The sequence below is a fragment of the Clarias gariepinus genome, chromosome 14 (genome assembly GCF_024256425.1).
Source record: "Clarias gariepinus isolate MV-2021 ecotype Netherlands chromosome 14, CGAR_prim_01v2, whole genome shotgun sequence".
Lineage (NCBI taxonomy): Eukaryota > Metazoa > Chordata > Actinopteri > Siluriformes > Clariidae > Clarias > Clarias gariepinus.
Window position 1 is genome coordinate 10,627,551 of NC_071113.1, and position 144,179 is coordinate 10,771,729.

At 39.1% G+C, this 144,179-nt stretch overlaps 4 protein-coding genes across 5 annotated transcripts; all 4 read left to right on the top strand.

The window, feature by feature from the left end:
- The first annotated feature begins 355 nt into the window (after positions 1 to 355).
- On the top strand, positions 356 to 2,983 carry LOC128541278 (uncharacterized). Its single transcript, XM_053511626.1, has 2 exons — positions 356 to 1,717; positions 2,066 to 2,983. Exons 1-2 carry the CDS (start codon positions 356 to 358, stop codon positions 2,981 to 2,983), a joined length of 2,280 nt encoding a protein of 759 aa, XP_053367601.1.
- A 5,475-nt stretch (positions 2,984 to 8,458) lies between these two features.
- On the top strand, positions 8,459 to 16,005 carry LOC128540763 (ER lumen protein-retaining receptor 2-like). Its single transcript, XM_053510741.1, has 5 exons — positions 8,459 to 8,740; positions 11,573 to 11,673; positions 11,869 to 12,027; positions 13,926 to 14,178; positions 14,398 to 16,005. The coding sequence occupies exons 1-5, from the start codon at positions 8,650 to 8,652 to the stop codon at positions 14,430 to 14,432; spliced, it is 639 nt and encodes a 212-aa protein (XP_053366716.1). The 5' UTR covers positions 8,459 to 8,649; the 3' UTR covers positions 14,433 to 16,005.
- A 2,979-nt stretch (positions 16,006 to 18,984) lies between these two features.
- daglb (diacylglycerol lipase, beta) lies at positions 18,985 to 32,437 on the top strand. The gene is made up of 15 exons (XM_053511545.1): positions 18,985 to 19,533; positions 19,674 to 19,825; positions 20,487 to 20,661; positions 20,882 to 21,149; positions 21,237 to 21,359; positions 22,575 to 22,702; positions 26,167 to 26,296; positions 27,329 to 27,412; positions 29,270 to 29,347; positions 29,978 to 30,058; positions 30,148 to 30,275; positions 30,447 to 30,515; positions 30,700 to 30,772; positions 30,888 to 31,138; positions 31,668 to 32,437. The coding sequence occupies exons 1-15, from the start codon at positions 19,439 to 19,441 to the stop codon at positions 31,861 to 31,863; spliced, it is 2,031 nt and encodes a 676-aa protein (XP_053367520.1). The 5' UTR covers positions 18,985 to 19,438; the 3' UTR covers positions 31,864 to 32,437.
- Positions 32,438 to 34,926: 2,489 nt separating this feature from the next.
- On the top strand, positions 34,927 to 95,180 carry spag9b (sperm associated antigen 9b). 2 transcript variants are annotated; one of them, XM_053511139.1, is made up of 29 exons: positions 34,927 to 35,575; positions 56,259 to 56,379; positions 59,073 to 59,143; positions 60,247 to 60,341; positions 64,836 to 64,986; positions 79,083 to 79,293; positions 80,031 to 80,124; positions 80,339 to 80,460; positions 80,624 to 80,681; positions 80,911 to 81,063; positions 81,417 to 81,468; positions 81,585 to 81,715; positions 83,209 to 83,265; positions 84,420 to 84,596; positions 84,690 to 84,819; positions 85,246 to 85,338; positions 85,430 to 85,603; positions 85,688 to 85,859; positions 85,940 to 86,146; positions 87,917 to 88,100; positions 89,283 to 89,405; positions 89,486 to 89,566; positions 89,670 to 89,737; positions 89,922 to 90,070; positions 92,201 to 92,372; positions 92,483 to 92,596; positions 92,720 to 92,896; positions 93,105 to 93,242; positions 93,338 to 95,180. In XM_053511139.1, exons 1-29 carry the CDS (start codon positions 35,276 to 35,278, stop codon positions 93,454 to 93,456), a joined length of 3,894 nt encoding a protein of 1,297 aa, XP_053367114.1. In that variant the 5' UTR covers positions 34,927 to 35,275; the 3' UTR covers positions 93,457 to 95,180. The 2 variants fall into 2 exon arrangements, with proteins under 2 accessions (XP_053367114.1, XP_053367115.1); XM_053511140.1 differs by lacking the exons at positions 34,927 to 35,575; positions 56,259 to 56,379; positions 59,073 to 59,143; positions 60,247 to 60,341 and adding an exon at positions 62,979 to 63,229.
- The last annotated feature ends 48,999 nt before the right edge of the window (positions 95,181 to 144,179 follow it).

Below are 144,179 nucleotides of genomic sequence, written 5' to 3' on the forward strand. Positions count from 1 at the left end.
GAAGTTCGGTGACTCTGGAGAGACAGATGACTTCCAGGAAAGACTGGCGTGGGTGCATTAGGTTAGCAACCTCATGCACAGCACTCGCAAGAGGGCACCAACTCAAGCTACGGAAAGTTATATGAAGCAATACCCCCAGAGTCGCCCGAGAGGGGGGGAGGATGAGCGACTCAGCAGGACAGACATAACGGTAACGGCTAGGACAATGGATCCACAGATAATGAGAAGGCTCACTCAAACAACGTTAACTGGGGAAGTTACGGAAGTTAAGTGTCATTGCGGAAAGGTCTGCAAGAACACAAAAGGCCTTAAAATACATCAAGGCAGGACCAAATGTGGAAAGAAGGGGTCACAAATGCAGCGCACAGTAGTAACTGGTGAGACGCAGGAGAGCTCCAGGCAGGAAGAACCCCACAGTCCGGGAGATCTCTCAGCACCTGTGTCACCCCAAGACCACAAGACAGACTTTTCTAATACCTCCCCAGAAAGCCAAACCCACCCTGCGAAGGAGCGAATTAAATGGCCCAAGATGGGCGACAATAAGGAATGGGACCAACTAGACAAAGATCTCGATAAAGTGCTAGAAGTTACACTAGTAGGGACAGCTGAGCAGAAAGTCAACACTCTCACAACAATAACGTACAATCTGGCAAGGGAGCGGTTCGGACTGGAGGATAAGAAGGAGAACATCAGGGCTGTACACCAACCAAATAGAAGAGAAAGGGAAATCCACCACTTAAGGAAAGAAATTAAGGTGCTTAATAAGCAGTTCAAAAGATCTATGGTTTGTGAAAGAGAAGGCATCAAGGACCTGACGAGTCAACTCCGAGAACGTCTCTGCAGTCTCCGAAGAGCAGAAAGCACTCGTAAAAGAAGGAAGGATAGGGAGAACAAAAGATCTCAGTTCACCAAAGACCCCTTCCGATTCACCAGAACACTGCTAGGGGAAGTAAAGTCTGGAAGGCTGACCAGCACCAGAGAAGTCGTGGAGACATTTTTGAGAGAAACCCACAATGACATCTTCAGAAACCAGGTCCTTGATGCCAACCCAAATATCAACAGTGTTGATATACCTGCAAAGGAGCTTAACATTAGCAAACCAGCCTGGAAGGAAATCCAAGAGGTGGTGAAGAAGGCCAGGTCGGGTTCTGCCCCTGGCCCAAGCGGCATACCCTATAAGGTGTATAAGAAGTGCCCAATGCTCCTCCGGAGGCTATGGAAGCTGTTCCAGAGGATTTGGAAGAAGGGCATCATTCCATTGTGTTGGAAAAGGGCAGAAGGCTGCTTCATACCAAAAGAAGAGAACTCCTCAACCATAGACCAATTTAGAACAATCTCACTGTTAAGTGTAGAATGTAAGATTTTCTTCTCTGTACTGGCTAAGAGGATGACCTCATATATGACTGAAAATGGATATATCGACACTGCTATCCAGAAAGGGGGGATCCCGGGCTTCTCTGGATGTCTGGAACATGCTGGAGTTCTCAGTCAGATGATCCAGGAGACCAAGGCCAGCAAAGGCAATCTGACCGTTGTTTGGCTGGACCTGGCTAATGCGTATGGATCAATCCCTCACGCCCTTATCCATGCAGCACTAGACCATTATCTCATACCTCAGCACATCAAGGGAATGATCACCAGTTACTTTGGCGGAATCCAGCTACGATTCAGGACAGGCCACTTCACCACCGAGTGGCAAAACTTGGAAAAAGGGATCGTAACTGGCTGTACAATCTCCCCCATCCTCTTCATCATGGGAATGAACCTCATAATAACAGCTGCTGGGAAGGAAGCCCGAGGCCCAAAAATGCAATCGGGCATCCGACAACCCCCAATAAAAGGTTATATGGACGACCTTACTGTGACGACCACAACCCATGTGGAGGCGAGGTGGATACTAACTGTTCTGGACCGCATGGTAACATGGGCCAGAATGAGGTTTAAGCCAAAGAAATCCAGGTATATGGTGATTAGGAAAGGTAAACTGACAAATAGAGTCATGCTACATGTGCAAGGGGAGGAGATTCCATCGATAAAGGAAAATCCAATTAAGTGCCTCGGGAAGTGGTTCGATGATTCATTTACCGACAGGAATAACATCAGCAGTACAGAGAAGCAGACAGAGGAATGGCTGAGGAGGATCGAAAAATCAGGGCTCCCGGGGAAGTTCAAAGCATGGCTTTACCAACATGGTTTGCTGCCAAGACTCATGTGGCCGCTGACGGTGTATGAAGTTCCCATGACAAGCGTCGAAAGAGTGGAGAGAAAGATTAACAAGTACCTCCGGAGGTGGCTGGGAATTCCTCCAAGTTTCACTTCAGTAGGCCTTTACATAAGATCAGGGCAGCTCCAACTTCCTCTGTCATCCGTGGTTGAGGAATTTAAGGTAGCAAAGTGCAGAGTCATAATGACATACAGAGACTCCCAGGATGAACAAGTCAGGCAGGCAGGTATCCTTACAAGATCAGGACGCAAATGGGCAGCTGACTCATCTGTTGCACAAGCTGAAAGTATGCTGAAGCTACGTGACATCATGGGAACGCCATGCATAGGAAGACAGGGTCTTGGAACTTCCCATATCCAGCAATGGGGGAAGGCTGGATTGAAGGATAGAAGGGCCATGATCCAGGCGGAGGTACGGAACCTGGAAGAGGAAGAACGAAGGGCAAGGGCAGTGGAACTAGCATCCCAGGGAGCATGGACCAAGTGGGACCTACCCAAGAGGAAGATCACATGGGGAGATCTGTGGAAACTGGAACCTTTCCGTATCTCATTCTTGTTAAGATCGGTGTATGACACACTCCCAACCCCGACAAACTTGCACAAGTGGGGCTTAAGAGAGGATCCACTGTGCAAGCTTTGTGGGGAGAAGGGTACCATGGCACACATCCTGTCAGGGTGTAAAACAGCACTGGCCCAAGGTAGATACAGGTGGCGCCATGACAAGGTGCTCATGACACTTGCCAACACCCTGGAGCAGTAGAGACGCAAGAAACACCAACCACATGGGAGAGTAATACCATCGATTAAGTTTGTAAGATCGGGTCAAAAGCCACCAACTACAGTAATAATGAGAACTAATCTGCTGCAAAAGGCCCAATCATGGGAAATGAAAGTAGACCTGAAGGAAAGATTGCAGTTTCCCCCGGTTGTTCAGACAACCCTGAGGCCAGATGCAGTACTGTGGTCTGAAGAGGCAAAAAAGATCATCATTATCGAACTTACAGTCCCATGGGAAGAGGGTTGTGAGCAAGCATTTGAGAGAAAGAGCGCCAAATACCAGGATCTCTTGCAGGACTGTAGGGAGAAAGGTTGGCAGGCATGGCTATTCCCAGTTGGGGTCGGCTGTAGAGGATTCCCTGCCCAGTCAGTATGGAGGATGCTTACAGCCATTGGGGTGATGGGAAGGGAGAGAAAGATGACTGTCCGCAGGATGGGGGAGGCTGCAGAGAGGGCTTCTTGCTGGTTATGGAGCAGGAGAGAAGAGTTTAGCTGGAAGCCAGGGGGAGTAGATGGGCAGTGATTTGGCCACCACTGCTGACCCACCAATGTTGAGGGTGTTGCGGTTTAGGGTTGAAACACCCAATGATCATTGGATACCGCCTGATGACATCAACTCCTCCTGGCTAAGGCTACATTCACCAAGGTGAATGAAGGAGAAGCATCTTTAGATGTAATTAATATCATATTATTATAAAGGCTATTAATCTGTAAAAAAAAAAAAAAAAAACATCTTTAATCAATTATTATTATTAATCAATAATTTATATTTATATAATGTTCTATACGATTCAATGTGTTTTATAAGGCATCAGTTTTTGTTTCAATAAAAATTCAATATTAAATGTCAGTAGGGTGAATTTTTCAAAGCAGCAGCAACAGGAATCCGATGGGTTTATGTTACCAGGGTAACGCACGGAGGAAGTGACGTCCGCGCTGGTGACGTTTTAGTGGACTTTTCGATGCGTTCCAAACAGCCTGAAGTACCCTGCAAAGTACACTTCATATGGTGTTCAGCCATGTTAAGTGTGATTCCAAACCGCAGGAACTGCGAATGGTGTAGGGAACGAGTGAGCAACAGGTGTTCACTTCACCGGAAACGGGAATGAAATTTTTTCCGTAAGTCATTGCGTCTCACTTAAGCGTGAAAAACATGGAGCTCGAAAAATACATTATATTTATTATCATTATTAACAAGGACAACATCAAATTAAAAGGACGCAAAACTTTATATTTAAATTTAATCAAGAAATCCTTAGTATTATATAGGCTAGTAATCTGAAAAATTTATAAATCTCCGTACATCCTTAATCAATTATTATTAATCAATTATTATTAATCAATCATTTTATTGCAACCACGGGGGGCCAAATCCAGTGTCTTCTGGTGCCAGTCCCAAGTCTGGATAAATGCAGAGGGTTGTGTCAGGAAGGGCATCCGACATAAAAACATTTGCCAAATCAATGATGCGAATCACAAATATTATTTCCATACCGGATCGGTTGCGGCCCGGGTTTACAACGAGAAAGACCAAAGAGGAGATTTATGAATGCAGTGAGAGAGAACATGAAGTTAGTTGGTGTGAGAGAAGAGGATGCAGAGGATAGGGCTATTGCTTTGTCTTGCTTATACACTTGCTTTGATTAATTTACCGAGAAAAAAAGGAAAAACTAATAAAATTAAAGAAAGAAAAATTTAAAGAAAAATAACAATAAATAGAAGTAAAAATATAATTAAATACAGTGGAACCTCGGATTACGAGTAAAGCGGTTTACGAGTGTTCTGCAAGACGAACAAAGATTTTTAATAAAAATTTAACTTGAAAAACGAGCATTTTCTTGGTTTACGAGCACCGAGCATCATGTTTCACGCATGTGTTCTTGTTTAGACGCCGAGCGTCACGTGATCACAACTGAGCCAACGGTTTTTCTCTCTTGCGCTGCGGAATCGTCTCCCCTGCTGGGTCTTAGTGTTCGTCTCTTACTGGTATAATCAACATCTGTGCACGCGTGTACTGTTTACTATAACACTGTAACTACGCGTGGGTGAAACATATTTTATTATGTGTTCTGAAGCGCGTGTGTACAGCGCGTGTACTTTTTCTTATAACACGTGTGTGCGCGCGAGTAAGGCAAAAGAAATTCTCAATACGGAGGTTAAAAATGTATTTTCTTCCTCATCGCGGTGTGTGTGTGTGTGTGTGCGCGCGTGAGCGTGATTAAACACTGTGCCGGCTGTGTGTGTGTGTGTGTCTGTGAAACCCTCATTTACAAACACACACGCGCACAGAAATGAAGGCAAGAGACACACACTCTGCTCTCCAAAGAAACTCTGTCGCAAATCTTTTTAGAGGTAAGGTGCTGGGTCATTTGTTTGTTAGTTTTACTTTACAGCAGTGATTCTGTTGGTTTGCGCTCACACGAGTGTCTTTAGCGATGTTTATTGCTTTTTTTTTAGATAAAACAGTGTAGCGAGAGAGAGACGTTGATTTATGACCGCTGTTTACGGAAGTGTAGTCCAGTGCGGGAGATGCATTGTGGGTAATGCAGTCCGGTGTGTGTGAACGCGAATGTGAGATTTAAGTTAGGATATTGAGCCTGAGTTTTGTTCTTCAGTAGTTCTTCTTTGTTTTTTTTGTTGGATTTAAGTGCAGGATCCACCCGAAAGTTTGTACTATAACCTGACAATGCAGAATATAAAAGAACGGGCATCGACGAGTTTGTCCATCTCATCATTACATAAGCATGGATTAACGAGCTGTTACGCTGTCGCGAGCAACATTAAAAAAAGTGGAGAAGCTTTAATAATTTAGAACAGAACAACAGTCTTTCCGTTAATGTGTGTGAGTGTGTTTAAACAAGAGAAGAAAGTTTTAATGTGTAAGATGAGGAGGGGGAGACAGGAGGGGCTGAAAGCAAGAGTCTCCACTTACTTTAGCCTCACACGCACACACATACACAGCGCCTGCATGCACAAAGGGAAACGCTTATCTGCCGGGATTTATTTTTAACTTTTTTGAAAGGTAACGTCCAGGTTAATTTGTTTTATTTTTACTTAATATTTTGTATTAATTATTTTAATGTATTTATTTTTTTGGACTGTAGAAGTTTCCATTATTTCTTATGGGAAAATTACATTTGGTTTACGAGTGTTTTGGAATACGAACGAACGAATTATGCTCGTAATCCGACGTTCCACTGTATAGCACACAGTAAGTTACATATTGCACTAAATATTATTAATATACCGATATTGCACTTGAAATGTAGTGTAAATGAAAAGAAAGAATATTGCACAAATGTACTGGTAATCAGATATTACACGTGGAACTGTATCTTGAATTGTGGGAACAGTAGTCTCATAAAAGTATTATCGAACAGTAACTACTGACAGTCCCTATCTTGTAGTGAAAACGTTACAGAGATGAGTTATGTAATTTCTCATACATTGAAAAAAAGATCTCCTTTTGCACTCTGTAGAACATCTGGTTATAATCAGTCGCTGGCTAAAATGGCTCCTGTGTTCGGAGAGAACTCTGTATAGTGGGTGAGAAGAATTGATCAAGACAGAGTCCATATCCAAGCCCAGGACAGATCCGGCCCTTTCAATGACTTTTTCCAGTCTGTTTCTCTCTGCCGCTTTCATGTTGCAGCCCCAGCATAGAAAACGACACTTGCCACAACAGATTTATAAAACATCTGAAGAATTGTGTTGCAGATGTTGAAAGACCTGAGCCTGCTCAGGAAAGTACAACCTGCTCTGTTCTTTCTTGTAGTGTGTCATTGTGTTAACTGACTTGTCCAGTTTGTTCTCCAGATGCACTTACAGGTATTTATACTCAGAGTCCATGTCCACTGTCTCTCCATGGAAAGATATAGGAAGGGGAAAAGTCATGGAAAGTCAATCACCAGCCCCTTCGTTTTCTTGATGTTGAGTTGATTACAAAGTTATCCACCACAGACTGGTACTGGGGGGTGTTACCGTCCTTAATACATCCCATAACCACAGAGTCATCAAAGAACTTCTGTAGATGGCATGATTCCGAATTATATCAGTCAGATGTATAGAGGGTGAAAAGAAATGGAGACAGAACAGTCCCCTGAGGAGCACCAGGGTTTGCCGATCACTGTGTGGGACACACAGTTTTGTAATCGGACATACTGGGGATACTGGTCAGATAGTCCATGATCCATGAGACCAAGGGAGTGTCAATTTGCATGATCATTGGTTTCTTGCCCAGTACTGCCGGTCGTATGGTGTTGAAGGCACTGGAGAAGTCAAGGAACATAATCCTTACACTGGTCCCAGGTTTGTTAAGGTGGGAGTAGGTTCGGTGGAGCAGGTGTATAATGGCATCATCCACTCCCAGGAATGGCTGATAGGCAAACTGAAGAGGGTCAATTGAGGACTTCACCTGGGGACGAAGTATATTCAGGATAAGTTTCTCAAACACCTTCATAATATGTGATGTTTGAGCTACGGGCCTGTAGTCATTCTGGGCAGAGGGTCGTGGTATTATGGGGACAGGAAAATTGCAGGATTTTTTTCCCACATATAACAGCATAGATCCACATTTTATATAATATATAAAATATATTTTGTTATATAAAACTAAATTGAGCACTCCAAAAACAACTTAGTGTAAGAAAAGGCACTGTCTGCCTTCAATTAGCTGCCTAAACCTTCTCACACAATAATATGTGGCCGCTAGAGGGAGACACTGACACCTTGCACATGTGGATTATTATTTTTTTTTCGAAACAATACAAATAGAACACAAACCACATTAAATACAGTTAACAATAACAACAACAGCAATAGACAGCAAACACAAAGGACAAAGAACTATAAATGTGACAGTTCAAAATAAAGGTAAAAGACATAAGAGGATAGTTATGATGTATAAACAGTGGAAAATATGTAACAAGAGACACAACACTTCAATTAAAAATAATGTCATAATAATGTAAAAGTCTATTATTATTCTTATTGAACTGAATTAGTTTAAGAGAATTAAAAATTGAGGTCATTAGTTTCAATAAATCTTCAATATTTAATGTCCGTAGTGTGACGTCAGCGCCGGTGACGTTGCAAGGTGTTCCAAATGGAGTTTTGCTGAGGGGAGTTCTCTTCATCAACAACAGCAAATAACACCAACAATAAAAAATGTTGTTCTGCATCATCATCATTCTCTGCAAACGGAGCAGGAAGTAGGGAGCACCCTGTGAATTACACGTCGGAAAGGACCGCAGCACTTGTCGAAGGAAGTTGTTCCCTTAACTGACGTTCCCTGCACAGGAAGTAGGGTGCAGGGAATAGGGGGCGCACTGTCGAACGGAATGTAGCATAGCATGGAAGTATGCGCCTGCATTACCAGCGAATCCACGTTGTCCCGCCCTCCTGCCCGCGTTCGCGTTTTGATTGGACGGTGGAACGTTTGGCCACGCCCTGGGCCACGTCGCGCTGCTCTCGCCATTTTTCAACCGGGAAGGAAAGAAGGGAGTGCAGGAAGCGGCTAATAAACCAGCTCATTCTGTCAAATTTTGGGAAGTTTTCGGTGTTGTCGTCGAGTTACGGTTTTTAGTTGATTCTGTTTTCTTTTCCCAGAGACGGTTTCAGTGGGCTCGGTGTCTTTGTGCGGGCGGAATCATGAATATTTTCAGACTCACAGGGGACCTCTCGCATTTAGCTGCCATCATCATCCTGCTGCTGAAAATATGGAAGAGCAGGTCGTGTGCAGGTGAGTGCTGTGTTTTTACACGGTGTCGTTCAGGGCGACGCGAAGATCACCTGTGTGTGTGTGTGATGGACTTCCTGTTGGAGAGAAATCTTATCTGAGTTAAAGCTTGTCATTGCATTGGATTGTACCTGTCGCAGCCACACACACACACACACACACACACACAAAAACCTTTACTCCAAAGTCATGTATTTATTATGCACTCATTCATTCACGTGTGAGACTGTCACTCAGATTGCTGTCAGTGAATCCTTTACCTAAACACCCAGTCTCTCTGACACCTCATCAGTGTGCTCTGATTAAAGTTTGCTCTTAAATCACTAACTCTTCCACATTCATAATCCTATTTCTGCACCTTATTGATATATATCAGGTGTCGATACAAAAGTCAGACACAGAAGTCTTGTCTCCAGGCCTGACGTCTCTTACACTGAAATCTGCCTGCAGCTCTGATCCTTTAGCATTCAGGCATCCTCACAACAATATGCACTAAATTACAATACTTTGTCTGTGGATATAGTTTTATTTCAACCATGTCTGATCAGATTACTGGCTCCAGATCCAAACTCATTCATTCTCTTATCAGTGCTGAGCTTTGTTAGTTTTGTGTATCCTATGACGTGGCAGGATGTGTTACCCAGCAGACACACACACACACGCACACACACACACACACACGCACGCACACAGACACAGCAAACAAAACCTGAAGCTGGAGTTTTAGCTTTAATACTTGTATTTATATTTATATAACTCTTTCTTGCAGTAGTGTGAAAGATGTATTTAAGAGTTCATCGATTTCAGCTCTCTTTCTGAACATGAGGATGTGTGACGTTTGTGGGTTTCATTGCTTAGACAGTGTTCTAGCAATAAAGTTTTGAGTATTAGTCTCTTAAAGATGTCTCTGGGTTATATTTTACCTTAAAAATTCGCAGTAAACGCGTGATCCGTGTAATTGCTGAATATTTAAATGTTACTTAAGGTGTTTCTACAGTTAAAACAAATAATATGAAAAAAAAAGAAAGACAAACAAATGCATTAAAATAAATAAACACAGAAGTATTTTAATATGCAAAACTTTACACAAGAGGCATTCGAGTCAAATATGGATTTATGATTTTTTATTTTATTTTGTGAAGAAAGGCATAAACCTGAGCACATTATGATGATGAGATTGAAGGCCATACTTTAGGAAATGATGATCCCGACCAAGGAGGCTCGGAGCCCGCTGCAGTTGTTCCTGTCAATATTCAGCGAGTGCAACACCTGATCCTTAAAAATCGATGGATAACTTGTTGCCAACTGTACAAACAATCGCTTACCAACACCACTTGCAAATAAAACAAACTCGGCTGGGGGGTATTGCCACATCCCCTGTACAGCCCTGGCCTCGCTCCAAGCTGTTTTTACATATTTGGGCCATTTCAAATGTGAAGCGGTCATCATACCTTCGATCATACCTCCAGCGTACTAAGAAAACTTTCTACCTTCTGATGGTATCCAAGAACTTGTAAAACGCTGGGATAAATGCATAAATATAGCTGGGAATTATATAGAGAAATACAGTAAGTCCCTGACTTATATCTTTGAGTTACGGATTTCCACAGATATGAACGGACTGTGGTTCTATAAACATTCGTAGATGAGAACAAATCACAGAAGTAGCTCACATATATTGTACAAAAGATGCAGTACACACTGTACACTGCAAGTCACCAGATACCAATATAATAGTAAGTGAATGTATAAAATGTCTAAGGACTGGTATATTGTATGTGCTTGCGTGTGGGGGTGCCGGAGAAATTAGTGGTCCTCTCCGGTTTTGATAAATCAGTCCGGGAACACAATGCTAGAAAATGACTATCTTGTAAAGTTATGATGGTAAATAATCCTAATTTTCAAAAAGTCTTTAATAAAAGAGTTCACAGTCCAATACAGTGGAAAACAGCATTGAAACAAAATGGTGTCTGGGATTCCCCTAACGATTTACAAGCGCAGAGACAACACTGTTCAAGCTCACATTTCACTATGAAAATCATCTCCTAAGTTGTGGTTATGGTTTTTGGCCACATGATGGCAGTGTTCGGAAAGGAGACCGAGATTTAGCCAAGTGGATTGAAATGGTTTACATTGTATATTCTTGTCAAAGGCATATAAGACCCTCTTTTTTGACTTAAGAACAAATCTGACTTATGACATTCGTAATTTAGGGGACTACCTGTAAAGGGAGTTTTTCTCTTATAACTATTGCTATTCTGTGTAATCTATGGTCCCGCGTTTCACTTGAATGACCTTGTAATGTTTAGGAAAGAAATAAGAGACACTAGCAAACTAACATATATAGTAACCTCTATAGTACAGTAACTTTGAATGAATTTTTATAAATTAAACTTCAGCAATACTGTCGGTTTCGTGTAACTTAAGTACATTTCCAAAACAAAAAAAAAGTATTTTTTCTGTGTTCGCAATATATTTATTTTAAATACGATCACAGTCACAAAAAATAATTTAATGCGTCTTTTTTGTTCCCTATGTTTTCTCTCTCATAAAATAAATGTTGTAATGTTACAGATATAATGTTAGGAATGCATTGCAGTTCACACAGATACAGACGATACAGACTATTGAACGCTAGTTTTTAAGGCTGTAATTACTTGATAAAATTTCCTGAGCAGCAGTATGAACATGCATGTTGACTTTAGCCAGTATGACATTTTTTACAACATTACTTTAATTACTTTCTTTTTTTGAACGAACCAGATGTTTCAGTATAACATTGTTGTAATTCTGTTGATTTTTTGTGTTTTTTGTTTGTTTTTGCCGATTGTCCAGGTATATCCGGAAAAAGCCAAGTTCTGTTTGCATTGGTGTTCACGACACGCTACTTGGACCTTCTTACCTCATTTATCTCTCTGTACAACACTACAATGAAGGTGAGCTGGAACTCACAAACTGCTGAGTGTCTTTGGTGTCTTTAGCACATTGCACACATCCTAGCCAAAAACATGTTGCTATGTTGGACATGTTCATGCACTTAATTAAATTTCAACTGGTTTTGTGGTATAATGATATTCCCTGCCTTCCCAGTAACTATTTATTTATTTATTTGTTGCTTTTTGTTGGTACAGTTTATCTACATTGGATGCGCGTATGCCACAGTCTACCTGATCTATGCCAAGTTCAAAGCCACCTACGACGGCAATCATGACACTTTCAGGGTGGAGTTCCTGGTTGTTCCTGTGGGTGGCCTGGCTTTTCTCGTCAACCACGACTTCTCTCCTCTGGAGGTAAGATTATTTTTAGAAGTTTATATGGACTTTTATACACACACACACACACACACACACACACACACATACATATACTACACACATAGTACACATACTACACTACACATATACTACACACACACACACACACACACACACACACACACACACACACATATACTACACACACACATACTACACACTACACACATACACACACACATACTATGGACTACATATACTACATATACTACACAAACACACACATATTACACATACAGTATACTACATGCACACACACATACATTACACACGTACTACACATGTACCACACACACACAAACATACTACACACATAGTACACATACTACACTACACACACACATACACACTACACATATACTACACACACACATACACACTACACATATACTACACACACACATACACACTACACATATACTACACACACACACACACGCACTACACATATCCTACACACACACACATACGCACTACACATATCCTACACACACACACATACGCACTACACATATCCTACACACACACACATACGCACTACACATATCCTACACACACACACATACGCACTACACATATCCTACACACACACACATACGCACTACACATATCCTACACACACACACATACGCACTACACATATCCTACACACATACGCACTACACATATCCTACACACGCACACATACGCACTACACATATCCTACACACGCACACATACGCACTACACATATACTACACATACTACACATCTTACACAAACGACGACCGGCCCAAGCACCTGCGCCATTACAATTGCCACCAAACCCTACTTTGAGTGACATCAGCAACCGGAGCTTTTTAGAAGTCATGTCGCGCTCAATAGGCTTCATCTTTGCCCGCTCATCGTTGCTTGCAACTATATTATAAACTATATATATTTGTGGGCTTTTATACTGACCTACTTAACGTCAAACTAGTTAACATGCTAACTATTTAGCAAATCAGACAGGTGGCTAGTACATTAGCAAGCTGATAGTACAATCCACTATACATGTTAGCTTTATGGCCACTCACATGACATCTTATTTGGGTAGGATTTCTTTTTCATACAAGAATCAATAGAGAATGCCTGCAGTTTTTAAGATCAATTTAAATTGAATAAATAAAATCTTACAAAATCACTAATACTGTTATATTTAAAAGTAAAAATATCTTGTATTTAATTTAATATTTACTCAAAATACTAAGTAATTAATGTAAGCAAGAAATTTGCTATCCATTTAATTATTACTTACAGTATAGAATTAATAGAATCGATTCAATTCAGTCAAGAAAAGATTGATTAAACTGCATAATCGATTATTGCACAAATCTAGTGTCGACTAAAAAAATGTTTATTACTATAGCTATTTTTATAATGGATGTTGTTGCAAAGCAGCTTTGAAATAAATATTATGGACATAAATTGAAAAATTGAAATTTTTTTTAGCTCTATTAGTCAGTCCCTAATAAGCAAACCAGAGGCAGTGGAGACAAGGACAACTCCCTGAGACAACATGAGGAAATAACCTTAAGAGGAACCAGATTTTAAAGGGAACCCATCTTTATTTGGGGCGAGACCGGATAGTGTGTAATCAGTCCCTTTTGTAACTTTGTTCTAGAAGGTTAAGAGTGCAGTTGTTCAACAGGAAATGTGTTTGAGTCCGTTTTTTGGTAAGGTTCACTGACAGAGACTTGGGCACAAAAACTGAGGTTTTTCAATCCTAAACCTATTCAAGCGATTGTCACAAGCAGTCAGATGAAAAGTGTTTGCTAAAACAGGATTTAAAAACAAGATTCAGTGTATTGAGCTTTACCCTCTCGTCTGTTTTCCTTCCTGTTCCTGTGCTGTAGATCCTCTGGACGTTCTCCATCTACTTGGAGTCGGTATCCATCCTTCCTCAGCTCTTTATGATCAGCAAGACCGGGGAGGCTGAGACCATCACCACACACTATCTGTTCTTCCTGGGCCTTTATCGTGCCCTGTATCTCGTCAACTGGATCTGGCGCTTCTACTTCGAAGGCTTCTTCGACATGATTGCCATCGTTGCAGGCGTCGTTCAGACCATCCTGTACTGTGATTTCTTCTATCTCTATGTAACAAAAGGTAAGCGGCATCATCAGCATGTCTTCATGACCACATAGTGAACTGCATTTCGTCCATGTGCCCTACTTTACTTTTACCTGACTTTTAGAAGTTAATTGCATGCTATAAAAAGCTTATGAAGGTTATAAAGAACTGCATGAGCTTTTATATATGCAGTATGATCATCATATGGGTGGACTGAGGTGAATATTGTCGTTCTGTCTGTCCTGCTGTTCACAGTGTTGAAAGGGAAGAAGCTGAGTTTGCCAGCATAAACTAGGAATCGAGACAGCGCTTTAGCGGTTGCGTGCGGAAGCGCAGGACACCGCTGATGCCACATCAGTGTAAGATGCCTGAGGAGTGCAACATGGATTCGGTATTTTCTTCAAACCCTGACCAGCTGGGACAGTTCCGGATTCAAACCGCGGAAATCGTTCAACTCCTCCAGTATCCACGTTTTGTGCGTCTTACCATTGTTTTTATTACTTATTAAGATAAAAGAAATGAACCATTTTCTACCAGAAAAATCACTTTAATTGGGCTCATGGCAACAGAAAACCCTGTAAAATGCATAAAATTTGTCAGTGTGATGATCGATGGGGATTATTCTCATATAGAGTAATGTGTGTTCGTAAAATATTTGGAATTTGAGTAAATGTACCATATTTTCTAGAATGTAAGAAGAAATTGTGGCTCTCTAACAGGTGCTGCAATTAAAGGCCCAATTCCAGTTACTCTAGTAGTTATAGGAAAAAAAAAATGTATCATAATGGTCATGGTTATAAGTAAATATGTTGTTGTCAAGGTGATTAGAAATCACCAAAATCGTCTTAAGCATTTATTCTCAGAACGGCTACAAGAGCTTGAAGTGAAAAGTCACAAGGAGCAACAACATCTGTGAGCGGGGAGTTTTAGCATATAGCCGTGGTTAAAGACGGATACGCTCCAGACCTGAAGGAATAGCAGCAAATACGTCAGCTCAGGTACCAATACAGAACGGCAGCAAAATACCAACCAACATTATACAGATGACTGGTGCCGAAATACCAGTTTATAGGTGGTGATAATAATCCACGCGACACTTCTTGTGTTAAACTATGTATAAATTGATTTGTAGGGTTTTGTTTTCTTATTTTCTGGAAAATATGGTACATTATTTATTGTAATTGCAGATAATTTTTTTTTTCCTTTTAATCTCAGTATAGAGGTTTACCTCATGCTTGGGTCAGCTGTTTTTCTTTCTTTTTCTCTTTTATTTACAATAAGAAATGGCACCTTGTGTTTTTCTAAGTGTGTAAGAATGAGCATTTCAGGTAATCAGGTTGTAGCAATGTGAAGGTGAACGTTTGATATTGCACCCGTTCAGTCATACTTGCATTAACTTGCAGTATTGACACACTGCCTTATTAATCTTTTTAAAAACAAATTATTTGATTCATTGGGCATCTCATTTACTTATACAATACATTCTGATTAGGATTTACTTTCCGTCATATAATAGCAAAATATGACCCAAGTGTATAAAAATGGTTAAATTTATCTAAATAGCAAAAAATATTACAAATTAATTCATGTGAATTCATTGATATCATTTTTATGCATTGCAAAATACAGCAAATTATAATTTTTTTCCAAATTCTTTAAAGCATGATTTGTATATTGAGTTTTCCTTATATAAGAAGTCTTTTTTTTTTTTTTGCTATCTCTAAGGGATGGGTGTTGGGCTGAAAGAGTTTAACAGGTTTTTTTTTTTTTTTGTCTATTTCATAATTCAGATTTTTCTGGACTTTTTTTTTTTTTAATCAACCTTTATATGACATCCATCTCAAATAAAGATAATTTGAGATACAATATTCTCTGTGTTTTACTTAAATAAATCTAAACCTCTTTATCTGTTAGTTGTAAATGTTTTATAAGCTCCAAGAGTTTTAAGATTGCATGATTATACAGTCATCCTTTTTAACATCAAAAATTTAGAACATAATGCCCAATATTGTGTAGGTTTCTCTACGCCCACCAAAACTGCTCTGACCCTTCGACACGTGACAAGAAGGGTGTGCTGTGGTATTTGGCATCTGAATGCTAACCACAGATCCTGTATGTGCTGTAAGTCACAAGCTGGGGCCTCCATGGATCAGCCGTTTCTCTTAGTGTTCTGATACCTTTTTACCATTATGAGCATTAACTTTAATTAACGATTTGTGATACACTAGCTATTTTTTGAGTTGGGACCGGACAGGCTCTCTTTGGTCACCACAGACATCAATAATCAGCCAAACTAACTGCCTTCTGTTTTAAAATTGTTTGTGCGGTCGAGGTCATGGCTCTATATAGGAGATCTTCCATTCCTACCTTGACCGTTTTCATGGAGCTCGCTTTGTGTACAGGACTAGGCATTGTCATGCAGGAGCACATTTGGGCCTCAGCTCCAGTGAATGGAAATTGTCATGTTAAGACATTCCAGACAATTTTGTGCTTATAAGTATGGTGCAACAGTTTAGAAAAGACTAATGTATGGGTTTGATGATAAGGTGTCAATATACTGTTGGCAGTGTATTATAATACACCACCTGTCCAAAGCAAAAGTCACCTCCTGGATTTAGTTAGGTAAGAGCCTCCAATTGGATAATTACTGCAGTGATTAAGATGTTTCAGCTGACTATAAGTTATTTAACCTTAACTGATGCAGTGAGTATCTTTTCATTTCTTAAAGATCTGTGTCAGAAGGCATATCCTGTTTCCATGGCAACAATTTTACTCTTTCAGAAGGTCAAATTATTGTCCTGCATCTAGCAAAGAAAACAATTAAGGAGATTTCTAAAACAACTGAATTGAACAGCGCTTATCAAAACCTGGAAGGACAGTGGTGGTGAACCCGTCATCTTTAGGGAGGAAGTGTGAATTCTTGTCAAAATAGTTTATTAATGATCTTGATCAGAGATCACTTAAACATTTGGGAAAATCAAATCATAAACAACAGTAGAACACACAGCTGTGTTTAATAGTTAGATGAGGATTTCCACATGCAGTGTGAAAAGAACTTAAAGGATTGGGACTAAACAGCTGTGTAGCCTTAAGAAAATCACTTACAGTATGAGCAATGTTATGAAGATAAAAAATTAATTCCTTTAAAAAAAAAATTATACTACTTTTTTTTCAGATCATTTTTTTTCTTCGATGGTGGCCCAGGCATCTTTTAAGATTATGATGATGATGTAAGAAATCATCAAGCTCAAATTGTGGAAGAGTGGTTTAGAAAGCATGAGACAGACCGTAACCTCATTGAGAATCTTTAGGATGTGCTGGAGAAGGCTTTACACAGGGGCCTGTCTCTCCCATCATCAATAAAAGAGAAATAAACTGATTTTGGACTGAAATATATGTTGTGAAATATAGCTCATCAAATGCGTTTCGCAAAATAAAAATAAAAAATAAAATATTAGAGTGTGTGATTTTTTTTTTTTTTACTTTTTGGAGTGGCAGTGTGTATATTAGTCTAGGGATTGTTTTAAATACAGATATGTTTATTTTTTAAATAAAACTAAGCATTGTTTTGCAAAGTGTGTTCTACCTTAATGTACTGTGGATGTTATTAATAATAGAGTAGGAGGAGTGAAAGGAATTTTGGAATGTGTGGAGCAACAAATTATGGCAAGTCTTATACATCATAAATAACAGCAATAATCATCATAATAATAATAATAGGTGCCATTGTGGCTGAGTGGTTAGCACTGTCACCTCCCACCTCCGGGGGACAGGGTTCGATTCCTGCCTAGGGTCTGTGTGCATGGAGGCTTGGTTGGTCTCCTCTGGGTTCTCTGGATTCCTCCAACAGTCCAAAAACGCATAGGCTAATTGGCGTTCCCAAATTGCTCATAGTGTGTGAATGACGATTGAATGTCGAGCTGCCAACCTGACCTCTTAAGTCACTGCTACAGAAATGACATAGATATCCACAGGGTGGGGATGACAAATGGATGGATCAAAATACAATAAAATAACAAGGTGTATATTGTACAGCCGTGGCTAATCAGCACTACCATCAGTCCCTGGGTCAACAATAAAGCATCCTGAGACCATTTGTGTGGGTTCGCTTCTTAGCCAAGTGAGTGGGCTCATTCATAAATTTGGCTAAAAACACAAACAATGGTACAAAAGCATCCTGCGAGAGCAACTCGAGAGAACAATATGGTGACAGACAATGCTGTTTCCAGCATTATGGAGCATCTTGCCATAAGGCAAAAGTGATAAGTAGCTCTGCGAACAAAACATAAACATTATGGGTCCATGGCCAGGAAACTCCCCAGACCTTAATCCCATTGAGAACTCAATCCTACGAGGCGGGTGAATGAACAAAAACTCCAAAAATTCTTACCAACTCCAAGTATTGATCATGTGAGAATGTGTCAGGACGTGGCCCAAAAATTGATTAACAGAATGCTTGGGTAAATTGCAGATATTTCAAAAACGAAAGGTCAACACTGCAAATATTGACTCTTTACATAAACTTAATGTAATTATACAAGTATAATGCTTTTATCCTAGTAACATCTGACAAAAAGATATAAAAACACTAAAGCAGCAGACTTTGTTAAAATTTATATTTGTGTCATTCTTTATATATTATTCACTCATCATCATCATCCCTAACTCACTAACTGCTTCATTATTTTTATTATTATTATTATTATTATTATTATTACTATAATACACCCTGAATACATACATACATACATACATACTACGCGGAACTATTTAGCAGAGCGAAGAAATCCGACGGACGTTTTTAAGTGTCACACACACCAAATAAGAAAAGAAAAACAACCGTGACGTCTTCCGGCATTTCCCGAGAGCCGCTGCGAGGAGAGGAGCGTGTGGCGTGTCGGGGATGCGAAAGCTCTTTAACGCGTGATTTATACGACACTTTCGCTTTCTTTTCCTCGCGGATAGAACGCTTTAGACTACGTTGATTTACGGGTCCGGTTAGTTACCGTTGCTATGTCGTTAGACGTCACTGACGTCACTGTTTCAGCTTGAGCAGTCAGGGTGTATTATTGTCAGGACTGGCAGGGATCATGGGCTGGTAAAGGCACTGAGCCAAAATGATGGATTCCCGCTTGCGATCCAGTTTATTTAAGGGTTAAGGATTAGGGTCAGGGTCAGGGAATTTGGCTGGGTAGCTCTCAGTGATCTGGGTGTTTTGGGCGGTGGCAGGGTTTCACAATCCTCCTCCTGTATTACTGTCACACTGCATAGCTGACTGTCACTGCCTGGAGTCATCATGCCTGGCATGGTCGTGTTCGGGCGGCGATGGGGGATCGCCAGCGATGATCTGGTTCTTCCAGGAGCTTTTGAGTTGTTTATTCGACTTACGTGGTAAGAATTGTGTATGTGTTTGTGTGTCTTAAGTTAATCACTTTTTTTTCCTCCAAGTGGGTGTGTTCTCAGATAATCCTCAGATTGTTGTTGTTTCATTCAGGTGAATAATAACAACTTGTTTTTTTTTTCTGATACAGGTGGATCGCAACCCTAACTATGTACATAACCCGGAAAGGAAAGTTCGATTGTTATGGAGGCACCATTCTTCACAGCTACATCATCGGCGTCCTTGTGCTGCTTGGAATTATCAATTTGACATTATGTGCCATCGTCTACGTCAGCGCTCAAGGTTCGTTTCGACTTTCCGTAACTCTGTTTGCCTGTGTACCTGTACACTGTTTATAGATCTGCAATCGTACGGAGCACCGTTGCATCTCACCACCAGGGTCTGGGTTCAATTCTCGCCTCGGGGTCTGTGTGTATGGAGTTTGCATGTTATTCCCATGTTGAACGTGTATGTGCCCTGCGATGAATAGGCACCCTGTCCAGGGTATAACTCACCTCGTGCACTTACTCTCCTGGGATAGACTCCCTGTGTAAAGGATAAAGCGATGTAGATGATGATGATTAAGTGAAAGCAGTGCAAGTTATTTTTTACATTTACATTTACATTTAGGCATTTGGCAGACGCTCTTATCCAGAGCGACTTACATTTTTTATTATTTTTTTTATCTTATTACACATCTGAGCAGTTGAGGGTTAAGGGCCTTGCTCAAGGGCCCAACAGTGGCAACTTGGTGGTTGTGGGGTTTAAACCTGGGATCTTCCGAACTGTAGTCCAATGCCTTAACCACTGAGCTACCCCTGGCCCAGACTTTTTCAGAGTCAAGTCTGACTCGACTCCATTCCTACAACCGGATTCCTTCTAAGCTGCTTTGTAATAATTAATTTTAAAGTTTAATTAAATGAAATGCCTTTTTTTTGTTTGCGTGTGTGTGTCTCTGTCAAAGGAACCATAATGAACCCGGGTCCCCGTCGATCCATGCCGTTCCTGGTGTATACTCGTGCAGTCCTTTTCCTCCCCGAGTTTGTGTGGGCTTGTCTAGGAGCCGTGTGGGTGTATAATTACAGGACGGGATGTGACCCGCCTGAAGTCGGGCTTGTAGTTGTTGCTGTGATCGTCAGGTGGGTCAAATACAGAGCGTTATCACATGACAAAATTGGATTTTACACAATAAAAAAATCAATATTGTGACAAATCAATACACACTGTTTTAACTGCCTTTTATTGTCTCTTCCTCTTTGAAAAGGTCACACTGTAAGTATTTTTTAGTTCAGTATGTGCAGAGGGAAAGTGTTGTCCACACTGCAAGCACATGATGATTCATATGCTCTTCCTCTCTAGCTGGATCATCTTTCTGTCCATGGTGGTGGGCGTGCTGATTGTGTTTGACCCGCTCGGCAGTCTACGGCGTCCCCCTGTGACGGCCGAGCCTTTAGGCTTGAGGGATCTGGAAAGTAACGAGTCCTCACAGCTTTTTTACACGGCGCGTTCGCTGGCTCGCAGCGTCTGGGAGAGCCGTCTGCGTCTAGTGTGCTGCTGCCTGCCTCATGACGACAACCAGAGAGCGGCCTTCTCTAGCATCTCCCAGCTCATCAGCGATTTCTTCTCGGTGAGCGCGGAAACTGTACCCTAGTCACTCACTTGTGTTAAAAAAGTCTAAGACAGAGTTGTTCACTCTCATTGCTCATCCGTCTAGGACACGGACTTGGTGCCCAGTGACATTGCCGCAGGTCTGGCTCTTCTACATCAGGAACAGGATAAAATGCAGCAGTGCAAAGACCCTGAAGACGTCATTTCTCACAGTCCCTCATCTCCCATCGTGAGTTTGCTTATTTGTAACTGTGAAACGGTGATTAAATGTTTCAGAGTTTCCTCTGTTTCAGTAAATGTTTCTTTTTGGAACAGGAAGTTTGGAAGGAACTTTATCTAAAATCTTTCATCTTTAATTTCATGGGCACTTTATTAAATAAATAGAGTGGTTTGTGAGTGTTAAAAAAATGAGATGTGCGCTGCCAGGCCAAAAAAAAAAAAAAAAAGGTCTCACACCCTTATTTTGTGGGACCGCTTTTTGCATTAATAAAGAAACACATTCGCCGTGGCATCATTTCAATAAGATTTATTTCAGTCCAGCATTAATTTTCCCCTCTAACATCTTGTATTGCTGAAGGGAGAAACAGACCACTGTGTAAAGTCTACTCCTACACATTCCAAAGATTCTCAGTGGGGTTAAGGTCCGGAATGTGACCGTGCTATCAGTTTTATTGACGTAAAAACCTAGTGATTCAGTATATTCAGGTCTGCAGCTGACCTCATTTTTGCAGCTTGGCCATCTTCACTACTCTCTGCATCGATTTCCTATCCGAGGCAGTATGGCTGCCAAACCAGATGGAGATACAACTGGTCAGCACGCTCTCTCTAGTGCCACGCTCTCATTAGCTCCAGTCCCTTGAGTTTGGTTGGAAATCCTCTTACGTTCACGATGAAACATAGCCACATGTTCTGCTGTTGTGTTTTGTTTTTTTTGTTTTTTTAATGATTTGATTTCACCACATGTTTAGGTGAAACATTCGTTCATTCAAATATGTTTGCAGAGCACATAATGTATTTTACAATTCTTAACCCAATTTTAGTTTCAACAATCTTTTTGCTGTTTGTTTTTTTTTGCTTGATGCAAAACTATAATTTGACCATTCTAAAAAAAAAAAAAAAAAAGAAAGAAAAAAAAACAGAGTAACATCTTTGCCATGACCACAGGATCGTTAAGGGTTAAATAAGTTGCTGCCAGCTGAAACTGCATTAATTAACCAATGGAAGATTCCTATCCATCTGTGTGTTTAGCTAAATCCTGGTGGTGACTTTATTTTTTCCTGGTCAGTATACATTATGCTCAGGTACTGTTTATATATATATTTTTTTTCTATGTGACTTATGTAAAGGTAAAATGTTTTCTTACTTTGGGACACTTTTGTACTTAATCTGTGTGTGTGTGTGTGTGTGTGTGTGTGTGTGTGTGTGTGTGTGTGTGTGTGTGCAGAGAGAGGACCTGGAGGCCGAGCTTGAGAAAGCAGCGCATTACATGCAGTTTGCCGTAGCCGCGTACGGCTGGCCCATTTACGTCTACTTAAATCCCCTGACCGGATGCTGCAAGCTGAGCGGTGACTGGTACGGTGTCAGTCAAGCTTTCCAACCACAGTCTATTTTGAGTGACTTTCACTTCCTTTATCTTGTAATCTGGTTGCTCTAAGAGTAGGAAAAATAGGGGCAGTTTGACTGCATGTAAACTACTGCCGTATTTGCATGTGCTCAACCTACAGAAAGTATTCAAGTATTCTCCTCCTCCTTCTCTTCTCCTCACAGGTTTATACTTCCCTTTATGCCACACTGCAAATTCTAATTGAAGTATATAATAATGGGATATTTCATTTTGAGTATTAAGGTATACGCAAAATGTTAAAAGGAAGACTAGTTAGTTAGTTATAAACCAGGGTGAGTCAAAATGATCTGCACTCTGGCTATAGAATTAATTTTAATTAACATTTAGAAAAGACAAATACTGTACATAATTTTTTCACAACATGTCTTTGAGTTTTAACAAAACTTTGTCCATCTGTCTACAGGCTTTCGTATTCCCTCATTAGAAAATGTTTTAGGCTGAGCTGCGAGCCATAAATTCACAGCTGTCTTCACTTCTTCATCAGAAGTGAATCCTTGTCCTTGTAGGGCTGCTTTTAGGGGACCGAAAGGGTGAAAGTGTTAACAGTATGGGCATATGATCACAAGATCACAACGCGCTTAGATAGCATGTTTAGGCCTTCAGCTCCTCAATAAGTATCTCACTGTAACGAGCACTGTTGATTGTTGAACCTTTTTCCTGATAATGTTCCAATACTGGCCTTTGAGAATCCCAGACAACTCTAAGCATCAATTTTCCAGCTGATGGTTGACTTTTGAACTTTTTCCCGGTCGGTGATTGAGGCTGTTTCCGTTCCATACGCTGCTGTTTACTCTCAGACTCATAGTGATGAATCCCAGTAATGATTCTCTTTAAGAAACTTTCACCTTCCTTAGAGTATTGCTCCAAATGTTGTTTGCAGAAATCCAGACGCACAGACCATAAAAAAAAATTCTGTTCAATTTCAAATTAACTAATGTAACACACTCGCACCTGCACAGCAGTAATGGAAACGCTTGATCGGAAAGGACTGATGAGACAGTGCGGCCAATAGAAGTTGTAATATAACAGAGTCCGCATAATTTCACTGCAATTTAATAAAATCTTTCAGCTAAAACAGCAGATTAGATCAGTGCTGCAGACATAAACTCCAAGGAGCTGCCTCAAACTTTCTAATATAGTTGATAGGAGGGAAATTAGATACACAGTGTTATTAGTTACGCTTTGAATCTTCTTACGCGCTCTCTAAAATCCATGGGAAAAATTTTGGCACAACAAAGACATTACTGAGATCAATCATACAAAACTGAGTGCTCACGCAAGAAAGGTCCAGCTACAACACTGATGGGGTTACAGAGCTTACGGGCTGAAACAGGAAGTCCTGCACAGTTTTCAGCAATGTCCTGAGCTCTTTACACTTTACACTCTAAGCCCTATGGGACAGAGGCGACAGGACAGCCATGTTAGTAGTAGCATTATGGTCTAAAAACTGTATAGCAAATTGTGAAGGAGAACGTGTTCTGGTCAGCCTGACACCTGCGCTTAGAGTAAACATGTTTGTTCTAACAGGACAATGAGCTGAGCTCGAGCACGGGGAAGAAATTATAAAGGAAGGCTGGAAAGAGGAAGGCTTATGTTTTATAATGGCAAAGCTTCGACTTAAGTACAATAGCAGGTTGGTCCTATGACCTGGAAATTTCGTTGCAACAACAGTTTCTGTTTAATTTGGCAGAAACATTGCATTAAGGACCAGAAGCTCATGGAAACACCAAGACATGTTAGATCTGTATCCGCCGTGAAAGCTCCAATTAGAATGGCAATTGAGTGAATACTTAGCTTTTTTTTTCTAAACAAGACCTCAAAATACATTTTAATAATTTTTTAATTACTTTAAAAACATTCCCATGAAGTTCCGATAAAATTCAAAATTGCACTACATAAAAAAAGAGAGATAAAAGAGAGGTGCTATGTAATGACGTGTACAATGGATGTTCAAGTCAAACCAGGACTTCTGATGAAAATAACATGCAAGTAAGAGTATCATACCAATCAACACTTAGAGAAGATTTCAAGCACAGACTTATCGCTGCAGTAAAACATTTGAACGCTGCAAGCGTTTTAAAGAATACCCTTTATCACCCAGCTGAGGTGGATTGGATCCTAAAAAATGTATGGATTACTTGTTAGCTTATACAAGAAGCTTATGTATCTGTGGGAACTATACACACAATCATTCACGGACACCACTTGTTCATTACAGTAACTCAGCTGGGAGTTATTGACAACCCCCATACGGTCCTGACCTCGCTCCAAGCCATTTCCACACGTTTGGTCTATTAAAGGAGTTCCTGGGAGGCCAGCGTTTTAGACGTTAAGCAGGCGGTCTGATCATGGCTTTGGGACCTTCTAATGTGATGGTTTCCAAGCACCAGTGAAACGTTGGGAAATTACTTTAGTGTAGCAGGGGATTATATAAAATAGTATTATGAGATCATTTATTATTATACAGGCCTGTTGAACGCCTCATCGTGCAGTTTTCGGGTGGGCTTTTTTTTTTTTTTTGGCTGGGGAAAAAATACATTGTCTGGCCAATAAGAAGTCGCACCTTGATCGAGCACCTTTAGCTTTACAACATGTGATGTGGTTGCTAGTTCATGTGTGAAAATGATTGTTCATGCACTCCAACCAATCAAATTTAAAAAAATTGAGTCCTGGAATATTCCTGTGACATCTGGAAAGAAATAATTTTTAAAAATTAACCTAATCATTAAGTATATTCAAGGACATCAGCTGACTTTATTTAATTGTCACATAACCTTGCTGAGTCTAGACCTGAAGATCATAACACTGCCTCCAGAGGCTTGTACAGTTGGAACTATGCACGATGAGGGCATCATTCTGATGTGCTTATTGATCTGGAATCGGGTCAGTTTGAACTCACGAGATCGCTTGATCTTTTTCCATTGCTCCAAAGTCCAATCCTAATGCTCCCTAGCAACTCTAAGCCTTTCTCTGATTAGTCTCACTGACGAATGGTTTTCTTAGGACACGTTGTACATGTGGAAATGCTCTTACTTTTGCTATTTAACATGGCTGTGACTTCACTAATGTATATGATTTAGAGGAAGATAATTTCCAAACTGAATCACTCTTTGACAATTTGTTGCACAACAGTTAAGAGTAATGAAATGTTCCTGGCTAAAGAAATTGCGCAAACTGTAGTCAATTCCCAACAGATGTGTTAGTGAAGCAATCATACTACAGATATGTTGTGCAACTTGTAATGTGATATTAGTGAGACTATATTAAAGATGTTGTTGGTCCTTCGTCTGCTCCTGCCACAGCGGCGCAGCAACTTCCATTTCATCCGGGCTTGGGACCGGCACTGCAACTATATTAAAGTCTCAGTGAGCTGAGTTGTTATACAACTGACTCCTGTTCTTATCTGTTCCAGCTGTCATAACCATAATGCGACGGAGTACGACCTGGTCGGCGGTGACAACCCCAGCTGCCATTTCAGCTCCATCTTACACATGACAGAACTACAGTACCGAGACTTCATTCATATCAGCTATCATAATCAGGTATCAGATATATAAATATTATATATAATTCTTTATCTGTCAATTAAATAACCTTTATTTCATATTTAAACTGCATATCTAAACCATCACACTCACCTCTGCTTGTTTAGCAGAATGAAAGTATGTTAGAAATGTCAGCTGCATCATGAGTGTGTCACTAATGTACACACACTCTGTTATATGTCTCTCCTTCTGTTACGGCTTTCTCTATTTTATTGCTCATGTAAAGAACAGCTTTTTGTTGCATGGTGTCTGTTGTGTGACACTGCTTTGTCTTCTTTGTATTCGTAAAGAATTTTTTGTCTCATTTTGTCTAAAATAAGACGTGATCAAGAAGAGACATTTCAGGCGTTTTATTTTCACCTTGTTTTGACTTGCCATATGTTTAAGGTTACATTTTTTTTTTCTTAATTAACATGTTTTGTAAACTTTAAAGGTGTTCCTAAAAATTTCTATACATTAACATATGTGAACATAGCATCCCAGTTCAGCTGTGAGAATGACTTCAATACTTTTCCTTATTGTTATTATCTCTAATTTATTTATTTATTTTTGTCCAAGGCTGTCTGAAAAAAAATGACACGCACATTAGGCATGAATTTTTTTTGAAGATATTTAGTAAGAAATAAGGTTATTTTCCCCTCTGTTTTGAGACACTGTAGAATGTGTCAATGTTAAAGGTTAAGTAGTCCTTTCTTCATAAATTGTCAACCCCCCCCCCCTCCTTTTTCTTTAGATTACGCTTATCACATTACCAAGAATCAAGAAAGTGCCAAGCCAGATGTTACAAAGTCCTGACACTGGAGACTCCTTCCATAAATGTTGTTTGTTAAATACAAAAGTCTTTATGATTCATCAATTATTATTATTTTTTTTTTTTTTGTAGTTACTCGAACAGATGGTTCATATGCATTAATATAAAGATGTGATAATATAGGGTATTATCAACTTAGGCTGAGCTACAGTATGCTATTATGTTATAATTTGACACTTTGAAATAACTATGCGTGTGCTGTGTTAAATATTCTGTAGATATACGAGATCCCGTTTTTCGTTGCGCTGGATCATAAGAGAGAGGCCGTGCTGGTTGCTGTGAGAGGAACACTGTCGCTAAAGGTGAGTGAGTGCTTGGCTTGATGTTTATTACAACCACAGTTGAAAGTTAATTATATTGGTACTGTGTGTATAATGTATATTTATAATGTACAGTGCTGTGAAAAAGCATTCGATCATCAGACACATTTTAATATTATAGAAAGATGCAAAAAGTTTTGATGAGAAGGTGATTTTATTTATTAAGGGGAAAAAAGCTGCCCAAACCTTACTGGCTCTATAACATCATAAATCACTGGAGGAATTTTGTCCCACTCTTCTTTGCAGAATTGTTTTCATTCAGCCACTTCGGCCGTTTTTGAGCATGAATGGACTGTTAAGGATCTCAATCTCCAAAACCTTGATTTATTTAAGTGATTTAGAGATGGACTTGCTGGTGTGTTTCAGACTATTGTCGTGCTGCATAACCTAAGTGCGCTTGAGTTTACAAACTTATGACCGGACATTGTCCTTTAGGATTTTCTGCTAGAGTGCAGAATTCATGGTTCCATCAATTAAGGCAAGTCATCCTATAGTTTCTTGAAGCTGCCAAGCAAACCCAGACCATCACACTACCACCACCTTGTTTCATTGTTAGTTTTATGCCAGATGTAATGGGGAACACAACTTCCAGAAAATGTAACCTTTGCCCCATTGTTCGACACTATTTGCTCAAAAGTCTTGCTGATAGTCAAGCTGTTTTTGGGCAAATGTGAGAATGCTTTGTGTTCTTTTTCAAGGGGCAGTTGTAGCTCAGATGGTTAAGGCACTGAGTTACTGACTGGAAGGTCGGCGGTTCGATCCCCAGATCCACCAGATATTGGGCCCTTGAGCAAGGCCCTTAACCCTACTGGCTCCAGCTGTATTCAATTAAATTTTTATTTGTATAGCGCTTTTAACAATTTACATTGTTGCAAAGCAGCTTTACACAATCAAAAGAATTATTAAAGTTTGTATAAAATGAGAAGTTGTATGAATCAAAATGATAAGATTGTCCCTGATGAGCAAGCCGAGGATGAGGGCGGCAGTGGCAAGAAAAAACTCTTTGAGATGGTAATAGGAAGAAACCTTGAGAGGAACCTGACTCAACAGGGAATCCATCCTCATTTGGGTGAAAACAGATAGCAGGGATTGATCTGCATAATACTATGTGAGACTAGAAGTTCAGTATAACAGGAGATGTGTTAAATTCAGTGGAGTCCAGTTGGTTCCTGGAGGCTCAGGTAGACTGTAGGAATTTCTTTATCAGTTGAGGACAAGTCTGTCTTCGTGGAAAAGTGGAACCATCCCCAGTCACCACACGCATCCCAGGAAGACCACACTGGGCCTCCATGCAATGAGATCTCCAACCAGAAGCAGGACTCCAGGACGAGTAAGACAGGTCCAGAGGACAGAGGAGGTCTGGATCCCTTGCAGCTTAGGAGAGACATGTGTACTTGCACTTGCAAAACCCATCAAGCACCAGGATGAAACTGGTTCACATGAGGATCAACCTGGGTGAGACCAAAACTTACCTCTGCTGCAGAGAAGACGTTCATTTAACGTTACCAGCTTCAGAAATCACCAATTAACAAACAGCACATCAGATTAGGGCGTTATGAAGGCTTTACAGATCATAAGTAGCAGACACATCTCAACATTAACTGTTCAAAGGAGATTATTGTATATTCTGGACGCCTTTAGCATTGTTTTACGTTGTAGAAAGAAATGAAAATGTATTAATTGGGACAGATCAAAGATCAAGGAATTAAAAGGTGTGTCCAAACTTTTGACTGGTAGTGTATGTGTGTATATTTATTCATCCAGTTACATGACAATCATTGAGATTTTTCTTGTATTTTTTCTGCTGTTTTGTATGGGTGTGTGTGCACATGTGTATAGGACGCACTGACGGACCTCTCTGCCGAGTGTGAGAACCTGACTGTGGATGGTGTGTCAGGAGCCTGCTACGCACACAAGGTAACAAGAAAACCTTAGTGGTGTTGTGTGCAACATTACTAATAAATTTCTTTTTTTTTTTACTACTTATTTTAAAAAAAAAAAAAACATGCTATGGTAGTATATATTAAATAGGCTGTACTTGGTGTGTTCTTAGCTCCAGGATCTCTTAATGTCTTTGTCATTATGGACTTTCACGTGTTCTATACAGGTCTATTGTTTAAAGATTGAAAGTTATTGCAAAAATGTTTATAGGTCAATTAGCCGCACCAAATCAGAATGTGTGTGTGTGTGGATTCATACAACACTGTGATTGGCTGCCGTCCCGGGGCATTCAGGGTGTATTCCTGTCTTAAACGGTCTTCCTGGAAAGCATACACAAACCTAATCTTCCTGGAAAGCACATTGAAATGATTTTCCTTTATAACATTCCGGGTGTGTCTAATAAATATGCAGCACATTTTCCCAGTCCATGTTGTTACCATGTGAGTGTTAATGATATGCTGAGGATAATTCACTGCATAAATAATAACTGGCCTTTGGTGGAGAGAGCAGAGAGGGAATGATGATGATGTTCACCTACAGAATGTACTGGAATGTCTAAAGAATACAGATGCAAGGTATGAAATGTAATCCCTTCCTGTTTCGCAGGGCATTTCTCAAGCTGCTGGGTATATCTATAAGAAGCTGGTCAATGATGGCATCTTGAGACAGGCTTTCAACATTGCACCTGTAAGGCTCTTGGTTTTTTTACGTATTCATTCTTTAAATGGCAGGTTATCTATATGGATGGTGTTTATGAGATGTGTGTGTGTGAGTAGGAGTACAAGTTGGTCATCACAGGTCACAGTCTCGGCGCAGGCGCAGCAGCGCTGTTGGCCGTGCACCTCCACAGCAGCTACAACACACTGCGGTGCTACGCTTTCTCACCACCAGGGGGCCTCATGAGGTCTGTCTGCACTTAACATCATAACATTCTGGTGGAGGTCTAAAAGTTCATGCAACCATGACACGTTATCGTCCTGAACTACTGAACATCTAGGCACTTTGAAATGCTGGTCTTTATTAAAAGTTCCAGCTTATTTTAGTTTTTTTTTTCTTTTTTTTTTTTTTTTTTTAGTAAAGCGCTTGCTGAATACTCCAAGCAGTTTGTGATCTCTGTGGTTCTGGGAAAGGATCTGGTTCCCAGGTAAGGATTATGCAGAAATGATGATTTACTGTGCATTATCTTGTTTTTAAGCAGTATGAATTATGGAATGTATTGTACATTGATACTGCGTTTATGTCACGTTCGGTCCTCGTACTTCTGTTTGTTTTACTTCCCTAAAATGAGCGAATGCTTTAAATGATCTGTTTCTCTGGGTGTTTTGTAGATTGAGTATTCCAAACATGGAGGATTTGAAGAGGAGGCTCTTAAAAATGGTGTCTAATTGCAATAAACCAAAGGTGTGCATTTGCTTTCAGCTGATTAGAAATAATTGCTGGAATAATTCATTTTTTTTCTTGCATTACATTGCTTCCCTTATGAACTTCTCTATTTTTTGTTCCCTCTATCCTCTAGTACAAAATCCTCCTGCATGGTTGCTGGTATGAGGTGTTTGGCGGGACCCCAGATGACTTCCCGACAGAAATGGAGAACCGGCGGGAGGAGCAGCTGAGTCAACCCTTGCTCGGAGAGGAGAGCCTGTTGGTGCATGGGTCCTCCTCTTACCAGAGCCTGAGTTCAGACGACTCCCCAACCCAGAACACCCACCTGCCGCTCTACATGCCCGGCCGCATCATGTACATCACAGAGGAAGGACCCTCGCGCAGGTCAGAGCCCATGTAACTCTCAGTTTATCGTTAGTCCCCCAAAGCCTCATAAGGAATCAGAGATCAGAACAAAACCACACTTTTCAGTTAAAAGATGAACAGGTCTGATACACTTTTTAGGTTTATGGAAAAACTACCAGAGCTTGGTAACTGGCACACTTACTCTACATTCTAGCCCACTTGCAGCCTCATAATCTCTTTTGGAATGTGCTCTTTTTTTTTTCGAAACTTTGCCTCCGCAAATTAATTAAACCTTTAAAGAATGTTAAGCTATTTTTGAGTAGTTTTAATTGTAAGCAAATTTTAAGCAAATTTCCAAAATACTAAATTCTAACACAGTTTAACTTAACTTTAACTTTAACTTTTGCTATACCTTGGCAAAATTTTCATCAAATTTTATTGCTTGTCAATATAAAATATAAGTGGATATAAAACCTTTAATACTTGTATGTCGTGATCCTAAAACCATTTTTATCTCTCTTGTCTCGTTTCCAACTCTTCTCCCCGCCCCCCCGCCCACGGAATCCAGGCTGTGCTTCTCTCAGGTGCGCTACCGTGCCGAGTGGTCGAGCGTGACGGCGTTCAACAGCATTCTGATCAGCCCGCGCATGCTCACCGACCACATGCCAGACATCGTCCACAAGGCCCTGCTCAGCCTTACCAAGGAGCGACACTCGTCCCTGTGCCCCTCCTCTACCAGCAATGCTCACCTGAATGTCATCTGAGCTCCTACTACCTCCAGCTTGAATCCTGAAATGACTCTTTCAGTGAACGCACAAGGCAGCTGGAGGGAGCTATGCCATTTTAAGACTCAAACTTTAAGAGCAGTCGAGCTCTTAGGTTTTTATTTATATATTTTCATTTGCCATTTCAGTGCTGTATGATTTTTTTTTTTTTTTTTTTTTATTATACAGTACCATATTCATGCATTGTCATATACCGTATGTCCAGTGTGTATTTCTGAACAATATAATATCATGTTTGTGACTGTCTTTATTTTTATCCATGTGTGGAAATAGTAAAAATGGACTTTTAGGACATGAAAGGGAAAGACGTTTGGGAGTTTCCTGGTTTGTGCTTTGTGTTTTAAATGTTCTGGTTGAGAGAGAAGCTTGGGAGATCAGGAGATCAGTGCAGCACAATCAGCACACAACTCCAGCACAGATGCAGATTTGATGTACTTTCAGTTTGCATGAGAAGTATTAAATATGGCCGCGTTTACTTTAATACAAGGTTTGCTCATACACTTTATGGCCATGAAGTATTTCATATATGAATAAACATCATAAAGAACCATGATATTGGCTCTTAATTGTAGGTAACTAATGAAGCGATATTCATATTTAATGAAAGGATGATCATGTTTTTTTCTCAGGATTTCACCAGTGTTTTATGATCCGTGCTCTAGGGGCGTTGTTTTATTTCTTTACACGGGTAAATATCTGTTTGCATGGTTTTCCTTATTGGTTTATTCCAACCTCTCATTCTGTTAGGTGAACTGCTAACTCTAAATCGCCCCATCTGATGAACCGGCATCCCATCAAGGATGTCTTTTTTTCTTTTTCTTTTCACCCGCTACCACTGGATCCACCTTGACCAGGACAAAGCACTTAAATGAATGATGAGTTTCTTCTGTGGTATGCGGGATGTTTGCAACTCATTGGAGTGTCCATTATTCTGTCACCACTCCTCCCACAGGTCTATTAATAGGGCATAGAAAGATACCATCATACACACTATGTGGGCAAATCTTTATCTAACCATCACATCCGTATGTAGTTCTTCTTCAAACTGTTGCTGGAAACGTAATCGTATATGATTGTCATCTGTATCCTGTACTGTAGCACTGCAATTTCCCTTCACCTGTGTAAAAAGGTGCAAAACCGTTCCAGCATAATCATGCCCCTCTGCCTAAAGCGAGCTCCATGAATACAGAGTTTACTATGTTTGGAGTGGAAGAACTTAAATGTCCTGCACAGAGCCCTGGCCTGAACCTCACTGAACATGGGCTTTCATATTGACATGTAGTGTAACATACAGTATGTTGGACGTCTGTTTTAATGTATGTAACATGTATGGACATTTTGATGCAAAGGTGCATGGGGACATAGAAAATAGTGACCCCTGGGTTTTACTTGCAAAAATAGCATACAAACATCTGGCTGGAATCTGTCCTCATGCTGTGGTCGGATGTGACAGGTGTCATGCCTCTCCGTGTAATTTAAGTCATATGTTCCCTTTGTACCCAGATTTACAGGGGTTCTGGACATTTTTTAAATAAATCTTGTATTATGTCCAATATACATAAAATACAGCTGCAACCCTGTCCATTAACTGCTATATTTGGTAGTCCAGGTGATTCAGTTTTATTGAGTTCTGCACATAAAGATTTTATAGCTTTCTTATCTTTGCTAGCCAGATGAAGTCCATTAAGTGTCCTTCCGACTGTCTGTGGATTAAAGATTTATTACTTTAGCTTGAGCTGGAGAAGATTAAATATACATTTTGTTAAATTATCCAGTTATAGTGAGATGTATTTAAACAAATCTCTGCAATGAGTGTAAAGTGTGTAAAGAAAAGTGTAAAGTGGCCAGAACAAAAAACAAGAAGGAAAAATGCAAGATGGGAGTGCAAAATATCCTCAAAGACCTACAGAATAACAATACATGAAGTGACATGAAACATAAAGATTATCTTGCACTTTGGAACATACAGTACATACACAATATCACTGCTTCTGACACACACATCATTTTATTTCACAATTATTTTTGACTGTTTCATACAGAAATCATACTTCTGCTGTCATACTCACACCCAATGTTTCTATATTTATAAACCTCTCAGTTAACAGTTACACTTTGCTCATTCAGTAAGTCCTGTGTGATTTATACTTTTGTATATTGGCGGCACTGTTGCATAGTGATTAGCACTGTGGCTTCACTTCCTCAGGGCTAAGTGTTAAGATTTCCGTCTTCGGCCTGTGTGCATGGAGCTTGCGTGTTCTGCTCATGCTTGGTGGGTTTCCTCCTATGGTCCAAAGACATAAGTGGTATAGAAGTTGAATAAATTAACTTTTGTAATTCAATTCTCTAGTGCATATTTCCTTCATTTTAGTGAAATCCTTCCATTCTATTTTTCCATATTAGGTCGTGCACTATATATATATATATATATATATATATATATATATATATGCACTATATTGCGTTTCACTGCAATTCGTACTGTGCATGGTTGTGTATGTGACAAGTAAAATGTAAACAATCACAAATTACATGAAATATGTCAAGGCATTTACATGTCTTACAAGTAACTGCATGTCATCACCTCTGTACATGTATTTTGCACAATCACAATAAACTTGAATTTAACCTAATCAAGATAATCTAATCTAATCTAATCTAATCTAATCTAATCTAATCTAATCCATGTGTATGTTATAAAGCGCAGGTTCCTAACCCTGTATCCTGGACAAAAAAAAAAAAAGGTCAGACAGGGTTCTTAATAACTGATCAGGTTGGAACACAGTAAGGAGAGGGTGCAGAGTTGAAAGGAGCAAAGTTGGGAACATGTGCTAAGAAAGAACTGGACTCCTGTTGAATTGTTCTTGCTATCAAACTGTGCAACTTGTTGCCTGTCCAAACACCATAACATTTCACTGTGATCGTAACTTTTTTTTTTTTTTATTTACAAGAAGATATTGGAAATGTTGAGCTGTGAAATGATCCACACGAGGATGTGAGTGAACATGGGCACTGCGCGGGGTGACAGATCCCATTTCTCCTCCCTTCCCACTTTTAGAAAGTGACGTCACGCCTCGGCGCTCCAGTCAACAACTCTTCTGTCGGGACTTTAGTTGGAAACAAGTGGAGACTATGAGTGTCCTCCTGACCTGCGGTGTCTGAACAACCTGCCGAGTGGCTGCGTTTATCCTGTCCTTACTTTCACTATCTTTTGTAAACTTACTCGGAGTCAGCTTTGAGTGCGAACTTAAACTGTAAACACCACAGACACCCAAGCTGGCTAACGCGCTAGCTAGCTGTCTTAAGTAGTTTAGCTAGCGCGCTAGCTAGCTCCGTTTTCTGAGACAGCCTAATAAAAAAAAAGGAAAAAAAAGATAGAAAGAGAAAAAAAATGGAGTTGGAGGACGGGGTCCTTTATCAGGAGGACTCGGGAAGTTCGTCCATGATGTCGGAGAGGGTGTCCGGCTTGGCGAGCTCCATCTACCGCGAGTTCGAGCGGCTGATCGGAAAGTACGACGAGGACGTGGTGAAGGATCTGATGCCGCTGGTGGTGGCCGTGCTGGAGAACCTGGACTCGGTGACCGCGGAGAACCAGGAGCACGAGGTGGAGATCGAGCTGCTGAAAGAGGACAACGAGCAGCTCATCACCCAGTACGAGCGGGAGAAAGCGCTGAGGAAGTGCGTCGAGGAGGTGCGTTACGGTCTCAGACTCGGTTTAAACTCATTGTAATCGTATAACTTAGTCCAGTGGTGCACAAACTTTTGCATTGGATGAGTTTATTCCGTTGTATCTCATTATGATAGAAATATACTTATATGATTAATTAATAAACAAATGTTTCAGTGTTATTGCTGATCATGAGCAGGCGTGCATTATAACTTAGACCAGGGGTGCACAAACTTTTGCATTGGATGCATCTATTCCGTTGTAGCTCATTATGATAGAAAGACACTTTAAAAGTTGCTCCAGTGGTATTGCTGATCATACCCGGGCATTCGTTTTAACTTAGACCAGGGGCGCACTAACTTTTGCAATGGATGCATCTATTGCATTATATTTCCTTATAACAGAAATACTCTTATATAATTAATTAATGAACAGATGTTCCAGTGTCATTGCTGATCATGCGCAGGTGTGCCTCATAATTTGGACACGGGGTGCACAAACTTTTGCATTGAATACATCTATTGCATTGTATCTCTTTAGGATGGCAAGACACATTTCTGCATGAACAGTTCAGTTTCAGAGTTCTTGTTGATCATGCGAAAGCGTGCATTATAACTTGGACCAAGGGTGCACAAACTTTTGCCAGTGCATGCATCTTTCCCAGTGTATCTCCTCATGATAGAAAGACACTAATAGGTGTTCTAGTGTTATTGCTGATAATGCTCAAATGTGCGTTATAACTTAGACCAGGGGTGCAAAACCCTTTACAGTGTACATTAATGTATTTAAGAAGCTGTTACGCACATTAGACATATAATCACTGTGTTATAACAGAACAGGGGTGTGCAAACTTTTGCCAGTTCATGCATTTTTTTCCAGTGTTTCTCCTTATGATCAAAAGACACTTTAATGAGTGAACAGTTGTTCCAGTGTCGTGGTTGATAATGCGCAGACGTGCATTCTAAGTTAAACCAGGGGGACACAAACTTTTGCATTGGATGCATCCTTTCCAGTGCATCTCTTTATTGTGGAAAGACACTTTAATGTATGAAAAGAATGTTCCAGTGGTATTGTTGCTCATGCTCAAATGTGCATAATGACTTAGAGCAGGGGTGCACAAATTTTTGCCAGTGCACTTTAATGTATTTGAGCAGCTGTTGCAGTGTTATGCACGCTAGACAAATAACCTCATCATCATCATCATCATCATGACAGATATGTCCTAAACCCTTTAACCTTCAACTCTCAAAACAAACCAGTTGCAAATGATTCACAATGTTGTGTCTTTCTAATCTGATCTTTCTAATCTGAATTGAACATTATCCTGAAAGACAACCTTCAGTAAGCGCTTTTTCCTGATCCGGCTTGAATCCTATCCTGGGAACACTGTGTGTGAATTGTGAGGAGGAAATACATCTGGGATGGAACCTCAGCCTGTCAGTGGATGCCATGTGCACAGAAATTCATAAATTCATTAAGGCGTAAGCCCTTGGAGCAACTTGTTGATTTACTGGGATATTTATTTGGAAATCAGAGGAACCCAAAAAAGCCAGAAGGAAACCCCCATTGACGTGGGGAGAACATGCATGCAGACAGAAACCTGAGCTTAGGATCCTTCCAACATGAGGCATCGGTACAACACACCCTGCTAGAGCGCTGACTAGAGAGACCACATTAGAGTAAATTCGAGGTACTGGTCAGTTAGTCAGCTGTGATTATTAAATAATTCCTGTTACAGGAAGAATAACAGACTGGATCACTTTCTCCAGTTAGATGGCGCGAGATCCGGATGACTGAAACTCTCGCTCAAGTTTGTAAGCAGTGCAGTGTTTCAGACTCGCGCTCAGCATGAGTTTCCTTTTACAGCTGCTTCCCTGCATTTAGTATAAAACAGTGCTCATCTGTTTAAATTACAGTGAATAACGTTACTCGTAATCTGCTTTTTATCAGGTTTATATTCAAGCGTTTTAAAATAATTACCTTGCTTCTGAAAGTGAAAATACCTGTTATTGGGTGCAAAAGAGTTCTAGCTTAAAGGTTTAATATTAAATCCACCTTAGCAACCTTATAAATCTCCTAATGAATCCTTGGATAGGAATGCAGGTTGATTAATTGCATGTGGATTATAGAATCGATAATGCATTTATATCGCAGTGCACAGTCAATTGCACTCTACATTCCTCTTTGGGGTTTTGCACAAGCATGTGGTGATATCACATGAATGGTAGAAAAAAAAAGTCCCTTGTCATGTCCCTCTAGATAAGAACTTCTTTTTTCTGCTCAGCAGAAGGTGGGTGCATGATTCCTGTATTTGTAATGCAAACACACACAAATACACATACATACAAAATAATTAAAGACACACCTTAACAAATGAGCAAGCCCGATCATGTTAAACCTGAGGATGTTACCCTGTACTGCCAAAAGGTCCTAATAGAAGGAAAGCAGTTTGGTTAATGTTTCAGTTAAAATCGAGTTAAACACCTTCACGCTAACCTGTCACGTTCTTCATGACGCGTGACACGTGGATGCTGTTAACATGTTGCAGCTCTTCAGCTGTGATAATGCAACAGTATATTAGCCTATGGTGATTTCGACACACAAAAGAGAAGCTTTTGAGAGAGTAATTCTGTGTGTTGTTGGGATTGAGTGACTTTAAGAGCATGTGATCGGTTTCTGCTTGAAAGAGATTGGTTTCTGCTTCCAGAGATGGAGCAGTGTTTGAAGATCATGAACATAAGCATTAATGTGCCTACAGATGCCTAAGCTACGTATTACAATACCCAAGTACCAGTTCAATTTGTATTGCGATTTGTATTATCGCAAATATTCCTTGGGATATTTATTATATTTTATAAATATCCCGCTTCTATCCCGCCTTAAAATTTTCTAAACAAACTTGCCACCTGTGTGATTATATATATATACTGTATATGTATGAACATTAAATGGTCTGAACTTAAGATGAATTTGCTGGGATGCCTATTGTTGAGGAGATTGACAACAAGTATTTCCATTTGTTAACAATCCTTCTCACTATAGAGTACACAGTAATGAATTTTAAATGATTTGCATATGGCCTTATAACCCTTTCCACATTCACAAGCAGCAACAGTACACTCCTTTGACTTTATGGCTGATGTCCTTTCTTTTGGCATTATGTAGACCAAAAAAAAAGTATCGCAAATCTCCCAGAAGGTTTGTTTTTATACTAGTGACACTTTTTAAGATTAGGCTAATCTTTGATTTACTTCATTTCTTTAGCAACCCCTCACGGCTAATAACACTGTAGGAAGGATGAAACCTAAAAGTTGGTTTGCTTTCGGGGAAAAAACGTTAGCCTACATTTGTTTATCATCATCACCTGAGGTTATTTTTTGTTTATTAGAAGTGGGTGAGGACCACACAATAGTATGAAAATAAAACATATTAATGAAGGTGTGTGTTTTTTTTCCATGACCTTTATAAAAGGAATGATGCTACTGTAATAAAATGCATGGTTTCCGATTTGACGTGATGTCTTAAATGACCATGGATTTTTGATCTCAACACAGTTTAAACAGCTTGTTATCCAACTGAAAATATGTTTTAGGATTAATCTGAGCAGCAGATTTCATCAGGATTATGAAACGGAACTGTGCAGTCATGTAGGTCAGTTGCAGCGAGACCCTGCTCTGAGCTCAGCCTCCACATCCGAGCCTCCTGCCAGTTGCTGCCGCTCGACAGTCTCCCGCTTGTTCTGAATAAACCTGCAGGGACACCACGATCCATCGAAACGCACAAGAGACACACTGCCTTTCTTCTGTGTCTTACTTTCAACCATTGTGACTCGTCCTCTTTTATATGCCCGACGTTCTGTGAGACGGTGACGGTTGAGTGAAAGTGCTCCTCTTTCTTTTAATGGCAGTCTCACTTTCAGGTCACGAGTCTTTTGTGCTGAGCAGCCGAAGTGAAGAGCTGGCGTGCGACCCTTTTTGTGTTAACGCCTCGTATTTTGGTTGCCTGTGGTGTATCTGCTGGTACACTTGTTATGTGTCATGCTGGTCCTTAGTAGGAAAATGTGTCAGTTACACAAAAAGAAAAGAAATGAATGAACATAATTGGGCACGATTACAGACTAGATTGATGATAGAGGTTGTTAACTTATTACTAATGATAATCAATACACATGTTTAGTCAACTAAACTTTGTAATGATTTTGAAGTGAGATCATTACCTTCTATTGTATGATTTTTTAACAATTTATTTGTGAATTACTGTGTCAAATAAGTATTTGTATCACAAGTATCACAAGTCAAAAATTTTTTATATTTGGTACCTAAGCCTTTGTTAACAATTACAGACGTCAAACTGTTCCTGTAGTTCTTCACCAGCTTTGCACACACTGCAGGAGGGATTTTGGTCTTATTTTTACTTACTTTGGTCCACTCTTCTATACAGATCTTCTCTAGGTCTGTCAGGTTTCGGGGCTGTCGCAGAGCAACACGGAGTTTCAGCTCTCTCCAAAAATTTTCTATTGGATTTAGGTCTGGAGCCACTCCTTGGTTTTCCTGGCTGTGTGCTTTGGATCATTGTCATGTTGGAAGACCCAGCCACGACCCATCTTTAATGCTCTGACTAAGGGAAGGGGGTTTTTGTCCAATATGTCACAATACATGGCCCCGTTTATCCTCTCCTTAATACAGTGCAGTCGTCCTGTCCCTTGTGCAGAAAAACACCCCCAGAGCATGATTCTTCCAGCCCCATGCTTTACTGTAGGCATGGTATTATTGGGATGATACTTATCATTCTTTTTCCTCCAAACACGGCGAATGGAGTTAAGATCAAAATGTTCTACTTTGGTCTCATCTTAACACAGAACTTTTTCCCATTCAGATGGTCCCTGGCAAACTTCAGACGAGCCTGGACATGGGCTGTCCGTGTGATGCAAGATTTTAAAGCTCTTAGTTTTAAACGTCTTAGTGTATTACTAATAACAACCTTGGAAACGATGGTCCCAGCTCTCTTCATGGCATTGACCAGCTCCTCCCGTGTAGTTCTGGGCTGATTCTTCACCAGTCTTAGCATCATTGATACCCCACAAGCAGAGATCTTCCGTGGGGCCACAGTCCGAGGGACATTGACAGTCATCATTAGCCTCTCTCCAGCAGTTGTTCTTTTTTTTACCAAGCTGCTTGGCAATTGCCCCATAGCCCTCTTCAGCTTTGTGCAGGTCTACAATTTTGTCTCTTGTGTCTTTTGACAGCTCTTTGGTTTTGCCTATGATGCTACTTAGACTTTGGCTGATTGTGGGGTGCATAGGTGTCTTTTTGACAGCTAACGAACAGGTGCTACTAATTTAGAATCATGAGCAGGTTGTAGCTGTTTTATTTGAAAGCAAAATAACAGGTTGTTGAGGGTCAGAAATCTAACTGATAAGCAAATACTTATTTGACACAGTAATTCACAAATAAATTGTTAAAAAGATCATACAATGTAATTTCCGGATATATATATATGAGGGACGTTAAACTGGGTCCAGTCCACACAGTTAACTTGTTACAGGTTTTTACATGGATTGTCTTTCCATTTTTAAGGCCCCCTGCACCTTGTCGCTAGTTTTGGGGCATTAGGCTGGGAATGAAACCCAGGTCTTTAACATACCAGGTAAGAAACTTCCCACTAAAGGAACAATGCCCTTTGAGTAATATCACAAGATTTACAATATCTGCCATTTTTACTCCGATCCGTTTGGTTTATTTGTTCCCTCTTGAGCTTAGACGACTGTCATGGTCTAAAGTGTTCCCCCCTTATTTTGGTCTTCATCCACTAGGCTATGGACCGGTACTGGGTTGTGGATGATTTGAAACCGGGCCACACAGAAAGAATTTAATGCATGTATCTTTTAATTATTTTTTTGTTTACCATTTTATTGACTTCCGGAGTCTGGAGTTTTATTTTGAAAAGTGGTTAGATCATCTCCTATTTAATGCCTGTTCCTCTTTCTCACACTTCTCTCTGTATCGGTTTTGATACCCGATATAGAAATGAAGCTAATGTAGAAAGCTACGTGACCTAAAATAAAAATATAAGATTATTAATGGGAAATAAATATGAATAAAAAAATAAATAAATAGAAAAAAAATTAAGCTAAGATAAGAATAATATATCTATAAAAGACAAAATATACAATATAAGAAAAATATGAGAAAACCTAGCTGCAAAAATATGGAGAAGAGATGATTTCTGTACAAATATATAAAAAAATAAAGAAATTTTAGTGTGGAGATGATGTGAGAATTTAAATAGAAATGTCCGGCGTGTGTCTGTAAATATGCATGAAAGTGTCTTGTTGAAAGTGACTTATGTGCAACGAGCAAAGAAATTAAATATATGTCCATGAATGTGCAGGTGTGCTGTGTACATAAGTATGTACAAAATGGTTTAGTCCTGTGTGGAGTACTGATAATATAGCTAATACAGGTTAAAAAAACATAACTCTCTGGAGAGCTTTAAGGTCAAAGTGGAAATACCCACTGATGAGACAGCAGATAAGACTTCTAAGACAAAAATAAAAAGAAAGCTGCATTTAAAAATGCCTAAATCACCGCTTTATCGCAACAGGTGATTCACAAGCTCTAGCCAAGTTTATTTCAAAAAGCTTCAACTTTCCCAAGGTTATGAATTAAAAGGCAGAATAGGACCACCCCTGAAGCACCAAAAAACACTGCTTTCTTTTCCAGCAACATGTTTCTATGAAGCAGCATTGTCTGCAAAGAAAATGACGTCACAGAGCAGACAGGACATAAGTAATACAATTATGGTGTCATTATCCTACATAGGACGTCTGGTCGCAGAAAAAGAGAGTTCAGGACTCTCACTGATTCTATGTTGTCGTATTTTGTATGTGTTATGCATTTTATTATGCTTTATGAGCATCGATGGCCGGTCCATAGAAAACTGTTTTACATAAAATGGGTTAAGACCGCTGCCCTAAAGCACATAAACCTTAACTAAACCTGTATTAAAGAGTAACGTCCACGTCTTTGGCATATCGTGTACAGTTCTCAGCCTGGATCTAGTTACTGCCTGAACCGGTTAGTTTAAAATTTTAGACTTGTGCGGGCAGAGTTAAGCCCAATCCCAATTCTACCCCTTACCCCTTCCCCTACCCCTTCCCCTACCCCTCGCCCCTTCCCCTTGTCCCTTAAAACGAAGTGGAAAGGGGAAGGGTTAAAATATTTCCCCTAAGAAATGGGACACCACTACAACACTGTTATACGTCATCATACGTATCCGTTCATTTACATGTACACATACAGTATGGCCGTAAGCAAAACAATCAATGCGTTACCAAAAGCTCGGCAAACTGTCGTGCTACTAAACTTTCATATTTGTTTGTAGCATGTAGTAAAGTGTATATGACATAAAAATATATTTTTGTAATATTGCGCAATCGGCGCTATCCGCTAGCAAACTTTAGCGTTTTTTTTGCAAACGTTTTTTTACAAAACATCACCATAAACACAAACACAAGACTAAAATTAATATACATATAATAAAAACTTGTCATAAAAATCCTTATTAATGGCAAAAAATCGTTAAATTTACGGGTCTGCTTGCTCGAGTGAGCGGCCATCTTGAAAATTTCGTTAGCCCTTCGTTTGAAGTGAGGTCCCGAAAAATCTTCGTTTTGAGGGCTATCTGGCCCTTCCCCTTAGCCCTACCCCTCCAACCAAAGGAGAAATGAGACACCCCTACCCCTTCACGTGAACGCGCCAAACGGAGGGGTAGGGCTAAGTGTAGGGGTAAGGGGTAGAATTGGGATTCACCTTTAGTCTAATTAACATTTCATCTAAGTCTATATCTGATTGATCTTCATACTGATGTCATTTGTGATCATGTACAACTTGAACAGAATGATCATTTGCCCAGGTGATGTAGATCACTACCCACAATCCATCGGTAAGATCTGTGTCATTGATCTCACCACATGTCTAAGCCAAGTCTAAAGTCGATTGTGAATTTCATCGGAGATAAGAGAGAGGAAATCTCAGGGAAGGGCCAGGAATGTACTCAGGGAAAAAAAACTTCCTGAGCTCCGTTTTGCAAGAACTGCACAGCTCTTGGTGCTTTTTTTCTTTTGTTTTTCTTTTTTTTTTTTTATGTGGCAGTAGTTGTTCTGTGGAACGGTTAAAGAAAAACAGTTAGTAGAATAAATAGTTTCACACTTTTGCTAAACAATCCTCTGTTGGTGCCCTTTTCTTAAATAAAACATTAATGATTTTCAAAAATCGTCTATATTATGATTTAATTGTATCACAGAATCTTTAAATGTGTTTACAAGTTAGATAAACTAATGGAATTTTGGAAAAACAGTCTAAAAACGGCTCCATATGACACATGTTGTGTGTGTAATGGTGTAAGTTTGTGGATAAGGTCACAGGAAGTAATGACAAGATTCACATCGTCAGGCCTTGAATATGTTAACCACAACTGGAAGTTGGGACTTTTGATGCAGCGTAACAATGTAAAGTCAGCAGTGTAACCATAAGCCATGGATCCCTAGTAACCGTTGCCATGCTCGTTTTGTTATTCAAATTATTGTTTTTTTGTGTTTTTGTGTGGGTGACCAGAAAGCTTCTACACAATCTCTTGATGTCCTGTGATAATTTGCAACAAATCAGAGCAGTATTACAATAATCCAGTTTGCTAGCTACAATGGGCGTCCATGTCAATCAGGGACTTTTGATTGTGCAGAATAAGAGAACACAGTTATGATATAATCTGTATAATCCCCTGCTACACTAATGCACTAATCACAGTGTTTTACTAGTGATTGAATACCATCAAGGTAGAAAGATTTCTCAGTATGCTGGAGCCATAATTTGAAACGCTGGCGTCCCAGGAACTCCTTTAAAGGCACAAACATGTGGAAATGGCTTGGAGCGAGGTCAGGACTGTATGGAGGATGTGGCAATAAATCCCAGCCGAGTTCCTGTAATGTACAAGTGATTTTTGTGTATGTTTGTGTGTACAGTTCCCACTGACAGATACGTCCCACAAGTTTTCAGGGATCAGGCGTTCCACTCGCTAAATGTTCATGGGAACGTCTGCAGTGGGATTGGTATGGGTTAAGGCTGCTGGCAAAAAAGACGCGAGTGTACTAATAAACATTTGTACATATTGGCCTAAGGTTGTGCAGAAATTAATAAAATGTACACAAAATTGTTTTGTTTTTTTGACAGCCATCTTGCCGCCTCCAAGTCAAACAAGTTATCTGTGGGTAACAAATGCCTGCATAGTTCGCGAAATCTGTGTATATTTTACTACAGTCTCATTACCGTGTTATGCTTGAATTCTTCAGTAAATCGTTGTTACGGCTTTCTCATTTATGAGTAATTACATCTCGAGTCCTGGTTTGACTTAAATGCCCCTTGCATGCTTCCGACTAAAAGAAATGATGCGTCTCATTTAAAAAATCCACCCCTGTGTGGGCGCTGGCGGAAGTGTAGCTCCATAGAGAATGCTGGCAGCCGCTTGCCGAGTTACTCTGAGACGGAAGAGACAGTCTGTTTTATCTTTCGGTACAGCTGAATATATTCTATTATACTAAAATATTAATAAATTAATGTTTAGCTTGCACAGATGATAAAGGTTTTTGTCAGAAAGACTTTGTTTCTCTGGAAACTTGTGTACTAAGGTTACAGTTAATTACATCCATTATAGGGCGGCACAGTTTTAGAATCAAAACATCAAACTGGCATTATTTTTACACATTTCTTCCAATTATGATATAAATTACAGTATATAGCTATTAAATAAGTTATAATTTGTTTAACAGCAAGTAATGCCACTAAGAAGGCGGCACGATGGCTTAGTGGTTAGCTCTGTCGTCTTTCTTCTTCAGGTTCTGGGTTTGAATCCTACCTTGAATCTGTGTGCATGAAGTTTGGTGGGTTTCCTCCAAGTTCTCCGGTTTCCTCCCACAGCACGAGGTGGGGTACACCCTGGACAGGGTGCCAATCCATCGCAGGGCAACAGACACATACACACAAACACTTATTCACACACTACGGGCAATTTGGGAATGCCAATCAACCTAACCTACATGTCTTTGAACAGTGTGAGGAAACCAGAATCCCTGGAGGTGCAAAGTGACAGTGCTAACCACTACAACATCGTGCCGCCTATATAATAATACAATTTAGATTTTTATTAATTTTTTTATTTGTCTGTCACTAATCTACTCATATCACACACTTATAGTCAAATACTGCAGTTCTGCAGTTACTATATGCATATGTAGATACAGTGCCTTGCATAAGTTTGTGTCTTTTTCCATATTTTGTAGAGTTATGACCTGGAACTGAAACTTCAATTTTGTTGTAAATTTAAACAAATTAGCCAATAATGTAGAAGTGAGTTAAAAAAGTCACTGTAGTTTGCAAAATTATTTGGAAATAAAAAGTTGTGATTGTACAAACATTTATCATCATGCAAAATTACAGAGGGATTTTGTAAGTACTGAAACATCCAAGAGGCCAGGGCGACTCTGGCGGAGCAGGATAACCATGATTGTCTGGAAAAATGGAGACTTTCATGTGAAAACATTTGGACCAGTGAGACCCCTATTTAATCTTTTTACTTAAACACAAAGCACAATATTTGTATTTAAAATGCAGTCACCTTGAAAACCTGTTTTTTAGACTGAACCATGGTGGCAGTAGCATATTGTTGTGTGGTTTCTTTTTTTTATCATCAATCGTAAAAGAAAACGTATTCGAGTCTGCAAGAGCTATGAGACTGGTGCGTATCTTCACTTTCCATCAAGACAAATATACGATGTGTGCTGGCAAGTTCACACCGAAGTGGTTGAAAAAACACATTAAGAACCTGTTTTATGAGTTCTCCTCTTTTTTTCACATGCCATGATGTACATCTGCTGTTTTCTGCAGAAGCCGTATGCTTGTGCCACGACGGTTATGAGCTATGGCTTTGTGCCCCTCAAACAACAAGTCAACTGAAGATGCAGTTGACCCAAAGAGAGCTCTGTCAATAGAGTCCCAGCACACTGCGCTCTCTGTATCGGTTTCGGCACAAGGGGATCATTATGCGTGAAACGTTTCGGCAGGCTGTACGCAGCCAGTACTACTTCCTCTGCAGCAATGTCATATGAATGTTGTCCTGTGGATCATGTGATGAGCAATGATGAGAGATGGTGAAAAAGATGCGCTCCCACACACACACTCAGCGGACTCAATCCTCCAAGCAAATGCGGTTGAAGGGAAGAATCGTTCACAGCCTAAATTATTAACCCACTAGTTTAGATAAAGAAAACAGCTTGTTGTGAACGGATCCTTTATCTCTGTATACAGGAAGTGCGGTGAAAAAATAGAGCATGTACTACTGTAGGGAAATTCTCTAATCAGGAATTTCCAGGGCTGTAAAATAATCATCATCATTATCAGACTTGTGGGATTTTCGAACAGCAGTCTGTGCCTTTGCCTGCCAGTACTTGTTTGTTCCAGCCAAACCTCCTATGCTGCATTATTTCACTCACTTGTGATATATACTTAACCAAGAGCTTAGAGCTACAATTATAGACTATGATTGCTTGTTTGATATTCCTACCCACACACATAATGCATAAAATGTCACTCCAACAACGTGCATATGGAAACACTGATCATATAGCGGACAGAGCAACATTACCCAGGATATTAGCTCATCACAAAATATAATCCTGCACAAGAGTTACAAGACTTCATCCTTTTTACCTGTGGGTCATATTTAAGGAAAGAAAAAAAAATCCAGCGTCATGTACTGTAGGGCTGCACGTTTTTTGCCCCGATATAAATCAGGATTTTTCTCCATGGTAATTGATGGGTACGGAATCACCAGTCACCTCCTTAAACGATATAATCACGATAACTTCACTGTAGTAAAAAAAAGAAGTCGCTTCAACCTTAAAAGTGTGGTATCAAGTTGCACTGTTTTTTTTTTTTTTGGTTTTTTTTTATGCAGCCTTGCTGAAAGATATTGCTTGTTAAACAATATTTCACATTACTGTTTAGGTGACACATGTACCCAGGTCAAAATCTTAACCTTACTCAACTTAAGATTCAAATATTTAAGTCAGGTCTAGTAGTATTGGTTGTGGGCTCAATAATTATATATCCCTAGGGTTGATTGAGCCCAACTTTTCATGTTGTTTCCCATTGTAGCCCACTAGTTGGTTCAAGTGATTTTGTTTTTTGTAAAAAAACAAAAAAACAAAAAAAAACCTGGATAACACCAGATGCTTATCAGTCTCTTAGTGATTTATTATTATTTTTTTTTAATTTACAGTGTCATAACCATTTTTAAAAACTAGCAAAGGTGGTCTGATTTTCATCACCCCCACCAAAGTGTCATACGCAAAAAAAAGAGTCTAGGGCAGGGGTCAGCAGCGAGCATATGGCTCTTTAATCCCCCTACTGTGGCTCCCTGTGGCTTTAAAAAATAAATAATGGATATTTAATTGATATGTATTTTATTTTTGCAATATATATTTTTTTCAAATGTATTTAAAAATTTTAAGTTTAAATAAAACGTGTTAAATTTTTTTGTCGCTCTAAATACATCGTATTTTGTCATATTAATATGATGTCGCATGGATAATAATGATAACTGGAGAGGTACTTTTCTAAAGAAAATGTGAGTGGTGCTTGCCGCGGCAAAACTCTGGCTCCCCTATATCTTTATGACGATGGGATCCACAGTTTTAAAGTTCCTATGGAATTCACCTTCCCCCTAATATGACAGTGGGGCAAATTTGGGCAGCTCTTGCGCCCCAGGGTTACAACTTATAACAGCTACGCTCTGACACCGTTTGCTACCCTCTTCAAATGTGGTATATTCGATATTTATATGAAATTCTTGGTCTTAATGTTAAGTCTATGGGATTTTTGGGGGTGGTTAATTATGTATGAAAGAAAGAAAAGAATAATAAATCTAACACTAGAGGGGTACATTTTCTGAGTCGTGTTAGCAACATGCATACTTACTCTAGCATCATGTTAGCACATTCCCCAATGGGACGCACGATTTGACACCTCATTTAGGGATTTACAGCAAACGTAACGGGACTAGTCATGCAACAGATTCCCTATTATTATTATAGGGCAAATTTGGGCACCTGTTTTGCCCCAGGGATAAAACTAATTCCTTTGTGTGGGGTATGTTCTAGTTATGCACCAAACCTTTGTACGGAAGAAGAATAATAATAAACATAAAAAAAGAATAATAAGCTATAATAACAATAGTAGTGCCTCGCTTCACAAGCAAAATATATATCTAAATATATTTTAAAAACTTTAAGCTCCATTTTTTTTGGTTGATAAAAAGAATGATGTCACATAGAAGCAGAAGGCATTTTTGGTTTGTTGCAGTTTAGCTTTTTATTATTTTTTATAAATACGAGGAGGACTCAAATAGACGTTGAGTATTTTATTTAAAAGTAACCTTCAACCCAGCGTCTTTTTTTTCCTGAGTTCGAAATTTTTTTGTTACATGCAAAAATAAAATTTCATTTTCTTTGTAGCAGCTCATTGATTCCATAAATGGAATATATATATATATATATATACATAGCATAAAGCTAAAAAACGATGCAGTGTGATGCAAAACCTGAGTGATATATGATAATGATATATGATAATGATATCTTCTATTTAGATGTCAAAATGGTTTTGTAGCTTTTTGTTTTTTCTTTTCTGTGGAAAACGGGTCCAAATGGCTCTTTGAGTGTTAAAGGTTGCCGACCCCTGCTCCAGTCCTTTTGGAATTTAGGGTACAGAGCACAGACCTGACCAAACATCACTCCTAAAGCTGTTACATAGTCACGCAGGCCCTGAAGGACTACCATCTCCTTCAACACCACAGTCAGCAACTTCATTAGCTTGTCCACACTCCTCCTGTTACTCCAGAAGGCTACTTAAGGCTGTCTTATAAAATCACTTGATTTTATCTCAGGGAAGGTAAAGTGCGGGCACACCTTGATTTTTTTTATTATTTATTTATCTATTATGTGTCAATATTTATTAATATTGTCTCCAATATTATTTAAAAAATGTAATCAGAGCATAAAACACAGATATTTACACTCAGGTTTTTGGCACTTAAAGAATAACGGCACACTACTCCGTCTCCACCATGCAAACTGACCAGCTTGGTCCGCTTTGTCTCTGTGATGCACATGGTGTGAGAGCCAGCCGAATACCGTAAATGAGGAAGAGACATGAGAGAAGTGATTGAGTTTTTTGACTGAATCATTTACTAAACTCTGGCCTGATTTGTGAATTAATAGTGTTTTGTTTGAGTGTGACTAATAAAGGTGACTGACACAGCGATCTGGGATTGTTGTCAAGTGAAAACGCGAATGCAGCGTGAACTGAATGTGGGTTAAAATCTGCGTCATTCAGAAATGAGATCGCATGCTTGTATTTGCGTGTATATATGAAATCAAGTAATTTATTAATTTCTTTTTGTTTATAAACTCATCAGAAATGCACAGTATTTTGTTTTGCCTTGACTTTTTTGTTCTTCGCAAAGCATTTCATGAATGACGTCTGGCATCATTAAAGACTGTTTAGACGTTGAGATAGTTTAGACACTCGGACATTTATATCGTGTAAACTTTTTAACATTGTGAATATCTGAACATAGAATAATTGCGTGATTCTTGTGATAATTATGTAATTTCAACGGAACACTATTATTATAATACTATATTATATTACTATAATATATAATATTGCTATTTTTGTCTTCCCAATTTTTTGCCCGAGGATATTTTTGTACTCCTCATATCACAAGGTGAGCACTGTGAACAGCAGTATCCGCGGGAGGGAGGGGCTGGTCTGCATCGAGTGACCTGAAGCATCTCATGGTCATGTGATCCTTACAGAGATATGCTCAGTCTGCATCACATGGCTTTAAAGTTTGATTGCCGACGGGAAGTAAGGCGTCCTTTAATTCCTTAAGTGAACATACTGCAGATTGAGCAGATCTCCTGAGTGAATGTCCCCTTGTTCTTGAGTCGCCTGACTCGACTTTACTTACGTAAGCGATATGAGGACGTATGATGTGGAGCAGAAACGTCGGTCATACTGAAAATCAGATGTTTACCCCATTAGATGTTGTGTAAAAGGTTAGTGTCTTCTGTTTTTAAAGTTACACGGTCAATGGTTTTATTAAATTGTTAAACCTCAGGTGGACAAATTTGTAGTTTGGGCACTTTGGACAAACAGATGTACAGATTGTTTTATCTCTTTAATATGAGGGGTGTTCAAGTGAAACCTGTACTTTTGATTGTATAGAACAACACAGTTATGCGAGTAAAAACTATATATATATATATATATATATATAAATGGGTGGTATATATAAAAAAGTTTGGGGTGTCTGTACATTGAAGATATTTGTGAAAAAATTTTTTGGGGCATGTAGGATAAGTAATAGAACACATTTTAGAACACAAGTTTTTTTTTTTTCTTCTCAGTTTGTGCATGCACTACATGAAAAGAGCTGAATGCATTTAATGAGATTTCCACAGGAGTATTTGGCAGAGTGTGAAGTAACATATAGACTTTGTTTCTTCGCAATCGGCCAACTGGAAGAGAAGATATACAACTTTGAATTTTAAATGGAAAATCTAAAAAAAAATGTACCTTGAAAAAAGTCCTTAGTTTATCTCAAAATTCAAAAGATCCACTTAAAAATAAACACAATCTCATACCTTCATTACATACACTATGCATTAACGCATCAAAATTTTAGTTCTAAAATTCATTCTAAAATTCAACAGATGGCATTGCACATTTTTTAAAACGCGATGATGATAAGTGTGCAATTAAATTCCACACTAACGAAGACGCGGGCACATCCGCTGCTACACACATGCACCTATCCCTGCATTCCACTAGTGCCTGGATACCATTACCAAGGTAACATCTGGCCTCCCAGGAACTTCTTTAAAAGCCCAAACACGTAGAAATGTCTTGGAGCGAGGTCAGGACTATTGGGTGATGTTGTCATGTTTGGGTCATATGATGAGCAATCCTGAAAGATGGCGAAAGGGCAACACTCCCACACACATTCAGCAGATGCTTGCATAAAGATTTAAAAAGAATCATTCTCAGCCTGAATTATTAATCCTCTAGCTTATATAAAGAAAACGTTTTTTGTTTTTTTGGACGCCACAGGACTGAACGGGGAAGTGCAGAGTTCCTGTAATGTGTTGGTAAATGATTGCGTGTCAAGTTTTCACAGACAGATGCACAGTTGGTGAAGAGGTATCCGTTTATTCGGCACTATTTTAATAATCAGCCATTCTTCTCATTTGGGAACGACCGTAGTGGGCTCTAAGTCACCTCGGCCAGGATCGTCATTTATGGTCGTCTGGCCTTTTTTTAAATGTTTGCTCCATTCATTCAATTGATGTTTGCGTCTTAATTTACAAAAAAAATATTTCAGCACTCTATGTAGGTCCCTGGCAATCAATTAAAGTTAATTAGCTTTAAGAGAAAGTAAAAAATATCTACTATGTCATGGCTTACAAAATGTTTTCATTTGCTTTGTAGATGAAAATGTATAAAAAAATCATCATTTGGTAATTTCTACCGACTAGCCATCCACCAGGGAGGGTGAAGGAGAAGACATGCTTCTCAAAAACTAAAAAAAGGCTACACTTCTTTTTTTTTTTAACAATAACCTGAAGGAATATGTTTACTGACACCCAGAAAAAAAATTATAAGAAGCTTTCGTTTGTCACATATGCTTTACAGAAAATTTAATTTACATGTCACATTGTTGGCTGATGATGCAGCACCCCTCGGGCAGAGAGGGTTAAAAGACTTGGTCAAGAGACTGACAGTTGCAGCTTGGTGGCACTTAGGGGGAGTTGATTCTCTGACCTTCTGACACTGGGACAGTTGAACCCTCACCCTGCAACAGTAACCGATGAAAGGCAGTGTAACCCACACTGATTGATATGTGAGTAATGCTCCTGTGTAGTGATGTCCTTGATGGACACTCTCGTTGGGGTGCCAACTCATTAGCATGGCACAAGTGCACACTTGAACACCCTTTCATACTGTACACGACGGGTAGTTTGGAAACGAGTCAATATGTTTAAATATCGAAAGGCTAACCATACTGGAATAAAAATGTTTACTTGCTGATGTGAGAAAAAACAAAATTATCCACATATATAAACATTGGTTTTAGTGATGGGAATATCGGATCATTTTACCGAATTGGATCTTTGAGTCTCGTTTAGCAAAATAAACGAATCTTTTTTTTTTTTCTCGAGTCATTTCATTTATTTTGGCAAGATGAAGTTAAAATGTTATGTGTTTCCTCTCTAACCTCTACTACTTATGCAAACGTTGATCACACAACAAACAAGGCAAAAATATAATCTTAATAATAATAATAATAATAATAATAAAAAAGAATATATATATATATATATTCATTATTCACCCTGGTCTTTAGTCTGTGATTAGTACACCTCACCTCTTCTCTGACGATTCCTGGGTTTGAGCAGCTCGTTCATCACAGCCTCACACTTAACCAATGTAGTCTGAGCCAAAAAGTCATTCGTGTTGTTCGTTCTTTTGTGATGTGACGATAGTAAAAGCGTTCGATAGAGAAATTTACAACCTTCATTACAAATGGGTGCATAGTTATTATTATTATTATTATTATTATTGTTATTATTATTATTATTTACTCTTAGATTTACTTGATGCGTTTCTGGTCTCAAATAGTGTTTTATTTAATAGTTAATAAAAATAAATGGTGTTTATTTATAAGTCCTGTACAGAACCAACGATATTCCACATGGGCGACTGAACGAATCAAATGAATCAAAATGAATAAATGACCCATTGCTAGTGGTTATTATTGGAAAAGGATGGAAATAATTAATTTGTATTTCCTCTAGTTTTGTTTTCTTTACGGTCTGTCTTGTAGTATTGTGTTACGTCAGCGAGCATTTTGTAGCCAGCCTTAAACCTTTGGAGCCATTTCGTTTCCTGACCACAAAAGCTGAGCGTTTTACTTTCCTCTAAAGCTGCCTCATGAATTTCCCTCAAATTTGGTGAATAAGCGTAGAGCTGTGGTTTAAGATTTACATTTGTACCACTCTCACACACTCTGCTGTTCTCTGCCTTTAATTCTTGTTAAAGTTTCAAGTTTCCACTAATTTTCCACTTTTTGCGCTTTGATCCAGGCTTTCATTCATGAGTATTGCACTCAGATTTCTCGCTGAACCACTTCTTTAATGTCTTATGCAGAATCTCCTAAGCTTCAGCACGCAAATAAGAGGAGTAGGGGCGTTTCTCATTCTTCTACTTGGATTATCCACATACATACAGCACCTACTGGAAATGTAGTTTTGACTGAGCTCAGACAGTAGAGGTGAGGCCATGGTGTGTGTACACTATGATGGGAAAGAAAATCCTCTCTGCTTCTATTTTCCATGGCTTCTCCTTCACTCACCGTGGTCAGACTTGTGGTTTGGTCCAAATGAGCTAAGCTGGCATGAATAAACTCTGCGAACGCCTGCGGTGACTCACTGAAAGCTGACTCGGTCGTGATGTAGGCAGCACACAGCTGTTAATGTTCAGGCGGGATAACGCCAGCGCAGATGTCACCCGGTCCTCAGCGTGACTGTACACTGTACATCATCACTATTAATGTGCCGTGTAGTATCTGTTCCTTATTTACAAACTTCACATGAACTTGCATAAGAAGCACATCAGCTGTCATGAACTCTTCGGCATCATCGCTCTCGAGTTTAGTCGGAAAGTTCAGTGGGCTAAAAGGTCCAGGGCAGTGCTAGGACTCCATCTCTAATATATTGTACCTGTATTGGCCCTGTTTTTCTTTTTTCTGTTTTGGTTTTCCTGGACTAATTTGTGTGTGCTGATAAGCTGTTTGCAGTTTATGGGTCCCTTGTGTTTGATTTACCAAGAATAACTGTGTACATGATGTTGTGCTCTCGGTATAGGTGTACTGTAAGATGTAATGCTTTGTGACGCATCAAAATCTGTTCAAAACAGATTTTAAAAGCCTGCAGATATACATGCGTGTTCTGTTTAAAAAGGAAAATGTTTTTAGGTTTTATAATAAAATAAATCTGAAAGTAATAAAATAGTGTTTATACTGGTTTTAAAAGGTATCATGATTCCATATACGGGGGTGAGACAAATTATCTGCACTCTGCCTGTAGAATTTATTTTAATTACCTTTTAGAAACAAAAAAAACATAACTTATCTTTATAATCTCCTTGTGTTTTAGTTCATCTTGTCGATCTACTTACAAGCTTTTGTATTCCCTTATTTAAAATATTTTACGCTGAACTGCGAGCCGCAAATGCACAAATTCTTCACTACTTCTTTTTTTTGGGGGGGGATTTTTCCCAGATTTTCTTGTTTCTCTGATTAAGCCGTATCCGATTCCTTCCCGTCACTAGGGGGCTCCCACATTAAGGCTACTACTACCACTCAGTCGAGAGGGCCGAAGACTATCACGTGTTTCTTCTAAACCATGTGACGCCAGCTGACCGCATCTTTTTAAACTGCTCGCTTACACACCGTTAGGGGCGGCGTAATGCACTCGGAGGACAGCGCTATTCGCTCCTTACACTTGCGTGAGCTCACAGACGCCCCTGATTGGCTGTACAGCCATAATTAATGTGAGAGCACAAAGTACCTCTCGCCCCTTTCCTCTAAAAAAAGCTCGGCCAATTACCTCCTTCTAGACCTTCGGCTGCGAAAGGTTACAGCATCACGCGGGAATTAAACTCGCGCCACTCGGAAGCCATCGTCTTCACTTCTTCATCAAAAGTGAATCTTTGGGGCCTTAGAGTGGCGCAGAGGGGAAGTGCTCGCCCTATCATCCAGAGATCGCTAGGTCGATTCCCGAGTGATGCTGTGACCTCTCACAGCAGGAGGTCTAGAGAGAGCTGATTGGCCTAGCTCTCTCAAAGGGGAGGGATGAGAGGTACTTCATGCTGCCACATTAATCACGGCTCTACAGCCAATCAGGGGTGTCTGTGAGCTCACACAAGCGGAAGGAGCGGAAAGCGCTGTCCTCCGAGAGTGTTACGCCAATCCCCAATAGTGTGTGAGCAGTTCGAAAAGATGTAGTCGGCTGGCGTCACGTGGTTTAGAGAAAACATGTGATAGTCTTTGGCCCTCCCGACTGAGTTTTGCACTAGTAGTAGCCTTAATGTGGGAGCCCCCTAGTGACCGGTGGAAATTGTACACGACTAAAATTAGGGACAAAATCTGGAAAAAAAAATCCAAAAAAAGAAAATTGGGAAAAAAATTCCCCCCAAAAAAGTGAATCTTTTAAGGGACCAAACAGATTAAAGTCCGATGGAGCAAGATATATAGGGAGGATGCTTTAACATCTCAAAACAAAGAGTTGACAGTGTGGGCAGAAGTGTGTGGATGTGTATCATGCAAGATGACAACGCCTTCGGAAAGCAAAGCTTGCTTACACTGTAGTTACAAATGTAGGCTATTGGATAGACAATAGCCTTGAACAGAAAAATGCTGATAAGACCAACAATAGTTTTAATATTATATCATATAAAAAAAATTTGGTGCAACTTTTCAGTTTTGCATTTAGTGCCGAAACTAATGCCGCCCATGTCATGTTTTTATTTAGAGGTATATGGAGATCGAGGACCTTCAGGAGCAGGAGAAGAAAGATCTGCAAAACAAAGTGATGATACTGGAGGGACAAACTAGACAGCTGGAGCACAAGACCAAGAACTACACCGACCAGAGTGAGTATTTCATTTCAGAGGAGAGTTTTATTTGTCCATGTCAGAGACCAGAAATGCACACAGTATTGTTTGTTCCACCTTTTGACACAGAAGGAGACACTGGTATGTTGCTTTTTCAGTCGTCTTTAAGCAGCCCTAACGCATCTTGAATGACTTTTTGCTTCCTTACCTGTGTACCATAGCCATGAAAAGATCAAATCCAGTTTAAAATCCTTAATAACGAGTAAAATTCCTAGAGTTTGTGTTTATTAATATATAGTCTAAGGGAAGATCGCTCTTCCTCACACAGTTATTTAGTGATATTTAAGATTCCTTGCTTGTGTAAATAACAACCAGTGCAAAACGAGCCCTGTTTTTATATTTTTTGTTTGTTTTATGTTTTTATGATCACTCCTTTGCTGTTTATAATGCACATCAATTTAAAGTGCTAATTCCTAGCACATTCCTAGCACATTCCTAGCTCTTTGTACGTTCGACGGAAATTTCACATCCGGATTGCTTTCCTGCCAGCTGATGACATCTGCTCTAGTTGCTTGCTTCCTGTTCTTCAGATACGCACTTTCTAGGAATGCGCTGAACACGATAATACCTGAAGGGTCCCCGAGCTATCCGCACATAACGAGCGTGTTCATGGCAGAGACGATCTCTGGGTGGGCGGCGATTACATAACCGATCAGAGCAAGTGACACATCCAGACAGCGCTGTCAGCTCCCATAATGTTTTCCTGTCCTGGAATAAATTGCGACTCGAGTAGACACGCCTGTTGTGACTTTTCCTCATGCTCGACGCTGTAGTCAAGTTTCTAGCAAGTCACAAAGACCGTCTTTAAAAGTTTATATGCTGCAGCTGCCAGAAATCCACCGATGTCTTGCGAGTCATAGGCTGGGCATCGTCGTATTTCATTAACATTTATGAACGTTTCCTGGAAGTAAAGCTTAGTCACATGACTATTTAAGGAACAACCGTGACTGGCACGGAAGGGATGCAAACTGGCATCGAAAACTTTTTAATCAAAGTACTGCAGCATTTTAAAAGATGGAAATTATGTGAATTTTATACATTTTGAGTAAATGTGTGTGAATTACACTTGAGCAATCTACCAGGTGTCAGGCAGTGCTGCACATCATGCACATTTTAAAGCAAAAATGTTACTATTACTGTACAAGTCTGCTTCATAATTATTTTTGTCGCTTTATAATCCAAACAATGCATTTTACGTGTACACAAAATATTAGAGGATCAACATATTTGATAAGAAAAACTTAATCAATTTAATAACCAAATTAGATGTGTTTATCTTTCAGGCAAGAAATGTTCATACAGAGATTTGGCACATATTTGACTTTCCCAGAGAATAATAAATGAAAATCATGTTTTGTCAGACATTCATGAAAAAAAAATATGAACATGAGAATTAACTAACACATGTCAGATTTTTTTGTTTTATGTCACTCACTCAGTCAATGCGCTCATCGCTTTATCCTGTATACAGGATTAGGGAGGGCCTGGAGACTAAGGGCTTACGCACTAAGGGCTAAGGACTAAGGGCTAAGGACTAAGGGCTAAGGACTAAGGGCTTAAGGACTAAGGGCACCCTGGATGGGGTGTCAGTCCATCGCAGGGCACATCACAGAGCACACATTCACACACCTCAGACACACACAACGCTGTGGTCAGTCCAGAAAAAAAACTTGAAGAGCGAAGAGTAAGCAGCATTTGTACTACGGTTCGAAAGGTCACAGGTTCAAATCTTACGACCACCAAGTTGTCCCTGTTTGTCCCTTGAGCAAGGTTCTTAACCCTCAACTGCTCAGATGTATAATGAGATAAAAATTTAAGTGTTTTTCTTTTTTTTTTAACGAAGTTTGAATTGAGGTGTTATGGTGCTGTGGTGGTTATTCCTGTGACCTGAGGGTCAAAGGTTTGATTCCCACCTTGGTGGGTTTTTTTCAGGGTACTCCGGTTTCCTCCCACAGTCCAAAGTCATGCATGGTAGTCTAACTGGTGTTTCCAAATAGCACATAGTGTGTAAGTGAGTGTGTGTGTGTGTGCTTGTGTGCCCTATGATGAATTGGCATCCAAGGTGTAGCCGGCCTTGTGTCCCGGGAAAGACCTCCCACCGACACTGAACAGGATGAGAGTTTGAACGAGTGTTTCTTTTCTATCACTAGTAAAAGTGATGAGTGGACCAGTCATGCAGTTGTGTTCATTTTGTAATCGCTGTTTAAAGAAGGCTGAGGCTGATGCACTCATGTAGTTGCTTATAAATCCTGCAGATGTGTTATTAAGCTTCAGATCAAACGCTGAATGTTTTAGTGTCCTCCTGCTGTGAGTGGAGTTCCCGTAACTGATCGGATTAAACAATAAAACTTTTAGATTATGAGTTGGACATGCCTCATGTCTATTTGTCCTTTCAGGCTGCTGTCTGTTGTGAACTTCTTCTTTTTTGTCACTTCTATTGGCAGTAAATTACTGCTCTGTGATTTGTGTTGCACTGGAGACCTCTTGTGGTAGATTATGTTTATTGCATTTGATGACAATGTTGGATTGAATTTAGTCCTGATAAATCCTTTATTTTAAAAATCCTAAAATTAGGGCAAATCTTAAAATAAAAAAATAAAAATTGTCTGATCGGATTTAGCTGTTGACTAGTAGAGTGACACTAATCCTGGATGTCATTGTCTGTTGTTCAGTTGGAAGATTAGAGGAACGGGAAGCTGAACTGAAGAGAGAGTACAATACACTTCATCATCGACACGCTGAGGTGAGGACTGTGTGTGCTTGTTTGTGTTTGTGGTGGATGGGGTGAGCAAATAACATAAAATAATGATAGCATTTTTCAAATAATATAAATATTATTGTGATTTTTTTTTTTTTATTAATAACCAGGATTTGTGGTGAAACTTCATGATTATTTACAAAAGACTTCAAATACAATACGGTGATGAGACTTTTAGCCGCAGTAAAACATTTAAATGGTGCAAACATTTTAAAGAAGGCCGTACTTCCTTGAATAATGAGACAAATAACTTATCAACAACTTTGGAAGAGATGCATCTGTCTACAGGAATTTAGCAGGAGTTATTGCTGTATAGTTCTGACCTCGCTCCAAGCCATTCTTTAATTGAAGGGAGGTCTTGCCACTGTCTCCGTCATCCTCTGCTTGCTCCTTAGGGATAATGTTATCATTTTGATTCATACACGTTCACATTTCATACAAACTTAAATAATTCTTTTAATTGCGTAAAGCTGCTTATTTTAAAGCGCTATACAAATAGAATTGAGTTGAATTGAATTTAAAGCAGGCAGTCTGTTTATAGCTCTATTGTATTGAGAAAACTTTCTACCTTGATGGCATCCAAACACTAGTGAAACACTAGAATAAGTGCACTAGTATAGAAGAACTATAGACAAATAAAAGGGTTTTTTATTCCTATAACTGTGCTCTGTCATACTGCACAATCAAAAGTCCCAGTTTGACTTGAACACCCCATGTAATTAAGCATAACGGTAATATTGTCTATCCTGTTTAAGCTTTTAGGAATTTTGGTTACAAATGTAATGTAAGTACTATAATAAATTCTTGGTGGCTTACATGTATAAAGATTTTTGTAGGGTCATGTGGTGTGCTGTGAATTTTCAGAAAACTCATATATACACACACACACACACACACACACACACACACACACACACACACATCTCACCATTAACGGGACGACTTCAACACAAATAGAGGCAGGAGTGCAGTTCCAGTTAATAACTGTTTAATTAAGCATGATGTAATGTTCAGATTCCTTAGACGTTTTTGTTTATTCAGAGTTGTCCTGCCTCTGTTGAAGCTGACAGTCATTTTGTTTTTTGCAGATGATCCACAGTTACATGGAGCACCTGGAGCGTACCAAAATGCATCAGCTGACAGGGGTGGAAGCCACAGATGCTAACACTTTGAGCAGGCATAAGTGAGTGGGATTTAATTTCAAGCAACCTCAGGCAAAACTGATTGGCATTTATCACTTTGTCTCTTTTTTTTTATCTGCAGCTTTCTAGAAAAGAATCAGTATCCTCATAACTTCATTTAGATTATTTAGAAAAATGTTAGTTTTGGGTATTGTGTTTAGATTCAATCTTCCGATCCAGGTTTAGAATGGTGATGAGTTGACTCTTATGGGAGACACACACTGATGCTCCAAATGTAGGTCAGCATCATCTTCTCAGCCCAGTCAAGTGTGTGATCCTTGGAGAGAGAGAGAGAGAGAGAGAGAGGAGGAGGAGGAGGTATTGGCGGATTGGGGAAATCTGCTAGCGGATGGTAATGATGTGGGGCGGTGCAGCTGCTCAAACATCCTAATCCTAATGCTGTGACCGACTGAGAGAGTGAAGCGAGGAGGAAATGGAGCTGCTCAGACACAGCAGTGAAATTATTTATGTTTAGAAAGTCAGTTTATTATACAGTATTTATAATTTTTTTTTATTTCTTGTTTTAAATAACACACCTGTTGTCTCATAGTGCTTGCATACGCTTCACCTCTGCACAGGCTTCACCTCTGTGGTTTAAACAACAATAGTGTGTCAGGGAGTCTGTCAGTGTACAATGATGAGCACTTAGAAATGACGAACTTGATGTTGTTGAATTTTGGTTTGGTAGAGATGATTAATTTTCTATAACAGAACCTTTGATAGTAGTAAAATATGAAATGCAAACCACAGTGCAAATAATACACCATATTAGTGCATTAAAACTAGTGTTATCATTTCTATACCAAATAGACATGCAATTGAGAGAATCTTTAGTTTTGGCAATGTTTGAGGCACTGTCTGTTTTTATCCTGTAGACAGTTTCGAAAGAGAATAAGAGATGAAATGACAGATGTTTTTTTTATATATTTTATTATTTTCTAGCACCCACCATCAAACTTTTATTCTGTCCATAATCATTTTTCTCCATGTGCACTATGTAATATAAAACCATGTCTACCTTTTTACTTTGATCAGCATTTAAACAAAAAGCCATGTGACTATGTTACAGAAAAATTGCAATCAGTGAATCCCTGAAGTTTGGAACCCATGTACATCACCAGATGCTTATGGCTTCCTCTATTAAGATACTGAGCCAGGCTTTTACAGCATCTACCTTCAGTTGCTGCTTGCTTGTGCTTCTTTCTGCTTTTAGTTTTGCCCTAAGTAGGTGAAAGCTATGTTGAACTGGGGTGAGTTCAGGTAACTGATTCAGCCCCTAAAGAATGTTTCATTTCTTTGCCTTAGGAAACTCTTGGGTTGCTTTCGCAGTACTCTGACATGCTATATCAGTTTTGCAGCATTTGACTGGACATGAGCAGAAAGTAGAGCTCTATACGAGTTTTATCCTGATACTTCTAACAGCAGTCATATATCATCAATAAACACCAGTGTCCCAGTTCCTACTGCTGTCACACATGCCGTAACACTGCACTGCCTCAGCCATGTTTGATAGATGATGACACGCTCTTCCTTTCCTTCTCTACGCTCCTCTCTTTAGTCTTTCTTGAACTTTACAAGTTAATCTTGTATCACAACTAGATCTGAATATATTAATTTCTATCATTTTATACAGGCTCAGGCCGGGTTCAGGCTTGCGCGATAAATGAGTGGTCATGTGATGCGTTCCGATTAGCGCAAGAAAGATGCGAAGATGGATGTTGGAGGTGATGCGGATGCTTCCCTCTGGCGTTTCTGTTTTGGTTGCATCAGTAACAAAAGCTAAGTCTGAGGTGTGGAAAATTTTGCCGTACATACTTTTGATGTATAAATGACTCATTCTTTACAAAAGCTGTGTGCGTGCGCACATTGGAATAATGTTGGGCTGTACACGGGTTTGGGCTTTTAAAAAGCTGTCAATCAAAAAGTACTTGTCGGGCTCGGGCCGAATTCAGTCGGACCTAACGTTTAAGACCAGATTACAGCTCTGATCAGAACTGGATAGGCTTTTCTACAGGTTGATTAAGAGTGTCTCAGCTGCTCTTTCTGTTCTTGAGTGTTATCAATAGTTTTATAAAGTATTTATGATTTACCCACCCTGCCGTGTATTAATGTCTGATTCACTTTTGTTAAAATAGAACTTTGTATTATTTCACAGATCAGTTTTGTCAAATGCTTTCTAGCTATGTCAACATTTTCTTTTAGAATTTAAGTTACTCACAATAAACAACAAAGACAACAAGTGCAGTGTGTGTACACGTCACTGATGTAAGTGCCACTGCTCTGTACTTTGGACAGGATTTAACGGCCTCTGTTCCCACAGTGTCCCCCCCGCAAACATCCCTCGTCTGTTTATGTTCAGCCAATAGGTTTTACAGGAGTTGAGGAGTGAGCTGGTTTTATTAACAAGCAAGCATCAATACGGAGACAGTAGACAATCAGTGAAAGGCAGTGACAGAGGGACAGAGGGAGGGCAGAAAGAAAAAAAAATTGAAAACTGAAGGAGCAGCTGCTGCAAAGCCGGTTTTCGCTTTGCACTGCCTGTGTGTGAGTGTGTGTGTGTGTGTGTGTGTGTGTGCGTAGATGATGTCACAGCACTGAGAGCCTGCAGAGCCACACACACACACACACACACACCGGCATGTAGAAGGATGTGTATCGTCAGAGCTCCCGATGCCGATGGGATTGTTTTGGTGTGTCAGGGGGTTCTGGGCGGCCCATGACGTGTGGCCACGACCATGAGTCCCGGCTGCATGCTGCTGTTTGTGTTTGGCTTCGTGGGGGGAGCCGTGGTCATCAACTCGGCCGTGCTGGTCTCGCTCTCGGTGCTGCTGCTGGTGCATTATTCTGTTTCTAACGGCCTGCCCGCCATCACGTTTCCTAGAAACAGCAGGTATGCACAAAAAAAAAGAAGAGAGAGAGAGAGAGAGAGAGAGAGAGGGATAAAGGTAGCCCTGTGACAGGAAATAGTGTTTTTTTTTTTTTTCATATTTTAGATTTATTATTAATGCGATCGTTTTGTTTACAAGTCTGTTTCTAATATTATTAAAGTCTTTATTTGAATTTATTTTTTTAAACCACAAATTCCTCTCAAATATTTATGTATCCTTTCCTGATTTTTTAAAAAACTATTTATGTATTTAATCATCATGTATTTTTTTGTGTGTGTGTTTTTTCTAAGCTTTAAGCTTATCTCTAGTGCAGTTTCGTCTGCAGTGGTAAACACCAAGAGTGCTTTTAAAATCTGTGTAGTGATATTTTTATTTTTTTATTTCTTAATTTTTTTAAAGATAAACCCCAGGGTACTGTTTTCCTCTGTGAGTTACAGCAAAGGGCTGGGCCTGTACGTGTCTCACCCAGCGATGTCTGCTTGCTATTGTTTCTTCATGATAGCCTTTCAGTTTCCCTTTTTTGTTCCTCAGCACACCCTGTTGTTGTGCTTGAGATGCCGATGAGCTTGCGTCTCTTTAATTCTGTACCTGTAAACAGATTCCACGGTGGTTTGCTGCTTGTGGTTGTATTCGCTAGTCCCATGCATGCCATTGTGTTTTTAAACGGTGATCAAGTTACAGTGGTGATGCAGAGAACAAAATATGATGGAATGGAAATAAAAGGCCACTTTTAAGTCATTATTTAGAGTAGGCTATTGAGAGAAGTGTGGTAGTTCAGCATATTATTATTCCCACATCACTTAGACTCTTTCATTAATAAAGAGGTGGCTGTTTTATGGTTTTAGCTCTGTTATTGATTATTGTAATAGACAGCAGTATTTTTTATGTTTTTATTGAGTTAAACTTTGGTAAACAGTGGACGTCAGGGAAATTGGCCATCAGCGGTGTTATTGATGCAAACACCAGGCAAAATTAACTTGCAAGTTTGGACAGAGTGTTTACATAAGCCACACCATGAGTCCTTATAGACACACTCATGTTTACTCTTATGTTATGTTCCATCAGTTTTATCCATATTTAATATAAGCTCTTTGTGTTATATTATTATTTATACGATACTAGAACTATAAGTTATTGTGCTTATGAATAAGCGCAAGAAAGCTAAAGGTCCTTTTATATCATATGTTTATCACCTGTTCTGCTTTACATATGGGTGTTTCTGTTGCTCAGTAGTTTGTTTTTGTAGTAGTTAGAGCTGGCATGGATGTAGCTTCCCAGAATGAGCAGTCAGCATGTTGGGATCTGCATACACATGCTGAATGGAGCCCTTGCTTCACCATAGCAACCAGCACGTGACATGAGCAAAGAAACCAAGGGAAATATAGTTTAGTAAAAACCGAGCCAAATCAATCTCCTGAATCACGTTAATCATGAGTGTTAAATTGACTGCTCAATGTAACATTTTTTCATTTGATGTTGATTACTTTATGATAACTTGAACTCTAGCGGATGCGCATCATTTGAAATTAATTTAAGTGATAAACCTAATTAAGGCATAGAAATAGAAATCATGTTTGACGTATCATTCGGTTCTCTCTGTGGTAACAGAAAGGAGAGGCCCGTGTCTCTGGGGATCTTCCAGCTGCAGAGCGGTGATGTGAGAGCCCCCGAACTGCAGAGGGACCGTGTGGAGGCTCCAGGGACGGACGCATGGAGGTTTAACGACTTGAGTCATCCTCAATCCAACACCAGCCTCAAGGTGGGCAAAGCGCACCATGTTATTCCGTATTGTTACACTTAAACTTCATCCTGAGTGTTTGTTTATTTACTTTTCACACACATCTTTCGGAATTAACTAATAGAGATGGGGAACAAATTGGCTTTTTTTTGTGACCAATTTTTAAAAATTCATGTTGAACTTACAGTGGAAATTCAGCATACAGATTTAATTCCTTCTGGAGGCGAGTTCTTAAGCCAGAAATTCTTATTGTGATATGGATTTTGCCATAAGAAAAAATGTAAATGCAGATCATTTGTTCCAGTCACCCAAGTATATTACCAATATTTTAAAAAAGTGAAAAATTACACGCTTTTGGCGGCATGCTGGGCTGTAAGTACAAATGTTGGCGTCAGGTGTTGACTCTTTCGGAACTGGTTTTGCTGAGTGAAAAAAATATTTTAAACTCACTTTGCTTTGCCTAGCACTGACACAAACAAGTTTTGAGCAGCTCCGCTGTACGCAGAACATAACCAGCATTTGTTTAATTCATTCACATGCTGAAAATGCTTTGTATGCCGATGCAAATTTATTGCTTTATCTGAAATAAATCTCAAAAAAAGATATTTTTTTTGGGATGTTTACAAAATCATGATAGAATCAGAATACAAATTAAATCTGCACCCAGGTATCATGATGATATTGTATCAGGTGATCCCATTTGATTCCCACATATATTAACGAATGCAGTTCAGTTAGTCATTGTTATATACCAAATACACAGTCTTTCTCCTTCGGGAAATTAGAGGGGCTCCCAGGATCGACCTCGATGACATCATTGCATGAGCTCGTCTTTTTCTAAACGGATCCGGACACCACTTGTATTAGGATCACGAGTAGCAGCGTGCCAGCAGAGAGGAAGCCTTTTTTATAAGTTGGAGGCTCTGGTTGCTTCGTCCTGCATGCTTAAATAGAGACTGAATGAGAGTGAGAGTAACGGTTACAGAATGTCCATTTGTCACTCTGCAGAAGCTTCTGGTATACTCCAAGACGTGCAAAAAACACAAAACCAGTTTGTAATTGCTGTTATTTTTTTATCCTACTGCACAAATAAAATCAAAGATCAAGATTCGAATTTAGTGCCATTTTTTTTTTTTACTTCTAATAGGCGACTTAACTTGATTTTTAAACGGAATTTACACCTTTGTAACTTTTTGTCATACTGTATATCATCAATCAGCGTCTATCAGTTTATTTAACAAAGTTGAAGTGTCTGTTCTTGCATCACATTGTCTTACAGCTGTAATCAGGATTATTTAGATAATTGCAGGTACAGTAGATATAGCTTTTTGTCACAAACTGTTAAAAAAAAAGAGAAGATCTGCTGAAGTTATGCTGGAGTTCAGTCAAGTCAAGAACTCAGCAATATCTCAAGCAATACAATTCAGTTCAGTTATAGTTGCAACTCTGCAACTAATGTTCTTTTGTTTTTGTTTGAAAATAGTTATGTATATTCGTTTAAATTTAAAGTTTAATATACTCTGGATATTTTTTTATTTTAACTTCAGTTTGAACTACAGTACTTGCATGTTACTGTTTTAGATGCATAAAACCGCTGCAGGATATTTGTTGTTATAGTTCTAACATTGACAAACTGACATAATTAATTAGGCAGCTACTACTGTCAGTATTACTAGTGCTACTACCACTACCATATCTGCTACTATTACTACTTCTACTACTAATACTATTACTACCACCATCACCCCTACTATTAGTATGACCACTGTTACTTTCACCACAATTACTGTTTGAAAGCAGCGATCTTTGTAGCTAAGCAATCCATTTTGAGATTTACAGACATGGCTGCAGTTCTGGCAGGTGAACCATGTAAGGTTTTTAAAGTCCTTGACCTCGATCTCCAATGGAGTTGATCTCGCTGTGCTCTGTGTGTCTCTGCACATCAGGTCACGAGTTGTTGTGAAACCTCAAGCTGGATGTTTTAAAGCTGCGTTTATGAAAGGCCTGCTATGGTTGGTCATACAGTATCTCTAATATTTTAGGCTTAAATGTGAGAGACTGTAGATTGTACAACTTGCCATCAGTTGTTGTGCTGAAGATAAATCACTACATTTAAGACACTTTTTTTTTATGCATATTTTCTTGCAAAAAATCTCAATTTCTTAAATGTTCTTGTACAGTATATTTCTATTTGTACAGTATATTTCTATTTTTATTTATATTTTTATGTACAGCATATTTCTATTTTTATTTTTATCCTAGTTCAATTTAATTTTTCTATCGTATTTCTTTTATTCATATTTATTTCTTATTATAAGCTTTAATTCTCTTTTTAAGGTCACTGGCGGTCGTATAAGCATTTTACTACATATCGTACTGTGTATGACTGTGTATGTGAGAAATAAAACTTGAATTTGAATTTGACCTGAAGGCATGCTTGAGCCACACTGAGATTCTGGCTAGATCCTGCATGCTAACTTTGAAGTCTGCAAAGAAATTTGGGTGGAAAAAAATCTTTCTTGAAATGCCCAGCAGAGAGATTCTTTTGTAGAATTTTTTGCAGATCTTTGATCACCCTTGCTCTTAAAGATAGTAACAATGCTTGAGTCTCTCATGTCCCTCGGTTAAGAAACTTCCTTCCAGCACAAGACGAGGAGTTGGTGTAGTGGATCCAACAGTGTTCTCTTTCTTAGTTAGGGTCTTGTCAAGTTTGTCCAAAACTGAAATTCTTTCAGTGGCATCAGGGGAAGCCTTGCAGACTTGGTTTCCCCTGGTATACAGGCTGTAGTAGTGTTCTACCTTATCTTTTCCATCTGTTTGGTTTTTAGCTGTTTTACCTTATTTGGTATTATTGGCTTTCTTTTTCTATATATTCCCAATATGAGTATCAAATTGGCTATTGTAACACAGATTCATCCAGAATATGTTTGTGCATCTTTTGGCTTCTTGTCTGAGCTCTGTGTAGGGTTTCTAGAGCTAGGATAATGGGGTTTTCTTGTCGTCAAGGGTGCTGGTTTTCTTATTGTCAAGGGACAAGGGTGGACCCTTTTAAACTTATCCTTATAAGGTAAGCATCAAACCAGTCTGCTTTTGCTCCTTCTTATTCTTCCAGGAAGCTGATTTTGCAAAGTACAAACGATACTTTTCAGGTGCTGCCAGAATCTATTGACGTCATGAAAGTCACAACTGCATTTTATATTTGCAGACACAATGTGGTTGAATTGTGCCAAGTTTTCAGACAGAGCAGATGTTGCTTTTTCACTATTTCACAGGCCCCTTAGATCTGAGCAACCTCTTGGCTTTAAGCTTGATCTTGGTGACTGCTACAACATTAAGATGGGACCTTCTGGTGATAGTCTGACCCAGTTGATGCAAGTCTTTGCATCTTGGGTGTGTTCCCAAGATGCAAACTCTGTGATGAAGCTTTGTGAAGTCTATGTAATGAAGACATTGTCAAGAGTGCTTCAGTAAATGTAGGCCATTTCTGTCTATTTTCCTTTCTAAGAAATGACCCAGTCAACCAGGTCATGCAACATTTTTTGCACCCAGTCTTGCAGTTAAATCTGCAATGAACCATCAAAGCTTCGTTACTTTTGTTTTGTGCAGATGCCTCCTCAAATATAAAGAGTAAATTTGATTAGAGTCAGTGAGCCAATAAGCATGCCGCATGTTTAACACTTAGTTAAACAGGGCTCATGTGTGTTTGTTGTGTTTTGAGAGACTTGACTACAGTGTACATCGTGTAAAAGGTGTAAAAATGTCTAATCAAAATTTGTGGAACATTTAAATGTGCATGGAACAAATTTAGAAGTAGAATGTTGTTCCGTGTTCGACTACAAGAAAAACAGACCATAATCATCTTCCTCTGGTCATTCAACTATGCATAACTTTTTGAAACTTTCTTATAATCTCTATACGCTGATCCATTCTTATGTCATACTACTAAGGATGTCACTGTGATTGGGATTTTAGCAAGTTACTTTTAGCAAACAAGCAAACGAACAAACAAAAAAAGGCCCACTTGTATGTGGTTCCAGTACTTGGTGTGGTAGTACTAGTACCAGCGACCACCGTGCAACTTTTAGATGTTTGAGTATGGCTTGAGCTTACAGCTAGTGAAAGCTAATGGAATTTAAAAGCTGAACTTAATCAGTGGCTTTTATACGCTTTGATTTAGTGAAATTGTTTTGGTAATTATCAACTTTTTGTGGTAAATGGGTTTATATCTTATGTTGTAAAACTGTACGAGAGATAGAAAGAATTATTCCACATTCAGATTAGGTGCTCCAACCGCAGACTTTCATAATAAACTTCACGATACGCAGTGCGCTGTAGTGTCTCTTGGAGCGTACTATAAGAGGTTTGGTCTACAGGGTTTGATGTGTAAAAACAAGAAACCACAAATGAAGTGTTTTTGCAGTGCGCACCAAACACTTACAGTTTATCATAGAAAGCTTCTCATACACATCAAATTTATTTATGTATTTTTTTATAACATCTCCCCTCGGGTGCTCCAACTTGTGAATAAAGAAGCTATGAAACTGCTGCACACTTCTGTTATCTTCCTATACACAGTGTAGAATTTAGCTTCCTCTAATTAGTATTTAGAGCTATTAAGAAGTTAAATTGGATTTAGCTAATTTTAATAGATATGGGTTAGTATCTAGTAGAGCATAATATTTAGTAGTTTAACACACATGGTTGGATTTAGGCATTTTTTTTTTAGATTTATTCATTTCCCTATGCAAGAGGTTTTAACACGTGTCGTAGTAGTGACAGCTCAAAATAGTCCACATCGACACTAAACAAGCACTTTGGTATATACTTTTACACTCCATATACGAGTCCTTTATGCAAATTACAAGTAAGGCATCCTTTTTTTGCTTGCACCATAGTTACAAATAAGCTCATGTGGCACATTCAGACCTGCACAGCGGTGACTTGAGAGACTGAACGGAAAGCGCTCATAAGACAAAGCATCCAACAGAAGCCTCTTACCAGAGGTGTTCATTGGAGTTGATGTCAAGGTTCTGTCTAGGACAATCTAGTAATTTCACCTTAACCTGGTCCAATCATGTCTTTACAGCCCCTTTTTTGTGCACAGGGGCATTATGATGCTGAAACAGGTTTGGTTATCTTCGTTGCAGTCAAGGGATATTGTTCTTGGACTTCGTAGCAGTACTTTGAAGAAGAACCACGTTGTCCAAAAACTTTTGGCCATAGCGTGTTTATCCTATCATCCTGAGCTGTACTTTTTTTAAAATAGACCTAGACTGACCTTGAAGTTTGTGACTTGGTTATTGATATGCTCGATGAAACGAGCTGATGGTAGAGATTAGGTTTCAGCTCCTGAAAGCAAAATGAAGGCCAGAAATGCTTTCAGTGCCAGACTGAATTTTATTGATTGCCAGTGTGATAAAAGATATGGCTTTTAATGGAATTATGGATCCCTGCAGCGGTGTGTTTTTGTTGCATCTTACAGCATCACTTATGTGAAATATACAGTATATTACTAAAACTTTGGTTTTGGTTAAATATTTTTCTGCACTTTTGTGCAAAACTAGACTTTATACTTTGAATTAAAGTGCAACAGGTTTTTCTATGCAAATATTTGTGTTAATGGGGCAGTGATGGCTCAAAGGGTTAGTGTAAGTCTGTGGGTTACTGATAGAAAGGTCAGGAGCTCAAGCCTCAACACCACCAAGTTGCCACTGTTGAGACCTTTAGCAAGCTCTTAACCCTATCTGCCCCAGCAGCGCTACATCCTGGCTGACTCTTAAAATTATAGTTTCATTATACTGCAAGGTACAAGTGACAATTAGCTGAATCTTAACCTTTTCTCGCTAATTTAGTTGTATCCAACTCCTCCGTGTCACTAGAGGGCTCCACATCAAGGCTACGACTACCACTCAGTCGGGTGGGCTGAAGACTATCAAGTGTTTCCTCCGAACTACGTTACACCAGCCAACCACATCTTTTTGATATGTTGGGGGTCGTGTAACACACTCGGAGAACTAATTTCAGCATCTTAGACCACTTGGACAGACAGAGAGAGAGATCATCAGATGGTTTATGTTCTGGATATTTATTTAAAAAAAAGAGCAAATCTCAAAAGCTAATTCTCAGTTGTTTTAATTCCAAGCTCGATTTAGTAACACAAAGCAGTGTTCATGCTGCCACCCTTCTGAGGAGACACAGGCTGTCCTTTGTGACCTCCATGACTCGACATTTCTTGCAGATTTACTCTCATCTCCCACACAAGGCTGCCTGTTCGTCTCTCCCACACACTTCATATGAAAGAAGTAATGTAGGTCACATCGTAATATTACCAAGCTTATTTCAGTCGTCTTTTTTTTTTCTCTTTTTTTTCGCCGAAACAAGTGCCAGGTTTAGGATGGTGTGCAGGTGCTGCCATGGCAACATAAAAGGGTACGATAGCATGTTGCTTGCTTGCAGACAGGCCTCCCATCAGGCATCTCTTTTATGTGTGTGAGGTTTGGAAAAGCGGAGAGGGAGGAGAAAGGGAGATACTTGAGCATTCAGGCTGGTGTGCGGTGTATCACATACAGCGTTATTTGTTGCTCCATTACGAATTAATTATAATGAGAGGCAGGCTGTAAATCTCACGGGCCTTTTTTGTTTAAAAGGGCGAAAGCAATGAGACTTCCTTACTGTAGCTGCTCAAGGACGAAGTGATCCTCTGGTTTGGCTTATTAAACAATTAATAATGTATGAAAGTCAGCTAAAAATAATTTTAAAGTGTTTCCCAGATTCTGTAAGTATCATGATGTTGAAAATGTCCAGAACTGATATTTGTTGCAATTTTAATCCTTTAAAAAATAAAAGTTTAATGATATAAGTAATGGCCACATTTAATTAAACATTAGGTTTAAGAGCTTAACATGTAACTTAAAATTAAAACAAAATTAAACAAAGAATTTAACAGAAGCAAAATTTATACTGAGCAGCATGTATCTGTGTTATTATTCACCATTATTTCTAAACAAACTTGGCAAATAATTAGCTCCTATCACGCTGAATAAAGACATGTAAATAGTTCAGAGTGGACCACCTGTAGGATTATAAAGAAACAGTAACGTTTTACAGCCTCCAACACCTCCAAGTCATAAAAAATAAACTTGGCTGTGAGCAAGCGAGCATGTGTGGCTTCTAACACGGGCAAGACAGAGCTTCTAACGCATGTGATTATCCACTAATTTGTGCAGTGTTTTGAGTTTGGAGAAAAAGGCAAATTTGTGGCTTTAATTGTGTGTAATTTTTGATAGTTATGCCATAAAAATGCATTTTTGTTGCACCACTTGAAAGCCTCTGTGCTTGCTACAGAAACATTTATATCTGAGGCTGAACAGCCGATCACCTGTCAAGGCCAATCAAACTGAAAAACAGGCGATTTTTGATTTTTGGATGGTTCATCTAACATGAAAATAGTTTTTAAAAAATGTACTTTGGAATCAGTGTGGCAATACGTGAATCGCCGCATAAAAGAATCACAAGTCATAACAGAATGGATTTTTTTCCTCCCATCTCTAATATACAGTATACACAAAGTTTTACATTAGCATCTATATCCATGTTCTCAGGGCTCCGTTGGGTAATGTTCACCCCCCCATATATCACTATATAAGGTAAAAAAAAATTCACTTTATATAGTGAAAAATATTTTGCTATTTCTTTAACAAGTTAACAAAGGCCTCTGCAGTCCCACAAAGTGTTAATGCTCTAGGTGAAATACCTCTCAGAAATACCTCTTTTTTTTTTTTTTTACCCCAATTCTCTGTCTCACTCATCTGAACACCTGCTTCAGTGTCTGTGAGGCACTGAACCTCCTGCTGAGGCACACTCCCAGAGAACAGCAGAACAACCCAGGGAAGGAATGATTTTATACACAAGTGTCATTTATGAGGGGAGTGGATGTTGCAATTTCCCAATAATAACCCTGTCCAACACCCCCAAATATCAGGGATAATGATGAATAAAGTATTGTGTTGTAAAATACAGTGGTTAATCAATCGGAATGTAGGTCCTACCGTCGCCGCGCTCGGCGGTACCGTTTGGCTTTGTGCGTTTGCTGGCTTTTACCGTTGAGTGGCGCTATATAACTACAGGCTGACGCCTCATGCCTTAGTTCATTCTCTGCTGGATTAATGAGACACAGAGTTTTAGAACTGCACGTAGTAGCGGATAAAATCAAGTAAAACATTGTAGTTAAACAAATTTATAATCACAGAACTAAAATGACGATACAAATGTAGAATTTTAATTAAATTAAATCTTATTAGGATCAAATTTAAACAAAATAAATGTTAACACAGTGAGCCTTTAAATTTTATCATGTGTAATTAGAAAAGACGCGTGTAGGGTTTTGTGTCGTCTTATATCTTGTGTTCTTTAAATTTATAGATTTATTAACTAAAATAAATGACCATAAAAATTATAACAGTGTTAGGACGTTCTACTGCGTCAGCTGATGTTGGTCATTCAGCCCCGCTTGTGTTTGTGCGTTATTATAAGAATTAAATGCAGTAGGCTGTTATGATCTGTAAACGGGTTCGACCCATGTTGCACGGGCGGCACCATAAAGCACGGACACGAGGCGAGGTCTTACGGGAAAAGGGTAATTTATTTAGGTAAAATGGGGAAGGAAAGTGTTGAAGGAGGGAGAAAGGAAAGAATGGGATAAAGGTTGTGCATGTGCAGCTCCGGGGGCTGTGCCACACTGGCATGCGGGCACACAGCTGACGATAAGTGTTGGTGCGAGTGGCAGAACTGAGCACGCGGAGGCAGCGCTCCTGCACGCTCCCTCGTGACGGCGCTTCTCCCGCTGTCGATGGCCGGCGCGAGTTCTCGCTGACGCAAAAACCTAACCACACTTTTCCTCTTTGGCAGCGGGGCTGCGAGGGCGGGCACGGTGCGGGAGTGAAGATGCCGCGGGAGCTCGCGCAGCTCTTTCTCGCGCTGTCCTCAGCGCGGAGATCAAAGGGCGGAATTCTAATGTCCTTGTTTAAAGTCCCCGGGGCGCGTCACATCTCCCCACTGACATGTTTTTTTTTATATTCTCAATTACATCACGTACTTCCCAGACCTCAGACAAACCTCCGCGCCTTGCTTTTATAATGCGGAGCAAGCCCGAGATCATATTAACGTTAATTATCGCCAGCCGGCACAAATAGGCGGCTTCCGTCCCTTTGCTGCCTATTCAGGGAGCCTACGGAGTGAGGGAGTAGTTATAGTAGATTTGGGCATACACCCATCACACGCGCACGCCGTGGCAGATCATCATAATTGTCCTAAACTTGTATTTCATAAGGTTTTCCGAGCGGTGGTACAGCGCAACGGGGGTCATTATTTACTATTAAACATTAAACGAATTTACAAAACTTAATGCGTGCGATTAAGCGCTGATTCTACGTAGTAAAGTAAAGAAGAGGATCCTGATGCTCAACATTCCGGAGACCAAACCCCATTTAAATTAAATTAACAAATATTGCATGTAAATAACAATAGCCCACGTTTAAAAAAGCATTTTTATTTAGATTATAAAAAAATAATCCTGCATCTATTTTAGGTGTTCCAGCTGCCACTGTTCTAGAATTTAAATTAAATCAAATCTTATTAGGATCAAATTTAAGCACAATAAATGTTAACACAGTGAGCCTTTTGATTTTATCACTTGTAATTAGAAAAAAAGCGTGTATGGATTTGTGTCATCTTATTTCTTGTGTTCTTTAAATTTATAGTAGATTTATTAACTGAAATAAATGACCATAAAATTAAAACAGTGTTAGGACGTTCTACTGCGTCAGCAGATGTCGGTCTTTCAGCCCCGCTTGTGTTTTTGCGTTATTATAAGAATGAAATGCAGTAGACTGTTATGATTTGTAACGGGTTCGACCCATGTTACTCAAACAACTCAGTTCAGGTGTAAGTAAATGGATATAAAGTAAATGTCTGTGCTGTTTGGGGGAGGGACGTGCTAATGATTTGGTCGGCTGTGTGTGTGTGTGTGTGTGTGTGTGTGAGAGAGAGAGAGAGAGGGGGTGTCGCGGTCGTTTTCAGTGAAACAAAGGCTCAGCTGAAAAATGTTAGGCACATCAGTCACTTAACCCCCAATAAAAGGTATTTGAGTGTTATGATAGTTGTAATATAACAGATGCGCACTGAATACTAAACCAGGCACGGAGATTAATGAACCAAGATAGCCCCCATACCCGTTTAAAAAATAAATAAATAAATAAATAAATACCAAATAATATTATAGTGTATAGACTGATTAAAAACAATGCAATTTATGCTATCATAAGGAAAATAACAAGTTCTTTGATTCCAATGATTAAAAAAGGTAACAATGTCAACTTTAGAATCTAGAATCCAGGAGATTAAAATTACACAAATTTAAATCACTGAAAGTCTCCAGAAGAGCCTCAGATTCAAGAGGTTTTTAAAGTGGGGAGAAGTGCATTTCAGTTCCTCTAAATGTATAGGTGAGAACAGCCGATTCACACCTGGGGAGGGTGAATCATTTGTATTTGAATGTTGTCTGGCATTGTAAAGCACTATAGTGACACTAAAAGAACAACCCAGGATTAATAGGAATTCTTATACTGCATAAACATTATTTAGCACAAAAAAAATCGGGAAAACTATGCGTGCGGTTGAGCGCTTTTTAGACTATAGAAAATTAAATCGGAGGGTTTTTATTTAGACTATTAAAAAAATAACCTGCGTCTATTTTTAGGCGTGCCAGCTGCCACTTTTTAGTTAGAAGTTTTCAATACAAATCTTATAATGCCCACATGACATGACGGAATAAGGCACGGCTGGTGATGATTGGGGTTTGTTGGGTTACAGTGGATTTTACTACGCGGTGTGAGTGCAATGGCCATCCATCTGCTCGCGCTGACTCTGCTCTCCGCAGATGGCCGGACCGGCCCCTCCCACCTCTCGCTCCTTTGAAGTCCGTAGGGCGCGTTCCATTTGCCCTGCTTGCATGCCGCACTTCCGCGTTGTTGCACGCGCGCTGCATACACAGCGCATAGTAAAATCCACTGTAGCCCAACAAACCCGAGTATTTTATAGCGCGGGGTGCAAGCCCAGGCAACGATAGCAACGATAGCTCACCAGTCATGTGTAATTCTGCGGTCCCGCTGCTTCGCATGTCTGAAGGGGAGGCCGCCTAACTAGTGAGCGAGGAGCGATATTGATTTGGGCGCACACCGTGACAGGCTGAAAAAACTGTCAGATTAATGTGCAAAAACTATATAATAAAACTATATAAGACTACATGCCTTTATAAGACTCAACTTTTATTTAAGCGCACTCACAATAACGAAAAAACGTTGTGATTTTGTAAGTGTTGTGATTTTGTAAGTGTTGTAAGCTGCGCTGTTCTGTATTGTTTTTGGTGAACTTGAGCGCGTCAGAAAATATCCGCAAACGTTTTTTTAAATGGTCAGAGTCAGTCTGCTTGCTGTTTTCCCGACGCGTTCATAATCATTAGTCTACTTCTGCCGGTGCGCTCTGGAAAACTCCATGCATGCGGCTGAGCGCTGATTAAAACTATGGAGTAAATTAAAGAGGAGAATCACGATGCCGAATCAAAGTCCTGAGCCCAAACCTCATTTAAATTAAATTTAACAAATATTATAAGTAAAAAAACAATAGCCCATGTTTAGAAACCGTTTATAAATTCTCTCCGACATGAGTTGGCCCGGTGTTATGCGCAGAGCGCCGGGAGATTTCCTGAAGCTCAGAAATCACTGGGCATGTTTTCTAAATAGCCGCTATCTTTAATAACTGATGGAGGTTTTGAGCTGTATACACACGCATTCCTGCCTAAACAACTCTTAAAACTACACCTGTAACACAATAAACAGTAATATTTCAAACATTCTGCAGGCTGATATTTGGAGAAAGGAAAGAATAATGAATAAACCAGTTGTTGGGTCAAAATAACCCAACCAGGTGTTCATTTGTAAACTACATCTCATATGAGCCAACATGAGCAACCCAACAATGTGTTTAAAGTACCTGAAATAATCCAGAACTTAAATAACAATAAACCGATACAGAGATACGCTGTATAACGGTCACTGTTGTATTTACGGCAACGAGCGAAAATGTCACTTTGCGCCACCTGGCGGCCATTTTACGAATTACTTTGAAATGCAACTGATTTATTTTGGCCGCTGACGTTTTTACGCGGCGGTGAGCGCGACGGTAATAACCATTCCAATTGATCAACTACTGTATAACGTGTCCGGCTTTCTTGATTAAATGTAATTGGTCAGCAAATAACAACATTCTTATTACTCCTGTGTGTCATACTTGGTTTCATCGATCCCATCATCTGCACGCAGCACTAACTGAGCAACAGCAAGCGCATACACAATGACAAGAGTAAGAGTAAAAGAACAACAGTTGAGATATGTAGAGCATGCTATTTTGGTATGTCTCTTTCTTTTTAAAATAATTATGTAACAGCGTATTTGTTTTTAAAAAAAAAAATCTTATTGCTGAATGGGGAAGCATGTCCTAGGACACGCCTACATGTGTGAAAATCTTAACCCCCACCCAGTGTGGAACCCGAAGTTACACACTTGTTATCTTGTATGATGTCACATTAGGGGGAAATCCGATTCCCTGGTTTAATCCCCACCCAATACAAAAGAGGCCAAAAATACAACAAGCATTTTTTTCATGTTTTTTTTTTTTTTCTGTTTGTACACGCACCCTGGAGTTCCATCTAAATGTATAAATATAATTAAAAAGTGAGTTTATATTTCAGGTTTCCTTTAAAGGGCTTCAATTTGAATGACAGGGAGTGTAGCCCACGGCTGTTTACAGCTTTCAGTAGCTTTCAGTAGCTTTCAATAACTTTCAGTATTAAGCAAAATAAAAAAATCTATAAAAAAAATAAAAAAGATTAAATTGAATTTAATTGAAATTAAGTTGAAAACAACTTAAAAAATATATAATTCATATAATATTTTAATATATTTTTTAATACATATAGCCTGATTTCTCCCGCAAGAATTGTATATGTGAATAAGTAAAGGCATCCAACCAAGCAGGGACTCAGATACAGTGTATTATTGTTCTGTAGCAGGCCTTGTGTTAATGATTAGCTCCACAACTGGGTGTAACAAAAAAAGCATGAAAATGAATTTGTTTAGCTCCAGGTCACTGATTAGGCTCATGGATACATGTGAACGCACCTGTTTCTTTCTGGGCAGCTGAAAGCAGCTGAAAACAAGAATAAGAGTTCATACAAGACTTTGGATTTCCCCTGGACTTATATGAGTAAGGTAGCTGTCAGCTGCATCATGAGACTCACAACAGCTGTAATCCAAACTAATGTGTGCTCTTTCGCCAAAAAAAAAAAGTAATAAAGTATAGACAATCTGCATGCTATTCTAGTGTGTGTGTGTGTGTGTGTGTGTGTGTGTGTGTGTTTAATGTAAATAATGATCAGTCATAATCTATAATGCTCCAAGCCAGGATACCGGAAAAAAAACTTTTTTCGTTGTGTGGCTGCATGTGATTTACCATTTTCTGTTTTGTTTTATTTATTTTATTATTTGTGGCTTTTGTGTGGCTTTTTTCCTCCCGCATTTATATAATATATAATTCATGCTATAGGTATTTCTTTAAATATAAATACTAATTTAAGTACAAATCTACAACTCCTTTGGTGTCATTTTTGGACATTTGTGTTTTTATATATTTTTCTTAATGTGCTTTTTTTAGTCTAAAAACTTAAAATTAAATATGATTTTAAGTTCAAATCAAACTGGGCCTTGTGATGAAATTGATTGAAGCTGATTAACATTAAGGAGGACTTTAAACACGGTACAGTGATTGAACAGTCCGTGAATGACGTAAATAAAGAGAGCTTTTGCTCTTATAACTGTGTTCTGTTTCTCTGTGCAATTGAAAGTCCCAATTTGACTTGAACCCCTCTTATATAAACCATTTACCTCTGCAGTCCCAAGCACGTACTTACTGAACATGACACTAATTGCATGTATCCACAGAGTTTTATATCCAAATTCTTATCTCACTCTTATACTGATTACAGTATGTTCTCCCATTTTCAGGATGAACTCTCAGACGTTAATCAGGGAGGCCTCAAATCGTCTACACCGATGCGAACGGCCCCCTCAGGTGCTGCCTCGGCATCTGTAGAAGTGCCCCAGACTGAGGAGTCGGAGGGACTGAACAACAACCTGAACTCCAGCAGCAGAAAGCCAGACAGCAGTAAGAACATAAAAGTACAGGAAGGTGTAGCAACAGAGATGCTTCTTCAAGGTGAATACTCGTTTTAAACTCATCGCTACACATCATTTCCTACAGCGTCAGTTAATTTTTGCATACATTTTTGAATAAATATTATCTCCAAGATATGGCCAGGTTCAGGTACATTACAGTACATCAGCTCAAGTAAATTACTGGACTATTTTTTATTTTTTATTACTAATTAATTATTTTGATTGTATGCTTACTTTTTGACACACATGTATTGGCATTATCAGTACATTTGCTGAAATTCTCTTATTGAAATGAATTTTTTAAAGTATATCCTAATATTTGTTTACAGTGTGCTCGTTAAATGAAATTTGAGTATGAAGTTAAACACACCAACACACATTTAATCAAAGGTCTCTAGTCACAGTCCTATGTTTTCTTGCATAATTGCATTAGTGAAGTTTCTTTTTTTATCTTTTTTTTTTCTTTAAGACAATTTATGTATATTAAAAATATAAATAAATCACTCAAATTGTCTTTTTTTCAGGGTTTTCTAAATTGTTTTGCTTATTTTTTTGATATACAGTATATATATCTATATATATATTTGGAAACAACTTCGACATTAAAGTATAATATTGGATGACATTATAATATCAAAACGATGAAAGGGTGAATTAATAGAGGATAAGCATTAGTAACGTTTATTATGTCAGTTGTTTGCAACTACAGTATATGGTTTGGAGTTGTAAAACAATTTGATAAAAAAGTGTTGAAAGAAACTTTGTGCATCTGAATAGATGTCATTGAGAACACTGAGAAATCAGAGGTGCAGGCGATTATCGAGTCGACCCCTGAACTTGACATGGACCTGAGTGGCTGCAAAGGCTCCAGGTACGCCCTTATTCATTTAATGTTGACACAGTATTTTTATCAGAGCTGTGATGTAATTACTGAAGAATAGCTGATAAGCAAGGATTTATAAAACTAATCTATCTCTCCTACGATACAGTATCATAAAGTCTGATCTAAGTAATATAAATAGGTGTTTAACAGAGACAGCTTTATCTGTTGAAGTTTTTATTTTCCGTTCTGCCTTCTTCCTCAGTACTCCGACTAAGGCGATGGAGAATGTTGTCTTCGACCGCAACACAGATTCCCTGTTTGAGGAGCTCTCGTCAGCTGGCACGGATCTCATCGGAGATGTTGACGAGGGAGCAGATCTGTTGGGTAACTATTCCTTGTCGGCAACCCTCCCGGCTTTTTTTGTTGGGATTCTGTTAGGACGAACTTATTTATATAGATATTAAATAGAGATACTTAATTTTAGATTTTCACAACAAAAAAAGGCATATCAAAAAATATGTGTACTGTATGTATTGTTTTTGTGCAGGTATGGGTCGCGAAGTAGAGCACCTTATCCAGGAGAACGCCCAGCTCCTAGAGACAAAGTAAGCTACTGTAATCCTTTATCAGAGCTGATTTTCTGCTTACTGATTGTCACACCATCCCGCCATGGTCTGTGTTGTGATTCTTGGTGTTGCAGCAGATGTCTAATGTTTCTACTGTTCTGTACTGCCATCTAGTGTATATTAATGGAATAACAAGAAAAAAACTAGAAGAAGCACTGACTTAAATCTTGAGATTTTGTGTGTGTGTGTTTTCGTGCTCCGAATGCAGAAACACTCTTAACGTAATGAGGAATGACCTAATCGGTCGTGTGGATCAGCTGACCTGTGACAAAGAGGTTCTACAGGGCGAGATGGAAGTCCTTAGGCTGGCAAAAAACAAACTGGAGGAGAAGAACAAGGAGTTGGAGGAAGAGCTTAAACGGTGAGACTGAAAGTGCGGCTTAAGTGAAATAAAAAGTATTTTCATACGCCGCACTGTATTTTGCTTTTACCTTGTAAGCATATGTGGGGGTGTTTACTTTTGTTCAGTGCTAGTCATGTGTGTTGTTTTTTGTTTCTATGTAAATTGGATTGAACGTGTTTAACCCAAACCTTAATAACGCAAAAACAAATAGAGCTATAAATGTATAGCACATACAGTTCATACTTACATCTAATGTGTTCTGTCAGTGGAAAGTTTAGATTTATTAAGCGATATGCCTTTATTAAAAAAACATTTAAACATTTAAATTAACAGCTTAACAAGGAGCTTATCAAGACTGTTTAATGTAACAGGGTTCGAGTGGAGTTAGAAGAGGCCAAACAGAAGACAAAAGAGGATGATGATGTAAGCATATTTCCTTTTATGACTGAACACACATATACATATTTAAAATTTAATATAAATTATATTAAAAGATCAGATTTCTGAGGTTTTAAACACTTTGGGATTTCTGGCGGCAGAGTGACGTTCCTACAGCCCAGCGCAAACGCTTCACACGAGTGGAGATGGCCCGAGTCCTTATGGAGAGGAACCAGTACAAGGAGAGGCTGATGGAGCTGCAGGAGGCGGTTAGGTGGACAGAGATGATCCGGTGAGCGCTGAGTTTGTGCTAATACAGAGCTGTTGAATTCTAGGGGTTCAAGTTCATGTCCTATGAAAGCTAACTATTTTTTGAACACCTTCCATGTTTATTCGTTTGGTTTTTTTTTGGGCCAAGTGTTGGCAGGGGAGATGGAAATCTAATCATTGGGAATTTCCATATGTGCTTGTTGAACATCACATTCGCCATTTAGTCCTCCACTCTTATGTAAATGCTTTCCAATGGATTTTGGAGCATGGCTGTGAGCCACAAGAGCATTAATGAGATCAGATGCTAATGTTGGGTCCGTAGGCCTGTCATGTGGTCAAAGTTCCAATTCATCCCAAAGGTTTAAATCGGGTTAAGTTCCGGGTTCTTCCAATCCAAACTTGGCATCTCAAATGTTAATGGGCTTTGTTCACTGGGGCATTGTCATCCTGGAATAAGTTTGGGTATCTATGTCCACCGAACAAATCATTTTAAGATAATATAATTTGGCATAATTTTAACATGACATGGCAGGGGCACAAGTCCAGATTGCATAGTTTGAAATGAGAAATCGTACGTTATAAGTTGGTCAGTGTTCTGTCCCATACTGTGTTCTGTTAGCAGTAAAATATACACAGTTGATTCCTGAACTCTTCCTCGTCAATACACAACGGTAAGACTTGCATATAAGCAGTTGTTGTCTGTTTTTTTTTTTTTTTTTTTTTTTTTTTTTAATCTGTCATCTACCAGATCTATGTTGCCTCACAGATTTATGCCGCTTGAATTTTAAAGGTTAATCCATCTGGGATTATTTTTAAAGAAGAACTCGTTCATCGTGCAAAACTGTTTCTCTGCAAAGGGGCAGTACTCCGATCTTATTCTTTTTACAGCAGCTGGCATCCGCTGCATTTACTGCCTCTCAGTACACCGCTGTGGCTTGGAAACACTGGTCATGTAGTGCTTAGCACTGTTGCATCAAACCTACAGGGTCAACTCCTGTTTTGGGTCTGTGTTCTCTCAGTGCTTGGTGGGTTTTCTCTGGGTACTCCAGTTTCCTCCCACAGTCCAAAGACGTGCAGTATAGGCTAATTAGCATGTTTCAGTGCGTTTGTGCTTGTGTGCCCTGCAATGCATTGCCACCTTGTCCACGGTGTACCCCACCTAGTACCCCAAGTCCCCTGGGTTAGTCTACAGCCTTCCTGAGACCCTGTACAGAATAAGTTATATAGAGAATGGAGTGAGTGAGTGAGTGTACCACATAAGGTAATGGACAATTATTTATTATAGACCTTCTGTTATTATTAATAAAATAATTATTATAAATAAATGAATGCTACATTTATTTTTTTTCTAGTGTATTTAAAGTATTTAAACATTGAGCTGTACTGTACATGTACATGTATATGTTTCTGTGCAGGGTTTGAAACTATATTTAGAAGATTGTAAATAGATGTTATTATTATTATTATTGAGGCTCAAATATAATGTTTGTATCTGTGTGTTTATTTCGTACTTAGGGCCTCAAAAGAGAACCCCAACCTGACTGAGAAGAAAAAATCCAGTATCTGGCAATTGTAAGCTTTTCCCTCCTGGTTGAACATTCTTATTGCCCATGTGTTTTGGCGTGTATTCATTGTCTTCCCCTTTTCCTTTTCATGTTTTTTTTCCCCTCCCCATCCAGGATGTAGGTAAAATGTGAAAAAGTGCTAGTAAATCCACTTTTGCAGTTGGTCTGGCTTTTAAAAACAAAACATTTTCTTGGATTTGGGAATGGTTTTCCTTGAAACTTTTACAACGATATTTAATAGCCGAGCTAACACTTTACATAAAATTTAATTAGAATGAAAGAATTTAAAGTCTACTGCAGTGCAATGCCCACACGTTCATTGCACACGACTATTGTTTGTCTGTTCAGACTTTGATATCAGCACCCTATTTACACTTGGCCATTCCCAGGTCTTGGTCTTGGGATTTATGTGATTTTTTTTTTTTTTTTTTTTCTTGGCTATGGTGTGATTTGGATTGATATTTGGGGTTTTGCATTCTCAACATTCCTTTATTCTCCTGTGTGTCCCTTTTTTATGTTCCCTTCATCCTACCTCCTGTTGTCCTGCGTGTTTGTAGAAGGTGTGTGGGTGGGTGGGAAAAGAAGCTTTTATAACCTGCAGGCTTGAGTGGATGTTTTTTGTAGATCATAACATGGTGTGCATGTGTTACGGTTCCTTAAGCACTTTCACAAAAACAAGTAGTATTTCATCGTTGAACCCGCATCATACCAGTATGCGATGTTTAATAACTATTCAGAATGTAAACGGCAACTAATAATTGATCAGCTGAGCAAGTGGAAAAGAAATTAGCGGAACAAAGTGAGTGTATGTGTGAGTCTTACAAACCATCTAATTATATTATGTACTGTATGAGTGTCCAGCTTATTCCTTTGGTTCTCTAACATTTATCTATTTGGTGGATCGCATGAGCAGCATTTGCGATGATTTGACATCTCGGCCTCGGGCTGATCACTATTCAGGGAGGGGGCATACCCTGTGTTTGGGAAGTGACCCACTGAACCCCCTAACTGTTCACCTACGTATGATGACTAACACTGCTGCTGCTACTGCTTGTGTCTGCATATCAGTCCTTGTGTTTTGTCTTTCTCTATACCCCCTTTTTTCTATCTCTATTTCTCTCTTTTTCCTTCTCTCTGCCTTTTTCCCCCTCTCATCCCCAGTTTTAGCAGGCTCTTCAGCTCATCCTCCAGTGGTGCTGCCAAAAAGCCAGAGGCTCCTGTTAATGTTAAGTACAACGCCCCCACCTCACACATTGTGCCCTCAGTTAAAAAGAGAAGCAGCACCCTCGCTCAACTGCCAAGCGACAAATCAAAGGCTTTTGACTTCCTCGATGATGAGTAAGTGATCTTTTTTTTTTTTCTTTTTCAAAGCAGATTGTTGGAAAATAGATGGTAATGGATGCATGTTCCTGTTCCTGTTTGTTTTTGTAGTTCGGAGGTGGAAAACATAATGTCACGTAGAGAACAAAAGAGAGCCCAGTATCAGCAGGTGAAGGCTCATGTCCAAAAAGAAGATGGCAGGATACAGGCCTGTGGCTGGAGTTTGCCTCAGAAGTATAAGGTATGTTGCTTAATACACCTCTTAATGCATGGTGTAAATATGGTACAAAAAACCTTAACTCTAAAAGACGCACTCGAAACGAGATGAACAGAATATTATGCAGTCTACATAAAGAAGCTAAACAGATGAAGTGTTTATCAATGCCACTGGAAACGTGATAAGTTTATCCCTTTACCAGCAACCTGATTTCAACAAGAACTACTTTATGAAACTATTTCAGGAATGTCTTAAACTAAAAGCTTAGTTAGTTGTTTGTCTTATTAAACATGTCATAACAACAGTATAGTCAAAGCTTCGCAAATTCCAGTTCCTTAATACTGTACATCAATACAGACCAATCAGTGCAGCGATCCACAGATATTCAAGGTTGATATTTGATTATGACCGGATATTTTAATTAAATGCGTTTCATCTCTTTTACAAAAGATTTCCAATGGTGCACAGGCAGAGAATAAGGTGAAGAACTTACCCGTGCCGGTTTACCTCAGACCTCTGGATGAGAAAGATGCTTCCATGAAGGTAAGCGGGTAAAAGATGATGTATTTTAGGAACACTTAGAAACACTACCTCAGATGATCGATTGACCCTAAATGCCCATGTTTGTGTGTAGCTGTGGTGTGCTGCTGGGGTGAACCTGTCAGGAGGAAAGACACGTGACGGAGGTTCTATTGTTGGAGCGAGTGTGTTTTATAGAGATGTCTCAGGAGTGGAGAGCGGCAGCCTGAGTCCCCGACTTGCGAGAGGCTCTCAGAGCAGTTTAGACAAACTGGAGCAGGAGCTCAAGGTACAAGTCAAGGTACAAGGGAAAAGAAATTGTTCTGACATTTCAGGTTGATTGATTTGGTGTTTTTTTTATTTCTTTAATCAGGAGCAGGAGAAAGAGTTGAGGCAGCAGGATGAGCTCTTCAGCCTGGTGTGGATGTGCACCAGCACTCACACCACATCCAAGGTCATAGTGATCGATGCCAACCAGCCTGGAAAAATCCTGGAGAGCTTCTTCGTCTGTAACTCTCACTTGCTCTGCATCACCAGTGTGCCAGGTGTGCAGAGAAAACAGAAATTACACACGGAGAGCTTTCAACTTCAGTTTTTATTTTAATGTTGGATGATTGTGCTGCAGGTGCCCGGGAAACGGATTACCCTGCCGGGGAAGATGTGCCTGCGAACAGCAAGGCAGGTGGGCCTGAGGGGGCATCACAGACTGGCACTGCAGCCAAGAGCAGCTTTGCTGGCTCTGAGCGCGTTCTGGATGGCATCACTGTGGTTGGCTGCTCTGCCGAGGGAGCTGCCGCTGTCCCCCAAACTGCTGGCACTGACTCCCTCCATGGTACGGGATCAGAAGATGCTGATATCATATATTCTTTCTCTTGGAAAGCTTCCTCTTGGCACTATAGTTTACTTTTAGGATTGTCAGTTACTATTTGTCTAGCTAATTGTACTTAATCATATTTGCTGCTTGAAATGCACAACAAAGTCTGGGCATTGTAGACTAGTTTTAGCTAAAGGAACTCTTACATATTTTAGTCTACATTTAGTCAATGTAACATTTTAGCAATAACATCAAGCAATGATGAACGGGCCCAAGCACCCTGCGCCATCGCCACCCGGGTGTGCCGCACAACATGTTTGGCTTTTGACTGTGTTAAGACCAACAAAAAGCCACCGCTTCCCGGGTGTGTCTGTATACATGTGTGTAAAATTCTAGGCATTTAAGTCTAGTTTTAGTTAAAGGGACTCTTTAAGTATTTTTGTCTATTTATTGTCAATGAAAACTTAACATTTTAGCAATAAGATTAATATAAGTTAACCCTACAGTCAATCTAGTCTAGCCCAAACTTCTTTTTTTTTTAGTTTTGGACAAAATAATTATCTCAACATTAGCAAAGTTAAAAATTCACTCTAACTTTAACTGTTCATTTGATGTTTTCAGCTAATGATATATATTTTTTAATAATTAAAACATCTACTGCATATCCAATACTCTTTTTCCACAACAAAACTATAGTAGGAGTATGGACAATACAGTGTTTTTAACTTTTTTTTTAATCAGTTCTTTTTAAAGAAAAAGAAAAATAATTTACACACTTTTCGCACGAGGATCTTGGATTTGGGTCACAATCATTTGCTAGCCTTATTAGCTTAATATGTTTGGCAATGGTTTAGCTAGGAAATAAAATAAAATAAAATGCATCACATGTAACAAAACATAATTACCACAAAGAGGCTGTAAAACTACACTACCTTGAGATTTTTATGGTATCCCTTGATGCGTCTCTACAAGTTTGTGTTTTTTTTCCCCAGCAGTTTCCCTTCCGATATTACTACACACCTGCTTTTTTCCCTCCAGTTCAAAATAAAGAAAATGGGCCCAAATATCGGTACTGCTGTCATGACGAAGAGTTAAAGATGACTAAGCTTGTAGCATCCCGTCACTGTGTGTGCAAACTACTCCTGATACGGCGCGCGCCGTGACCTGGGAAATGTTGCTGCTCATGTTCATAATGAATTAACAGCGTATCGCAGCGGATTGTGACACAAATTAAATGTTGATGAAAATAAAGACGGATGTTTTATTAGTTTTTTTTTTTTTTTTTAAACCACATTTTAGTCTCGTCTTTTTTCGTCAACAATATTGCATGCTGATTTAGTCACTCTCATATCCGAGATGTCTCGTCATCGGCTCATCTTAGGAAAAAAGGTCGTCAGCTAATATTTTTTCGTCATTGTTTTCATTGATAAAAGTAACATTACAGTCAAGGCAGACATTTCCGGTGCATTCTCTCTTGTGCAATTTTATAAACCCCTGCTGTAATCCTGTAATTTAATTATAGTCACAGTTATCTTTCCTAAACAAGCAGCTTTTACTTCATCATGTAATCTCAGCAAATTGTATCAGTAGCTTCAATCGGATTACAGATGGTTCAAAGAATGAAACTTGGATCATATATTAATTGTGCCAACATAAAAAAAAATTTTTATACTATACTAACATGAGATACTATCAGAACAGTGAAGTCATATCAGCCTTTGCATTTAATGTTCCTGATGTTAACATTGGCGCTTCTTTTTTTCTTCTCTTTCCTGCTTTTCTTTTCAGGTGATGTGTTGGAGCATTGCAGGCACGTTGGAGTGGTGGCTGCCGAGGATGCCTTGGAGGCCACAGAGAGCACAAACACCACGCCTGTAGAGGAATGCCAGCCTGGGATGTACACCGAACATGTGTTTACTGATCCTCTTGGAGTCCAGAACAATAGAGACACACTGTCGTCTTACACACAGAGGTGCTTTCTCTGCTCACAGTGCCACAATGACCAAGATGGCTGTGCAGTGCCTAAAACTGTACTGTGCTGTGTATATATACCGGCCAGCCATACCAGTAACAGAATGTGATGTTAACATTGATTTTAAATTATATTCCAGTAAACTGGATCACCATAGGTGAGCCTGTTTGGTCCAATCCCACAGAAAAGTATAGCACAAATCGATGAACAAAATTCATGCTTGCAATGATAGAAAGCTATCAGACCATTAAGCGCATCACAGTAGAGTTTAGCATCATCCATGGGATGTGTGTAGGTCTCTCCTTGCAATTTACAGCACTTAAACATCCTCGTGTCAGATACCACAGCACACCTTTAGAAGTCTTGAAAAGTTTAGGTAGCACCTACGTAATATTGGGCTTTTCAACATTTAAATGTTAAGCCTGATTAGTATACAGTTAAATCGTAGATTGCGAGCATAATTTGTTCCGAAAGTGTGCTTGTATATAAAACACTCATATATCAAAGTGAATTTCCCCATAAGAAATAAAGGAAACTTTGATGATTCGTACTACAACCCAAAAATATTAATCAAAAAATAATTGATGCATAGTATAAAGTAAAAAATAAAAATAAAACAAATTACCCTGCACTTTACTTTTGAAAAGAATCGTGGTTGGGGTAAAACGAAAGAGGAGAGGAGAAGGGGGGTAGGACCTGTGTGGGTCGACTTTCTTACACACGCACACAGAAACTCACTGCTCTGTTGTCAGAACCTCTGTAATGACACTTGCTTTTGCCTCCTTTTGAGGATTTCGTGAAATGTGACATTAAATTATTGTTGAACAGATTCATCTTCCCCACTTTTACAACCCTTTTTTTTTTTTACCCTTTTCTTTATGAGGGCCGTTTTTGCAGTACAATTACTAAAGAAAAGTCACTACATTTGGACACAAAATTGAAAAAAATGGACATGGTCACAATGTTATAGTAAATAGTACACACGCACACGGATGTTGACTGTATTATGATTATCTACAATTCCACAGCACTAGCGAGAGCAAAAGAGAAGAACCATTAGCTTAATTCAAGGTTCCACTGTATAGCCGCAATGCTTAGCTATAAAGCTTACATAGGGTCATTCTATTAAAATTATACTCATGTTTTTTTTATTTTTTTTTATGCTGAATAATTCTTTTATAGGGAGTGTGATCTTGTAAAGGACGGAGTTAGTTTAATACCTGACGAGCAAGACCTGATGAGCGCGGAGGCTAACAAAATGAGTAGTGTCCTGCCCACTATGTGGCTTGGAGCGCAGAATGGCTGGTGAGTTGATTGTGGTTCTGACAATCATTATCACAATCAGTTGTAACCTGTGCCTAATGTCTTGCATTTGGCTGTTGCAGTATCTATGTCCACTCCTCTGTCGCACAATGGAAGAAATGTCTGCACTCAATACAGCTGAAGGATTCAATTTTAGGGATTGTGTAAGTGGATTACACCGCAATATATCAAGAATTAATTTAGCTTCACGATCCAATTTTATTTACTATTATTATTATTATTATTTCTCTCTTTCTTTTCTTGTAGACATGTCAAAGGGAGGGTTTTAGTGGCCTTGGCTGATGGCACTCTAGCAATATTCCACAGAGGAGTAGGTATGGTTTTTGCAGACAAGAGCACTTATGCTATGTACAAAATGTTTTATGCAAATACTGTACTAACTAAAATACGCCCTGACAAATGCTTTACACAATTAAGTGGAAACATCAGCAAAAACATAATGCGTTTATTTCATCCCTTTTGTTGATCGTCTTTTGTTTTTGCGTTTCCTTATATAAGACGGTCAGTGGGATCTGACCAACTATCACCTGTTGGACCTGGGCCGGGCGCATCACTCCATCCGCTGCATGACTGTGGTGCACAATAAAGTGTGGTGCGGGTACAGAAACAAGATCTACGTGATCCATCCCAAAGCTATGAAAATAGAGGCAAGCAAGCATGTCATAACGTAGAAACTGGTCAAATTGAGGGAAGACAGGCTTATAATGAATAAATGTATTGTTTTTGTTTTTTTTTGTCTTAACTTGATATTAGCACCTTTTTCTATGGTGTCAGCAATTAGTGTAGTGAATAAAGTCGTTTAAATGCATAAAGTAAGCTTTCTAGGTCCAAATGAGTCCCTTTTCTCTCTATATACAGTACTGTGCAAAAGTCTTAGGAACCAAATTATATGCTAAACCAATTTTGTTATATTTGTTGATAATTACTGCATAATTATGTACAAAATCATTCAGTATTTTCATATATAACTAAAATAAAAATTATATATAAATAACATTACAGGAGAATATATGCACTCATATGGAGAACTCATATTCTCCAGCATGCTCAGTAAAATCTAACAGCTGTTTTCTCATAAAACTCTGTGTCTGTGTCTAAAACTCCTGATTTTAAGCAATGAGTTTTCACTCCAAATATTGACTGTTTATTTAATTACTCTTAATTGCTTTTTATAGAAGTTTTTTTTTTTATGCAGAAATGATTTTAAAAGCATCTTTTGCTTATGCCATATTTTTGTATGTGCCCAAGACTTTTGCACAGTGCGATAAGTAAAACATCTGTTAGGTTTTACTGAGCTTGCTGGACAATATGAGTTATTCTGGTAACTTTGTCACACTCGCTCCTTTCTATTTTTATGCAAATCCCAGGAGCGTACATTAGGTTTTTTGTTTCCATCTGAAAACTGCTCTGTCTTGTACTATATTTCTTTCTTTACGGTCATGCATAAATTCTTCTGTAATGTTATTTATTTATTAATATTTAAGTTATATATGAAAATACTGAATGATTTTTTATATAATTGTGCAGACATGATAAATATATTTTGATAAGTATGATAAGTATATTTTACACTGGGTCACATAAAAATAATTAATATAAAGTATAAATTAAACAAATTAAGCTGCACTTTACCTTTAAAAAAAGTAAAAATAAATCCTGACAGATAAGTGTTTCCGTTTATGCAGGCAGGTGCTGTGTGTGTTTGTGAAGCTGAAGAGGAGAGGAGGAATCAGCCCCTCCCCTCTCCCTCTTCTCTTCTAACACAGTAACTCTCTTATTTAAGTTTCACACACACACACTAACGAAAAGACTATATAGCCATCGGGAAACATGGCTAATATCTCTTTGTGTGAGCATAGACTAATGGAGTAACTGCTGTAAAGTAAAACTAACAAAAAACCTGCACTTTACCTTTAAAAAGAATCGCGACAGAGAAGTGTTTCTGTATAGAGCAGAGTGTGTGTGTGTGAGAGAGAGAAGGCGAGAGGAGGAGGGTGTGTGCGTGCGGGCGTGTGTGTGTAAAGGTGAGAGGAGGAGGTGTGTGTGTGTGTAAAGGCAGGAGGAGTTGTGTGTGTGTGTGTGAGAGAAGAGACACGGTGTATAATGATGTGTGCGCACACACAACGGCAGGCTGATACAGAGAGAGAGAAAATGGATCTTTAACCTTTCTAATAAAACTTTTTTTTGCTTTACACGCGCACACACACATTGTCACAGTGTTATATTAAACAGTACACGCGTGCACGGATGTTGATCATACCAGTAAGAGACGCTCACTATCAAGATTAAGAAAAAACATTGGCCCAGTTGTGATCATATGATGCTTGGCGTCAAAACAAGAAGTGCATGCGTAATACGTAATACTCAAAGACCAAGACTGGCTCGTTTTTTATCTTTGCTCGTCTTGCGGAACGCTTGCAAACTGCATTACTCACAATCTGAGGTTCCACTGTATCCTTGAGTCTATTGCTTAACAGTAATTATTTGGGTCTCTAATCTTTTTAATGGTTTTTAATTGTTATGTGGAAGTTTTCCTCAGCACATTGTACTGTTTAAATTAAAAGCTGATTTTTTATTGTATTATGTCCGTGCAAAACCCTATAGAAAAATTTATAGTGGTATGTGCCTTGATAATTAAGAATCAATCCCGGTGGCAGTAACAATTCTGCTTACATCATCACATACAAATTAGGTTCAGAATATTGGTGCTCATGTAAACATACTTATAGATTTATCCCATGTTCTCCTACTCATTGTGCTCATACCCACATGCGCAGAAGTCATTTGATGCCCACCCGCGCAAGGAGAGTCAAGTGCGGCAGCTAGCCTGGGAGGGAGACGGCATATGGGTGTCTATCCGTTTAGATTCCACACTTCGACTGTTTCATGCACACACCTACCAACATCTGCAGGACGTCGACATAGAACCATACGTGAGCAAGATGCTGGGTGGGCACAAGCTGCTTTCCTTCCTTTCATTAATATGTTTTATTTGCTTAATATGTCCTGTCATTGGTCTAATATCAGTTTGTTTATCTTTTTCATTATATTTCTCTCAGGCACTGGTAAACTGGGCTTTTCTTTTGTGAGGATCACAGCATTGATGGTCTCCTGTAAACGTCTGTGGGTGGGAACAGGGAACGGCGTCATCATCTCTATCCCTCTCACAGACAGTACGTGAGCTAAAGTCTTCTATGTACATGTAATTTACACACACTGACCTTTGCAATCTCATCAGCTGTTAAGAGGCAAAAAGACATCTTTGTTTTTTGTTTTGTTTTATTTTAAAAACAAAGCAAAAACAGTCACCCAGGGGACGTCCAACCGGCCGGGCAGCATGATTCGAGTGTATGGTGATGAAAACAGCGATAAAGTGACAGCGGGCACGTTCATCCCTTTCTGCTCCATGGCCCATGCGCAGCTCTGCTTCCATGGCCACCGAGATGCTGTCAAGTTCTTCACTGCTGTTCCCGGTACGACCTATGAGTCTCCAGTTATGCTCGTTATTGATTCATCTTGTAGCTTGTTTGTCTGATACTTCTTGCTGATCATTTTTATTAGAATGAGCCATCACTGAAGCGTCCAGCTCATGCGCATGGATTTCCTTCTGTTGTTTGTTCATATGTTGACGTATTTTTGCCTTCTGTTTTCGCCGTTTGTATTTTGTTGACCCAATCGTAGGCCATGTTGTCCCATCTGCTGGAGCAGGAGGAAGCGAGGCAGGCAGTGACAAGCCAGCAGCAGACTCGCCCCCACCAGAGTTTTTGAAGTCAGTCCTAGTTATGAGCGGTGGAGAAGGATACATTGACTTCAGAATGGGTTAGTGTCTTACAGTCACACTCGATATATGCTGTGTACCCTCCATAGACTTTGTCACATCTTTTTTTTTCTTTTTTTTTTTCCCATTATTACAGGTGATGAAGGAGTTGAGGGCGAGGACCTGACTGAACCCACTTTAAAGCTACAGCCCTTCCTGGCAAAAGCAGAGCGCAGTCACCTTATAGTGTGGCAGGTCATGGTCAATGAAGACTGAGCTGCGATGCTTTTGCACTTGGCCAGCCAAGAGCGAACATTTCAAAAAGGGTTTTTTGCCCTTTTCTGTCTTCTAATTTCTTTTCCATTTGACGTGTTTAGTTGAAGGGCCACTGTTATTGCGTCCCGCTATCAGGAAGTCTTTGCACATTCACCTTTGTGGCAATAAGTGGGGTCTCGGTCCTGAATAGATGGATCTATCAATCCGTAAAACACATCTGGGACAACAGTGCTGATGTGAACAGTCTGGACAATCCACTGGGGGAGTTTTTGTATTTAAAATGTTTTTTTTTTTTTTTTTTGCTTTCTTTAAAAAAAAAAAAAAAAAAAAGAAGAAGAAAAAAAAAGCCCTGTCTGTCACAGTTAAAGCAAGAAATCCATCAACACACTGCACAAGTAGACAATTGTTAATCGAAATATCGTGCTCTTTTGTAAATAGCTATTGTAAGTGGCCGCAGGGTGAAATATTTGCACAGCCAAAAGTACCTTCTTAAGAAATAGCTGCTCCTAGGCTGTGTCAAGGCTTGCAAAAAAGCATGCATGCCCTAGTGCCTGCTCTTGTCTTTAGCGTGCCGTGCTGTATTCTAAACCCACTTTCTTTCTTTAAAGATCTCTCGAGAGCCGTTAGACAAAGCAGCATTTTTCATCCGTTGTACTTTCATATGTACAGTATGTGGGTTCTGTGATTATAGAAAGCTTTGATGAATGGCAGAGCGTCTATTTATATATTAACGTTAAATTTACCAAAGCTTTTCAGACAATTGGTAGTAATTTTCCATGACTTTGGACGATCAGAGGGTGCCCTTATGAAAATAACAACAGATTTATTTCCGTACATCAGTCGTAGTCCAAAGGAAACCTGTTATGCAATATTGCTAGGATCACGAACTGGTCATAGGCACAGTGGAGATTTTTATTTGTATTTTTTCCACTGCTTGGTTTCCTCAAAAGAGCATCACTCTCGTGTTTAGATTTAGAGACTAAATGCCTATTTTTATTACACGTTTTTTTGTACTTTCGTCTTTTAGACTCTAACCACAGGCCTCTGTAATGCGGTAAAAAGCGTTGGCTAACATTTTGCTGATGTTATGCTGCTGTTGTGCTAGTGTTTAGGCGCACTGTAGGGGCTTTGTCTACAGTCGTTCCTCTTCTCCACAAGAAGAGAAGCGGCTTTTAGCCATCTCAGTATTTATTTCTATGAATGAGCCTTCGCAGAGAAGAATGTAACTTTGTATATTGAATATAAATATATATGAAATATAAATATGTACATGAACCATAGACGGCGTGGATTTGTTATTTTGATAGATTCAGACTAGCAAACGGTTACTTTACTGGTCGTTTAATATACGAATAGAAGATTCAGACCAGATTAACCCCTAGAAATGTAACTTTACTCAGCTATGCACTATTTTATAAAAGACCCAGAGTGTGAGTTGTTGTGTCCTTGTTTGCTTGTTTTAGGTGTGTATGCTGAATATGTGGAGTTGCGTGCGTGTGTGTGTGTGTGTGCATGTGTGTGTTGTAACCCAGAGAGGTCACCTTCCAGAGAGGTCTGTGTAAAGATGGGAGTGGATGCATCTGTCCAACCCAAAGGCCACTGTCAGGTTGTGGTGAAAGCTCCTGTTTCTCAGACATACTGTACATGTACAGTGCTGTATTCCCATCACAGCATCGTAGCCTTACACTTTTTTAACATCTATTAAACTGACATTTTGGGGAAACGACTTCTTGTTTTGTTTTGTTTTTCTGTCTATATTTTTTTTCCGCAAGCTGATTTGCCATAAATATAAGAAATCTATTTATAGTGTTTCTCTTTGTAGAGTGTTAATGATGTCTTTTGTGAAAGCACAGTTTATTAATCGTCATGATGGGCAAAAAAAATAAAAAAAAAAATATATATATATATATATATATATAATATATATAATAATAACACAATATAATATATATATATATATATATATATATATATATACAAATAATGTGTGTGTGTTAATATATTTTTAAAAGCTCCTTATTTCCCCCTTTGCTAATCTTGTTTGCTTCTGAGCTGAACTTACCCAACTCTCATGTCAACAACGGACAGCCTTCCTTTGACCACCAGGGGGCAGTATTGTATTACAGCCTTACCCTGCCTTTGAAATGACTTTCAATGGAAGAGAGGCTCAGCAAAGGGAACATGCTGTACATTTCCTGCTCTCCTAGGGCAATGAAGCTCCATATCAGCACTAATGCATTCAGCAACCAGGTGATTTTTTGAGTTTTTGTATAAATAGAAAAGGCATTTTTTTTTAATCCCCCTTAGAGAGTATATTTATTGACTTTGAAAAATGTGAAATCATCAACACTGCCCATTTATTCTGCTTTCTATAGTCTTGACCAACTATTCCATGTCCCCCCCCAACCCCCTCCCCCTTCCAGAAATCCGTTTATTGGGAGCTTTACTAACTTAGCTGGGGAGCAAACGAACATCTGGGATTATTATCAGGTGAAATGCGAACACAGTAAATGAAAAGCAGCAGTCGGTTAGTGCGAAAGTACCCTCTTTCTGCTTGATCGTCCTGCTCCTCTTTCTGTCTGCCTGCCCCCTCACTTTCCCCTTCTCCTGAACAGACTCTGGTTACGTAACTCAGTCAGCTGGTGTATCCATGGAGGATTCCCAGGGCACAAGGACAGGGTTTTGCTGTTCTTGCGCAGGCGCATGTTCATTTAGCCCGAAGGCCTGGACACTCAGACCAGCAGGGGCTTCGTATCTCGCAGATAGGAACGTTGTGTATGTTTGGATATGTGAGCGAAAAAACTACGAGACTCCAGCTGTTTCATCCCAGTTGCCTTATTATTGCTGTAATAATATCATTATTATCTTCATTACACTCTGCTCACTCATTCGAATTGGATGATCTCTGAATGGATGCAAATGCAGTAATCAGGGACATGGAAATAAGACTCATGCATAACTTCATCTTCATTAGCTTCATCATATCTGCGCATCATGCATGCTAGTCTTGTCAATTATCCTTTATTCAGAGCTTTTTTCTCAATTTATCTAGTCATTTTGCAGTACCTGAGTATACTGTCTTGTGTTCTATGTATCTTCAAAAGATTCTTTTATTTTTATTGCTCAGAGGTAAAACTAATATACCTCAACTTTTTCCTAATCGTCATGTTTCTATCTACACCTTTCTCAGAGGTAGTTTATCTTAAGTATATAACTCAGATTGTGCTCGCTATTTCTGAATAAGAGTGTGTGTGATATTACACTCGCATGAAATGGAGCTCGCTGTAATCTTACAGGGTGCCACACAGTCTAGTTTGAAAAATAGTGCAAGGCCTGAGATTGATTTGGAAGCTCTCATTCCCACACCCACACATACGCACACACATATACACACAGATACACACCCTGCATCTGCTCAGACTAACAATTGGAAAGGCTGTTTAGTTCCTGCTTAGTGTTATAAACGAGAGGTGCACGTCACTCGCAGTTCTCCACGCCAGTTCTGTGACATGACATGATTCGCTCTGACATCTAGTCGAGCTGCATATGAGGAGTTCTGATGGCCTTTGTGATACGCCAGACAAGTATTTCAGCCTGTAATTAGATGTGACGTGTACAGGCTAACTTCACATATAAAGGATTTTCTTTCTACATGGATGAGCTCATCGCTTGATTCGATTGCGGAATGTGGAGGAATTGATCGAAGTGCAAAGCGCAGGACGGTGGCTGCAGATTTAGACTGTTTAAAGGCCGTCTCATTTACATGAACTCCATCCTCACGCTCTGCTGCCCCAGACAGTTTTGATTCAGCTCATTCAAATTTAGGGGCTGCTGAAATTAGCCTGCTTCCAGCAGGAGCGATATAGAGTGTCACATAGTGCATGTAGATGACTTGTCTCTTATTAGCCGCACTGTTTTGCTGACTTTGATTGATGTGATTCCTGTGGCGCTCTCACTTTTCTGCTAATAGCACCTTTTTATGCTTGTCATCTTTGAGATATGTTTAAAAATAGCGTAACTCTTGTTTCTCAGTCGAAGTCCTAATAGGGTGTTTTTTATTTTTTTTTATTTTCTTTAGCTCCTAACAAATCAAGAGATGAAGTGTTTGTGTATCGTAATTTGTATTTCAGGATTATTTGGAACTGTTTACATTTGCTGGCAACTTTATTAGATATGTGAATTAGAAGATTCTACAGATACAGAACAAGTGCTTTAGTTAACATTTATATCAGACGTCAGAATAGGGGGAATGTGTGATTTCAGGGACTTTCATGGGATTTCTGGGATTTTCCTGCCAAACAGTCTGTTTACATGAAATGGTGCTATAAAACAAATGTATTAATTAATTAATAAAAAATTATAATAAAAGCATCCAGCAAGGGTCAGTTTACTGGATAAAAAGCCCTTTTTAATGAGATGGGTCAAGTGATAATGCATGGATTGGTGCAAGTTTAGAGGAAAATTACATTAACTCAAACATTAGCAGTGATGGCTCAGTTGGTTATGAGTAACTGATCAGTAGATCTGTGGTGAAGCTGCCACTGGTAAAGCCCATAAATATGCTTTCTTCCAAGGGGCAGTGTATTCTGTCTGACCCTGTGCTTTGACCCTTAATGTGCCATAATGTACAGTGCTGTAAAAAATGATTTGCCCCTTCCTGATTTATTTTTGCATATTTATCACATTTAAATGATTGAGATCATCAAACAAATTTAATATTATTTTTTTATTCAAATTTGAATGAATGTAGTTTTTAAATTTTAATTTAATGGAAAAAACTGTCCAAACCTGATTGGGCCTGTGTAAAAAAGTAATTGCCCCTAAATCTTATAACTGGTTGTGCCACACTTGGCAGCGACAACTGCAATCAAGTTATTTTGTGATAATGATAAGATTCTTTTACATTGCTGTGGAGGAATTTTGGCCCACTCTTTTTTGGAGAATTGTTTTAATTCAGCCAGGTTGAATTTTTCGAGCATGAACTTCATGTTTGCGGTCATCTTACAATATCTCATTTGGATTTAAGTTCAGATTTTGACTAGGCCACTTAATTTTCTTTGAGCCATAAAAGAGGTGGACTTGCTGGTGTGTTTCGGGTCATTATTCTGCTGTATAACCCAAGTGCGCTTGAGCTTGAGGTCACGAGATAATGGCCGGACAGTCTTCTAGAGGGGTTTCCTGGTAGAGCGCAGAATTAATGGTTTCTTCAATTATAGCAAGGTGTCCAGGTCTTGAAGCTTTAAAACATCCCCAGACCATCACACTACCACCACCTTGTTTCACTGTTGGTATGATAAAACACTGTTAGTTTCATGCCAGATGTAACAGGAAGCACACCTTTCAAAATGAACTTAATCAACTATTTGCCCAAAGGTCTTGGGTATAATCAATATATGTTTTGGTGAGACAAACCTTTGTGTTCTTTCTGGTCAGCAGTGGCATTCGACCTTGGAACTCTCCCATAGATGCCATATTCGCATTCACATTCGTTTCTTTCTTATTGTTGGGGCATGAACACTGACCTTAACTGAGGCAAGTGAGGCCTGCAGTTCTTTAGATGTTGTTCTGAGTTTCTGGATTAGTCGTATTTGTGCTCTTAGAGTAATTTTGGTGGGCCGACCACTCTTGGGAAGGTTCACCACTGTTTCAATTACTGTTTGCAATTACTTTGTCACATAGGGCCAGGCAGGTTTGGACAGTTTTTTGTCTCCTGATGAATGATATAATCATTTAAAAACCATTTTTGTGTTTTTAATTGAGTTATCTTTGTCTAATATAAACATGTTTGATGGTCTTAATCATTAACAAAGGATAAATATGCAAAAAATCTCAGCAAATACTTTTTTACAGTACCGTACATGTGACAAATAAAGGCTTAACTTAATTTATAACCACTCTTTACAGTGGTAATGAGATGAAAAGCATCTCACAACAGGAGAAGACCACTAACAGCCAACAACTGTTTATTGATGTAATTAATTTGGATGTAAAATTTCTGACTATGTATGGGGTCAAAGCCAATGGGAGACACCATCCTGACTCTTTGCTATTCATGTAAAGAGGTAAAGTGGGGTTATATCTGGACACTGTATATAAAGCACACAGTTATGCAGGCACCCCTGTGGCTGTTCATCATCATAGGACCAATGTGGAGGGTGGCTCAGTTGGCTATTCTGCCCCCTTTCCCTGGAAGCGTTTGTAAATGAAATGGCACGCCACATGCACGTCGCAGTCTCACGTTCATCTCATCAGCCAGAAATATTAATGACTGCTCTAACCTGAGGCTCTACCCATAAGCCTAAATCCTAGCAACGTCACTTGTTTTTTGTTTCCCAATGACCCTTTTCATGCGGTCTCTGATGGAACATTGTGCCCTGTGCTGCTCTTTCAAAAACACAAAAGGTGTGATGGAACTGGAGATGGATTACGTTCTGTGTGATGAATGGCTGCATGGAGTTCTGCTTGATCTTGGGTTTCTATGGTTCATGATATCAAGGCCTGGCTAACCATTTTATGCCATTAATAGCAATTTGGGACCAGGATCTTGAACTCAAATGTTGATGTTATTAAATATGAGGCGGATTTACTATTTAGGGTGTGCCTTAAAGCTTTCGATTTTATCAATTCTTTTAGCTTTAACTGTGTTTATCTTAGTGAGGGTTGCAGTGGATCCTGAGATTATCCATGTAAAACTGGGGACAAGGCAAGAACCAAACACTATCAGTCCATGACAGGGCACAATGCATACATGCATGGATGCCTAGTAGCTATTTAAATTTAAATTAGTGCAACTGCATGCATGTAATTTTATAAATTTGGGGAGGGGAGGTTGGAGAACTTAAAAGTTCAAACCGGCAGCTGTACCCCAAGCTTAGACTCGACCCGGGTGCTGTGGTGAAGCAATGCCAGCTATATAAAAGGTACCACTTTGCCATATATATATATATATATATATATATATATATATATACGGGGCATTCAAAACAAGTCAAACTAGGATTTTTTATTATGTAGAATGATAGAACACAGTAATGAGAATAAAAGCTACCTTTATTTCTCTATATAATGGTAGGTAGAAGTAAAAAAAAGTTTTCAGTACACCTGAGCCACAATTTGACTGTCTGCTTTATATCTGAAATGATGGCCTTCCAGGAATTCCATTAATGTCATAAACAGGTAGTAGGTCATCTCACCTGGGATCAACATTCAAGGACTTCTTTAAAACATTTGCACCTTTTAGATGTTTTACTGCGGCTAAGAGTCTCATCCTTATAGTGTGCTTGAAGTCTTCTGTAAATGTCAATTTATTGATTTTTTTTCCATCACGGTTTAACTTGAACGCCCCTCGTTATACACACACACACACAATATACCATTATTCATTGATACAACTCAACACCCAAACCAGCATACAATACACAATCCATTATGTGAAGTGATATTTTTAAACTGAAACCCTTAGAGTTTTTAAATCCTTTTCTTCACAGCCTTTAATCTAAAGCTTTGATCTGTTTAAACAGCCCAGAGGAATTCACAGACATGGGGAGATTTCAAAAACGCAGATCATACTGAAAAGATTTTCTGCACCTCAGGTAGTGTTTAGACAGGTCAAGATGAAAAAGAATCATAGTCTGGTATTCGTGAGTGCAGTGCACTCCGTGGCTGCTGTAGCCATTTCTGGTATCTCCATTGATGGGTTTATAACTGTGACTTTTTATTAATGGTGACATCATTGCACAGGAAATTCCATCATCGCCTGGCCAGATGTCTGCTACAGTCTTCAGCGATGAGCTGAGAGCCTGAATGGATTATTGTTTAGTGTCAGCAAGCACTTGAGGACATCAAAACATAAAGCAGCAGATGCCTTCTGCAGTAGTTTATCCTTTTAGTCTTAAACATTGGACAATACCAGATGCTTGATACAGGTGTATAAATATCAGACTGTCCCCTGATATTATTTTAAAGCCTGCTGAAAATAAAGGAAATTACAATTAGTTGTGAATTCTTTTTCATAATGTACAAGTAAAGTGTAAGACGCTTGAGCCTCCATCATTTTTATATATTTTAAAATGAAATGATGAAGATTCATTTAAAGAAATGGGAACAAATGTGACAGGCTGCAAAGTACATTAAGGTACAATTTAAAAAGTTGGTTGTTTATGTAACAAACTCAGCAGCAACCTCATTTCTTCTCTTGTCTGTTTCAGCATGAGCAGTATACTAATCACTGCTCTGATGATCTCTCAACATTTGTTTCTCACTGCTTCATGCCTTAACTTAGATTGTTTTTTTTACGCTTAGATGATTCATAGGTCACTGTGTGACTTAAAAAAAACATTCCTCTGAAACTGCTCAGGTACAGGGACTGGACTAAAAATGAAAGACAAAACTTTGCCAAAAATGAGAACCGAAAATGTCCCTGAGGAAGCCTGCAGAACTATCAGACAAAATATGATAAAATGATGGGCTCGATACTTTTGCACAGTTCTGTATGCACATCATTTCTCAGGGCTTTATAAGAGAATCATGCACAGTGATGACAAGTCATGTTTTGACTATGACCTGTAGAGAGCACTGTGAGAGTAAACAGACGTGACGCACACAATACCAGCTCCGTCCCCCAGCCCTTGCTCACTTACCGCCTTGGTGGAGAGGCTGGATGCGGTCCTGTTCTCTCCCACAGTGTGACCAGCTGGGGGGACCGAGGCATGGCATGTGTGAGGGAAAGCTGAGAGGCTCTGAGGCTTTCTGTTCAGCAGGAGGTTCTACTGTTTCACATGCACTGAGCTGTAAGGCAATTGTTATTGCCAAGCAGACCACGGTGTAGGCGACGGCTAACCGGTGGCTAATCTGTACCCGGGGTTTCTTAGGAATTTTCACGTTGATCTAAAGATGGCACTTTTCTGAAATCAGCAGTCATGTGCTTTTTTTCTCCATCCATAACCACTGAGAGACACTCATTAAACGGTGCTAATTCAGAAGCTGACAGTCTGGAAAATGTGATGGGATTAATCATCTATTAAATTGCATTTGTGTGTCTGAGAGAAAGAGAGAGAGAGAGAGAATGGAGTCAATACCCCATTGCTGACTTACTGATGTCAGAGTCGTCTCAAATTCACAGAAAATGCATGCTGCAGAAATTGGTCATAGAGTTTGCAATATCTCTATAACATTTCAAGATCTTTTCATTTCTCTATAATCTTGCTGTAAGCAATGTTTCCAATCCTCCCACCAGACTTAACCTTTGCTTAAGCCACTCATTAAAAAAAACAACATTAATGCTGTGTTGAACTGTGGTTTAGAGACTGTATTTGTGTTCTTTACGAGAACACTGATCAAATGATGCACAGTAGTATGTGCTTTTGTGGTATACAGTACAGTACAGTATGATGTGTGATGAGGCATAGTCAGATCTTGTGATGCTAAGCATGCTGTTGCAATGATTAAAATGTACAGTATGAGTAAATCAGTGAGACAATGGGCTCCATGCATTTAACGCTATGACGCATTTCTGCTTTGAAAGAGTACAGTTCTCCAGCTGCACTATTTATGTTCCCTAGTGAGTCAGTTACTTGCTTAACTATAATCCCTATATTTATACACAGTACTTGTACTGTATGCGTTATATATTGTAGAAAGTAGGTAATTTCTCACCTTTGTGCTTGTCTATGCATGACGAAGCACACAGTTTGAAGCCTTTCTCCACTTTGCTAGAAGGCAATACTTTGCAGGAATTCTGACACATATGATGAAGGTCGCTGCTGTAAAATACCACTATTATGCAATACAGGAATAGTACAAAGAAGTGTTTCGTGTGTTCAGCCCATTACTCCTGCTGATGATGATAAAATGACCAGAGCTATTTTTTTTATACATTTTTTACACCCAGATAATTGTTAGAAAGCAAACGAGCTTAACAGCAAACATTCAGATATCACAGACGAAATGAAAAGCCATGAAACTAGATGATAAACGCTACAGAACAATGGATCACTGCTCACATGTTTTTTTGCCATTTCGCAAGAGCAAACCGAGAACATATTGTGCATGTTTTTGTTTGAGCCACAAGGATGTTCGAAAGCACAAAAGCCAAAGGAGAAAAAAGAAAAAAGTCCAAATTGTTTGGTTTATATAAGTGTCAATTTTGAGTGATTTTTTTCAAAAAGCTATAACTCCATATCCCACAGGCTTGGCACAATGGATAAATCCACCTGCACTTATGTTTGTGGTAAATGGATAGGTTAAAAAAGAATGCTTTTTTTTATCTGTAATATGTTGGTTGAGTTCTCGTACTGTACATCTATTGACTGTGTCTTTCTTACTGATCCCCTAAGGCTTAGAACATTACAGTTATAGTGAAAAGACTAAAGAAGGCTCCGCACACACAGCATGTGCATCTCATGTCTCTGGACTGACTGCGTAAGTGTAAATGGTCTTTGTTTGGCTTCTACATTCTCCAAAAATCCTTTTAACCACCATAGCAACTATTGTGCAACGTGATTGGCTACGTCATATACCAGAATTCAGATTTAATGTCTTGTTATGGACGACCTCATATGTCAGAGAATAATAAAGAGTAAAAGTTTGAAAATGGAGTTTATCATGTTTCGCTGTCAAATATTTCACTTACAAATCACTACTACTACACTCTCACTCACTCACTTATCTTCTTTATTGCCTTATCATGTATTCAGGGTCACAGGGGCCTGGAGCCTATCCCAGGACACTTAGGACACGAGGCAGGGTACACCCTGGACAGGGTGCCAATCCATCCATCACTACACCACTGTGCCGCCTACTATTAATACAGTTTTTTTTATAGCAAAAATATAATAAAAATCTTCTGATGGTAAATGCAACCACAGATGAACAACAGCATATAATTTTTTTTCCATGTGCCATTATTTATTTAACAAAAATAAAGCCAAAATGAAAAAGAAAATCCTAAGTAACCCCATTACTGCTTACATGGGATTTAGGAGGCTAAGTTACAGCCTGGTGCTGCTATACAATCATATATTTTTTTATGTTTTTACATGCAAACAGAATCATTGAATTAAAAGAAGGTGCACTAACTTTTACACATGACTGTATGCTAGTATTTCATAGTATTCTTTGACCGAATGTTTTTATTTTTGTTTTTTGGTCTATATATCCACATGCCATCTGGCACATCAGGCGGCAGATACCCCCCACCCTGGAGGTATATTCATCATTTCCCTGGCAGTTTCTTAAGGGCTTTAATTGACAGCTTAACGTGTGATTGTAATTTACTCACTACAGGCAATTTGGGAACAGCAGTTAGCCCTAATCTGCATGTCTATGGACTGTTAGAGGAAACCAGAGTACCTGGAGGAAACTCACCAAACACAGGGAAAACACGCAAACTCAATGTACACAGACCCGAGGTGGGAATTGAACCCAGACCCTGGAGGTGCAAGGTGACTGTGCTAACCACTCCACCTCTGTGCCACCTACACACACTCACTCAAGCTTGTGTTTTTCTAGTGAGTCACTGGCAACAAACTAGAACAGAGAAAGAAAGTGTAGAGTTTAGTTGCACACAAAGATTTGTAATAAAACATCCGTTGAAGATTATGAGAAACATACAAAACAATACAGAAACTCTAGTCTACAATGCATCATCAGGCTCCTTCCCCTACCAGGTTCAGTTTCACTTTAGTTTTTAACAAAAGCACTTAATCATAGTGCAGGTATGTTCTGTATCATGTCCAATCAGGCATCTACATAGTAACTGCATATACATTTTGTATGTCTAAAGTATTTGCTCGCCTGCCTTCACATGCATATGAACTTGAGTGACATATGATGTGAGCCCACCCTTTGCAGCTATATCGGCTTTAATCTTCTGTGAAGGCTCTCTGCAAGGTCTTGGAGTGTGTTTATGGGAATTTTTGACCAATTTTCCAGAAGGACATTTGTGAGTTCAGACACTGATGTCTCTCCCAGTCTCTGCTCTAATTCCTCCCAAAGACGTTCTATCAGATTGTGATCAGGACTCTGTGCAGGCCAGTCATGACCGAGGTTCCACACTAAACTCTCTCATCCATGTCTTTATGGACCTTGCTTTGTACACTGGTGCGCAGTCATATTGGAACAGGAAGGGGGCCGTCCCCAAATTGTTCCTACAAAGTTAGAAGCATGAAACTGTAAAAAAAAATTCTTGGGATGCATTGAGAGTTCCTTTCAATGGAAGTAGGGTAAAGCCCAATTACTGAAAAACAAGCCCACACCAGTTCCAACATGACTGCGCACCAGTGCACAAAGCAAGGTCCACGTTTTTTTTCCCACAAAATCATTTTATAAATATTGAAGTGCATCAGGCTCCCAAATGTAGCAAAAGCAAAGCTAGTAATAATTTAAAACTTCTAAAAGAAAAATAGTGTTGTTTTGTTTTTTTGACAGAAATTTGCCACAATGACTTAAAAATCGAAACATAGTGTTTCTCATTTTGTTGTCAATGTATTCATATTTTTTTTTTAAGCGACTGAATGTGAATGTGTGTGACGTTGATTGAGTTTCAGTAGATTAATTCGGTTTATTATTTTGAATTATTATTTGAAATGATAGCAAATTGTTAATTGTAAATAAGATTTACCAAGTCCATATTGCACATACCGGTGAATACTCAAAGCACTGGTGTTGTACAAAGACTCTGTTTCCAATATCACAAGTCTGTGCATGACTTGTTTCCTTGACTATTAGATATAATTTGGTGAAGACATTGCCTTCATATTTAATTAATGGTACTTAACTAAGCAGCAAGTTTAAAACCAAGCCTAGTGGAACTGGTTGATGCCGAATGAACTTTGGACGGCAGCAGAATAACAGTCGAGTCCTGTATTTTGCCTTGTGCTTTGCAGCGTTATCGCATTTTCCAGTAAGTATCATACCAACACCTGTTTCCCTCCCTCTGGGTTACAGATTTAGCTTACTCAGAAACCAATCATTAACCTTTTCTTTTCTTTTCTTTTTTTTTTTTTTGGAATGGGCAAGGTGCCCTCTTAAAGACACCCCCTTCTCAGAGCAGGCCTAAGCCACATGCCCAGCAACTGACATCTGATTGATTGGCACAGAAACCTGTGCTGGCTGATGTGACGTGTTTGGATCGGGTATGCTTGACGTTTGATTCCTTTGCGAGCAGTTGTAATGGCGTAGTCAGTGGAGGTATCGCAGATAGCCGAGTGGCCGAGCGGTAATCCGATCTGACCTGCTAGAGTTCTCTCAAGCTCTGACCCAGTTCTACACACTTCAGAGGGAAACTTCCTTCATCTCTCCTGGTCACAGTGTCACATTTGTGGAACTTTAAAAACTGAAGATGACAAATATTAAAGATTACTGAGCTAAAACACAGTAGTACAATTACAGTTTCTATTTCTGTTCGCTGTCTGATGGACAGCTGCTTTTTACGTGAATGGTGCCGGATGCCAGGTGAGCAGCATTAGAAATGTGAAGCTGTTGAGCAATGATGGCACCATCAAAGGGTCACATGTTCTGAGAAGAGTTAAACAGATGGTTGCTGTTTGTTTTTTTTTTTCTTCTTCTTCTTGTTTGTGCTGCACCAGGTTGCTTCCCTAAGTGGCTTTATTCAGGTTGAGTGCATTATGTGCTTTTATTCTGCCATTGTTAATTCCCACATGCATGCCCTGGAGCTAACCTCTTTCTAACCCTTTTAGGCTTCAGCTCTCAGCACTGGGGTCATTTCAATGACAATGCTTAACTGATTGATGAGATTGACATGAGCTTTCCGTTAAAAAAAAAGGAGCATATGGTATGATTCCTAGGCAGGTGCATGGTGTTGCTTAGTCCTGGCTTTCATTTAATGCTTTCCTTTAAGGCTGTTTGCCAAAATGCAGTGGACTTAAGATTCATTTTTTTGTCTGATTTGATTTTTGGATGTACAACAACATTAAGTCCCTTCGCAGGAAAATAATCAATAAATGATTTGTGTGGAGCAGCACTGGGACTGTTACTAAGAACCAACAACATAAATTCAGCTCACTTGGCGAATTAAACAAATTGCTTTTCAAAACATTTTTACCTCGCTGATTAAATGGAAGGTTAGTCAAGAGTCATGATTGTTTATTTTTATTTTTATTTTAAATCTATAATGCAGTGGAAAGTGAAATTGCCAAGACGGCAGCACCATCTTTTTCTGACGTGCTCACGTGTACTGATAAACAATAGAGCAAGAGGTCATAAGAGGCTGTGCTCGTTTGTGTATCTGGTCTCATGCAGAGTAACAATGGCTGTCCTGTGGACCTGACACCCATCCAAGGACACGCGCCACGTCAGGCATGCAGACTGCAGCTGGCAGCTTGATTAAAGTTTCATGAGAGTGAGGGACAATGTGAAATTTAGCCGCTGATTAATGAATGGCTGAGAAGATACACGCTTACACACAAGCTCTGCACTAATGAGCTTTGTTGGGTTGGGCAAAGGGGGAGGGTTGAGAAGAGAAACGGAAATGAAACAATGCTCCTTTGAAAGTGACCGAATAGTCCTGGTTACTTGTTGTAATGCTGGTCATTCAGTATGTAAGCAACAGGTGTATACGTTAAAACTTTTGAGTCATTCTATAAACTAATAAGTGAAAAAAGGACAAAAACTATGTTCTTCCTCAATAGAACAAATAGTGGTTCAGGTTAGTAAATTCCTTCAAGGTAACATATCTGCTGATTAAGGCTTAAACATTAATAGTCTTCAAAAGGATGGTTACTCTACTCACTAACTAAGAGAACATCCTGCTACTCAAAAATGATTCACCCCAATGCATACGTTTTGATCACACTTGTGCTGTGCCTCTCTCCCCTTCTCCAAACACACTATACAGTATGGACAAACCTGCAATGACATTGTATCCATATCCATATACTTCAATGTAGAGTTGGTCCCCCTCTTCTTGGAAGGCTGTCTACAAGAGTGGAGTGGAGTGTTTCTGTGGGACTTCGTGTCCATTCATTCTGTAGAGCATTTATGAGGTCAGGCACTGATGTTGGACAAGAAGACCTGGCTCACAATCTCCGTTCCAGTTCATCTCAAATGTGCTCGATGTGGTTGAGGTCAGTGCTCTGTGCATTCAAGCCGGTCATCAAACCATGTCTTTATAGTCCTTGCTTGTTGGAATAGAAAAAGGCCTTTCCCAAACTGTTGCCACAAGGTTAGAAGCGTAGCATTGTCCAAGATGTCTTGGTGCTCTGAAGCATTAAGATAATCCTTCACTGGGAATAAGAGGCCTGATTGAAACACCTGAATTTAATAATAAACAGGTTTGGCCAAATACTTTTGTCCATATAGTGTATATTCTACGGTGGCTCTAAAGTGCAGAACAAATTAACAAAACTGAAAACAAAATAACAAATTCAAAACCAAATTAACAAAACGGAATTAAGAAAACGCTAATTGGACGAGACATCTGTCACTCAAGATATACAGGAAGTACTATAGTACACACATTATTGCGGTTTCAAATATGGCGTTCTTACGGTGGCTCTGAAGTCAGTTTTGTTAATTTGTTTTGCACTTCATGGCCATCATAGTTTAAAGTGAAGCAGAACACACAAAAAAACAAAGATAGAGAAACAAGTTCCTACTTCTTGTATATCTTGAGTGACAGATGTCTCGTCCAATCAGCCGTAAGCATTTCATTTGCAAACTATACCTACCTTCTCCGATTTGTATGGGACTCGCCGAGAAATGCAATACAAATTAACAAAACGGAAAACAAATTAACAAATTCGAAAACAAAATAACAAAATCAATAACAAAACAATAAAACTCCCCCTGCCCCGCCAAAAAAATTGTTTAGTGTTTTGTTATTTGGTTTTGAGTTTGTGCATTTGTTTTCCGTTTTGTTAATTTGTATTGCACTTCTCGGCGAGTCAGATATTAATTATTTTGTTTTCCGTTTTGTTAATTTGGTTTTGAATTTGTTATTTTGTTTAGGGTTTTGTTATTTTGTTTTCCATTTTGTTAATTTGTTTTGCACTTCACGGCCAGCGTAATATTCCTCTCCTTACAGGATCAGCATCCCAGTGAGCATTGTAACTTTTTAAAAAAAATCTAAAACAACTGGATTTAAAAAAATGTGTTAATGGGGGGGAAAGTGTAAAGTGCAGCCATACAGTATAGGTAATAAGTGCTGTGACATTTAAACACTGATAACAGTAATGATGTAGGATTGATGTCCGATTATCTACACTACTCGAACCGAACCACTACTCAGTGCACAGATCACTTATTATTACTGACTCATACTTTCAGTGATATGACTCCAATTTAACATATTATTTAAGCAAATATTGCAATTAAATCATAAAGAAACTGTTAACTGAATACTGTGTGTATATATAGCTAGAAATACACAGGCCGGACAGAAAAAAGCAAAAAAAAAAACAAAAAAATAGGGGCACACTACCATATTTCATTAGACTGCCTTTTGCTTTGATTATAGGCATGGCATCATTTTAATAAGCTTATACAATATCACAACACTTATTTAAGACCAGCGTTGCCTTAATTTCTCTGCATTCAAATCTTATATTGATGATGGGAGAGTCAAACCGCTGCGTAAAGCCTTCTCTAGCACATTCTAAAGATTCTCAGTGAGGTTAGGGTCTGAACCCTGTGGTTCAATTCAGTCCATCTGTGAAAGTGATGTCTCATGCTCCCTGAACCACTCCTTCACAATTTGAGCCTGAAGAATCCTGGCATCGTCATCTCGGAATATGCAGGTGCAATTAGGGAAGAAAAAAAAATCCATTGATGGCTTGATTTATGGCTGGATCCTACAGGCTTGTAGAGTAGTTAGGGCATAAGGCATGATGGATGCATCAACTCTCATCCGCCTCATTGTTTACCCAACGCCTCAATTTCTTCTCTCCAACACTCCAAAGTTGATTCTTATGCTTCCAAGCAAATCTGAGTTTTTTTTTTCCTGATCAGCTTCAATGAAAACGTGGTTTTCTCAAGGCTACACAGCTGTCGAGAACTTTTTTTGGAAAGCACTTTTACTTTTACTAATAAACAAACCGCCATGAGTTCTTTCCCATCGCGCTCATTCAAGATGTATTTCAGACCACATTTGTTCCTTAAAGATCACCACTAACTTTCCAGGTTTTAATCTTCAATCTTCTTTCTTTCTTTTATCAGGAGAGGACAATACTTAAATCCTTCTGAAACGATGTAACATCTTTGCCATTGGTTTTATATTATTTTTATTTGAGCTTCATTCATTCTTTACGGTTCCTGATTAGCTTCAATAATAAAGTGGTTTTCTTCTGACACGGTTGTTTAAGAAATGAGAGACTACTTACTGTACAGCATCAGTTAAAATAACTTGTTGCCAGCTAAAACATATTATTCACTGCAGTAATTATCCATCTGAAGACTCTTAACTGTTTGCTTGGTTAAATCCAGCTTGTGACTGTAGTGTATTTTTTTTTCCTCAAATGCATTACATTATTCATGTTCATTTAGATTTATGTTTAATCCGGGGTTTATTATTTTCCGACAGACGGTATTTCTGCTAAACATGAACAATATATTAAAATATGTTTAATCACTTAATCACCTACACAGTTATTACCAGGACATGTTTTTATGGTTACATAGCAACTCTGTTTCACCACATCATACTGCTAACCCGCCTACGCCAATCAGCCAGATTATATCTCTCCTGTTCTCTGATTGGTCCCTGCTTTGTCGGTTTTCTTAACACTCTTCACTTTTTGCTGCTGTAAGCTGCTTGTGTTGAAAAATCCCACTCTACTCTTTTTCTTTATAGTTGTTTTGAATGGTTTCATTTAGCAGAGATACTCGATCATCTTTAATCTTTCATATGTAGAATTAAGCTTCCATTCAAACATTTATAAAGAGCGACCATATTTGTTTAATCTATCCTTGTCTTGTATTGTACATGGTTTGTGTAACATTCCTACAAAAGGATATCTTTAGTTCAACTCCTAGATTTATTATATTTAGTTGTGCATGTTCGATTTTGTTTAAATAAAAACTATTTCTCCGTGACCTCTCGGTTACCTTTTTAAATGAAGCCCAAACCCATTTCGTTTAGTCTGGGCCCATACATTTATCATCTGATGGAAAGATGACAAAAAAAAAAAAATTCTGAATTATTTTGTAATTTGATTTTGTAATAGTGTGCATTCCACATTTCAATTTCAGTGTCTATGCAAAAACTAAAAAAAAAGCATTAACATCTAGAATGAATAAGATAACATCATACATTTTATTAGATGTATTTTTTAGACATTGTAAAGTAGAAATGATTGTACTAGAAGTTGGCAAATAAAGACCTTATAAATAACAACCTTAAAGCAAACTAATACAAGTCAATATTCAAATGCATTGTTTTTATATCCATAAATCTTGAGCCACTTGATCTTTTTATGTTTTGCTTCCAAACAGCCACAAAATGTTCTTGTCGTTTTTATTTTATAAGGAATAGCTCAGGCTTCATGAAGGATTCTTCTTTTTGGCAACTTCAGACTCCCTTTTTCAGTCCAGTTCTTGTACCTGACAATTTTCAAAGCTATGTTTTTGTTTGTTAAGCCTCGCAGTGACCTATAAATTATTCAAGCATTAAAAAAAACAGTTTTTGTGCAGATCTAATGTCCATCCCTTGTGTTTCTTGGCCCAAGCACGTTTCTTCCACTTGTTCTTCCCAAGTAATGGGTTATTTGCTGCAATTCGACCATGAAGGCCTGACTCATTCCTGAGACACGGTAGATGTTGAAATATTGAGGAAGTTAAGAATCAGAAGTGCTGTAAATCGATGCTTTCTGAGTTGGGTCATTCTAATATACTTATCCTCTGCAGCAGAGGTAGCTCTCGGCCTTCTTTTCCTGGGACGGTCCACTCTCATGGCTCTCATAGCCAGTTTCATCATAGCATTAGATGGTTTTAGGGGAAACATTCAACGTTCTTATGATGTTTCAGAGTGTTTCTTGCCTTGATATGGATTTGTACAGTAGTTGTAGTAGCACTAATAGGGCTATTGACTCTGTACTCACTCTTGATCTGCACAAGACAACTGATGGTCTTAATCAGTGGTTCTCAAAGTGTGGGGCGCGCACCACTAGTGGGGAATACAGACATGACAGGTGGGGCGCAATGAACGGGAGGGAATTAGTGGAAAATAATAGGAAAGTACCTATTCTAATTCATGCTTTTCTTTATAGATTTATTTAATCTTTATTTTCTTTATCGGACACTCGAAACTAAATAATGACACACAAAGGAATGGATCATTAATACAAAATAACATCAGAGAAAAAGTGGAACCATAGTGCAACAATAACGGTTTAACGTCGGCATGTTATTTGCAGAGGAACTATATATAAGGAAACATTCGGTATTATATATGTCATTTCATTTATTCCAATGTGTATGCTGATGTTTCTGTATTTTTTCAGGCAGTACTAGTCTGGCATTTCTAGTTTCCAGTGTGGTAACAAAGTTGCTTTTTGATCCTTCAGGCGCTGAACAGAAGGGAAGATCAATATCGTTCTACGCTTTTTGTTGCTGTGCGGCTTTTTGCGATGATCCCTAAATCATTCGTTGCGCCGTAGAGAATAATGGTGTTTATGCTTTTAAACATGTATAATTTAAGGCGGATGTAGCTTAAAGACAATGTAGAGAGAAAGTATATGTGGGTATCTTATTTGCAGGTTTATTTACGCAGCTATTGAATTCGGAGATGCGAATATCAAATCAACTTTACCGCGGACACAAACAGGTGTTATTGCCCCCCTACATAATCTCTATCAATTATTATATTAGGACATACATTTAAAGGTTTATTATTATCAAATATATTATTACTATTATAATTAACCCTAGGCACGTGACAGCCGTCGAGACGATTAATACAAATCCCCCAAAATGATTATTTTATGGCACATTTATTTTGCAGGGGTTTGTCAATGTACAAATAAATTATTTATCACAAATTACACTAAATAAATATTGTTTGTGGTGAAAAATTACAGAAAACGATTTTTATTATAAAATAAGCAATATAAAAATATACATGTTTTATATGAAAAAAATATATAGGCTAATCTATATATTTTTTCTCCTATACAAATTTTTTTTATATTGCTTACTTTATAATTAAATTCATTTGTTATAATTTGTCATTTGTGAACCATAAACCTATGCATTTATGTTCTAATATATTATTTGAAAGAGATTATGTGTGTGGGGGGGGCAATCTGCGGGGGGGGGGGGGCATTTTAGACCATAACACAGTAGCGTACTGTATGTAGTGAGCATAATAACGTCAATGGATACATTTGTTACATGGACAACAAAAAAGCAGGTGATACAGCACTATCAGCCTAATCAACCAAAAATCCAGCCGAAAGGAAAACATGATGAAGCCTACTGTATGTTGCGTTTGGATTCATGGTGGGGATGGTGGGGCAGAGGAGAGACCCATGTGTGTTTTGTGTCTTAAACCGCTGGCAGCAGACAGCATGAGACCCAACAAAGTAGGAAGACACTTAGAGACAACACACCCCAGTCACGTTAATAAGCCACTCGACTTCTTTGAAAGAAAGCTCTAGATAAGTGACGAAGTAAGCCTGTTATAACAAATGCACGTGTATTTTATCTGTTTTGAACTTGGTGTTATTTGATCTTACTGCTCTAGAAATTGATTTTTTAATAAATAGTACACTTGGCCGTTTTGCTTATCATTTTGTCGAAAAGTGGGGCTTGAAAATTCGCCCACCCCCTTAAGTGGGGAATGACAGAAAATGTTTGAGAACCACTGGTCTAAATGATCACAAATTAAAATCTTGACAAGGCAAATCTGTGATTTGAAAAAACATTCCAGGTGTCTACTGTACCTCGTGTTTCTGATGAGAGAATACCAGAAGTCATCAAAACTAAATGTAGCTACTTTGAACAATCTCAAATATTTTCTGTTAACACATTTTTTTAAACTACATAATTTCATAAGTGTCTTCAGTATTAATGTATAATGTTGAAAATAATAAAAATAAAGAAAAACAATACTGTAGGAGGAGGTATATCCAAACTTTTGTCTGGTAGTGTTGCACCTTTAACAGTATACTGTATGTTATCACAAAGTGACATGTAGCTGTAGAGCCCTAATGAGAAAGCCAGAGGTGTCTGTAATAAAAAAAAAAAAGAAGATAAAATGGATCACATCTTGTTCTGGGTAACACAGATAACAGTGCAATTATAAAATGATAATTATGAGGATCATACGAGTCTTTATGATTACAGCAACAGTTTCCGGGTGAGATTATAGACGTTATTAAAAAAAAATGCTCTGCTGAAAAATAAGTGGTAGTAGTTGTATAATTGTGTAGGCAGAGAGACACTGCTGTCTTTTTTCTCTCTTATATAAGCACTGTCTGGGTAAAACTTGTTGATGCACTTAATCAGTTGAGACAGAAAGAGTCTCAACTGTCTCAGTGTCACACTGTGCATAAAGCCACCCTGCTGATGTGGGTTCAGGGGGCAGTCTCTGACTTGCATTTCCACGTTTCAGAGCAGTTGGGGGGTTCGTGAACATCAATAGCTCGATAGCCTCACCATGGGGCACAAATGACAGGCTTCAGCAACACCTCAATGAGCTCCATCTGGATAAAGACATTGACCAGGGAACGCATGACTGCAGGGGGTTCATCTGCTCGAGCTCGTTGTGGGTATGAAATGTGTTTCTGACTCGAGTTTCTAAACTAAATCCCATTTTCAGAGACGTAGCAACATGCTTTCGTGCCAAGGAAGCTCTCGCAAGGATAGCATAAAGATCTCCAGGTTCCTCCTTGCTTACAGTACTATGCAAAAGTATTTACCCACCCCTCATTTCTTTATTTTTGCTAGACCTTATTGTATCAGTCCTGTCCCTGTACATGACCAGGTTTGGAGGAATTCTTGTTGCTTGTTAAGCCACACAGTGACATATGAGCATCTCTAAGGGAGAGAGATCAGGTGATGCTGATCGATGAGTGGTTGGATGAGAACAGACGAGAGGGGAAATGAGGTTGCTGCTGAGGTCGTTACACAAACAACCAGTTTTTAAATTGTATCCTTATACACACTGCAGCTTGTCACAGTACAACATTTCTTTAATTATGTCTAATCAACGTGATTTAATATGAAGAATTGAGGGATGGAACGGAACCTTTTTCACAGTACAGTACTTTATTTCTATAAGCTTGATTGTTGCAATGAAGCTGAATCTATTCCGAGTCTGAAAGAAACCTGAAACTATTCTATAAAAGCTTTTTTTTCCCCCCCTTTGGTTGTGTGATGTATGCAGATTGTATCGCTGTGATTCTGCTATTCAGCACTTGCTACCTGCTGATTCAGTGCCTGTATTATAACACGTTGGATTCGGCAATGCTATTGGCCGCGCTCCAGAATAAGAATGGGGGAACGTATCCGTCAAAACGCGGTAGCTGTGAATGACAGGCGCTACTCAGCAACTTTAACCCAACTATGTTAAGAAAAAAAAAAAAACAGCTTGTGTGTGTGTGTGTGTGTGTGTGTGTGGCACACACAAAACAAATTGGTTATTCTGACATCGATTGTAATGCTTTAATGTCGATGTAACCTTCATTGAAATGCTTCACACTTAGTCAGATGGCTCAACGAATATTTTCAAGAGCAATTTATACTCCTGCTGAGCTCCACTGCACTTATCACAGCAGACCTGCTGCTTACATTGGCCTGGACTAATGAGTCAGATCTAATTTGTTCACAGCCTCTTTCCTAATTCCTAATGCTTCCTTCTTTCCTAGTGTACGTGAATTATAAGCTGCGAAAGCGCTGCAGATGCGAAAGGCTTAAAGAGGAAATTGTACCTTCATAAATCCATATCCATGTTCGTAACGGGGACGTATTTTCTTCACGCAGCTGTTTTCTCCGATATGCCATCAGCCACAGAAATGGAAAATGATATTTTTATCCTTGTGACGCATGACGTTACTTCTGAGGTTACAATATTCCCTGTGTAGCGTACACTTATGATTGACATTAAACACATTAGTACGGAATCTTGAATTCCTCCTTCGTGTGTTTGATTTTGGTTTGATACGCATTACTGTGCTTCAAAACAGCCGCGTCAGTTCCTTTCAGTCTGGTTGGGTTTAATATTAGAAACAACAGGTTGCTGATAATCAACCCGCTGAGTATGAGTGACTTCTGCAATGACAGTTTAATGTTCAGTGCTCTGGACATATTTGGCCTTATATGTGATGCACACGTGTGATCCCTGGGTTAAATCCGTCACACTGCCTGGTTATACTTTAACTGCTGTTTCATATGCCTAGTTTAACATGCACTCCAGGACCTGCGTTCAGAAAGCAGGCTGTTGACTCTGACCGGAGGTTGCCTTGTTTATTACATACAGCTGCCGTACCACACAGTCTGGGCTGCTTTACACAGTGCCGTCACCTCTGACCTTCTGAAAACGTGCACCTGACTCGGCCAGACGTGCCAGTCCAGAATAGTTTAGGAAACCCTGTCCACTCCCCCCCCCCCTCCAACCCCGACCCCCGCCTCCTCAGCTCATGCCTCAAGCACCTCCTGTGATGACACCTAATCCATCAGTGTCATGTTTTGTGCTTGGTTGAGAGACCCCAGATGCCAGCTATGGAGCTGGAGGGTGTGTGTGTGTGTGTGTGGTGTGTATGTGTGGTGGTGGGAACATGTTTCAGGTTCTGTACTGGCATATAACTCACGGAGTGGAAATCCTGATTGAGTGCAATGAATGCAGTTCAGATGTGGTGTTGGTGATGAGTGTGTGTGTTTATGTTCAACGAGTCTATAGGCTACTTTGGAAAGAGCACCTTAAGGATGCCAAAGTTTAAAACAGCAACATAGAAACTTTGAATGTGACACTGCAATGTGTCATAAACATGGACAAGAGAAAAAAAAAACACACAAGACAACAAGGAGTTTCAGAGTAAAGAATACACTCACTCACTCACTCACTCATTGTCTATACCGCTTTATCCTATATTGCAGAGACCTGGAGCCTATCCCATGAGACTTGGAGCACGAGGCAGCATATACAATACAGGCTATTTGGGAACGCCATTTAGCCTAACCTACAGGTCTTTGGACTGTGGGAGGAAACCCACCAAGCCCAGGGAGAACACACACACTCCATGCACAAAGAGGGGAATTGAGCCTGGCCGGGAATCAAATCTGTGGAGGTGCTAGGCAACAGTGCCAACCACTACACCACCGTGCCGCTGTAAGGAATACACTCAGTCTCGCTCACTCACTCATCGTCATTACCGCTTAATCCTGTATTCAGGGTCGTGGGGACCTGGAGCCTATCCCAGGAGACTTAGGGCACAAGGCAGGGTACACCCTGGACAGGGCGCCGATCCATCACAGGGCACACACAGATATAAACACACTCACACATTCATTCACACACTACGGGCATTTTGAGAACACCAATTAACCTAACCTGCATGTCTTTGGACTGTGGGAGGAAGCCGGAGTAACCGGAGGAAACCCACAGAGCCGGAAATCAAGTTTGGCTGAAAATCGAACCCAGACCCTGGAGGTGCAAAGCGGCAGTGCTAATCACTACACTAATTAATATAAATTCATGCCTACCTTGTGAAAACCACTTATTATTACCCATTTCCTTTCACTTCACAATTATGTGGTGTTTTGTGTTGGTAGCTCAGTGGTTAAAGCATTGGACTACAGTTCAGAAAGTCCCAGGTTCAAACCCCATGACCACCAAGTTACCACTGTTGGGCCCTTGGGCAAGGCCCTTAACCCCTCAACTGCTCAGATGTATGATGGGAATTAAAAAAAAAAGGTAAGTCGCTCTGGCCAAGGGCGTCTGCTACATGCCTAAATGTAAGACAAGAAGACGCTGCTCAGTAAGATCAGCCTGGGTTTAATGAACGCCTCCAGTGTTAGTGTCACTGCACACAAGTAAACAAAGAAAGAGATGATTCAGCATCAGTCATGCTCCATGTTGCATTATGAAATGATAAAAAAAATACAAAAATCATGTTTTTTAAAAATTTTTTTTACAAATGTTCTGAACAGGCTTGTGAAAATGTAATCAGTCCAAATTGAATATCCATTTGCAAGTCAAAATGGTAACGACAAAACTAGGGGAGCACTGTAATGCCTCTACATGTATCTATATCTGTATTTGAAGAAAATAACAAATCGAATAGTGCACCTTCGATTAATCCAGTGCCTGGCGAAGGTATTCATACCCCTTGAACTTTTCAGATTTACTGAAGGCAATTGGTTCCACTAGATTTTCATTAGGGGTTTCAGAGTAAAGGGGGACTGAAGACAAATTCACGCCACACTTTTGGAAACCATTTATCATTTTCCTTCCATGTCACAGTTATGTGCCATTTTGTGTTGGTCTATCAACTATATATAACTCCCGATAAAATACATTTACGTTTGTGGCTGTAACATGACAAAATGTGGAAAAGTTCAAGGGCTGTGAATACTTTTGCAAGGCACTGTATCTGTATTGACATGTGTTTGCATAATAATGTTTTTATCTTCATTTCCATCTCTAAAATAAAAATGAAACCATTCGGTGTAACGACCTTGCTAATTCTTGCTAATTTCAGCCAGGTTATTTGTGTTGCGAGTAATACCTATTTTGAATATTTGAAAAACAAATGATACACTCAGCACTGTCTGGAAATTGGATTCGGTTGCAGTCGTGAGCCTACGCAGCATAGAGTGTGTTTGGTAAACAACAATAGCAGATTATTAACACCCACTCGCAGTGAACCTCCTGGGCTAGGCCTCTGACTTATAGAGATCTGTTAGAGATCGTCCAAAATGCAGCTTTTTGTGTTATGGTTGATGAGAGCACTTACAGTGTTATAATGGCGACTATGAGTCAGCTAAAGATCTAGTGGACATTGATCTAAACTGTTTTTCCCTCATGTTTGCCAAGTAGCTTAGAGATAGTCCTGTGGATCATTTTACAATTAGCCTCTGGATATCATACCATCAGGAGTCAAACAGGTGCTCGAAAGACTTTAAAATGCTTCTTTGTCCACCATAATTGGACTAAATAGGTTGAGTAAAAAGCATTTAACAAAAGCAGTTTCACATTATTACAGCCAGTTAAACGCTTTTTGTTTGGTTTCCCTGTAATGTTAGACCCTTCACTCTGATCTCAGCACTGGATGTAAACCAGATTGGTAGGATGTGTGTTCTTCATACAAATATTAAATAATGTAGGACCATTGAATTATAAGAAGTGTCCAATAAATGGAGTTTGCTGAAATACCTGGAAGTGGATTAAGAAGCACCCATTGTGTATCTGGAAGGATGGTCGTAAACTGTCAACTACTCGGAAGAAATGAGGTAAAAAATGAAAAAACAAAAAAAGGTGCTTGGTTGAGTTTCATCATAAAATAATTAATGGTAGGAATCATTGCTATGTTCAATAGTAAATGTAAGAGCATCTCTCTAAACACAATGTCATGAGAACCCTCTGGATTGGGATTAAAACAGCTGTGTGGCCAGAAGAAAATTAATTGTTAGTGAGACCAATCAGAAAAAAAGGGAGCATAAAGATTCAGAACAATGGAAAAAGGTCAAGGTCTCTGGAAGCCTCTGGAAGCACAGTATAAAGATTTGGGGTTGGTTTAGTTAAATAGGTTCAGACTCAGCAACGTTATGTGGCAATAAAATGAAGTCAGCTGATGACCTGAATTTATTGAATGACCAGGTTATCACATCTGTGGAGTTTTTCTTCCTTTATTGGCTCTCCATGTCACGGCCATATACCAGAACACAAACTGTGAAATAGTGGATCTGGTAGCATGAGAAATTATATAATTTATCCCCCCCCAGCCAATATAATTGGGTGCTAGTTAAAAATGCTCTCATTAACAAACATTATAGGTTGACAGCAGTTACAACTAAAGTCAAACATAAATAAAGTTAAAGAAAATCATGAATACATCAACTTATACATTTTGCTAAATATGCTAACTGCTAGCAGAATGTTAGTTAACATTCTGAAAAAAGCTTCCCACTGCATTCAAGAATTCATATTCCTGATATTCTACACTTGTCAGCTTACACGCGGTCGGTTCTTTAACATAGATTTCATTAAAAAGAAAAAAAAATATCTATGACTGAAAATGTAAGTAATGAAAGTGCTAATAAAGTTAACTTGCAGCATACTTTCTGAGTGTTAGATACAAGCTGTTTATCATTGTCTTATTGCAGTCTAGTCATCAAACTACCCACTGGGTTGGATTTATGTCGCTTGTAATTGCACAGAGCCCGTAACTTTTCCTATTCTGGGAAATTATTTCGAGTCTGAGAACGCTCAGAGCGTGTTTTGGGTAGATAGACATTTCTGATGTAAACTAGAAATTATTTAGATAGAAGAAATATAACCATGTAATGAGGCCCCTTTCTGTCTCTTGCTCTCTTACATGCATTTACACTCAAGGACATATACACACACACACACACACACACACACATTGACAGCACTTTCGCAACTCTTTAAAAAATAAGAAAGAAAAAGAAGTGACCTCTTGATTAAAGGGTAGAGCAGCGGGCCAAAGCTCCAGCCCATGTCAGGGGAAGGAAAGACCACAACACAACACTTCTTTCACAAATCCCTAACAACTGTCCCCCCAGATGCCTCGACATGGCACATGTTCACTCTGTCATCAGGACAGGCTTGTGTGTGTTTGTGCTTTGTGTTCGAGTGGCACTGTGTCCACAGACAGACTCCCACCAAGCTGTTATTCAACAAATTATAATGAATTCACAATGTGTGATTTGGCTTTGTCCCCGAGAGATGTCCAGGGAAACCAATTTGGGTTTGAGCTGCTCATTTAGAGTTCTGTTCAATTCTTCTTTAGGAAGGAATATTATGAACAGAAGCTCAGTACATTGAACATTGTGTTTATTGACTCATATAATCATACATACTGTAGTAATAAGCTATACCTGAAACTTTGTATATAAGTGATACATTTGTAATGTAATGGAATTTATCATAAAAATGTTCATTTAATGGCAGTCAGATCCAGAATCCAGATCCAGAATGGGAGTCTGTCCAAAAGTGTCAGGCTGATTGGGCTTTCCTGTAAATGTCAGCAGACCTCATTTGTTTATATGAGTGGCATGCAGAGCTGAGCCATGGTCCTACTGTTTTATGGAAATATGAAGGATTTGTGAAATAACGTATTTGGAGGGGATTCATTAAACAAATTAATGAAAGAAAACATAAACAGCTCCTACAGTAACACCTCTGACCTCTACCCCTCTAATGTTCCCTGATCATTCGACCGCTTGATTCAAGCATTTTTAGTTTTGCAGCTATAGTGTGATTTCTCTCGTCCTCCCACATTTTATCTTTGTACAGATTTTCAGTTATTCCTGTTATTATTGTTTCACTGTGTTTACATGTGCTGCATTAATTATTATGGTATAATTAGTATAACTAGCCCACTTTGTTCACCCTGCCTTTATCTGTAAATTGCATGGAATTGTTTGTCATCTTCTTGCCACCCTGTTATGCAAATAGCTAACTGGATAAAATGTGTTAAAAATCAAAAACAAAAAACAAAAAGATAGATATATAAGGAATAAAACACATTGAGGTTTAACACATTGAAGTTAATTATTTTTCCATAACAGCCTTTCCTGAAGTCCTTTTACACTATATTTATCAGCCGTAATGATATTGTTTTTTATTATTATTATTATTATTATTATTATTTAAATCAAAAGAATGACATCAGGCACCCTGTCCAAGGTGTACCTCAGCTCGTGCCCTAAGCCTCCTGGAATAGGGACCAGGTCCCCCGCGACCCTAAATCCAGAATAAAGCAGTACAGACAATGGGTGAGTGAGAGAATGACATCATTTGTTTATACTTGCGTTCAATTCTGTGGAACATTTGCCTTTTAGTACCAGTTATCACTTACATTATTACAACAGCTATAAAGCAGTTATTTCTTTATTAGCTTCGCTTTCTTTTTTTCTTTGTGTTGAAGTTAATAAGACAACTTCATGCCTTACAAAGTACACTAAAGATACCTTGGAAACTATATCTTATCATAGATAAAGAATCAACTGGCAAGTTATCTGTTCATGTGGAATGTCTGGCTTGTTAAAGTTTCTATTATAAAGCAATAGCTTTTCAGAAGAAAAGTGCATTATGTAAAGATTAGCGGTGGATCCAATGCCAGTGGTGCATTATGGAGAATGAATCAGGACCTATTGACCAATCAGAATTGCGCACTCAAGACTAGCTATATATATATATTTAATTTGTGCAAGGTGGTTCTGCTTGCTGCGGTGTTCAATCTACCTGAAATATAACAGAAGAAGAAGTTGTTTTTTTTCCTCAGCTTTGAGTTCAGTTTAGATCTTTTCCGATAGATCCCGCCTACTGTGTTATGATTGGTTACAAAAATGTATTCTTATTTATGATTGATTGGATCTCTTACCTTTATATGAACTGGTGAGCTAATCAGTCCTTTCTCAGGGAGAGAGTCAGTGGATGAAAGTAAGCACAGGTGGGAGAGAGTTTCCTAATTGGCGATGGAAGCAAATCTTCCTTCCCAGAAACTTGAGTCACCTAACATGAGTGTTTACATGGCTATTATTTACCCATTCAACGAACTATCAAAAGTTTACCCCACCACTCTCATTGTGATTGAAAATAAATTACCTTTCGGCCGGATCGGTTCAGACTGTTTTTACATGATGCTTTTTTAAAATTCTGATTCCGCTCTCATTCTGATTATTAGTGCAATATCAGGGTCCCTTTCTAAAGGTTAAATTGGACCCAACAGAATGAGAAATCATTTTCTTGCTGAAACCGACAAATCGAACAGTGACTATTTAAAGCTTGCATCATCAAAAGCAGCGTCAGACTCTAGAAGAACAACTTTTCATTGCACACACACTCGGAGCTCCGTGTAGTGCTTTTAAGTGCAGTAAATGGGTGAATGGATTGGGGATGACAGACGCTAGCTTTTACTGGGACTTCAGCTGCTGAGAGCAGCTGACGCAGAAGAGAGCAGTTGACAGGCTGTTTAAAAAAAAAAAAAAGAATAAAGCCACTAAAGCAGAAGCCTCTAACCTGGAGGCGAATGATGTGTGACTGAAGTCCTCACCTTGTTTCACCTTTCAGGCATTTTAAACAAAGCTCAAAAAAAAAAAAAAAGGAACACACAGTACGGGACCTTTCCAGTAAAACCCACACAAACAACCACACCTACCATTAGAAAACAGCGTCCCTTTTCCAATTTTCTGTCTGAGCATAAAATCTTTACGATTAGGGAAATTCTCTCTAAAAGCAAGCAAACAAACAAACAAACAAACAAACATTCAGGAACTAAAGGTCCATGTGTTTCCTTTTCCCCCCTTTACATCATGACTGCGGAGGCTATTTGCAGCCATGCTTCACAAACAGACAGGCACGCTTGTGACGCACATATCTTTGGGCAGCCTTGACACGAGCTAATACAACAAGAATAGCAACAGCACCATCCGTGCCTTTTCATCAGCGAGATGTAGAGAAAGCTTTGAGCCAGCATTTGCGAGCCACAAACGCACTAGTACATTAATGCACCTCTTACGTTGCATATTGAAGTGCAAATCCTATCTTTGATCCTTTCGACAATGCTTTGTTTTACAAGTGGGTGGGTGTTTACACAGCATTTCAGCTCCGAGAGATGAGGATTCGCCCGACTCTACTGTTCTTCATGATAAAGAGTAATAGATCACCTCGGTACACAGGGTGGAGACCTCTGCTTACATAAAAGCCTCTGTAAATGCTGCCCACTCCAGGGTAAATGATGGGTGTGTGTCAGAAACAGAGCGCGAGAGTGAGAAAGATAGATAGATAGATAGATAGATAGATAGATAGATAGATAGATAGATAGATAGATGGGAAATGTATCTTTTTTAAGGATTAGTAGATCTAATCCTTAAAACATGTTAAAGTGATTTTAAGCTGTCTGATTGATTTAAAGGTATATTAATGTAAATAATATATGAAAGAAAGGACAGTTTGGTGTTGACTTATTAAAAAACAGAAAAAAATAACTGAATAGTGAGTCGTGTAAAAGTGGATATTGAACAGCAAAAGTAAATATTGCAGAAAAAAAAAAACTTTTTTTATTACTGTTGTTCTGTTTATCATTTCCTTCATCATTTTATTATTTTATAATTATTGTATTATATGTTCTCTTTATCATTTCTTTCTCTTTCATTTTTTTTTTTTTTTTTGGTGCTGCTTCTGCCCTAGCTCCAAAATCTGGTGTGTGAGTTCATATCCCATGTACTGCTGGGGTAAAAATGGTGGCCATCCTCCCTATTGTTCTTTCTTATCCCTCTTGTTATTTGCTAAAATGAACAGTTCGCCATTTGTGCCGTCACTCTTGTCTTCCAGCTGCGCTGATTGAAGCAGATGGCTTTGGTTCTATAATCTTTCATTTCAGCCGGTGGTTACAGGTTATCCGGAGCATGTCTGTGGTACAGTTTTTATTAGCGTTGCTGCCTTAAAGCTGCTACAGCGTCCTCGGGGGTTGTTGAGCAATTAAACTTTATAGTCTTTAGCAGAAAATCCACATTTAGTTCTTTGATGCAGGGATTTATTTCGATTTCTTCTGGACTATCTGTTCATCTTCTATATTGTTAAGCCTGTGTAGGTTTGTGTCGGGCCTGGAGGCTATCCCAGGGAACTCAAGGTGGTGTACTGTACATGCTACATGCCGACTCATTGCATGGCAGGAGTACACACCCACTCATACGCCATGGGTAATTTGGAAATGCCACTCAACCGACAGCAATGTGTTTGGATTGTAGGAGGAAACTAGGGAACCTCCAAGCTCAGTTGTCACAGGCAAACTCTACACACACACTGCAAAACACTAATTGTGTAGGTATGCAGCGACAGCACTAAGCACTAAACCCCAGTGCTGCCCAAACCAAACTATTGAAGGATCGAAGATTTGACCAGAAACTCTATTTAGTGCAAGTAAAATAAGTCAGGTGTGATAGAAAAGAATAAATATGATGGAGAGGTTATATATCGTAGGTAGTGGTAGTTCATGCAGATTGGGGCTCAGGGAGTCTGATTGGAGGGTCTGGTGTTTGAGCCCTGCTACGGCTTGGGCGCCATTGTTGAGTATGTACTGCCCATGTACTGTATAATACCCAGCAAGTGAAGATGCAGGGCATCCTGACTGCCAGTCCCTGTGCCAAGAATTTGTGGATTGCTTGATACAATATGGCGAAAAAAGGGAAAAAGCCTAAGAAAAAAAAGGGCAGTTCTACTGTATTTGCTAACTGCGGGGTAGGACAAGGACACTTCTGGCCCCGGTGGCTCCTCTGTTCTCTGATTTTCCATCAGCCAGCACAGGCATTTCTGATTGCTACTAGGCTTGATTTCTTTTTCAATTACACCATAATGGAACCATAAAAATTACAATCTTTTCTTGTCCAAATGGACCCCAGCTGAAAACCTTACCATCTGTTACAGTTATTCTGCAAATGCATTCTAATATTCGTGCCACGCATAACACCGAAATCAGCCTAAAAAGCCACCAAGAACAGATGCAGGCATGTATTAAACGAATTCTCAGTGTGGATTTTAATACACCAACTCATGTCTGTGCGATTTCTTTTCCGTCTTCATGGTGTTGCAGTTCGTTACATCAGCACCAGAACACTTCGGATCAAACCCATTTCCTTTTATGTTGTACTGTACCAGCACAAGAATTCCAGGCAGGAACCGGGCATGGCGTGAAGTAGACAGAGTCCCTCTACAGACTAAATAACTTTGAAAGTGCTCAAGCGAGGAGAAAGACACTTTTGGGTGAAAGTGCTGTAGGGGTGAGCGGGTTTCTGGGTAGGACGAAGCATCGTCCTCGTGACCTCGCTGAGCAAACTGACAAGAATGATAATCTACAGTTGTGCTCGTTTTCCCCACCAAATCCCCTTGAGTCTATCGGTGGGATCTGAGAGCCCCAAACAGACTCCTGAAAAATCCTTTTTGAATAGTGACCTTGCTATAACGGGGGAATAGTCTCCAGTGAAATTTGATCTATTTTTTTGCACTTCTGGACAATTAGAAACCGCAACGTCGGCATTTACTTGATACATAACTATTTTCCCTCCGGCAGGACTGGGAGTCTTCGGTGACGAGAGAACATGGGTGAATAATCACCTCCTAGTATTTAAATATAGCAACTGGAAACCAAATCCATGTTGCAAAATATGCCAATGTAGCAGTACGAGCCGTGAACAATGAATTACCTCTTATTCATATAGAAACCTGCAAAAATATAGTTACTCATAAACCTTTACTCAGGTCTCAGAGATCCAGTTGCATAATATCTGCTTTTCCATCCTGTCTGTTTCTCTAATAGACACATTGAATTATTCGTATTCTGTTATCTAGAATTGGATTTTGCAGACAGATACAGTAAATCTTATTATTTATTTATTTATTTATTTATTTATTTATCTCTTTATTTTTAGCTGACAAAATAAAAAAGCATCGTTTTTTTTTAAAAGCATCCGTCATCTTTTCTGATATTAAATGGGACGATAAGAGCGGCAGATGGACCTTAAGCTCCAAAGCTTTGTCATTTGTTCTCTGTGTACTGAAGGATAATAATAAGAATAAATAAATAAATAAATAAATAAAAATCTAATGCCTAGATTTTTACATAACTTGCTGTTAATGCTTTATGATGAAATATTTGTCTATAGTAATGATTAGCCACATAGAAAATATATACTTCCATTTAAAGCTTCCCTTAGTTTGAGATGTTAAAGGTGTCACCGGTCCTCGCTTGAGTTCCCAGGATATATAGACAAATGCCACAGAATAAAATTCAACAGAAAATCATTAGGGCTCCTGGGTCGGCTGGCGCTCTGCTTCTTGACTCACCAAGTTTTGAAGTACATAAAGTCAAGATAGATATTATGTCTGGTTAGATATGCATTAGACCTGTGTTTTTAGGCTTTGACTTGAGGGATAACACTAAAAAAAAAAAAAGTACGTAGAAATGCCAGCACTGCCAGCATGGTATACTGTAGATTCTTATTTAGGCCAGCATTTGTGAGTAGGAGGGCAGGTGCACATACATCATTCACGTTCATATTTGGCCTCAGTTATGGATGGTTTTATTGCTCAGTGATTATTTTCTGCTTGTTGATGCGAAATTTTATTATCACATCCCCTGGCATCCCAATCCGTATGTACATTTCTAGTCACAACCAGATGCCCTGTATTTGTTACGGATGGGAATCACCAGGGAGCACCCGATATAATATTATCACGATACCTAGTTACCAATTTGATTTGTATTGTGATACTGTAAGTATCATGATTTGATAAATATTATAATTATTAATTTTTTAGATTCTGTTATAATTTTAAAAATAAAAACCCAGGACACTGTGCTGCCTGACAATGAGTGCACCACCTTCAGGATTATATAGGAACAGCATCATTTTGCCACCTCAAATTGAAACTTAAAAAAAAAAAAAAAAATTAAGTCAGTGTGGCAATACATTACAATGTGCCATACAAAAGAATCACGATACGTAACTCAATTGATTTCCCCTCTCTATAGAATTATCCATATTCAAATGGTTAGCACCTTCACCTTGGACTACCAGGGTTGGGGGTTCAAATCTCACTTTTAGTTTGTGTGTAGAGTTTGCATGTTCTTCCTGTGCTTCGTGGGTTTCCTCCCACTGTGGTGTGGACTGATTGTGTGTGCTTAAGTCCGTGTGTGCGATGGGTTGGCATCCCATCCAGAGTGTACCCCATCTTGTGCCTTTAGTTCCCTTAGATAGGTTAGTAAAAAAAATGAGTGGATATGTCTAAGGAAAAAAATCCTGTTGATGGTGATCACTGATGTTGTTATGTCATTGTGAGTCACTCTTCCAGAATTGCTGGAACAAGTAGTATGTAGGTAGTAATCAACCAGTTTTGACAGTTTGTCATATAACCTGTCAGAAAGACATGTACAAGGAAGTCTGGGGCTTGGCTTTTAATGGTTCTATCCTTTTACATCCCAGAATTTTATGTTATAAAATCAGCAGGTAAGAGACTTGAGTGCTTGTCTGAGGAAACAGACTTTACTCTAGATGCTGTAACTTATAGTGAACATTTACAGTATTTAAGTGTACGTTAATAGTGTTTGCTGATCAAATTACAGCTCGGTTATCAATTCTCACAGTGTTAAGCCTTAAGTCATTCATTTTACTTCTTTAAAAAATAAATTACCCTCTTAAGCCACCTACAGTATATGGCGGCACAGAGGCTTAGTGGTTAGCACTGTCGCCTTGCACCTCCAGGGTCTAGGTTCGAGTCCCTCCTCGATAAAGTTTGACTGTTCTCCGCTTGGTGGGTTTCCTCCGGGTTCTCCGGTTTTTCCTCCCACAGTCCAGAATCATGCAGTGCTAAGCCACCGTGCTGCCAGATTGTAAATTACTGTACTTACCATTATAACAAACAGCATATTTAAGGCTATCCAGGCTGGATTATGTTCTCACTATTAATCTTTTCTCTTCTGAGAGAAAACGCATGGCCCCATCCTATTCATTCAAATATATTCTTTTCAGTCATTCAGATAATAACTTCTTGTACATCTATAAATTCATGGACACACTTTGATCCTGATCTGAAAAAAATGTTTTAACTTTTTGCTCTTAAAACACTTTTTTTTTTAAATCACACACTGATGTGCCACTATTATTTCCTTATGTAATATTTCCAGCCTTGTATAAGGTCACTCATGAAAAGCATGTTTCTTTATCTCTGCAGTGCCACCCTAATCAACTTCTACTTAGTCACAAAGATGCCAAGCTCCTGATGCATTGCTTTCATAACTTTCTATTTGGGTAACTGATTCCTTTTTTCTATTGGTGTTTCTTTTTTTTTTTTCAAAAATAAAACATAATAAACCAAATTAAAAAGTGCTCACATACTTTAAAAGCTTGACTCACATTGCACCCGTTCAGTGGCTTTCTGTTTAATTTATCAATTATAAGTTGCTACTTACAGTACATTAAAAAGGCAGATCCTGAAGATGAATGAATGAACATTTACAGCACTGCTTAGTTGCATTCTTTATTTTTCTAAGCTACTGCACTCCTGTAGCTCCTCTGATATAGAGCTACTGCTGGTCTCTCGGGATAAATCCATATCAGATTCAGAATCATTTTTATTTTATTGGGCAAGTATACCTGAGCATACATGGGATTTGTTGCTGGTTTAGTTTATAGTCATCCTATATGGCACATTGAAACAGTTTCACGCACAAAACCTAGACATAAAGTAATATAGAAACCTAATTACATGATGGTTACAAAGCAATCAAAATATAATGTAATGAACACTGAGCAACCATAAAACATTCTCTAAAACCTCACACACACTGGTACATGACAGTAAAGTACATTACAGTGCAGTGAACTAAGGAAATCAAATAATTTCATGTCCAACCTTGCAATTTTAATCTCAAATATCCTGGTGTCCCATCCCGCCTGAAGTCCACTGGTCTCAGGATGAGTTCCAGATTTGGTGCAGTATCAGTACCAACATGTAAGAAAACTCTATTTTATTTATCTCCTTTTAAATAAATAATCTTAAACCGTTTATCAATGGGATGGTATGGTGGCATGGTCGAGTGGAGTTTGCATGTTCTCCCCGTGCTTGATGGATCTCCTCCAGGAACTCCGGTTTCCTCCCACAGTCCAAAGACATGCAGACTAGGCTAATTGGCGTTTCCAATTTGAACGAAGTGTGTGAGTATGTGTGGGAACTACTTACAGTATATAGTATGTATGTCCACCTGCGATGGACTGGCACCATAAACTGAGCATAAGCGTTATAGAAAAGGGATGAATTAATGATTTTTATACTGAGCTCTTACTCCAGCAACTTGGCTTGCTTGAATAAAGGAATGCACAGCATGTGTGCTTGAAATTGTACGGTCTATTATAATTCCAATCAGTCGGTAGTAGTGGATCAGGTGGTTGAGGCTCTGGGTTGCTGACTGGAGAGTTGTGGGTTTGAGCCCTGCCACTACCGCACCACCATTGTTTGGTCCTTGGCCAAAACCCTTAACATTATACCCAATACAACTCGCAACATACCTTGGCCAATACCCTTAACATTATACCCAAAACCACTGCAGTGCAAGTCCTAAGCAAAATGCAAGGGTTGCGACAGGAAGGGCATCCGTGTACCTGTGTCAGATGTTTTCGTTCAAATGATCTGATGTGAAAACCTCTAGAATAAAAAGGAAAAAGGAACAATAAAAAAATTAGCCAATAGGTTCTTATTCACCAGCAAGTCATTCTTTTATGACTCTAATGTTCGTCTGCTAGGACGAACAGAAAAAATGCACAGCATGCATTCTTGAAATCGTACCCTTTATTATAATTCCAATCAGGCTAACAGTCCTTCCAACTGCAAGCATAGGCAATGAAAAGGCTGCCTTAATAATTGTAGTAGCACTGGTGTCCATGCTGCAGTGGTGCATCTACAGACTCAGCAAAAACAACAACAACAACAACAAAAACATTATAACTGGTTCTTCAAGAACTTTTCTAATGCAACAAGAGATCATCAGCACTAACTGCATCTTGCTGACCCTCAGGGTTCATAAGGCTACTTAGCTATTAAAAGACCTTGTTTGTTTCATATGCTGCAGTCTCAGTCCCCCTGTTAGGACCCAGGCTGGTGAAGACATATTTCCTATCTGTCTGGCACCCGAAACACGTAAACGGTAAGCCACATGAATTACGCAATAAACAGCCTTTGCTTTCATTTGAAATGGATCTAGTGTTAAGCTCATGTCAAGGGATGGTTACTAAGGCAGGTCTGATATTTTACATCTGAGCACTGCACTGGCTCCTAATGAAGCAGATCTAATTTAAGCACTTCCTGTTTTGAGGAGTAGAGGGAACAGTGTCAGCTATCATGTGACCAGACATGGAGCTCCTGTACGCACATTTAATTCTGTGCATCGGGGCGATACGATAGAATAAAAATAGATTTTTTTTCCCCTGCTTTAACAGTAAATTATACAGTGCAGCCCACTGTGCAGTGCAATCAATCATCGTATAAAATGGCTCTGTGCTGGATTTCATAGAGCTGTTAAATGAAAGTACAGTCTATCTGCATTTCAGATCAGGTATATTTTGAAGGACTGTTTTATGTTGCAAGACAAGTAAAACATGTTTGTTCATTGATCTTCACTGACTGCATTATTCTGTGGAAGAGGATCTGGAGCAGATTCCATGAACACTGGAAATTAAGCTGGAACGCAGCCTCGCTGAGACACCGGTCAATTACAGACATGAAAGGTGATTCAAGAAGTAGCATTAGGAGTTTTTGGTACAGTATTTCACATCATCAGAAGCATGTCGATGCCAGTAAACCGGGCTATAATAATGTTGAAATATTAGAACAAATCCATCAGTTGTGGTCTAAACAGACTGAGCTTGCTTATCTCTGTTTCTGCAACACTGCATGATTGGGTGCTGATTACCTGTAAACTGTTACATTCCCAGTGACAACCAAACCATGCAAACAACATTCTCATACGTTGCTTGATTTTCACACATTTGTCTTAATAACCTTTTAAGGATTTCATTCGACACATAAACATTCATGCAGCTAATTGCTGCTGTGTTGCACTGAAATCAAACCTTAATCTTAACATCAAAAGGTTAAACTAAATTGTCCACAAAAAAAGTCAGATATTGAGTTATTTAGGCTGCGTTCACATTACCAGCCTCAATTCAGATTTTTTTATATCCTAATGTAAAATACAGATTTCTTCTTTATTTTATCACATTCTGAGAACACAAATCTGATGTTTTTAGATTGCATTTAGAGTCGCTTACTTAGGTGGTCCTAGATCGGATATATATCTGATGCGTGGTCATACTGTACAGTATGCACAGCAGTGCTAGCAATAGCTGTTAAAACAGCTAAAGAAAGGGGCCTGGCTTTCTTCCTTCTTCTGGATCTCACAGCCGACTAACTGCTTGCCGTCTTCCAGAGAGGCTTAGATGTTGTTGCTTGGATCGCATTCCATTGATTGAAAGAAATGAATATGATCTGTTTAAGCCCAGATGGGGCAAGCAAAGGTGTATCAAGGTGTGCATGTTTGCCTTTTTAGTGAACAGTCCACATTAGATTCACTTGTAATGTGAACCGCCATGAGACGCAATTCAGATCAGACCAAAAAAATCCGAATTAAAACAATGTGACTTGTAATGTGAACGTACTGTAGCTTTAGTTTCCACCAAAATATGAAAACATACCCTACACACATACAAACACACGCACTCAATCATCACTTTTTAACTTTCTCTTGGTAATGAGCCCGAAAGATATTTGCTCACACGTTTCATTTTAGAAAAACGATTGAATCCTGACACGTTTTTACAAATTAATCGTTTCTTCTATAACTGTCTGAATGCCAGTGAAGCAGAACACCATCCCGAGGCTGTAAAATCAGAAAAATCCATCAGTTCTAGTCTGCGCGTTTCGATTAATGATTCATGTTCCCGTGTCCTGAAAAAAAAAAAAAAAAAAGAGCCATCAGGTCCATATTACTCACACGCTCTACCATTCCCAGTGACAACCACATCATGTAGTGTGTTCTCATTCATTCACCGGACATCAATGACAGGCATCTCATTGGAGGCTGTCAGGATAGGATCACAGCTCTGTAGAAGCCCGTGTCTCCTGCAGCCGCTCAGAGTGCCCTCGGCTTGGCCAGGAGGCCGGCATGGCAGGTGAGCCGTGCGGTAACAGACGGCGAGCTCGCAGCGAGCTCGATTTCAGCAGAGGAAGTGCAGATGACCCACTGAGGCAGCAAGCTGCTCCTCCCTTTCCCTCAGTCATCTGGACCTGCAGTGTGCAGGGAATAATGTTGGAACCTCACCAAATCTAGCACCGCGAAGTAAATCTGAGACATCTTTTTACATGTTATAGATGAAATAACGAAGAAATGGATGATTAAAAAATTACCAAGACAGTGAAGTTTTATTGATGTGATGACATAAATGAAGTATCGAACAATCAAATTTAATCGCAATAGTAATTTATACCCTTATTGTATGAAGAACGACCTGGTTGACCCCCCCAGCACATGTACAAGACAGAGTGTTTGGTTGTGCTGCTGCAATTGAGAGACAATATTTTGCACAGCATGTGGCCTAATCCTGAATGGCATGTGATTATTCTGCTGCCAGTCTCCTATAGGCGGCCTCTATGCAAGGGGCAGATTGGATGCACCGTTTTACTAAACATAGCAAGATTTACTGTGCTCAATAAACAGAGGTATAGATTGTATGGTGAATATAACAATACATGAGAATGAGCGACCTTGGATGTCCTCTTAGACGTGGTGCAGGAAAGGAAATCTCAGGGCTCTCTCTCGCTCACTCTTTCTCTCTCTCTCGCTTTCTCTCTTTCTCTTTATGTGTATATACCTGCTGGAACTGCAGCAAAAGGAAAACGTCATCAGGTCCTATCTCTCAATAATGCATGATTAATTAGAAGCCTCTGAAACCAAAGAAAGACTTTAAATTAGAGAGTGAATGAGTCCATATAAGCATGTGCACAGACTTCTACATGCACAGGTGTGCAATCATTTCTAGCCTCAGCAGATTGAGTTATAAGTTGGAAAACACCCGGCTCTATGAGAAATTATTCTTTTTTTTTTTGTACTGTTGCAAAAATTAATAATTTCTCTTTTTTTCTATTTTATTAGAACCTTACAATATTGGAGTTGTCACAAGATGTTAAGCGAATATTACTCTGTCAAAAGTCTGTCCCATATCTTTTCAAGTCAAAACAACCTTCAGCAACCTGGAACAATCGAGCAGACACCCTGAGCTGGAAACATTTGACTCGTGTCATGATCAAAGGCTTTTGCTATTTCCACAGCTCCTCTCATATGGTGCGCAGACATCCCTGCACCTCTAGGACCTGACAAGTCCATTTTGTTTATATATGATTATTAAGGTTTCACAAAACTGAAATCATCTGCCGAGCTGCGATAAGCCCGCGGCGAACAGGAAATGAAGAACGATGCAAATGCTGCCACAGCTGGATGCAAATTTCAACCATGAGCTTTCATGGCAAGGCGGCTTGATGAAAGGGTGCGATGTTAAGTTTCACCACGCAGGTGTCTCTTTGAATTTGATGACTACGGCCAATATTATGTTCTTTATCATTTTTTTTCTTTTTTTTTTTTTGGTTTAATAAAAGTTACTTGGCAATATAATGGCAAGTGCTTTCTTTCATCTTTTGAGCACCTTGTGCACAGATGCTGAACACAACGGCCATATTTTAAACTTTTTGTTCTGTATCCGTCCTATACTCACTACAACTGATAGTCCTGACCAGACCTGAATCTGAATTCTCAAATCTGATTGGTCAAACAGTGTTGGTTCATTTTTATACCAGTCCACAGCTCTGAAAGCAAATCACGGTATACAAAAGTCTTGAACCCCCCATCCTCAGCCAGACTTTATTGTATTTTAATGTGGTCTTGAGGACTGGTTTTTCAGGCTTACTGAATTACTTTTTCCGTCTCTCATGTTCAGTCCAGTCCCTGTACCTGATCGATGACCTATTAATTTGGCCAAGCATAAAGAACATTTAACTTAAGGCATAAACCAGTGAGAAACAGAGGGAGATGATGACAGATAATCAGGCTGGTGATTAGTATACTGGTGATGCTGTATGCTGAGTGGTTGGAATGGACAAGAGGGGAAATGAGGTTGCTACTGAAGTTGTTACATAAACAACCAATATTTAAATTGTTGGCATCTTTGGGCACTTTGCAGGCTGTTGCAGTAAAACATTTGCTCCAATTTCTTTAATTTAATCCATATCATTAAATGACATTTAAATTAATATGAAAAAACATATTCTCAACTGCAAAGTCTGTACATAAGACACATAATTATATAACATAATTTTTATTGTTATATTACATAAGTTATGTAAGTATAAGTGTATATCCTTCCCAGATCAGACTGTTTACATGTGCAGTATTAAGTGCAATATCCAGTTCTGACCAGAGGTCTGTTCTGAGCGCTTGTTCGTAAGTCGAATTTGTTCATAGGTCCAACAAATATTGTCTAGGTATTAGGATACTAACACAATTGGCTATACATAGTATAAAACTAACACATTCCATGAAACTGTACTTGTTTTTTTAGAATAGTAACAATGATTAAAAGATTTATGTTAAAATAACAAGCAATGTCTGTCATCTTTTCACCTTGCTCCATTCACTCAATTCTTTTTACTATTGTCTGTATTTTTATTGCTTTTTACTTTTTAGCAGTACCAGCTTCATCACCGCTGCTTTTATATTTGCTTCCGGACATCCTGGGATGCGCACTGCACGCATGAGGCACAGTACTCCGGACATGTGATTTACCTTCTACAAGATCATGTTTGTATCCTCGATCGTTTGTAACTCGAATGTTCGTATGTACTTCGTAGTACAATCAGATTATGTATTTTTATATTTGTACTTTTTTATATTTATGTTTATCCTTTATGTATGTCTATTTTATTTTTTTCTTCTATAAAAAATCTATCTATCTATCTATCTATCTATCTATCTATCTATTTATCTATCTACTTACGAGAGTATCTCGAAGACTTTTGCACAGTACTCTAAATGAATGCTTTTGTTGTGTTATATGGTGAATGCTCTATATATAATCATTGAAAAAGTAAAGCATTGTGGAAGCAGTTCATTCTTTGACATGTGGAAGAAGTCTCCAGTGTCAGTGCTTTATAACAGTGGGAAACACTGTATATAATACATATTTCTTTAAAAACAAAACCAAAAAAACAAAACCAGCAAACATGTAGGTCCTAACACATCTGTAGATTTGGCTAGAGACATCAGCCTGACATGCCTCGGCTCTCTGAAAACTTTGCATTCTCTGTTTCAAGGCTGAAATATTTATATCGAGTGTAGCACTGTTCAGCGCAACGGCTTCACTCAAAGCAGATGACTGTGTGTTGCTGCTCGAATACTGAAATAAAACTTATCCAAAAAAAAAAAAAAAATGGAAGTAGGTTACCACTGATATCTAGCCAGAATGGACGAGGTTAAGGACCTAAATAGACAATTTTAAATAGCACATACATAGAGTTTATCTCTGAATAATGATAATGATAATAATAATAAAAGATTAGTTGGTTTCCAAGTGTCATGTTTCCTTTCAGCTGACCCACAGCAGAGCGTTGCTATGCTATAAGTAAGTATGAATATAAAGGAAGGAAGCTGCTTTGACCTCCCTCTGGAGTCTGTCCTATTAGTGATAAATAGCTTTTCACGTTGACGTGGGACCAGTCAGCACATCTCTGTGACATTCTTAGTCAGATGATCAGCTCTTAGAGCTTAGACCACTCCTAACGTGCTTAGGGGAAGTGCACTTAGACTTAGAAAGGAGGGATAGCGAATTAGAATGTATAAAATAGCATGGTGTATGGAAACAATTTTTCATCCCTAATTGCAAGCAAAGTTGAAAAGTTCAGCAGACAAAAAGGGCAAGCAAAAAAAGACGACATCATACGGCTCACGCGGGACGATCTGACGAAAACACATAACAATGACAATGAACCTGTAACGCATTTAGAAAATGACACTGGAATTCCATAACCTGCTCGGCCAGTGCATGGGTTGGACCATTCCGACGCACATGCTGCCCTTATGTCCTGCTCGAACAGAAATAACAGTTTTATAAGGCCGAGTCCAGACAAAAAAGGGGCTAATTGAATGTGCAGATGAAGCCGAGAGGACATTGTTCTCCCGGAGCTGCCTTCCATGCTTCATAAATCTCAAAATGACATTGACATTTTCCTCAGTGCCGAGGCTGGGTGATTAGTTTTCCTGCCTCCTGTACTCACATGCCTGCAAACACATACACACACACAGACACCATTATTACTCATCATCATGCCTGAAGTAAAAAAAAGGACAGAATATCAAAAACTCTACTGTCTCTCAACCCTCAACCATCTGCATTCAACCCAAAATGGCATTCTGAAAACGAGAGCAAAACAAAACAAGGTGCAGCTCAGAAATGCAACTAGACACCATTCCATAAAGGAGGTCATTTGCAACTCTTGTTCATGGATGTGTACATGATTAAGGTTTGAGGGCTGCGAACTAATAATTAACTGAGCGGTGTGGATTGCAGGACGCCTAACTGGAGATAACCTCCCTGGACGTGCTTAGTAACCACGATCAGACTCTCCAAATTGATCTCGCACCTGAGTTATGTGTTCGCTTGTGTATGACCAATGCCACTCAAAGAGGAAAACATGTTAATATCAAAGCTAGCATGAAATGTGATGTTCTAGTAGGTTTACTCAGTGTTTTTGCACACACAAACAAAACCACTGATCAGACTATTAATACGATTCTCTGAAAAGTGGTGCGTGGGAAACCTGGCTCGGTTTGATGCCATTTGGATTAAAGGAGCCCCTCAATTTAGAAACGTCTCAATAATCAAATGTGTATCTTGCATTTCGAATTCGAATGATATTACATTGCGTTACAGCTTGTCCGCTGTAGATATTAAAACAAGCACTTGACCTTTTCAGAAAGAAAGCAATGACTACATTAATCTTCCGTGTACATGCTTTGCATGTATTTGTTCATGTCTTCCATGTGTAATAATCATTTTAACAAAGGTCACTATGATGTCTGGAAATCCTTCTTCATTTACATTATATATCTATAAAGATTAATTCAAGACACTTTTGCTGCTAATTGGAAATCGTTATGAGGCAAAGCGCACACTGTCGGGATGGAAAAAGAAATCACACACTATTATCAATGTTTTGTTCATCCACTCTTAGCTTGGATTACAGCACACACCATGCTTGTGAAAACAATTCCTCATGCTCCCAGCACCACACTTTCACAATTTGAGTCCTGGAATATGCCTGTGCCATCTGGGAAAAAAAGCTCTTGGATGTGATTACCTGGTCATTCAGGTCATAAGCTGACTTCATTTTTATTCAATTTTTGTTTTTGCCTGTTGAGTCTAGACCTGACCAACTGAAGCAACCCCAGATCATAAAACCGCCTCCATTGCTCATGTACAGTGGCCACTATGATGGATGTATTGCTTTATGCAGTTCCCTTCTTACCCTGACGCATCCATTACTCTAGAATAGGGTCAATCTGAGCTCATCAGAACAAATGACCTTTTTCATTGCTTCAAAGTCCAAACTGAAAACACTGTTTACAACAAGTGGTTTTCTTATGGCCACACAGCAGTTTAGTCCCAATCCTGTTAGTTCTCATCACATTTCCTATGAAAATGTTCTCGCTCTTACTTTTAGACCCAGCTCAAATTTCTTCTGCAGATTTTTTTTTTGCAACTCGTTTAACTGATCTCTGGTCATTCATGTTTTTTTCAGGTTTTAATAATGTAACAGACACTTCTTATCCCAATAAATGTACTCACTCACTTATCTCCTATAACTTTATGCTGTATATAGAGCCTTTCCCAGGAAACTTGGGGTGTGAAGTGGGGTATCCTGGACAGGGTGCCAGTCCATCACAGGGCACACACATTTGCACACTCACACTATGAGACTGTTGAGTCTGGTTCCACATAAGGTTTCTTTCTACTGCCACCTCAGGGAGTTTTTCCTTGCCACTCTCGCCGTCATCCTCGGCTTGCTCATCAGGGACAATCTTATCATTTTGATTCGTACACATTCACATTTTATACAAACTTCCATAATTCTTTTGATTGTGTAAAGCTGCTTTGCAACAAGGTCAATTGTTAGAAGCGCTATACAAAAAAAAATTGAATTGAATTGAACTAAGAGCAATGTGGGAACACCAAATTAGCCTAATTGGCATATCTTGTGGGAGGAAACCGGATTACCCGGAGGAAACCCACCAAGCACAGGAGAACATGCAAACTCCATGCACACAGACCCCAAGGCGGGACTCTGGAGGAGCAAGGCGATAGTGCTAACCACTAAGCCACCTAATTGATGCCATCTGATAATTTGCTGAAATATCTTGGCCGGGCGCTGTACAATACATAATGCTGGATTTCTAAGTAAACATCTTGGATTACTGATTCAGTTTTAATTCTTCTAGTACTGCAGAATCAGAACGATTTCCCACTTTTTAAAAAGGATTGGCGAATGCAAAATTTCTGGGGCTGTTAACGGCAATGCACATAAAGATTTACATAGATTTTCTAATCAGTAGTTACATAAACACATTTAGCATCCTCCTTTTTGCAACTGTTATAAAAAGTGTAAAATTAAAAAGCGTCGTCCTGTCGCCCTGTGTCTTCAATCTAATCTCCGGAGAGGGAAGATGAAGGTGCTGAATCGGACTGTAGGACAAGTCCTCTCCATTACAGCATTACTGTTCTTTTTTGTGCTTTTTACTCACTATCAGCTTTCTCGTACATTTTCTGGAATCATCTGTCAGCAAAATAAAATTTAGCTCGGCCTCTCTTCTCACTGCGTGTGCATTATCGTATGTGCACTGTAGGGGTGTGAGTCTATGTGAGTGTGTGTGTGTGCGTGCGTGCGTATGTGTGTGTGTGATTGTGTGAGAGAAAGAGAGTGTTTTCACACCGCACATTCTTTCTGCCTGTTCAATAAACAATACGTCTGTGTTTGAAATCATAGTCATATTCCATCTGCTTCGTACTTTATCTCCAGGTGACAAGCAAAACACAGTGACTCATCTCCAGGCAGCACACACTTCTCATCTGCTTCTTTTGTTTCTGCTCTTTTCTTCTGCCCTGTATACAGAACAAATAAGATTAATTTATGCGACGAATGGGGTTGGTTCAATTGACCAGGTTTTCCTTTCTGTTTCACTGTGGAGCGGACTGAGATTATCTTCACCATCGATAGTTGCCATGGATACGCGGCTCATTTCTAAAAGGTCTTGTTGGTATTGCTGAAGCTGTAAACACTTGAGTGTACTTCAAACTTAATAGCAATTTTACCACAACTTGCACCATTGGAGTGTTTATGGAACCTGCTTTAAAACAGAGAAACAATCCCGTCAGGCTCACATAATAAATAGACTTTAGGTAAGATGGCATGTTTGCCAATTCAGTATGCCTACTCAATTGTCCGATAGTTTTAAAAACAAGGACATAGAGACTGCGTCTTTTGAAGACGTGAGCCACACTTTGAAGGTGAAGCTGAAAAACCTTGAACAAACCCACACTAAACATCTGCGAGCGCAGACTGCGCCTTCAATTAAGTGGTTTGTTGAATTCTATAAATGAAGTGTGAAGAACTTTGAGGCTGGAGTTCTGGGTGGCTTCTGGTTTGGGGTGGAGCGCCAAACCCCTGACTAAAGAATCTTGGGTATGAGTTGTTCCATATAAAAAGATGAAACTTTACAGGAAGTTAAATAGGAATAAAGTGAAACATATGAACAAGTGGCTAAACTATGCGGTCCATTTTTATGCCACGGCTGACAAAACAATGACATTGTGATGTTTTGTATTGTAATAGACTGACACTACTACATTGACCACAATGTGAACTAAATGATAATGCATAATTCTTGGAAAAAAAAATCCAGTACTCTTACAGTGAGAGTTGAGCAAACATGTAAAGCGTACACATTTTCCAGTAATTGTAGTGTGTGTGTGTGTGTGTGTGTCGTGTGCATGTATGTCTGTGTATGAGATCAGTCATTTTTTAGGAAGCTAGGATTAAGATATTTTCCACATCCTGCCATTCTGTGAGTCATGATGGTGTCTCAAACGGCTAAAACACACTATACACACACTATAATACAAAATCACAGACATAATCATCAAAGTTTTGTCACTAATGTCATTTTATTTAACAAGATTGAGTTCGATAAACTGGATTTCCAAGATACTCTTACATTACATTTCTGAAATAAATGTGATCAAACTGGATACATTGGAGGGCATAAAATACAGAGGAAAACCAAAACTGTCTGCATTTTAAAGGTAATTTTCTCAGGGACAAACACTATCTAGGCAGAGTCATCCAGAATTTGGAAAATCACACTAAAGGGAATAGGATGTAATCTAGAACGAAGGATCTCACATTAAGCAGAATAATGGAACTGACTTATCTGAACCCCCAACATTTTCATTTTTTGTAGAAGGTAAGGAGGTCCATAGAGACTGCAGGTGCATAGTGTTCAATTCAAACCGGGACTTGTCATCTAAATGAAGGTGTAAAACCGACTGAAGACTACAGAAGCGCAGTACGGTGATGAGACTCTTAGCCACAGTAACACATTCGGATGGTGAAATGGTTTTAAAGATGCCAAACATTCGTGAATCCTGACCGAGGAGCCCACTGTAAACTGTCAGTGTCTGTGAGAACTGTACACACAATCATTCATGAAAACCACTTGCACATTACAGGAACTTGGCTGGGAGTTACTGCTACATCCTCCATGCAGTCCTGACCTCACTTAAAGGAGTTAAAGGAGTCCCTGGGAAGCCAGCGTTTCAGAGGCGTAGCAGCCAGCATTTCAGACGTGATCACGGCTCTTGTATACTTTCTACTTTCCCACCTTAATGGTATCCGAGCACTAGTGAAACGCTGGGATAAGTGCATTAGTGCAGCAGGGGATTATATAGAGAAATAAAGGGAGTTTTTACTTTCATAAGTGTTATGTTCTTCTGCACAATCTAAAGTCCTGGTTTCACTTAAACGCCTCTCAGAGAAAACCAGTGGGGAGGATATTGCAGAACACTAATCAGACAAAGCACTACATGACAATTAGAAGCAAAAAAAGTCTTATGGAATGAGCAGACCAATTTTTCTTTTTGTTTTTTTTATATAAGGCATTTTTATGTCAGAAGAAGGGCTGTCAGGAAGTATTATATTTTTATTTTTGTAGGAGCTAGTGAGTCATAAGAGTTCCTCTTTCCCTATGGTGTATTTCAACTGGTGGTGTGGGACCTCTGTTGAAACACATTGACTGTTAATCAGGTAAAACCTACATCCTGGATACACTATAATTATACAAATACACAGGTCATTTTATCGCCTCTATCCTCATCCCTAAACTAAACTCAGGGGAAAGGGACCAGCACAGGATTATCCCTTACCACATATGGTACAGAATAAGGAGGTGAGAAACAGAAAATAACCTTGTGCATTGTGCAGCTAGCTAGTGCATTTGTTTTGCATTAATTACATTGCAAGCATCTGGATGAGGCTTGTAAGTGAAGCAAGGCCCTTCTTTAATTAGTTAACCCCAGCCCTAAGGAAAATCTGTTTAGAACTTGTTAAAACTCACACGTCTTCTAGCGAAGTTGCTTTTCTTCATCTCTGCAATGCCTTGCGTTTGACAGCTGACGGCTTCGTAATTCATTCCATTCAAATTCCTACATCTGATATTCTCTACTGAGGCAGCTGAGCGGTGAATTCACTGGCATCAATACTTTGAACTCATGACATGGAACAGTGCCAATACCTTCATCAACATGACATATTTAAACTGCGAATTACTGCGAAATGTCTGAACTAAAACTGAATCAGTTTCGATTTCTGTCTCCCCACTAAACAGGCTGAAGCTTGTAATCTGCATATGAAATTAAAGAATACTAATCACGCCAGTGACAACAAACACGTTTTTGTTGCAATTTTGCTGCATTTTGCCACAACATACTGGCACCTTTAAATTTCATGTTCCATCTGCGTTGGCACGACTCCACTGTATGAGTCAGTGTCATGCTGGAAATGCTTATGTGGTGTCTTCTGATCTCCTGCTACTAAAGACACTCACACCCCTGTTGTGGTCCAATCTGGAATCTATCTCACCTTTCTCTACCTGTTGTTTCTGCCCACCATGACTGATATTCACTGTAAACATGTTAGAGATTCTCCTCCTGTTTTTGCTCATCTAGTTATATAGTTCATACACTTCTTATGAGAGAATAACAAGAGAAACGTACAGAATTCTCCAGTTAAATGTACAAATTTACGATAAGACAGGTGTGGTGGCTTAGTGAGAAAGGCAAGGGTGTAACACAAAGATGACAGGCTGGAGATCAGGTGTGCTGTATGTCAGAAAGGGGTGGAGCAGACGTTTGTTATGTATTGAGTTGTATTAGGTTTGTGGTTGCTACGTTATGAGCTGTTCCCAAAAAGCATGATCTCAAAATCTGCCAACTCATATTGAATGGAGGTCATTATGGGTAAATAGTGTTCATGAAAATATTATATATTAGTAAGAATGTATTTACTCACCGTACATTGAGGATAACTGACTACCCTCATAAATCAGCCTGGGCTTTATGTTTCACACACAGGTTGCAAACGGATCAAGTCACTAGCTTACTTTGTCAGCAGCCACTTGTACCCAGATAAATAAAACAGACCGTCAGCTTGATCCTCCTTCTATGCACTATGAACATTTATAACCCCACCAAATGATCCAGGCCTGCGCTGCTGGGTTCAAAGGCCTACTTGGATTACGGCTCTGCACTATTACAACACTCGAGTCACAGGGAAGACTGAAGAAAGCAGGAGATTCTGTGGTGCGTTTATTTAATGCTTAATCAGTCCGTATACAACATTTATTCGAAACGACAGTACTGAAAACAGAGATTCCACC

Excerpts from the sequence above, each read along its gene's own strand:
- daglb (XM_053511545.1), top strand. The coding sequence starts at position 19,439 with ATGCCTGGCATGGTCGTGTTCGGGCGGCGATGGGGGATCGCCAGCGAT. Across the intron at positions 22,703-26,166 it reads TGCAAGCTGAGCGGTGACTG|CTGTCATAACCATAATGCGA; the intron begins GTACGGTGTCAG and ends TATCTGTTCCAG. Across the intron at positions 30,276-30,446 it reads CCACCAGGGGGCCTCATGAG|TAAAGCGCTTGCTGAATACT; the intron begins GTCTGTCTGCAC and ends TTTTTTTTTTAG.
- LOC128541278 (XM_053511626.1), top strand. The coding sequence starts at position 356 with ATGCAGCGCACAGTAGTAACTGGTGAGACGCAGGAGAGCTCCAGGCAG. Across the intron at positions 1,718-2,065 it reads AAAACTTGGAAAAAGGGATC|TGGTTCGATGATTCATTTAC; the intron begins GTAACTGGCTGT and ends TGCCTCGGGAAG.
- spag9b (XM_053511139.1), top strand. The coding sequence starts at position 35,276 with ATGGAGTTGGAGGACGGGGTCCTTTATCAGGAGGACTCGGGAAGTTCG. Across the intron at positions 80,461-80,623 it reads CGAGGGAGCAGATCTGTTGG|GTATGGGTCGCGAAGTAGAG; the intron begins GTAACTATTCCT and ends GTTTTTGTGCAG. Across the intron at positions 84,820-85,245 it reads GTTTGCCTCAGAAGTATAAG|ATTTCCAATGGTGCACAGGC; the intron begins GTATGTTGCTTA and ends CTTTTACAAAAG.
- LOC128540763 (XM_053510741.1), top strand. The coding sequence starts at position 8,650 with ATGAATATTTTCAGACTCACAGGGGACCTCTCGCATTTAGCTGCCATC. Across the intron at positions 11,674-11,868 it reads TGTACAACACTACAATGAAG|TTTATCTACATTGGATGCGC; the intron begins GTGAGCTGGAAC and ends TTGTTGGTACAG. Across the intron at positions 14,179-14,397 it reads CTATCTCTATGTAACAAAAG|TGTTGAAAGGGAAGAAGCTG; the intron begins GTAAGCGGCATC and ends TGCTGTTCACAG.